The sequence below is a fragment of the Osmerus mordax genome, chromosome 22, assembly GCF_038355195.1.
Source record: "Osmerus mordax isolate fOsmMor3 chromosome 22, fOsmMor3.pri, whole genome shotgun sequence".
Taxonomy (NCBI): domain Eukaryota; kingdom Metazoa; phylum Chordata; class Actinopteri; order Osmeriformes; family Osmeridae; genus Osmerus; species Osmerus mordax.
The window spans coordinates 2,886,482-3,012,637 of NC_090071.1; the positions used below are offsets into that span (position 1 = coordinate 2,886,482).

At 46.8% G+C, this 126,156-nt stretch overlaps 1 protein-coding gene across 1 annotated transcript; it reads left to right on the forward strand.

Annotated features, from left to right (window-relative positions):
• Window positions 1–57,277: 57,277 nt before the first annotated feature.
• Window positions 57,278–113,550, forward strand: pcdh17 (protocadherin 17). The gene is made up of 5 exons (XM_067260724.1): window positions 57,278–57,438; window positions 58,206–61,037; window positions 82,562–82,620; window positions 83,246–83,418; window positions 112,856–113,550. The coding sequence occupies exons 2-5, from the start codon at window positions 58,548–58,550 to the stop codon at window positions 113,548–113,550; spliced, it is 3,417 nt and encodes a 1,138-aa protein (XP_067116825.1). The 5' UTR covers window positions 57,278–57,438; window positions 58,206–58,547.
• Window positions 113,551–126,156: the final 12,606 nt, after the last annotated feature.

The window sequence follows — 126,156 nt, forward strand, 5'->3', positions numbered from 1 at the left end:
TCGTCTCTGATCCATATCATGGTCCTCAAGAGAGGACTGAGAGGACACAGACAAACAGCGCTATTCATCATGACCAGGTTCTCCTGGCTAAACTGTTATCCGATGTTGAACTCTCTAAAGTTCTCCCCACTGGCCCATTGTTTACGGCTTTATCCCCCCAAATTTATACCTGCCGCTGGTTTTATGAAGTACCCATGGAGAGGAAAAGAGGCAGATAAAGGGCTGGTGTCAGCACATTTCCCTCCTGCTTCCATGTCGTGATGTACGGCACAGTTGTGACTGCCGTTATAGTTTTTCAATTTTTTGTTTCAAGGTGCTATTATTTTACATCCTCTTGTCTTGGAAAACTGCATCATCGCAATTGCTTTGCTCTCTAAGGAGGTGTTATTCTAAATAATAGAAAGTCTTTATTGAGGAGGGAGGGAGGGAGGGAGGGAGGGAGGGAGGGAGGGAGGGAGGGAGGGAGGGAGGGAGGGAGGGAGGGAGGGAGGGAGGGAGGGAGGGAGGGAGGGAGGGAGGGAGGGATGCATGAGACATGGATGGAGGGAGGGAAAAGAGATGAAAGGAGGGTGGAGGGATAGAGGGATGGGCGGAGGAGGGTTAGAGGGAGAAGGGAAGGGGGGGAGGAGGGTGGACTAAGATAAGTCACATGATGAATGTGTTTGTGATACAGGTGACACAGCTGCAGCTGTGACACGGCTGTGGAAAGGTTGATGATTTGTTAGTTCTAAAGGTGATCTGCAGTGTTTGGCTACCACTCGGTATATTAACACAGTCTTTTTGTACACATGCAGGAGTTAAGATATCCATCACAGTCGAATCTTTTCCTGTCACAGTCAGTGTCACCTCACCAAATACTGACATTCTTTGCCACTTCCATTGTAATTCGCATTTTAATGGAATTCAAATGGAATATCCTTAACATGTGCCATACTTTGGCTCACAGCTTGGTATTAATTATCAGTAACTTATTTTATTCAAGCCCGAACAAATTATCTTCTCTTCAGTTCGTTTTGAATCACATCTTTTAATCACCTCTGCGTCCCTGAACTGTAGCTGAAATAAGAAGTGGTGTCATCCGACCTTCATGAACACAATAACCCATCAGACAGAGAACCTTTATCAGCTTCTCCATTTAGTCTTTAACTATTCAAATAAGCTCCCGTGCCTCTGCTTCTCAGTCCTTTTTAATCAAAGTCCGAATTGTGATTGTGACAAATTGAATTAATTTCTATTTTGTTCTCCGTGAGTGACAAGATTGCATTACCCCCAGGGACAGGCTATCTGGAAATTGTATTGTGACCTGATGTCCTTATGTGTGTGTGTGTGTGTGTGTGTGTGTGTGTGTGTGTGTGTGTGTGTGTGTGTGTGTGCAGCAGGGCCTTTGAAAAGTTTGGCAGTGATATCATTGTGTTATTCAGGGAGGGGGGTCTCCTCTCTGACAAGCCCAGATGAGGGCGAAGGCAAGGGTATGTCGTCTGTGTTCTGTTTTGAATTTGGCAGAACAATTGAGAGAGATGCCAGGTACTAGTGTATACAATGTTCTTGCTTTACTGATGCTTTTACAGCTCCTTGTTCCCATCCAAGCAGCAGCTTGGTATTGAATAATTGAAATGCAAATTATGACGATAGATTAATGATTATGTCATACCTTCCGCCAAAGGCGACTTTTGTTGAGAAAATAGCAATCACAGTTTTGGAGACCTCTGGCAATTTTTACCACCAGCAACCAATGTCATTGAATCTTTTCCCAGTGTTGTTGTGTTGGAGTTGTTGACACTGAATGATTGTATTTGATGGTTAAACCGTGGCTGAGGCAACAGTCAACAAAACACAGCAAGGAAGTGAAAAATAATGATGCTCCGTTACTTCTCTGCTCTTTTCATAAATTCTTTTCTCTCTTCCTCCCTCCCTCCTTCTCCTCCTCTCCCTCCCTCTCTTCCTCTCTCTTCCCCCCTCCATCCCTCCCTCCCTCTCTCCGTCCCTCCCTCTCTCTCCCCTCCCTCTCTCTGTCTCTGAGTCCCTTGTGATGAATACCCATGTCACCGCAGCAGAATGGATGATTCAACTGGAGAGGGTTGAGGAAATGAAGTTTGGGGTACAAGTCTGGATGAGATGGACTTCACCTGGGAACATCCATCATCACATTAGGTCTGGCTGGAGCCAGGCAGGACTAGTTCGAACCTTTCTGTGTCATCTCGTGAACAAAGGGAGCGGTTCCTTCTTCACCAGTGGCTACATCCACCTCATCAAATAGAAAAGATGTCATGGTAAAATTGAATCAAATGGATGCATTTATGGATGTCAGTGATGTACGAGATTATGATGTAACCATGTTCAACACCACTGAAACTTTTACTGTATAGCTCGTCTGAGATCGGGTTTCAAAAGGTTTTTTATTTGCATTCCTGTTGAACTCCTGGCTTCTCTGTTCAAAACACTCTCTTGTGTATGATTTCAATACAATACACTCTTTAACTGTCATTGTCACTGCCTACCTTGGCTCTACTTCGGTTTCCAAGCACTTGGGAAAATGAGTTTTGATGACTGTATTTACATGTAAAATACAGCACAGTAATCCAAATGTTAACAGCCTTACCTGCCTCACCTAGGGACGGCAGCTCCGTGTCAACATCTGCAGCTTCCGGTGCCTGCTCTGCTCTGCTCTGAGCCAGGCTAGACGCCGGCTGAACGCAGGGCGACTGACAGATGTAGCGGGGTCACTCCATGCCATCAGGGATCAGCTGTTTCCCTCTGGCTCAGTAGTTTGCGTCCAGCAGCCGTTTGCCAGTCAAGGAGGTGTGGGGTGGGGGTGGGTGTATGGGGGAGGGTGGGTGGGGGGGTGGGTGTATGGGGGAGGGAGGGAGGGGGTGGGGGTCGTACCAGGATAGGCTGTCTATATTACTGCAGTCATAACAAACTCTCCACTGCATCACTCACAATCATAATCCATTGTCTGTTATGGCTGAGAAAGACATGACGAAAAAAGTCTTCTTCAGGAGACCAACAGGACATCTAGTTCTGGGACTGAATTAATCTTAATAAACAAGAAATAACAGATAATGTTAAATGTTTTCTACCATTCAGGCAATGGAAATCCGCATGGATGTCCTGTCTACAAGGAATGTACAGTAGTAGATATGTATATACACTATGATCAAAAGGGTCAAAAGGAACTGTAAGCAGTAAACAGAAGTTCTGTTTACTTTTGGTTTTCGTGGAAACAGCCACTGGCTTCTGGACCTTTGAGCTGACCTCTGCATGCTCTATTTACAGTCATAACCATCTCGATTAGGACTTCTCTGGTTTTACAATAACCTTCATGACATGGATCCAGAGTTGGTGGAGTCCAGTGTTTGTGTGTGTGTGTGTGTGCGCATGTGCATGCGTGCGTGTGCGTGTGTTTGAGAGGGAGAGCGAAAGCGAGAAAGTGAAGAGAAAGATGGAGAGTATGTGTCTGGATATATGCTTGTGTACAATTTGAGTGTGGGAGTGTGTGGGTGTGAATATGTCTATGTGAGTGTGTCTGTGTGATTGTGTGTATGTGTGTGTGTGTGCGTGAGTGTGTGTGTGGGCTGCCCCACAGAGTACCCTAGAGAGGGGAGGCAGGTCCTAGCATGGTGACCTTTATCTGACAGGGTAGGGGAAGCTCTGTGCAGTCCACAGCTGTTGTTGGGTCGCCATGGCGCTGTCCAGAAGCCACCTGGGGGGGGGTCTTCAGTGCCTGGGGGGGGCATGAGGGGGCTGGGGGGAGGACGGGCTGTCCAGATGTGTGAAAGCCCTGGAGGGAGGTGTCAAAGCGGGCCTGTGGATGACACGACCTCCCCCAAGGCCAGGACAAGCATTCTGGCCCAGTGCAGCGGCACGAGGACATTGGTTCCCTAGTTGTGTGTGTGTGTGTGTGTGTGTATGGGTGGCTGAGTGTGTGTGGAGAGAGATTGGGTGTATTTGCGTGTGTGGGTGGGTGTCTGGGGGGGTGTGTGCAGGAGGGAGGTGATTGTGTGTGTGTGTGTGTGTGTGTGTGTCTGTAATGCTAATGCCCAGCTGGGTTACGATGGAGTTCCTCACTATAAATGCTGGTGCAAACCACTGCACACAGGATACAAAGTAAGTGTGTGTTGTTGGGCACACACACACACACACGCACACACAGACACACACGCACACACAGACACACATGTATCAAAGGCTGTTTCAAAGGAACCAGAAAGAGTCAGGATTTGTTTTCCTTGTTATCCTTAATCTTTCCCTACTGAGACCGACACAAACCCACCTGGAAATGGCCCACAGTAATATACTGCTTGATGTCTGAATGTAATAAAACCAGCTACATTATGAACAAGGTTCATAGACACTCTTCACTATACTTGATTCCTTTTTCGCTCCCTCTTTTAAAGCCCTCATCGAACTAGATCACACAGAATGTCGTCAAAGTTTGAAATAGCTTTTTAAGTGCTATCAGGACACTGTTTAATCACGGGAGATTTATTGAAGGCAATCATCCAAGAAAAAATTGTAGATGCCATTCATCAACAAGGATGAAAATTACAGTCATCATTTTAAAGGCAGAGTCACAGATGAGACCTTACAGCCACGTAACCCTCTCTCATCTCCTCTCTCCTCTCATCTCCTCTCTCCTCTCCTCTTATCTCCCCTCTCCTCTCTTCACTTCTCTCCTCCCCTCCCCTACCCTACCCTACCCTCCTCTCTCGTGTGTGTGCGTGTGTGTGTGTGTAAGTGTGTATGGGTTCTCCTGACCTGTCCCGTCCTCTCTGATGAATAACCATGCCTCACAAAAATGGATGTTTCAAGTAAAATCCCTCTGAAAATACAGTCTAGAGCACCACAGCGGATGAAATAGCCTGTAAAATGGACTATCCATCATATTGTCTAACCAGAAGTGACACGTCTGAACGAAGTTTAGGGTGCGTTTCATTAGAACCCCAGGGCGCCTTGGGGGGAGCTACCCAGATCACTTAAATAATGACTCCGGCACCAAAACAATTTTCTAGGGGTTTGGCTGAATCAGACAAACTCCTTTTGTTTATCTTCTCTTCTTGGCTAGGGGAGAACAAAATATGATTTATTTTCTCTCATGATTTATTTTCTCTCAGGTTTCTATGTAGGCTGTTTTTATATACAGTATCCTCGCTCCCAGACCGTAGACAGTGTCCTCGCTTCCAGACCCTAGACAGTAAATGAATATATATAGTGTTTGGAAACATTACAGCTGAGAGTTTCTGTAGGGAGAGAGAGAGCATTTTGGTGATAAGTGTCCCTGACACAAAATGTATTGAGCTGGCTTGTCGGAGTGGACTATGGATACCTAGCAAAACACTAAAGATACTATGTTCAAGCCTCCAGAGAGATCAATCATTAGCACTTGTAATCAAATAATATATTGTGAAATCGCCAAACAAATGACAACATCCAAAGACAATCAAAAACAACTGCAAAAGTTATCTTTGCATGATTACGTTTTAAAACTCAAGAACCACCTCTCCACAAAAGTGTTTTTTTGCCCGATTTGTGTGCTTAAGTACCATTGTTTCTGCTTGAGCGATACAGTAACTTAACTCATCATTATTCTCTTTGCTGAGTCACTTTCATTACAAGTTTTCTTGGATTCTTCAAATCTCTGTGGCATAAACAAGGTGCTGAGGAGTCCTACGTAATACAACGTGACTCCACAAAACTCTCTCTCACGGCATATGTCCTTTGTTAAGATGCGCCACATGATGTGAGATGCAGCGGTATTTGAAAGAAAACAATGTGCAACAAAAGATGTCTAGAAAAGATTAAGCCTGAGAAGGAAGGAAAGAAGGTTCTGTCATTGAGGGACTTTGTCCTTGTGAATCTCTGATCTGTCTATGTGATTCACGATGAATGACATTCTCCATTTTTGTCCTCACTTTTACACACAGTGTTCGAGAGCTTACTGGAAATCACAGTAATTGTGTTGGACATTTCACATTGAAATGCCAATTTCCCCAATGGCTTTGACACATCAGTTTTAGTTTTTTTGTGAGCGCTTGTTCACAGGCAGTAGGTCATAACGTTAGTTTACGACACAAAAAAAGGCAATCCACACAATGATTGACAAAGACTGACAGAATATCCGTCTGTTGATTTATGAAATACTGTAGACTAATTACATATGTGCTTAATGAACCATGACAGACTGGAACATTAGCATTTTGCTATGAATTAGGGAAGATCGAGAGGGAGAGGAAGGGACAGTGAGAGAGAGAAAGAGAGAGGATCTTTCCAGTATCCTTTGTCTTTTTCTAATCCATTTCAGATCCATTGTATTGTCAGTTTGATTTATGACTTGCCAGCGTCCCATCTCCCTGCAATGTCAAGACTATGAAAAATACATACAGCCGTCTATATCATGCATGATGATATCAGCTTACTGATGCATGCCTTAAACTTTGATCATTCTGAATAAGACAGCCGAACCATAGCCCTGGCCGATATTAGCAGATGCGCTCTCTGTCACTGGAATGTTAATAGGATTAGCATTAGCATTTTGCTCGGTCCTCATCCTTGACTGTCTGGTGCTAATGCTTTGATCTGCTCAAACGGCGTTGGTAATACAAATGATAGTGAAGCCTGTTCAGCTGTGTAAATAATGTCTTTGCTTTGTCTGATTAGGCATTACACACCTCTTACGTGTCACTAAAGGTGGAGCTGGGTCTTAGATACGGAAGAGCTTCGAGAAGTCCCCTTGAAACAGAGTTAAGTTTGCCACCTCAAGTCTTCTGGTTATCCGCTGCAGTCAAAGATGAAGAATTAAATCTGCATGTAACTTCACAAGAGTAGTAATGGGACCATGGTCAGCCCTGGTATCCCCTCACACACAAACAGAAGCAATGTCTGCCGTTAGCATTAGCTTTAGCATTATCCCTTCCTACAGACACAGAAGCAGATTCTAGCTTACATTTACATTTAGTCATTTAGCAGACGCTCTTATCCAGAGCGACTTACAGTAAGTACAGGGACATTCCCCCCAAGGCAAGTATGGTGAAGTGCCTTGCCCAAGGACACAACGTCATTTGGCTTGGCCAGGAATCGAAACCAGCAACCTTCCGATTAGTAGCCCGACTCCCGAACCGCTCAGCCATCCGACCCTAGCTTCAACATTAGTGTCAGCCCTCGCATCCCAACAGACACAGCATCTAGGTCGACCAGTGCGTCAGAGGTCTACATCTGACAGGGTGTAAACCAGGACCACGTGACCACATGACCAAGTCACCCAAGGTGAGGTTTCAGGTCACCTGTCAGCTGCGATGTCTGAGCATGAGGCAGACATAGCTGTGGGACTCCGGCCTAGTTGACTTTGTGAGTTTGCAGGGGCAGCTTATGTCAAATGACAACCAGTCGCCTCCCTCCCAGTCTGCAGGGCCCGCTTCTGCGGTTCTGTTTGACAACGATCAGGAGAGTGTGCGTGGGAGGAGGAGGCATAGCGCAGCAGAATCAATATTTACTCAAAGGAACGTTTGACGAAACGTATTTATTTATTAACACCTCATAGCACACACACACACACACGCACTCGTCTGACATTGCTTTTGGACGATCACACACACAGACGTGGTGACAAGCAGCGTTTTATGTGTGCCTGCACGCCCACACATGCACGCCCACACATGCACGCCCACACATGCACGCGGCGCTCAACCAAATCATTTAGTCCGGTGATATCGTCCTCCTTCTCTCTCCGCTGTCATGACTACTGATGGGGGTCAGAGAAGGGGTGGTGGGGGTTACAGGGAGGTGGGTGGGTGGGGGGGCTGGTGGTTGAGGGGGGTTATGGGCGGGGGGTTGGGGGGGGAGCGGGCAGGGAGATGGGATGACTTGACCTGCAGGTGTTTCCCTGAGAGCAGTGAGCCCCCGTCCCTGGGTCGATAGCGCTCGCACTAATGGCTAAACGACTGGCTAGGAATGAGCAATGGCCCTCATCAGTTAGGGTAATGGCGTCCCTGGGCCTTCTGAGAGGAATCCTGTCAGATCTCTGGCCTTCTGTGTGTGCGGTGTGTTTGTGTGTGTGTGTCAGTGTGGTGTGTGTGTGTGCCTGCTCACATTAATTAAAGAGTACGGATGCTGTGTTTCATCTCTCCTGCTCCCGTAAGTCGTGGATCAGCCTTATGAAAGGTACAAGGCCTCAGGAGAGCACAGGGGTTCAGCGACAGTAGTCCTCGCCCTGGCGCATCCCTGCTTTATCTGTGATTTGGATCAACTCCCTGGAGTCTGGTTGAGGCCATCATAGCACTGAAAAAATACCCTCTGAAGTTGAAGTGCAAAAATATTAGTAATGAGCTTGCTTGTGCTTAAAACATATATGTGTGCCAGTGCAGTAAGAAAATTAAGAAATGTCTTTAAAATACCTAAATCAAGTCACGGGATGAGCCTATTATACTGGAAACTACTATAATAATAAGAAATAATAAATACTAGAAAGTCCAACTACAAGATAATCACACTTACTAGACACTGCTCTGAGGCTCAGACATCCTGCGACATGTTTCATACGTGTTAACACACCAGAAAGGCGATTGTACTCTCAGATCTGAACCACGTTTGGACACTAAAGAGATGAGAAGGGCACTGGTGAATCATGACTTTTGCAGCGTGGTGAAAGACCTGCTGTTTGTCGTGTATGACATGTTTAGATGCAGGTAGAAAGCGAGGTTATGGTGCCGAGGGCAGTGTTTGTTCCTAGCATCACTGTCTCAAAACAGAGGATGTGTCACAGATCTGATAGGCTACTGTGCAGGTGCTGTGAAACATCTGTGTTCTGACTGGTCTTTCGCATTCGCGCACACTCAAAAGTTTAACTTTCCATCAACTTTTGAGTCAACGAAAAATATATAAAAGATGATAGCCATTTTGAAAATGTATGGAATCATACGCCAAGCAGCACAAAGGGGGTTGCATTGAAACGCACCACTCGGTTTGTAAAAATATGCTGCAGTAACAACGTGTTGCAACTCTGCATGAACAAGCTGTTCGCCTCAACGAGACCTGAATTATTAGAATTCAGAGTATGAGTCTGTGTCGAATCATTCTGGATGGTAGGACTGAACAGATGGTGGAGTCTCACAAAACGTTCAGAACACAATGATAGGATACTGTTGTTACCAGAGCAATACTCAACCAACTCATTCCCCCCTACACAGAAGACACTAATGCACTGTCATCAAATGCAATGTCCAGCTCCACAATGAGATCTGCATATTGGACATTATTTGACCTTAGTGTCAATGACGACCAGGTGGGCAATACTTTAACCATTACTAAACAAGTGTCAGGGTCCAATCGCTCAACATCAATCCCAGTTACTGCCTACATAGACGCATTCTGCATCAGCACCATCCGACACAGTTTGTCTGAGTGTCTGAGTGCTACGAGTTTGCTTGTGTATGTGTGTTTGTGTGTGTAAGTGCATGTGCTTGTGTCTGTATTTGTGTGCGTGTGTTTGTGTGGGTGTACAACAACAAAAAACTGTCAACCTACCATTATCCAAGTGTCTGAATAATCTTTGACCTTTGACCCAGGAAACGTTCCCTCCCTGTTGTCTCACCTCACTTGCATATTACAGTAACACCAAGTCCACACCTCATCGGAGCAGACGGATAATTAAGCACAAACCAACAGCTCTCTGGTCCTGTGGTCAGTTGTTGCTAGCCAGTTGTTGCTAGCGCCAAGACACTAATGATTTCGCTGCGTCTGCTCACCTCCCTAACCCCAGTGGCTGATGGGTAATTTGCGGGCTGAGGTTGTTTGTGTTGACGCTCTGAAAGAAGGGCGGCGTCTGCCTGGGCGAGTGAAAGGCTGAGAAGCTCAGACACCCTGGTTCTTTCTGAGGAGGTGTCGAACAAAACAGATGCCTTGTTTGTGTGAATCCATAGAATATAGAGGGAGGGAGGGAGGGAGGGAGGGAGGGAGGGAGGGAGGGAGGGAGGGAGGGAGGGAGGGAGGGAGGGAGGGAGGGAGGGAGGGAGGGAGGGAGGGAGGGAGGGAGGGAGGGAGGGAGGGAGGGAGGGAGGGAGAGAGAGAGAGAGAGAGAGAAGAGAGGGAGGGAGGGAGGGAGGGAGGGAGGGAGGGAGGGAGGGAGGGAGGGAGGGAGGGAGGGAGGGAGGAGAGAGAGAGAGAGAGAGAGAGAGAGAGAGAGAGAGAGAAGAGAGGGAGGGAGGGAGGGAGGGAGGGAGGGAGGGAGGGAGGGAGGGAGGGAGGGAGGGAGGGAGGGAGAGAGAGAGAGAGAGAGAGAGAGAGAGAGAGAGAGAGAGAGAGAAGCGGGAAAAATATAAAGAAAGCAAGTGACAGAGAGAAATAAATAACATTTTAACATTTAGTCAAATGTTTAACATTTAGCTCTTATCCAGAGCGACTTACAGTAAGTACAGGGACTTTCCCCCGAGGCAAGTAGGGTGAAGTGCCTTGCCCAAGGACACAACGTCATTTGATACGGCCAGGAATCGAACTGGCAACCTTCAGATTACTAGCCCGACTCCCTCACCGCTCAGCCACCTGACGTCCTTAAATAGAGAAAGAGTGACAAAGAAGGGGGTGGTTACTAAAGCTGTGAAGAGAAGCTGATTCACACGGTAACATTTACATCTCCACATGCTTGCAGGCTGTGCAGGGTGTGGTGCAGCCCAGCCCCTGTGGAGAACGTGGGCCTCCATGAGGCCCTGACCTCCCTGGAGGACAGGTGGGTGTGGTGGGTCTGGTGATGGGGTGACTCGTCTTAAAGAGGCAGCCTTAAGGATGAATGCCAGGTAGCAGAAAAGGACGGAAACAATTTTGTGGGACAGAGGATGCAAGGAATGGAAAACAGAATGTTTCAGCATGGAGGATAATCACCAGTTTGTGTACAAAGGCCATCACCTCAGAAAAGGATTTGATGGATTTTCTCTGGAACATATGGAAAACGTGTTGTTCAGAAGGTGACTACGTGCTCCCAGATACCATCAATGTCACATGCTAAAGTCTCACTGTTCAGTCACAACACAAAAATCTGGAACTTTTAACTTTAATTAACAGTAAAATTCAGCTTAATTAAGAAGTTACACGTTAACTAACAGGTATTGAGCGTGAAATATTTCCGAGAGAGAAGACACATCCTACATACAGAGAAGGTTGTGAATAGCATATCTGTGTAATAAGATATCCTCAAAATGGCAGATGTCTAAGAGACACCCAACCATAACTAAGCCACTAAATCAATTCCCAAAAAATAATTAAAAAATGAAGACAGCAAACTGCCTAACTTTTACACCTATTTATTAGGTTTCACATCTTTGCATCATTTGAATAATGCCATTTTCTTTCACCTTCCTGTTCTTTTATCTGTCTGTATTTAAATATGCTGCGCAACGCAACCAACTCATTCATCTTAATTTCGGTTCGATCAACACATAACTGTTGACAAAAACCGCCAGTTGGATCACTCTGAACACACACTCTGAACACACACTCTGAACACACACTCTGAACACACACTCTGAACACACACTCTGAAGATCACTCTGAACACACACTCTGAACACACACTCTGAACACACACTCTGAACACACACTCTGAAGATCGCTCTGAACACACACTCTGAACACACACTCTGAACACACACTCTGAACACACACTCTGAAGATCGCTCTGAACACACACTCTGAACACACACTCTGAACACACACTCTGAACACACACTCTGAACACACACTCTGAACACACACTCTGAAGATCACTCTGTACGACAGACATCCTTCTTGGTTGTGTCATGAAGCTGTTGCCTGCTCTGAAGTGGCAGGGGTTCAGTCGATTACTTGGGAGGTTTCTTCAAACATATTGTTCAGTTCTTCTCATAATCAATGCTGACAGGTCGATCACCACTGCACGCAGTTGATCCAGATGCAAAATCCAATGTGACATCTAACTAGTTATGTCACCTTGGTAACAACCCCCAGATAACCTTTGTCTTTGGAAAAGTTTCAACCTCATGAATAAATTACAGGTAGGTAATTAAAGAACCATTTCCTGTTTTCAATTAGCTGCAAGGTGTTTTTTGTTTAAGTAGGCAGCTATGTACAGTGCTGTATGTGTGCAAGCTCATTTCTCATATTCCAATATGCAAAGCATTATCTGTGGTTTAGAATCGATGCATTAATAGCTTTGGGTTAATAGCAATTCTATAAGTGCCATGACTAATTACTTTTTGTCCCCCTAATTATGCTTAATTCAGAAAAACTCAATACAAATCAAGACCTTGCAGGCCCCTCTGCAGGTTTAGGAGGGACTCTGAAACAATCTCTAATTTATTATGCTATGTTATACAGGCAAACTAAAAAAGTATGTCTAATATCCTGGTAAACATTTAATCGTATGAATAATTGTTGAAAATACAGAACTTTAAGAAACAATTAAGAGGCAACATAAAAAGTAGCATGCATGTATTTTTTTGTAAAACTTATCAGGAAGTCATGGTGACTAGGTGACGTGTAATTCCTTCAGTAGCCTACCCGTTAAGCTTTGATGTGGTGGTTGTATGTAGTCGTCTGTGGGGTGAGAGCAAGATGAAAGCAGAGAATGAAGAACAGGTCCTGGATTCCTAGACTCAGCAGTTTGGATGGAGATAGTAAAACGGTATGCAGCAACCCGAACATACGTGCCGCCTGTAAGAAGTATAAGCGCTGACTCTCAACTGAGGGCATATCACCCTGGGTTTGATGGCCTGATGTTAGAGCAGGGTTAGCGCTCCTGCAACCTTGTTAGATGTTCCTTTCCTGAATGACGACACTTTGATCTGCATGCTCAGTACATTTCCAGGACCGTTTGTTCGATAGTATCTCTGATATCACACTAAGGCGATACGCGAGCGCTGTGGAGTGGAGCGCTTACACAGACAGAAGTTCACAGACTGCTAGCCGAGAAACGGTTCATGTTAATGTCACTTAAAAAAAAAAAAAAAAACAGTATTTTCACAATTAACATATTTTCAACAGTTTGGAGAAGAAGAAAATATATATAACAGTGCAGTAATAATTCTTCTGTGTCTAATCCTTGTTAGAGTTTAGTGGAAACAGTGGTTTTACTCAGCTCAGCGACAGACCAATAACTGAGCGAGCACTCAGACATGTCGAGGCATTTTCAGAGTGATACATCCATAAAATTGGTTCCACCCCTCACACCTTGTCTCTGAAACCATGCGGTTATTAATATTCTATATCATCCTAACACAAAGCTGAACCCTGGTTTAAGTGATTAAGATCCCACAAGCTAGTATAGAGAGCAGATTAAATGTGAATGGAGGAGTTTCTGCTCTAGGGGCATCCAGTCATTAGTCAGAGCTAAATCTTAGTGTAAGCAAGTGTGTCACTTGACTTAACTTGACTATGATAAATAAATCACTTGACTTGTAGTTTTGTACTGTGCGTTTGCATGCATTTGTGTCACATCTGGGTTTACAGAAAATGTTTGAGAAGTAGATCCTAATACATTCTCCCTACTAAAGGCCCCTTGACACCCAGAACGATAACTATAAAGATACTGTTTTAAGAATCGTTCTATATTTAAAACAATAGCAGACTCCACACCGATAACGACAACTATATAGCCGAACGATATCGTTGGGATCACTTTCCCCCCAAAATAATCTATCTGATGAACGATAAAACACTGACAACAAATGAGAGTCCATCCATTTAAAGCGTCCGCACATTTGAAATTGAATATTAGGGGCCGTTTAGGAAATAATTCAGACTGTCCTACACAAACACATTTGAAACACAAACACAATAAGATATGAAACGTGAAAACATATGAAACATGTATGCGAATTTTTTTTTTTTTGAAAGGTTAAAAAAGTATTTTCGAAATAAATGTTTTGAAAAAATTAAAACGATATCTTCGAAAAAAGGTTCGAAAAAAAGGTTTGCATCATTAATGAATACTTGATGAGGACTCAGTGTACTCTGTTGTACTCTGCTCTGCTTTACTCTGTTATAGGCTTCTCTGTTCTTACCCCCACTCCTTCTCTCTCCTCTCTTCTCCTTTCACTGTGTATGTGGAAAAAAAAGATTTGAAAGGTTTAAAAAATGTTATCCCAAAAAGGTTTAGGAAAAAACCTTTTTGTGTGGTGTCATATGTAAAAAAAGTTTCGAAAGGTTGAAAAAATATTTTCGAAAAAACATTTGCCTCATTGATGAGCAGGGGCGTAGCCAGGACATTATTTCTGGGGGGGGGGGGGCCCAGCTCTGGCCAGTCTTTTATTTGGGGTGGCACTTGATTGTCAAAAACTACTATTTTATCACACAGAGCAGCAGTTTTCTAACGGTATCCAGTGGTTAGCTGCTAGTCTCCATTGAAGCGCTGTCAGAATGCAGGTACGTTGGTTTGTGTCTTGCACTGTTGATGGGGTGGGATTCAGAAGTGACAAATGACAATATAAGACGACTTTATAGAAAAATACTAATGCATTTATTTCAGCTTTATACCGTTTCTGTTCAGGAGGGTTTTGGCTTCTTTTTTTTTTGTGCTGTGAGGTTGGGGGGGGGGGGGGGGGGGGCGGCAGGGTGGCCATTCTCTGACCAATGGTGGCCGTGGCCCCCCCTGGCCACCACGTGGCTACGCCCCTGTTGATGAGTACTTGATGAGGACTCTACTATACTCTACTATTACAGAAGCTCTAGGCTTCTTGTTCTCCTCTCCCCTCTCCCCCTCTCTCCTATCCTCTCCTTTCACATATGGGGATGTGTTTTCAGTAGTATGGATGTGTGTGAACGTTTCATATGTGAATGTGCATGTGTTTCATATGTGTTTATGACATTCTGAATTATTTCCTGAACGGCCCCAAATAATAGAATACAACATTGCGAGAAGCTTATTGTCAAGGTAGGTGTTAGTTAATATAGTTATCATTATATTTATAGTTCTTGTTATTGTCCTTGGTGTGATGGGGCCTCACAGCTTGTTGGTCTGGAGAGTAATGACTGGAGTGAACGGTCAGTGGAGATGGGTGAGCCCAGAATAAACACATGTTCATTTTTATTCTTGTACACAACATTTTTCGTGTGTGGAAATAAGAACTGGGAACCGTTAACTAGACTATTAGATGGTTTCTCTACACAACCAGGCATCCTGAAGCGTTTTATGCTAATTGCACTGCATTAATGTAGTCCAAGTACTTCACAGGTCCCAGACTGGGAGATTTCCATTTTAAATAGATGTTAATGTTGCAACACAGGCTATGGCTTTGTTGTTGTTTGTTCGTTTTTTACTTTGAGGTCCTACACACACACGCACACGCACACACACACACACACACACACACACAAACACATATGACTGGTAGTGCTATACACCTATTTCACAACAAACAAATAAATCTCGACTTTGCCATAATGGTGTTACAAAAGATGTTAATTTACAGCTCTAAATGAGACCATGTGGGAATATAATGCTACATCTGTCAATAACAAAAACTGAAGTCAAAGAAATTATTTAAATCATGCTTTGACTAGTATAAACCCATAGCTCACCAGCCATTGCATCATACAATTTCATACAGTTTATATCTTTTCAATAGCAAAATAACACAACAGCTCAATTGCAATAAAAAAACGTGTGCCAGTTCTTAGTTTTACATTAAGTTCGGATGCCATGAGAGGGGAAGGAGAAGTGGTCCTCATAATTAAGTTAAGGTTAACTTGTTAAAAGCACAATACACAGAGACCTGCATGGAACAAAAGCTGTTTGCTCACAGTCACAGAGCGCATCAACAAGTCAACCGAGAACAAAGTTATTAAAATAAGTTATTAAAAGATAGACGTATTACCTTAGCAGGGGCCCCTCCCTCCGCATTCAACCGAACTATTGACAATTCCAAATAAAAAAGAACACAAATTTAAAAAGCAGTGATTGAAGCACACCAGCGCTAAAGGTTTAGGATTACGACAATAATTTACATTAATGTTACACTTACTACAATGGAAGTACAAGGCAACACTTTACATTTAGGTTATAATAACTATCATGCAACTTCATAGCAACACTTTACACTGAGGTAACATTAAGTACTGTGTAACTTTAAAGTAACATTTTAAATAAAATGTTCCATGGGTAGGAGAATGTTGATATGTATTCTTGTTATGGTAACACAACCTTCAACTACCCCTTTACAACATACACTTACTCCATACACCCTTCCTGCATACTGTGCCTTCTAACACTTCTGGACAAACCCTAAATACCATTTGATTACATAGAAATCCCTGTATACCTGCAATGTTTTTACAATAGGGACTTCATTGCTACAAAATTACATGGAAATTAATAGAACTTTAATGTAAAGTGTTACCAAGACAACTGAATGAGGCCTCCAACTGACCGTAGACATCATTTACACTTAGTCATTTTTAGCAGACGCTCTTATCCAGAGCGACTTACAGTAAGTACAGGGACATTCCCCCTGAGGCAAGTAGGGTGAAGTGCCTTGCCCAAGGACACAACGTAATTTGGCAGAGCCGGGGATCGAACCAGCAACCTTCTGATTACTAGCCCGATTCCCTCACCGCTCAGCCACCTGACTCACATCAGACCCAGTCCAGTTGCTCTGTGCAGTCTGGTGAGCCCTCTTCTCTATGCTGTGATCTCTATAAGTACGTTTTGAGCTTCCTCTTTTCACCAGCTCTCTTTCCCCTGAGTACACATCTACTTTCCGGGAATCTTAACTGAAATAAACATGCCCTTGGAAAGATAGTCGAGAATGTGTTTGTTTGTGTGTGTTGGCGGTTGGTGGTGGTGGTGATAGTGGATCGGGTGGGTAGATCAAAACAAAACTCAGCAAAAAACTTTGCTATGATTTGACCAGAGATATCTGATGAACCGCTCACTGCTGATTCCACTCTTCCAGCAAGGGGGGAGGTTGGTGGACTTGCAAGGTCAAGGGGCTCACAAGCAAGAGAAAGCATCTCTGAATGCTTCCTGCATAATTAAGTGAAACAACTATTGATTTAGTCTAAATAGGGCAGCGATGCCACGCTTTGGATGTCTTTCCATATCAAGGACAAAACAATTCCGTTCAAGCGTGCTTATCTGAGTTGATGTTGTACACTTATAACTTGCTGAGAAGTCTCCCAATGATAAAACACGTTCATTTCAATGATTGAATGCTGTAATCTGAAAGTTTTTTGGCAGTCAACAACCTGAGATGACTGACAGGGTGTGTTTGTTTTGAGTTCAGCAACTTCCTGACCCCCGGCCCCCTGTGCCCCCACTCCCCCTAACCCCCAGCCCCCCCAGCCCCCTGTCCCCACTCCCCCTGACCCCCAGCCCCCCTGACCCCCACTCCCCCTCGTCCTTGCTCATCGCTCCCTCCCAGTACCTGTCATTGACACTCTGAGACTGCAGTTTGCCTCCCAACTGTGATTAGAAGAGACAGATGGGTTGGGGGGAGGTGATGAGCAGAAGAAGTAAAAAAAGAAGAGAGATTTGGTGCTGTGTGGGGGAGAGAGAGGAGGAAGGATGGGCATGTATGGTTCCTCCTCTGGGATTGTGTCTGAAGCACAGACCGCCTCCCTCCAGGAGCCAGAAAGGAATCCGGTGGTGTGTGTGTGTGCGGTGGGTATGTGTGGTTGGGGTGGGGGGGTGGGGGGGTGGGGGGGGACTCAACCACAAGTTGGAATAGCTCAACAAACATCGTTGTTTTGATATCTGGAGGGAATGTTTATTTGTGTTTTTTTTAATGGGAAACACACTGTAAAAAGTTTGTACAGATTTAAAAAAGAAACATGTCAAGATACCATGGCGTCTTTACAACCTGCCTTACATCCTCCTCGCTGAGCAAGGTTAAAGCGTCTGACGTTGAAATGTCCCTCCTGCGTTGTGATCCTGTTCTCTTTGTGTTTACACGTATCCCTGCCACAGTGATCCCACCCCCTGCTGCTGCTGTTGACGCAGAGGAGAAATCCTCTGCATCACCTGCTCTCGTACCCGTACAGAGCGCTGAACTCAAGCTTACACATGATCTCATGAGTCCATCTATGTGGGGATGAGCACACAGTAACTCAGCAGAGTTACTGTGTAGAGTAGAGCGGGTGTCAGGTGGCTGAGCGGTTAGGGAATCGGGCTAGTAATCAGAAGGTTGCCAGTTCTATTCCCAGCCGTGCAAAATGACGTTGTGTCCTTGGGCAAGGCACTTCACCCTACTTGCCTCGGGGAGAATGTCCCTGTACTTACTGTAAGTCGCTCTGGATAAGAGCGTCTGCTAAATGACTTAATGTAAATGTAATTGTAGAGCATTTGACTGCAGGTCGCTGCTTCAAATTCCCTGCTGTACGTCGCTTTGGATAAAAGCGCCTGGAAAATAAATACATTGCAACGATCAGACACTGTTCTCTGGTAAACTGTGCACTTCTTACGCTAAACATTTCTGCAGGACTTTCTTTAAGTGCTATTTGTGTGGTGCTTTAGATAAAAGTGTTATTCTTAAGGAATAAAATATGAAATGTTACACACATCGCAATTATCAGACACTGTTCTCTGGTAAAAGTGGTGGTGTTTGTGGTTTTTATTGTACTGCATGTAATACATGACTTTGACGTTCTCTTCCTGTAAGAATTCATCCTCTGTAAATGTGTGTGCATGGTTGATGCATGAATCGTTGCTTATTTTTCTTTAGCGAAGTATTGATTGTAGAAACACTGTTATAGACTTGGCGTTGTAAAGAAAAATCTTTAAACACCTCATTAAGAACATCATTAAAATACATTGTCATAATCATTTTTAAAAATAACTAGTGACTCTGTAAATAACAAGTTCATATCATTATAATTGTGGTTAATATTTTATTTTGAAACACTTTTTTATACATCCACACTCTGAGTAGATAGTTCCATCAAGCATCTTAGGCCCTAAACAGTTTATTCTGTATCATGTTGACATATTCCTGATTTCTGTTTTCTACTCTCAATGTTTTTAAAAGTTCCCATTCTTTGTGTTTCAAGGTGAGATTTTCAAAGGGCAAAGTTGAACATGTTACGTAATTAATTGCAAGGGTTGTTTATTCATAGTATTAATGAACGTGTCGCATACATGTCGGATTACAGCCATGACAGCTCTGTATGGAATCAAGCTTGGGTGGGTGATGTACACCGTTTGGTTCGGTGTGTCTGTGTACATGGGAGTCAGGTGGCTCAGCGGTTAGGAAATCGGGCTAGTAATCTGAAGGTTCCCAGTTCGATTCCCGGCCGTGCCAAATGACGTTGTGTCCTTGGGCAAGGCACTTCACCCTACTTGCCTCAGGGAGAATGTCCCTGTTCTTACTGTAAGTCGCTCTGGATAGGAGCGTCTGCTAAATTAATAAATGTAATATATGCTTGCAAGGGTGTATGTGTGTTTATGCAACAGAGAGGAAAGTAGCTTGCTTTGGACTCCCTCACTTCTTTCTAAGTCCCTCCAAGTATTACCTTCCCCAGCGTCTTAGCTAGCGAGCTTTTATTAATTGGAAGCTATTATGTTCTTTAAAGTCTTAATAATGACTCGGAAGGCTGCTGCTGCAAGCAGATGAGCAGATTTGGACCATCTGGCCATTTGGACCATATGTCCAGACCACAAGCACAGAGACTAGTGTAAAGGTTGACTATGATGGATACTACCTGAAAGATAAGACAAAACTACATACTATTGTGAAGGCAGATATCTGGCCAGAATATTGTGAAGACACACAACCACAGATTGGTTTCCGAGGAGTTGTTTCAGCACACCGAACCCGACTCTTAGGTAGGGTTTTTATCCAGCCACACCTGCACAGCCCCTGGGGAGGGTGTCCTACATGGCAGGTATGGAGCTTTGAGCTTCCTGCTTTAGGACTAGCTTTTCCCCCATAGAGCCCTTCCCCGGTGTGGAGTGTCCCAGACCTGGTTCCAAACCGAGATCTGTTTCCAAAATGAGACCAGGTTCCAAACTGAATCTTTGATGTGGTGTTTGCCTCAGTGCTGTCGAGGCTGGAAGTGACTGACAACTGTGTTGTGTACTTCAAATAATGAGATGGACCCAGATCAAAGGCTGTGCTCCACAACATTTGTTCTCTGTATGTGTGTATATGTGAGTAGAGGGGGCGTATGTGTGTATGTGGATCTGTGTGTGTCTGTTGGTGTGCATGTGTGTATATCTAGACATCTCTGACCTGATGCCACTCCAGAGTTGCGATGCTCTGCACTGCCTGCATTGTGTTTGCTAGGTCCTTTGTCCTCTTGGTTTCCTCTCCTCTCTTCTGCCTCCCACCTGGCCACACGCCAGCCCACAGCAGCCTCCAACACAAGCACACACATGCTCGCTCGCTCTCTCTCTCTCTCCCTCGCTCTCTCTCTCTCTCTCCCTCTCTCTCTCCGTCTCTCTCTCTCCGTCTCTCTCTCTCCGTCGCTTAGTCTCTCGGTTTCTTGTTTTCTCTCTCTCTCCCTCTTTCTCCATCTCACTCTCTCGGCCTCTCTTTCCCTCCCTCCTCCCTCTTTCTCTCCGTCTCTCTCCGTCGCTTAGTCTCTCAGTCTCTCTTTCACGCCCTCCCTCTCCCTTTCTCTCTGTCTCGTTCTCTCTTGTTCCCTCTCTGTCTCTTTGTTTCAGACACACACACACACTGATACACACAAACAAACACACACAATATCTCAAAAGAACCTCAAATGAGACTGCGCTTGTTTTCCAAGTCTAACTTGCCAGGAAACTCTGCTTACTAATGGATAACCCGTTTTCATCTCATACGTGACCAATCAGAGCACCACTGACGTCTATCTCTGTGCTTGGCATGAGTTGCCGTCTGTTTAACAATGCATTGTGGGTTATTTGGGCTCCGTGACTCATGGGTCTGAGGTACAGCTAATAGGCTGTAATTAGGACAAACCGGAGCGCTGCACTGGAGAGGCTGCACTCTGCTCTTCACATGCTGACTGCAAGGCAGAGGAGAGAGCTCCAGCACTTTCCATAGATATGACGATAACAGGCCGTTCTGTAGACTCCAGAACCTAATCGCTCCCTCTGAGAGATGAACACTATGGAAATATGCCTGATTGATGAGAGGGGCTTCTAAGTGTCTTTGTGCGTGTGGATTTGTGTGTTTGTGTGCAGGTCTGTGTGTGCGCGTGTGTATGCGAGTGTGTCGATGTGTATGTGTTATTGTGAACAAAATAACAACGCCAACTCGACATTTCTGCTTCTATATGAAGTGTGTAGACTGATTCATTTAATTTACAGCAAAAATATCACTGACGCATTCATGAATATGCAACCTGATGCTAATGTAAAAAAGATCCCTTGGAAAATACAAACAGACATGTACACTCTATGGAGTCTTCATGTTCATGAATACGTCAAGACATTTTTATCCAAATGAAATGTGCCTCTAAACGAATCTGTAATGAATAATTTCATTAGTTATTGTTCCTTGATTAACAGAACCGAGAGAGCCATAGAACTCATACCAATGTCAGGAGAGATGTATGGAGCAGAAATATTTTATAAATCAGCCAGAGGCAATTATACTGGCCATGAAAAATGGAGAACATAAGATAAAAGCTGCAGAAGGACTTCCATATCATGGCACCTACAGTTTTCTGACTCAATGAATGAAAGAAAACCCTTCAGTCTATACCCTTCAGTCCAAAAAACTATCTCGTCCTCAAAGGTGACTCCACTGATAAATATTTTAGCATTGCGTATAGGCAGGCTGTTATTGTTTCCTTCAGTAGAAGTGTGTTTAGTGTGTCTGCAAGGGGCACTGTTGCCTGTTGTTGTATGTTAAATAGAGAGTTGAGAGAAGGCTGGGAGGGTCTTCATACATGGAAAGGAGACTGAAGAATGAAGACTGAAGACTGAAGACAGGAGACTGAAGAATGAAGACTGAAGACTAAAGACTGAAGACTAAAGACAGGAGACTGAAGACTGAAGACTAAAGACAGGACACTGAAGACTGAAGACTGAAGATTGAAGACTAAAGACAGGAGACTGGAGACTGAAGACTGAAGATTGAAGACTAAAGACAGGAGACTGAAGATTGAAGACTAAAGATAGGAGACTGAAGACTGAAGACTAAAGACAGGAGACTGAAGACTGAAGACTAAAGACAGGAGACTGAAGATTGAAGAATGAAGACTGAAGACTGAAGACTGAAGACTAAAGACAGGAGACTGAAGACTGGAGACTGGAGACTGAAGATTGAAGAATGAAGACTAAAGACTGAAGACTGGAGAAAGGAGACTGAAGATTGAAGACTGAAGATTGGAGACTGAAGACTGAGGACTAAAGACTGAAGACTGAAGACTAAAGACTAAAGACAGGAGACTGAACACTGGAGACAGGAGACTGAAGATTGAAGACTGAAGACTGAAGACAGGAGACTGAAGACTGGAGACTGAACACTGGAGACAGGAGACAGGAGACTGAACACTGGAGACAGGAGACTGAAGATTGAAGACTGAAGACTGAAGACTGAAGACTAAAGACTGAAGATTGAAGACTGAAGACTGAAGACTGAAGACTAAAGACTGAAGACTAAAGACTGAAGACAAAAGACAGGAGACTGAAGATTGGAGACAGGAGACTGAACACTGGAGACAGGAGACTGAAGATTGAAGACTGAAGACTGGAGACTAAAGACTGAAGACTGAAGCCTAAAGACAGGAGACTGAAGACTGGAGACTGAAGATTGGAGACTGGAGACAGGAGACTGAACACTGGAGACTGGAGACTAAAGACAGGAGACTGAAGACTGGAGTCATGTGAAGCTGAGTATCATAGCAAACACTCCCAGTCCCCTGAGGACTTGCGCATCTGGCCGTGCAGATAGTCATCCAGAAAATGAACATCCAACCATCAAATCATTCTTTTGTGTTGTGACATTACAGTACACCTTTTGTTCCCAGCGTGTTTACTCAACAGATATACTATATGTCTAAGCAAAGGAAAATATGTGTTTATCGTTGTACATGTGGATGGATCCTTGAGTAGAACGCTATTGTGTTCTGCCTGGCTTAAGTGTTAACATCTTCAATCATAAACTGCAAATGCATAACTGCACGTAAGCACTTCAAAGCATCCTCAATGGTAAATATTGGCACAACCTCTGCATGATGTTTGCTTCTCTGCTACTTATATAATAATTAAAAACAAAATGGCATTGTTGTCTCTGTATTGTCAATGTATTTAGTGTTTAGTGTTTGCACCTCCCTGCCACAGTAAATTCCGTGTTTGTATAACATACATGGCGAATAAACCGAATTCTGATTCTGATTATAGCTCAATTTTGATTAAACCCTTCGTTTACAACTTGGGTTGATATGTTTGAAAACATGGCAATGTTTCAAGTGTTATGGAGTCAACCCACAAACTGTACACCCCTAACAGCAGTTATATTTCACAGTGTAATCATTTCCTTCCTCCTCACATACACAGTGATATTTATTGGTCCCAATTAGTCCAGAAAATGGAAAAGAATTTCTTACCTCAGTGTCAGCACTGTCCTGGGAAAAAAAGATAAAATTGTTGGCATAAGTCTTTTTTAATGCAAATAAATGCTCACTAATTATATTTGACCACAAAATAAATATGAAATATGTCTCAGGAAGATGAATGATGCCATTACACAGTTAATTAAATTGCACAAACTGTAATAATAATCAGATGAGAAGCAATATATCTCCAGCCCACTACAGCAGATGATAAAATAACAGGAGATTTTTTAAATAAATATGTATTCACCTCACTATCCTGCAAAATACATTTATGTCGAGAAATCGTTTTTTTGCCTGAAGGGTATGTTTAGCTGTAGTTATTTTCAAAATCAAAATTGGATTCTGAATAAAGGTCAAACCTTTGTTTTATTTGAGATAAATTACATGTTTTGCTCAGAGCTGAGATTCTTCACTGTTCCTGTAATCACTGTGGACACATCTGTTCTTTCCATAATTTGATAACTGCCAGTCAAGACAGAATACTTAAAACCTGTCAACCAACCAAGGTAAAGGAGCTGTAACATTGGCTATATGTAACCAAATCCGGTTTTCCAGTATATGACTGAATTCATGAGCCCTGGTATGTCACACAATTGCTACATAGGAGAGAAAATTGAATATGACACAGTGATTGAGGAATTATTGATGGACTGTCAGTGATCTTGCCTACAGTGGATTGTTATTCGTTTTTTTCCGTTTCATTTCCTGAAAATACCTTTGGCAATGGTACTGTACCTTTGACACTGCAAATGATCTATAAATTCAGATCTCTGAATGCTTGTGATTTTCCCGTTCTCTTGCAAATGTTGTTCTTCTTTTTCTCCTCACTGCATAATTGTATCCAGTCAAGGATGTGTTCCAAGATTTGTTCCTCTCTGTATCACCAACCGTCAGTGGACGAGCGGATCCTTCACCTAGATGGTTCTCACCAGGCTTTTTCCATTTTTTCTCACTTGGTTTTCTTCTTGGAGTCTTTCCTTGTCTTGCTTGAGGGTTTGGGTTGGTCATAGGTGACGAGCTGTGGTCATCTGTGAAGCCCTCTGTAAAACACTTATAGAAAGGGAAATACAAAAACATTGTGTTTGATCTGAAGGGTATCTATTCTGGCAAATTAAATTGTGTTGATGCCAGATTATGTCCTGGCTTCAGCAATAGAGATAAATAACTTACGTTAGACTAATTACAGCATAACTAAATATATGTTTGCTACAGCTGGTTGAGCACCTCTGAATAATACAAGAACAGGTTTAAAGAAATCCCCCTGATTTGGGCTTGTTCTTGTATTCATTTGAGTTTCACTTGATCCCTTCTGAGGACTGATGAGAAACTGCACCCCTAAGACCTCTGTTCCTGCTAACTAACATCCGGTGTCATCATTAAGACAGCATGGAGCCGCATTGCTCTCCCAGTGAGTTAAATCAGCATTAACGCCTCCTCCACACACACACACACACACACACACACACAAACACACACACACACACACACACACACCCACACCCACACACACAACCTTCTCACATGCTGATAGATGTTTCCTCAACAAAAGCAGGAGACGATAGAAGTTGAAACAAGAAAAGACACACAATTCTGAAACGATTTATTACTGCCAAACATCCCATTCAGACATCTATTCAAGAAGTCACCTTCAATATCCCCTCCCCTGCGCCCCCAAAAACGAAAAAACAAAAGAAATGTGACAGGGAGAATTACGTTGTGAGGACAATTGACATTTTTATCAGGAAAATCCACAAAATGCAAAATGCAGCAGCTTTCCTAGATAAGAGAACTCTCTAGTGGGGCATACTCCACAAATAATTAGATTTTCAAAACATATCTTTCTATCGACCTGTTAAACACGAAATAAGCAAAATGAATGGACCAGAGGACAGCCTGCATCTGGGTTTGAGATACGCCTAATTTGTATTATTTTTTTTAAAAGTATTTCTATTGTCTCTTTCTTTTACTCCTTCATATTAAACATAGTCTTCCAATTAATTGTGATCTTGATAATTATGCAAGCGTGATAGGACAAAATAACCCAAGGCTTCATATGTCGTAGCCTGATGCTAACAAGCACTGACCGCCTCACATCCACGCTAATGTTTAATAGAGAATGGACTTGGGGCTAACTAAGTTCTTCGGAAGGCCCCTCATGCTTTATTCCTAGAAAGCTGACCTTTACCATAGGCTAAACTGTAATTGTAACCTCAAACAGTAGTTTGCCATTTGGCTTTGGGTGTATGCTAAGTACATAGACCTGGATTCATGGATAATGCTAACGTCTTAGCAGTGGAGAACTGTGTCAATGTAGCAGGCGTTTCAGTGTGGAACACTTTACTTTAAGGTTACATTCTACGTTATAAGTAATTACATTACACTTACCCCTTTACATTCCTCCCCCATTCTGAGTCTCCAGAACACATTAATATTCAACATTATACAAGCACTTAACAACACAGCAATTCCAATGTCACTACAGCGTTTTTACTAAAGGCCTTGTTACATGGTGCTTAATGTGACCTTTAATGTAAAGTGTAACTGTTTACATTTCTTACACATTTGATTCACAGTGACAGATAAGTGAAAAATCCTTGATAAAAAAAGTAAAAGGTCTTTAGCACTGCAAGATGAGTGATGAGGAACATATATTACCCTGAAGGGAAAGAGTCCTGGAAGAGTTGAGGCTATCAAACTAAATACATTAAATCACTACTTTAAAAAAGATAGCCCTGGCTACTCTGGTTCTGATCTAATCTCTCAAAACTCTCCTTTTGGAAAATGGATGCATTATTCAAATTCCCCAATTTTAATCCAAGGTTATCCTTGGCTTTTCACTAGCAAGCTCCGGTCAATTATGCTCCTTTATCAATATCGTCCATCTATATTGCATCAGCTTATTTGAATTTCATAACCAAATACTAATATTCTCCTTTTCATGAAACCATCAGAGTAATAAGGCTGGGGTTCTTGGGGCTATCAATTACAGTGTGTGTGTCTCTCCCCCTCTGGGGTGGGAGAAAGTGGAAGCTAATTCTTTTTCCCTTGAGGTGCGAAGAGGAACAATCCTTTACCTTCATTTTATAGCAGCTGCAATGACAGTTAGAGACAGAGTCTTTGTCTTGGGGGCAAGTCAGTTAACCTCTTGCCACCTCGAACAGGCAGGGTTGAAACACGCTGGGTTGAAGCTGGATGATGACTGGAGGCTTGAATGTCACCTAGAGGTCAAGAAACAGGAAACAGGAAGCAGGAAGTGGTTTGTGTCCCACTGCAGGATAGCATCATTACTGGTGTCTCCGGACTAGCAGTGTTCAACACTCTATTGTTAGGTTCTGGGTTAGATCATTGGATAAGATAATTATCTGGACTTGAAATGGAGATGGAGAGTGTCAGAGATGGAGAGAGAGTAATGGAAGGAGGAAGAGATGGAGAGAATCACACATTAAGAGTAATCAGACAGACAGACATGGAGAGAGATGGAGAGAGAGAGAGAGAGAGAGAGAGAGAGAGAGAGAGAGAGAGAGAAAGAGAGAAAGAGAGACATTAAACCAACTGAACAGAGAGGGCAGAGGAGCAGGAGAAACAGAAAGGCCTACAGACAAATACTAAATTATTAAGCATGTTGGGGTGTTGCCTGTCTGCCCTGGTCCAGAACCCCAGAACTACAACACACTACACTGGCACCTGGCTGTCCTGCAGGTTGTATTCTTTGGAATGTTCCAGACTTTTGCATTTGTTTTTGTCTTTGTCACAGTTCAGCTTCAATCCCCTTCGAAATTCCATCCCTCTAACCTAATCATGTCCTAACTGTAGTTTGTCCATTGGAAAGAGAACGGGAGGTATTCACTGAGGCGAATCCTGACGTAATGCGGACATGCTCACGTATAGATTTTTGTCACGTGCTTTGTGTGATCGTCCAGGATAAAGTTACTCTTATCAAATCAAATCTAAATGTATTTGTATAGCCATTTTTACAAGGATAGTCACAGAGGGCTGTACATACACCCATAGAACTGCCCCTCCACCAACCTCAACCCTCAAGGACGACAAGGAAAAACTCACTAGAGGAGAAAAAATGGAAGAGCAATTCAGTGAGGGATCCCCTTCTCCAGACACAGGTGACTCTTGTACATCCAGTCTTGCATGTTGGCAGTTTATTGCTGCACTGCCCCTTTATCACATGCTGGATGCTGTTCACCACTGTGTGAGGAGACCATGCATGTGCTTGGCCCTTCATCTATCCTGGTGTTTTTTTTTCCAGGGTCAAAATCAAACTATTCTAGTCATCAGGAACCCAGTTTTGGATTATGTGTGTGTGAAGGTGTGTGTGTTTGTGAAGTTGGAGGTGCGTTTGTGAAGGTGTGCATGTGTGAAGGCGGAGTTGTCGTGTGAATGTGAAGCAGGAAGTGTGTTTGCATGTTAAGGTGGAGGTGTGTGGGTGTGTGAAGGTGGAGGTATCCATCCATGAAATAGCTCTGTTCCTTCATCATTCTATGGATGAGTTCTCGTCCTCGCAGCTGGCTTGCGACGTCACGACCCTCTTTCCATGGACACATGACACATAATGCTCACGCTGCGACGCACACAAGGACATTGCTGCATCTTCCTCCCACACATGCACACTCTCACACACACACACATGCACACTCTCACACACACACACGCACACACATACACACACACACATAAACCATAAACAGTATGCAAAATGGACCAACAACATTCGGTTGGAAACGGACCCGCGCACCCTCAAGATGAACATAAATACAGGCCCCTCCACAACGGTGCCTGGTATTAATGTCAGATTTATTAATATGACTTTGTAAGTTGGCATGTTTTTTATTACCTGCTCCATCTCCATGCCAACCACTCTGGTTCTCAGTATTGACACGTGAAGTTATTGGTGTGACAGACAGTCTCTGTCGGCTGTCACAGAGTAGCAATGAATCATACTCGCAATTTGTGTTTTATTGCTTGGTGTGAATGGACAGCATGAGTACATGCGTAGCTTGGGAGGGTGTTTTCCTATGAAGGAAGTCCCACAATTGAGTCACGGGGGTTGTTGGTGTTTTGTTTCTGAAACATTTTTGGCCTTGTCTGCTCTTTGTGGCTCTCTTTATAGGAATGGCTGATTCTTATGCATTCGGTCCACGAGACACATCTGAATCTGTTTTCCTGCCTGTGGAGAACTGACTCCTGAACTTGTTCTTGAACACCTCATGTTCATCTTCTCCAAGCCTTTCATCTCACAGTTCTGACAATGTGTGACATTATAATCAAAAAGTTATTGTAAACCCCAAAAAGCCTTGTCTGAACTGTCCATTAGTATTCAGCCAGCCTGCTGTTGGATAACACAACAACCATAGCAACAATTATCTCTGCACACAGTCACTGTGAAACAACACAGAGATTGAACATATAAATCATGGTTATCATGACTTGGATGGATCTCAGCTCACAGTGTGGATTGAATTAATATGTGTGTGTGTGTGTGTGTGTGTGTGTGTGTTTGTGTGTGTGTGTGTTCTTGTGTGAGTGAGGCAGCTGTAGCTTGCTGTGCATCTGCAAATTTAAACTGTGATTGCATTATCAGCTATCTCCTACTGCAGAGAGAGAGAGAGAGAGAGAGAGAGAGAGAGAGAGAGAGAGAGAGAGAGAGAGAGAGAAGAGAGAAAGAGAGAGACAGACAGAGAGAGAGAGAGTGAGAGGGAGAGGGAGAGAGAGCAGAGAGGTCATAAATAATGTGTGACCGAAACAAGCTGTTGAATTATTTAACATGGTAATGATGCTATGAGAGAAGATGAGCAGAAAGGCTTGGAGCTGGATTAATGCCTGTTCGGACCATGTAGGAGAGTACAGACACATGCACCCCTCTCCCCTCCTTCCCTCAAATAGTCATCTCACTTATTAGTGAAGGATTCCTGAAAACTGGACAGTGACTCCTCCACACTCCGACTATGTTCCCTGAACAGAGAATCCTAGAATCAGGGGCTTGATATAAGTCAGATGGCTGAGTGGTTAGGGAATCGGGCTAGTAATCAGAAGGTTGCTAGTTCGATTCCCGGCTATGCCAACCAAATGACGTTGTGTCCTTGGGCAAGGCACTTCACCCTACTTGCCTCGGGGGAATGTCCCTGTACTTACTGTAAGTCGCTCTGGATAAGAGCGTCTGCTAAATGACTAAATGTAAATGTAAATATAAAACACGATGGTTTAATGGTACGTTCATTACTTTGGTGACCATGGAGACAATGTGCTCTCAAAGGAGCAAATTAAACTTGAATATACTGCATTATGCTCACAATAAAACTGCTTTGGTGGTTGACTTGCCCCTGGCTAGTTAAATTGTGACAGTAGGTGAACGTAAGGTTGTGTGTGTGTGTGTGTGCCCATGAGCGTGTGTGCCTTCACAGACAGTGTGTGAATTGAAATGTGAAAGTCATCGTCGCAAAGCCAGGCTTTCTCTCTCTCAGAACACGTGTGATGATGTGGACCAGCTGAGGAACCCACAGAAAGCGTTCTCATCTCTGACGAAGCCTTGAAGATTCTAATCAGCGCAAATACTTCTTCAGCGCTTGATATGCACAAGTGAGGCTGGAGTTTCCTCCCATATGTTTCTCCTCCAGTCTAATTAGGTTAATTAATCTGGCGGCAGATCCAGAGTGCAGGCAGATTACGAGTCCGTGATCGCGGTGGCTGGACTTTCCATCCCATCACATTTGTGCGCTGGCCCCTGGTGATCTGTTTGTTTTCAATTAGGCCTAAAAGTGGTGAATCCTTCTGGCAGAGCAGAGCAGGAGAAGGAGGAGGGCAGAGCAGGAAAGGAGGGTAGAGGATGAGAGGAGAGCAGAGCAGAGCAGAGGAGAAGGAGAGAAGAGCAGGAGGAAGAGGTGTATATCTGCCTGCCTGCCTCATAAACAGTTGTCTACCTGTGTATGTCCGATTTTATAACTGCTGCTCACATAACAGGTTAAGGACAGCCCTGTCCAGTCCCTGAATCACACCACTTTTCTGTTGAAAAATCTCCAATGTATTTACAATTCAATGTCAGAGTCCACTTAGTATACACTCCTTGTGGCCCTGAAACACAACGCTTCGGTATCCTTCACCATTGTAGGAGGCAAAATAGTTTGTATTTTCCAGAGAAAGAGCAATCTGAGGCCAACCTAGATGCTTACATTCATGCCCACCCCAGCAGACAGAAAAACACAAAATGTTCAGGGTCTATCTCTGGCGACGCACACACAAGCCCACATACACACAATTCCAGTATCTACACACACACACAAAAACACACTTACTGCATGTACACACGGATAAAGCGACACACACACACATACAGCTTAATGTGCACACACATTGGATGTAAGGTGACATCTTTCAGTGTTTCATGCATACCCTGCCTCCCTCGCAACAACCTCTATTGATTGTCTCAGTAGCAGGGTTCACTGTGAAGGACACTCAGCCTGCACATGAGTGGGAGGAGTGGGAGGAAGAGGGGGAGGAAGAGGGGGAGGCAGGGGAGGAGCAGGAGAAGGAGGGGGAAGATAAGGGCGAGGAAGAGGAGGAGTAGAGAGCGAATAAGTATGGGAGAATAAGGGGAAGGGAGAGGAGGAGGAGGAGGGTGTGAAAGAGAAATGGATGACGTGGGTGAAGGAGGACGAGAATGAAGAGGAGGAGGATGAGGGGGAGACGGAGGAGGCGGAGGAGGGGAGGAGGATGGGCGGGAGGAGAAGGAAAGGAGGATGAAGAGGAGGAGGATGAAGAGGAGGAGGGAGAAGAGCAGGAGGATGAAGAGGAGGAGGATGAAGAGGAGGAGGGAGAAGAGGAGGAGGATGAAGAGGAGGAGGGAGAAGAGCAGGAGTATGAAGAGGAGGAGGATGAAGATGAGGAGGGAGAAGAGCAGGAGGATGAAGAAGAGGAGGATGAGGGGGAGGAGGATGAGGGGGAGATGGAAGAGAAGGAAAAGGAAAGTAGAAGAAAAACATGGAAGATGAAAGTAAAGTTAGCAAGAAGGAAAAGCAGATAAAGATGTCAGAGTACATGTGAGAAATGGAGTAGGATGGTAATGAAAACATTGAAGGGAGGGAAAGGAAAGAAGGGAGAGGATTATGAATATGAATAAAAAGCTCAGTACATGGGCTTCTATGTGAATAAACCTTCAATTCTCTCATTCAGCAATTCTACTGCAATCCTGTGGCTTTTATCAACGTTGATGTAACCACAGAAACACCGGATGTTTGAGGAAATTGATAATGGATGTGTGATTTAATTTGGACTTCAATTTCAACTCCTTTGCAAATGAAAGACTACCAAACTTGCAAGCACATTCGCTCTTTCTCTCTCTCTTTTTCTCTGTCACAAACTTGCACACACATAGGCGACGCGTCTAATACAAGAAGACAGCCTGGAACTCAAGCTGCAGACTGCTTCAGTAGCTAACGACCTACAGCCGGACCATTTCTCACAGACAGGAAGTTGGAGAGAAGATGGAGCCACACCTAACCGTGCAACAATAACATCTCAATACAGTGCAACAATAACATCTCAATACAGTGCAACAATAACATCTCAATACAGTGCAACAGTAACATCTCAATACAGTGCAACTATAACATCTGGAGTCAGGTGGCTGAGCAGTTAGGGAAGCGGGCTAGTAATCTGAAGGTTGCCAGTTCGATTCCCAACTGTGCCAAAATGACGTTGTGTCCTTGGGCAAGGCACTTCACCCTACTTGCCTTGGGGAGAATGTCCCTGTACTTACTGTAAGTCGCTCTGGATAAGAGCGTCTGCTAAATGACTAAATGTAAATCTCGATACAGTGCAACAGTAACATCTCAATACAGTGCAACAATAACATCTCAATACAGTGTAACTGTAACATCTCGATACAGTGCAACAGTAACATCTCAATACAGTGCAACAATAACATCTCAATAAAGTGCAACAATAACATCTCAATACAGTGCAACATTTGGATGACAGTCGCTGGCTAATCAAAGTATGATGCACAAAAATAACAAAAGGACTAGTTCCACTGATGACTGAACCAACCTCCTCTGCTCACCACCGTCATCAAAGCCCTACACCTTCATCATGACAAAGGCTGCCTACCGGTGCTCAGGACCCAGCTCATAAAACCCTCAAGGTCAGCCTTGAACAACACAGCTGCTTGTCGCTGACCATCAGCCACAGGCTTCATTATAGGCGGCCCTCAAAGTGCCGGTAAAGAAAAGAAAAAGCGTGGCCGTCGCTTCGCCACGTCTGTGTATGATGCCCTGGGTCTTTTATTGATGGTGGGAGTTGTGTTGGCGGGGACTGGCAGAACGGCCAGGTATCCACGAGGATGCATCACAGTGAGAGGACCCAGACACCTTCAGCACTCCCGGGCAATAAATCTGTCAACTGGAGGCTCTTGTGGGTTGGGAAAAAAGCGGTTCTCTTGACCGGACCAGGGGGTTAGGCAGGCATAAAGACCGCTCCATCACCCGGGTGCTGTCGTGGCCTGCCACTAAGTCAGACTGAGATGGAATCAAACTGTTTCTTATAAGATGGAGGGATAGAGGAGTGGGGAAAGAAGAGGGAGGGAGGGAGGGAGGGAGGGAGGGAGGGAGGGAGGGAGGGAGGGAGGGAGGGAGGGAGGGAGGGAGGGAGGGAGGGAGGGAGGGAGGGAGGGAGGGAGGGAGGGAGGGAGGGAGGGAGGGAGGGAGGGAGGGAGGGAGGGAGGTGAAAATGAATGGAGGCTTTGGAGATATTCTCGATGGATAGATAGATAGATAGATAAAAAAAGATGATTTGTGGAATGGAGATGGAGAAGTTGAAGATGAAGGGGAGAAGATAGGAGGAGGAGAAGTGCAGAGAGAGTGTGGGAGAGGGTGATGGAAAAGGTGAATGAAGTAGACTGATAGAGAGATGGAGGAGAGATGAAGGGATGGAGGAGAAATGGAGGGATGGAGGAGAGAAACTGAAGGGTTTGACAGGGCAGACAGGAAGAGAAAATAATTTCAGTCTCATTTAATAGGACAAATCCCCCTACTCTCTCTCTCTCTCTCTTTTGTCTCTCTCTCTTTCTCTCTATCTCTCTCTCTCTCTCTCTCTCCCTCTGTTTATCTCACTCTATTATTCGTCTTTCTTCAAATAAACATTCAGGCTCCTGCTATGAGAATCCTTGAAATCTCAAGAGGTAAGCTCGCCTTACTTTTATTTGTGATTATGCAGTTATTTTGTCACAAGTGGGCATATACACAAACACACCACGTCCACTGAAACTCCAAACCCACTTATGGACGTCTCTATAGTTAGTCTTTGATAAAACGCGTTCCAGGTTCTGGGTGGAACCCTGCAATGAGCTCAACAACACATTGTGCCTCTCAAACCATTTCTTCATTTATTCCGTTTTCAGGTGATTACCTTGTGGCCTGTGATCGTAGGATTATCACTGACACACACACACATACACGCAACAATAAACACACACACTCACACACCTCCACTACCATAACACACATCCCCCCCCTACATACCACCATTTGTAATTACATGAATTGATTAAAATGACCTTACAGGGCTACAATTTATTTCGAAGAATCCAATTAATTTGACCGGGTGTGCCTTCAGTGGGCATAGCACATCAGCGAGTGTGTTTTTTTGGGTTTCAGGCATCATCACGTAGAACGCCACTCCAAGGCTCTCTGTGTTTGACGGAGGTCAGGTGCTATCAAAACGCAGAGAAACACTCAACCCCTGCACACTTCTCCGGTTCGGGTGCTGAGAGAGAAACATCTGGAACAAAGAGATGCGTACCAGGCTGCCTGCCATACTAAGAACCTCGGGTAGTTTGTTCTCCACGGAAACCTTGTTGCTGCGGCTCTCGACACGTGGAAAACATCTGGAGGGCAGGCCCACGTGAGATGGGAACCGCGAGAGCGGTTTGTTTCGACCGCGAGAGGACGAGACAGGAAGGAGCGACCACCGGCAGCAGACCACATCTGTCCCCAGACTTCTGCAGGCGCGACGCGTCGCTCTCTGATGGATTTAATTAGATCTGTCCACAGAACGATTCACAATTTTGAAGGAGTTTGTCTAACCAGACCGACACACTGCGCGTTACATAAGAGGCCCCATTTGTACAGCTTGATAACTAATACACATGCTTCAAAACCCCCGTATTCCTTGTAAGCCCCTAAATTATTTGAGTCATTTTAACAGTGGCGTATTAAATCTTACCAAGCTGTGTGTTTGCTTTGCAGCCCCATCAATCTAAGTCTGGATCTCTAATGGGATTATAACTGGATTGATGAGCTTCTACCACCCACCAGTCCTGCCACCCACATCCAGTTATACACACACACACGCACACACTCACTCACTCATATACACAAACACTCACTCATTCATACACACACACACACACACAAACACCCACACACACATAGAAAACTCATTTGAGCACCCACATAAATGTGCACACAGGCGTAGTTACACTATGCAGTGCACTTCGTGTATCCACAAACACAGGCAAGCAAACTAACCTAACTCCACTCACAATCAGATATACGTGTCTGTTTCAACCCGACACACACAAACATGCGCAGCAGAAACAATATTTACTGTGAGCACCCACACACAGACGTGCACTCACACACAAAAATACACACACACTGAAGGAGTGAAAGCAAGCTTCCACATTTTGCCTAAGATATCAAAATCATGTGACTGTGTCCACCGTGATTTGGCTGACGACACTCTGTATGCTGTATCTATCGAGATATCTATTCTGTGAGTTGTGAACTATAATTAAAATGATTGGATAATATGGACTAATCTTCTGTATTATCCAAACAAACTTTTTCCAAAAAAATTATAATTCACCAGACCAGCTTGGAGGCTAAAGAATTTAAACTTATCAAGACACTGGCAAAGTATAAAGACCACAACGTAATGGAGATTTACCAAACTAAATCCGATTTAGAAGCCAGAAGATGAAACAGGATTTACAGTAGCAGCTAACAAGAAGAAAAACATTTGATGTTTGTAAAGAAAAATAATGTTTCATCTCCAGGTAGGAACCTGGTTGGTGGACTGGGTCTGGACTGGGTCTGTGCTGGGTCTGGGCTGGGTCTGGGCTGGGTCTGGACTGGGTCTGGACTGGGTCTGGACTGGGTCTGGACTGGGTTTACTGTTCCAGATTGAATATAACTTTAGCTATAGGTCAAACTAAGAAGGTAAAAGGGGTAGGGAGAAAGACAAAGGGAGTGGGAGAGAGAGATAGGGAGAGGGAGGGAGAGAAATGGAGAGAGAGAGAGAGAGAGAGAGAGAGAGAGAGAGAGAGAGAGAGAGAGAGAGAGAGAGAGAGAGCAAAAGAGCAAATGTATTCTATGTGTATGTGGATGTGTGTGGATGTGTGGATGTAGTGTGTGTGTGTGTGTGTGTCTCCTAGGTTCTCCAGGCTGAGATCTAAGGAATAGTGGACGATGAGAACAACACAGGCCACATCTGTGCTCTCCCACATCTTAAGCCCTCCAATTAATCACCGTCATCTTTCCAGCTCTCCTCCTCGCCATTGTGGTTAATTCCTTTAGCAGATCAAAGTATTAATCTGTCCTTACCTCTGTAATCTGTTCATTTCGACAGATTTAAAACAGCAGAGTGTTGTAGAAGAGAAGGAGATGACTCCATAAAGGCATTACTCCCTTAAGCTCTTTCGTTTTGTTTGTGCAGAGAAAAGAGAGACACAACTAAGCCACAATCAGTCTCCAAGTTAAGATGTTGAATAATGCAAATGTCTCTAAGCAGCTTATATGTGTGTAAAAATTGCAGTAAGCGCTTTACCTGTGAGTTATAAACCCTTTCACCTGGTTTAAGGACTGACGCTGTATGTTTGTTGTGGTGTTTCATGTCACCGTCGTGGAAAGATATTGATTCGAAACAACTTCTTGTCAAATACAAGGGGTGAACATGACAAATGTTCACTAAAGCTCTACTTGGACAAGGCAAACATTGTTGCTATTATCTCACGATCATCTACTGAGACACAAAGACAAAATCTTCCACAAATCCTCTCTATGTTGTTGCATTATGGTGAATACTGTAACTGTAGTAGGTTACGTGAATGTATGTTTGCTGATTTTTGCATCAACAGAGATGAAAGCATTCTCTGCAGTAACAGTCTATAAAAGGCTATAACCCCTAAGGTATTTTATCTAACAACTTGAAAATGGTGTGTGTGTGTGTGTGTGTCTGCGTGCCTGCTTGTATCTGAATGTGTGTGTGTGTGTCAGTATGTGGATGACAACACCTTGAAATTGATTGTCCGCAGTCGGAGGTTTGATGCAACCCTGTTAAACCAACTCGGCAATCCAGGAAGAAGGACAATTATTTCTATTGGCTGTATGCACATATGGGGCAGTTAGGCGGCCAATTACAACGCTTCTGTTCTGTCTCCTCCAGGATAATAAAGGCTGTAATTATGATGTGTTCATTGGACTTTATTGACAAGCTACCTCACTAACAGGAAGGCTCTAGTGATGTCCTGTAATTGCCTGTGAAAACAGCCTCTCATCCCGATGCCATCTGACATTCTACTGGAGATGGTAGTGGTGAGGTCAGAGGGTGTAGCATGTAGCTACTGTGTGTAGGAGTATGCGTGTTCAGCAAGTCTTCAACATCTAGTACCCGACGGGCTTGGTGATTTCAAACTTGGAAGACCATTTCAAAAACTTCAAGGTACAATTAAATGTTACAAAGACAGAGTTTAAATGTCCTCTAAATGAGTCCACGCTTAACAGAACCACATAATGTCTTTCTAGTTTAATATAAATGTTCTACTTATTTCTTTTATCATCGTGTGCTCAATCAGACCACTGTGAGTCTATATGTTGAAAACTCCTTTTAGTAGTATGGTGTCCCTAGCTCCAATGTAGTCAACTTCTATCAACTTCTCTCTACTTCTTACTCTCTCTCGCTTCTCGTCTCTCCTCATCTCTCTCTCTCTCTCTCTCTCTCCTCTCTCTCTCTCTTCTCTCTCTCTCTCTCTCTCTCTCTCTTCTCTCTCTCTCGTCTCTCTCTCCTCTCTCTCTCCTCTCTCTCTCTCTCCTCTCTCGCTCCTCTCGCTCTCTTTCTCTCCACTCTCGCTCTCTTCTCTCTCTCTCTACTCTCCTCACTCTCTCTCTCCATCTATCCCTCCCAATCTCTCTCTTTCCTCCCAGTTTCCCCTCTCCCTATCGCTTTCTCAGTTTTTTCTCTCCCACACTCTCCCTCTTATCTCTGCCAACCCCCCCCCCCTCTCTTCTCTGCCTCCCTCTCTCCCAGTGTCTCTCTGCCTCCCTCTCTCCCAGTGTCTCTCTGCCTCCCTCTCTCCCAGTGTCTCTCTGCCTCCCTCTCTCCCAGTGTCCTGGGGGTTTTGAGAGGTCTGTTACGGTCATTAATAACCATGTGCTTTAAATGCCGTTTAACCTTATCTCTGCATGCTTTATGTATGCCTTGTGACTGATTGTCCCTGGACTCCCCTCGCTCTTGCTCTCTCTCTCTCTCTCTCTCTGCATGTCCCTCCCTCCCTCTCTCTCTCTCCCTCTCTCTTTCTGTGTCTCTCTCTCTCCCTCTCTCTCTCTCCCTCTCTCTCTGAGTGTCTCTCTCCCTTTCTCTCTCTGTCTGTCTCCCCCTCTCTCCTTCTCTCTCTGTCTCCCTCCTCTCTCTCTGTCCCCATCTTTGTATAGTGTGTCCCTGTTTCTCAACCCCTCTCCTGTTCTCTCTCTCTTCCCATCCAAGCATTCTCTCTGTCTCCCTCCCTCTATGTCCTCCGCTCATATCACCTGTCTCCCCCCCTCCCCCCTCTATCTCTTACTCCCTCTTTCCTCTTCTCTCTCTTTCTTTCTCTCCCTCGGGTGCCGCAAGCAACCAGCCAACAAATCTTAGTCCATCCATTCCTCGGTCTCACCTGACCCTCAACACACACACGTGCGCATACACACACATAAACACACGGCAGGACAAATGGCGATAGGGATGACCAGGCCCCTATCCTGGAGGAGTCGTGGTGAGGACGTTGACACGTCAATGTCACCTTACGGTTCTGCTTAGCTGTTAGGGGGCTGCGCTCTCCGCGCCACTCCACGCCCCTTTGTCTTCGCTGCCTCCGCAGCCTTGGGTGAGGGAGGGGGGGGGCTAGGACGAGGAAGCAGGCAGACCGGGAAAGGGAGGCAGGGAGGGAGGGAGGGAGGCAGGGAGCATTGGCCGACCGCTAGTTTTTGCCTCTGGTGTTTAACGAGGCTTGTCCAACAGGAGGCCTCTCTATGTGTGCTCCTCTTGTCTGAGGAGGTTGTCGTGTTGCAGATGGTAGCACTGTGTGTCTTAGAACGTGTGTGTGGAAAGGGAGTGTGTGGGCGTGTATGTAGGTATGTGCGTGTGTGTGTGTGTGTGTGTATGTTCATGCATGTGTGTGTGTGTGTGTGTATGCTTGTGTCATCTCATCCGAGGGAGGGTCTTTTAATGTGTTTTCATTTTGCATCTATAAAATCATAGTCCATTACCCTCTTAATAGAAATGTCATCTGTTTGGGCTGTTGGTAAAGGACAATAGACTATCATCGCATCTCTAATGACCTGGAGATAATCCCATTTACACAATCATCTCTTTTTTAGTTCCTTTCAAACCCATTCCCACTTTGTCATAAAGTATCCTTTTTGTTGACCAACCCAAGGATAACCCTGTACCCCAGAGAAAGAGAGAGAGAAAGAGAGAGGGGGAGAGAGCGAGAGAAAAGGACACAATGTCATTGGTGTGTTGGGTCGAAGCCAGATGACCATTTCATTGTTAGCTGCATGTTGTTGCTATGAGTTGGTGTGGAAATGTGGTTTCTCCATTTCACATCCGATAGAGGACATTTTATGTTCGATAGAGGACATTTTACATTATGCTAATACATGACTTACAGTTTTGAGGATTTATTTTCTATTTTAAGGCTAGATGTGGAGTGATGTGTAAGAGAGAGAGAGAGAGAGAGAGAGAGAGAGAGAGAGAGAGAGAGAGAGAGAGAGAGAGAGAGAGAGCCGGGAAGGAGGAGGAGGGGGGAGGAGACTTGTGTGCAAACTGGGGTTTCTGTGCAAATTCTGCCACACGGCAATATGCAGATCATGTTACAAAGCAGAGAGTATAATTGTACCTAATTGTCAAGGGCATGCTCTCACTTATTAACTCCCTGCCTGGTTTCCCTTTCTGTGTATTGACAGTTGGCCTCACTGTACTATAGATGTGTGTGTACGTGTGTGGTCATGGCATCTTTGTGTACGAGAGGTTGGGCATGTGTGTGTGGACGGTGCTTTTCTGTGTGTGAAAGTGGTGTCTTTGGGGATGATACGTGTGTGTGTGTGTGTGTATGTGTGTGTGTGTGTGTGTGTATGTGTCAGTAGAGACAGGCCCTCCAGCCACTGTCAAACTGGTTCAGTCTGTCCCTGTGGACATGGTGTTGGGCCGGGGGGAGGAGGGACCAGGGGTGGAAACTTGAGGCCTGCTGACAGACTGGCTGGCTGGCTGGTCTCCTGGATACTCCAGCCTCAGACAGGCTGCCGTAGGGAAGCCAAAGCCTGCAAACAAACATAATAAGTTGATAAATGGAAAAATTACGATCCTGTTTGGTGAGTTGCTGATGGAAGCCGGATGAACCGCTCACTCTCTTTTACTATGTCTCTCCCCTCTCTCTTTTACTATGTCTCTCTCTCCCCTCTCTCTTTTACTATGTCTCTATCCTCTCTCTCTTTCTATGTTTCTTTCTCTGCCTCACACTCTCTCTTCTCCTCCTTTCCCTTTCTCCCTGTCTTTTTATTTTCCTCCTGATCCTCTCTCCCCCCCCCCACTCTATCTTTCTCTGTCTCTTTCTCTCCTACCCTCACTTCCCCACAACCACCCTCCCTCTATTTCCTTCTCAATCCCCATGCTCTCTGTTAAAACTGACAGTTGCTTGGATACCCCGGGCATTTTTCCATAAAGTCTTCAAGTGTTCTGAGTGGATAACCGCATGTCCAGTAAAGGGACCTCGTGTCACATTAGCACTTCATCGCCATTCTGGTCATGAGAGAATGCAGTCCTGTCAAAACGTGGACGAAGGCTGCTGGGTCTGTCTCTATTGCCCCAAGAACATCATCTCTACCTAGCTCGCTTCGGATAGTTTAAATAACTCAAGACAATGGAATGAAGTTTGGCGGGTGCCTTCTTACAAACTTATTTCTGTGCGGTTAAAACATACCTTGTGTCCAAGGTGTGGACGTTTGACATGGCCTGTCAGAATGTGTGACTGTGACGGGCTCGGCCAATTGTATTGGATGGTCCCGCTTCGGTTAGTAAACATTTCCTGGTTTTCCTGGCCAGTATCGGTCAATCACGATTGGTAAATGTACAGTACTGACACTGCATGCCCGTTCATAAAACTCCACCATTAATGCGACTGTCTTTCTCCAGATGGTCTGCTTCCATGCCTAATCCCAGAAGTACAGATTTTACAAACACAGTTCTAACCGAATCTATTTAGAAGGCAATTATGAGCACACCGATTGTTTGTGGAAACTGAACTGTAGAATTACTGCAGTAGATGAAAACAAGATTGCACTCTGAAAACCACAGAAGATCAACATGAATAGCGTCTTCTTCTGTGGTTTCCAACTCTTTTTTACATTGTAGGAGCTTCGATCTCGCTCTTTTTCGACACAACTTATAATGTACAGATACTGTGCATTCACATGCGGACTCACGTATTGGCAACTTAAGTACTTATTGACGACTGATATGTAAGTCAATTTGTAGTTACACTTTAGTATACGTTAGCTATCATATTATTTTGCTTGGGTTCACAGTTGATTATACAGCTCACAAAAAAATAACTTGTTGTCTTTTGGCTGTGTGAGATGTGGTGGCGTTTTAGCCAAGCTGGATGGATCAGCTGGAGGAACAGATAGACACTGTATTATGCATTGTGCGCTGACGGTCTGTTGAAGCAGTATTTGAATTTCTAAATACATCGAGTGTCCGGCTGTTGGTGGCAGAAATGACATGGCGCCATGTCCAGCTGGTCCAAACGGATGCCTGATTCTGAGGACAGAACTTTTTTCTAATGGCTGTTTCTTGGCGTCGGATCTTCAAACCCTGGCTTTGTTCTGAGGAAGGGTTTGAGATGGGAGGGTCTGGACTGGGGGGACTTTGTCTCAGATCGCTCTCCCACGACAGAGATACCTGGACACACACCTGGACACACACCTGGACACACACCTGGACACACACCTGGACACACCTGGACACACACCTGGACACACACCTGAACACACCTGGACACACACCTGGACACACACCTGGACACACACCTGTCTGGGACAGCACTGTTGTAACAGTATGAGTTCCATGCTTATGGAGGGTTTTTCTTTCATCCTTTTTTGTTTGTTATAACATATTACATATTTATTTATGCATACAGTATGTTCCCTTTTCTTGCTCCGGGTTAGGAACAAAGGAACAGTCCATATAGTTATAAATATTAGCACTCCATATTCACTTGGAGTGGAAGTTGGCAGGCTTGGCTTTGATAACACGTTGAAAACCTTAACGGTTCAAGTAAACCACAATTCTTGGCAAATTGAATCCTCCGATATTTTGTCAAAATGCACATTCAGTTGAGAGGGTAAATAATATGTTATTTGCATGCTTTTCATTCTGTGGGAGAATCGTAGGCACAATCAATTGTTATCCACAGAGACTTGAAAAGAGCATAAAAAAACACACAAACGCAAGCTTGAGTCAAAACCTTGAATTTGCATTAGTCTCAGCCTCACAGAAGCGGGTGAGCCGGATTTACCTGTGTGCCGATTGCTGCTACCATGGTAACTCAAGCCAGCAGGCGCAATCATTGAAAATTGCAGAGAAAGTTGTTATTTATGTTTGTGGGTCAATGCATGTGTGAGGTGTGAGTTAGCTTGCTGTTGTCGGAGTGGGGGGGTGGGGGGGGGGGGTTTGGGGGGGTAGTGTCGGCTGTAGGCCTACCTATTTTAGACAAAGTGAACAGGCCCACCGCCCAGTTCTGGTAAATGCTGTTGGACATTAGACTTATTCCTTACTGCTTTGTTCCCTGCTATCATGTGGGTTTGTGTTGACGCTCAGCATTCATTGGGTCAGTGCAGGAAGATTAAAGATTCGTTCAGTTTGACAGCCACATGACGTTAGCGTGGCAGAAATGCTGTCAGTTGTGCACAAGATGTCAACCAAATTGAACTATGTCAGAAACGTGAAAGACGAATTGAACAGTGAAGTGCAAGTGACAAACAGCATGTTATTTCAATCTCCATGATGAATTATTTAGTGGGCTCTGGTGTATGACTGTAAGGTCTGAAAACAAAAAACACGGTTACATCCTGTCAATTTGTCTCTCCTCATCAGTGTAACGTTTTGAATCGCATCGAGGATTTCGTTTGTTGGGAGCTTTTTAACGTGTAAAACGAGCGCACGTTCATGTCACTTATGTATGACACGTCATGTGAAGGACTAGTATGAGAAAGCTGTCAGGATGTGGAAACACTCGATGTGATTAAGCTGAAGAGGCACGCACCAACAGGTCACTGGAACGACTGCACCTCTGAGGTTTTAATGAGTTCGGCTGTTTGACTCGTGTGGCTCAAGAGACTTACTGGACCACAACAACAGAGTTCGGAGTTCAAATCTGTGGTGCCACCCAGTCGCCCAATGGAAATCCACTTCCTGTTTGTGTTTACTTATCATTCAGTTGGAGCGCCGAGGGATGGTGCGTGCGTGTGCATGGCAATGAGCAGCAGTCATGAAGGCCAGCAGGAGTAACGCTAATGTGAGGACAGGACCAGGGCTTAGCATGCAACTCAGGTTTGAGACGACTTCGCACAACGTGAACTCACTCCTACTGGGGCTGAGGCTTGTCAATCAGCCCACATACCGGCCAATCAACATTTGACAAGTTTACTGACCCTTCCCTGACTGTCAGATGTTTTTTTTAAGTCTTCCAAGGTGACCTGGATACATCATCATCTCACATTGTTGTTATTATTCCATGCATTCCGTACACAGCATGTGTTTACCTTGATAAGGTAATGTATTTATGGACACGTTTTATTAAGTGTGTGAAGTGTCTGTTCCTTGGATAAGATGATGTATGGGCGGGTGCTTTGAGTGATGATAATGTATTCATCTGTTCCTTACCTGTTTGTGTTAACCATCTCACGTCCCAGCTCTATAATAACAAGTTCAGGCATTCACAGTCCTGATTATATGCATAGATCAGGGGGCGTCTCCAACGATGTTCCTGGAAAGCAACCTTCCTGGAGCGTTTGCTCCAGACCCGCATGCATACTATTTTGTATATTAGGAGGTTTATTATTATATATTTTTCATTTTATTTTAGCTTATCATAGATGTAATTTATTCTCTTAGTACTTATATGTTATGCCAGGTTGCTTTGCAGGTATCACTGGTTGGCAGCATGTATCCACTTATTCATCATACTGCATCTATCTCTTCTAATACAGTCTCGACAGCCGTTTGTCTCTATTGATCTGAAACGTTGTCAACGTTTGCAGGAGTCTCTGCGTTATTTGCTTTCTACATCGACTGGATAACAGAGTGTATTAAACCTTCTGTTTCTTTATTCTGCTTGTCTGTGGGTCACTTACAAGGCTGAGAGAGACAGAGATTATATAAGTGTGTGTGTGTGTCTGTGTGTGTGTGTGTGTGTGGTATGCGTACTCTGTGTGTGTGGATAGAAGAAGCTTTCACCAGCTCTTGTTTTTGTATGTTGAACCTGAACCAGCCTCTGTGCATTGATCCATTTAAGAGTTAAGAGCTTCTTCATAAATTCAGAGAGACACAAACAACTGAATATATTCATCGGTTTTCCTTGAAGGAAGGAAGGAAGGAAGGAAGGAAGGAAGGAAGGAAGGAAGGAATGGAGGGAGGCAGGAAGGCAGGAAGGCAGGAAGGGAGGGAGGGCTGGGTGTGGGAAGGTGAGTCTTGGGGTCTCACCAAGGCTTTCCGGAGCCTCAGTTGGTAGAGCACTTGACTGCAGATTCAAATTCAGACCCTTCATGTACAACACTTTGGATGAAAGCGTCTGCCAAATGAATACATGGTATTCATCTATCGCTCTGAGGTGCCTGGAGAACGGCATAGGAGCTGGAGAGATGAGGAGGAGATGGGGGAAGGGGACTTAAGAGTACAAACAGGTGACTGGTAGGTCATCGTACTTATATGATCATCTATTCGCTGGTCTCAAGTGTTGCGTTTGCAGTTGGGTACCTGGTCTGTGTAGTAGGAACCGGTCTGATATTGAAACCCCTTTATACTGAAATATTTGGTATTATGGTAAAACTACAAATGCATGCCACACACATACACACTCTCTTTCTCCGTCTCTCTCTCTCTGCATGACGCACCAGTTCTTCTCAGACACTCTAGAAAGCTCAGTGATCCACACATTTCCAAAATCCTCCTTTTGATGACATTCCTGGAGAATCCTGAGGTGACAGTTTCACTTACCCCTCGCCTTTCCACTCCAGAGATTTGATGCACAGAGAGTCAGACCCTCTAACCCTGGAACAGAGGAGGGAGGGAGGGAGGGAGGGAGGGAGGGAGGGAGGGAGGGAGGGAGGGAGGGAGGGAGGGAGGGAGGGAGGGAGGGAGGGAGGGAGGGAGGGAGGGAGGGAGGGAGGGAGGGAGGGAGGGAGGGAGGGAGGGAGGGAGGGAGGGAGGGAGAGGGGGGGAGGGAGAGGGAGGGAGGGAGGGTTGGATTGTTAGATGGATGGAGATACACAGAGAAGCAGACAACAAGACAAATCCACTCTCTCTCTCTCTCTCTCTCTCTCTCTCAAGCAGATCAACATTAGTAACCATCGGTTTCAGGCCATGTGACACCTTGTAATATCAGTCCTCTCCTCGTCCTAATTAAGTCCTGCTTGTAATCCTTCCCGGAACGAGAGGAGGGGTGAAGGGAGGTGAGGTGTGTGTTTTCATGACCTTTTGAACCCTGGCCGACGCACACAGCGACAGCGTGAGCTGGGATTAGTGACAGCCAGACACCTGGCTCCTCATTGTCTAAGGAGAGGTGCCATAAATCGGCCCTGGTCTCCATTTAGTCCTCTGTTTTCCTCCCCGGCTTCCAGTCTCTGCCACATGTCCACGTGGGTTATATGGCTGTAATGGGATTGCACTTGTGCACAATGCCTCTTGTGTGAGCTTTATGTTAGTGTGTGTGAGTGTGTGCGTGTGTGGGTGTCTCTGGCTCACTCCTTTGCAGGTTCACTAAAAACAAGGTGTGAGGAAGGTGTTCTGGAAATGAAAAGATAAATGAATAAATAATGACACAGAACCCTTTTTTTCCTTGCTCCCCTAAACTACAAGTGGAGTAGTTGATATGTGAGAGAGGTTGCAGTATCAGAATATCTGATGAGACGTGTTGTCTCTAACTGTCTCCTGGACAGCAGCAGGGTGATGAAACGAACCGTCAGAACAGCAACCACACCTGCAAGCCCCAACAACCAGAACCAACTAGTACCAACCAGTACTGACTAGTCCCAACCAATTTCAACCAGTTAAAAACCAACATCAACCATGTTCAACCAGCATCAACTACCCTTTACCAGCACCACCCATCATAGTGGCTGAGCAGGAAGGGATGAGTGCTAGACAGGAAGTGAGTTGGCCCTGCATCGTTGTGGTTGGAGTAGGCACCTTTGTCCAGGGCTAAGGTCGTACAACTGGAAGTCTGGCCTGATGAATATCGAATGACGGCAGGCATCACTGATGAGATGAGGAGAAGAATGTGAGGGTCAAAGGTCAACCATGCCCATCACCTCCCCGAGCTTTGCTCTCCAACACAACCCATACCAGCTAATGCGCAAAAACCAACCAAACCAACACCAGATACACAGACACACATAGCCCGACAATAACACACACACATCCCAAGCTGTTTCATCACACTCCCAGATCAAAGGAACCTGGTTGGTTTTCGGGCTGTTTCTCTCTGAGAAGCAGGGAAAACAGTGAGATGTGTCAGATTTGGGGAGAGCAGCACGCGGAGCGCTAATGCCTGTGTTTGGTTGCTAAGGAACTGTCTGGCGGTGCAGAGCTCTTCCGTCAAACCGATCAGAAAGGAGAGAAGAAGAAGAAGAAAGAGAGAGAGAGAGGGTGGGAGGGAGGGAGGAGGAAAGGGAGAGAGAAAGAGGGGGAGAGAGTGAAAAACCAAAAAGTGTGCATTTCAGATGTTGTCTTCATTACTTGATGCAAAATACAACAAGTGTACAAATGTACAGGATTTCTAAACACATTGAGAACACATGTACAGTGCCAAAAAAAAAGACTAAATATAAAGCGTCTAAAGAGTGAGGTGTGTGCATCCCACGTGTTTAATCCAGATAAAGTCTAATTAAATACAGAAAGCAGCTGTGTCTTTTGAACCTCACAAAAAAAGTATGGAGGTGAGAAAACATCTTATTTGAAAAGATAACATTCCACCCTCTGGCAAAAAGCTTATGTTGTAATTGCTACTGGGTGTGCGTCTGTGCGTGAGGTCTCTGTGTGAGTGTGTGGTTGAATGAATGTGTGTGTACATGTGTCTGTCTGTGTGAGTGTGGGTTTGTATATATGTGCGTGTGATTGTGTGTGTGTGTGTGTGTCTCCAAGTGGAGGCCAGAGAGCTCCCTTCCGTTGTAATTTCACGCCTACGTCCTCCTCAAGGGGCTGGCTGAAAGACTGCAATTACTACCAACCGAGTGTGCATAAATGACTGTGTTTATATATGTTCCTCACATGTCCCTCTCACGAATCACCATCTCCTTAGCACCAGGGAATGAGAGAGAGGGAAGAGAGGAGAGGTGGAGAAGGAGAGAGACTGAGACGTGAGAGGGGGAGAGAAAGAGAGAGAGAAGGAGGGAGACCGAGAGAGATGTGAGAGGGGGAGAGAAAGAGAGAGAGAGAAGGAGGGAGACTGAGAGAGACGTGAGGGGGAGAGAAAGAGAGAGAGAAGGAGGGAGACTGAGAGAGACGTGAGGGGGAGAGAAAGAGAGAGAGAAGGAGGGAGACCGAGAGAGATGTGAGAGGGGGAAAGAAAGAGAGAGGGGAGAGAAAGAGAGAGAATGGGGAAAAACAAACAAAGTACACATGAATCCAGCAATCCCCCCCCCAAAAAAAAAAAAAATATATATATATATATATATAAATAAAACCTTAGTCCAGTTTGTGTTTAAATTCAACAATACACCTTATGCTGAGATACGAGCCCATTATTGTGTGACTCACTGCCAAGGTTATTTCACTACATACACATACACAATTTGACTGAATATTGAAGATACATGAACTGGAGGTTTGTTTAATTATCAAATGGAGAGCTCTGAATAAGCTTTACAAGCTTATTGTGTTTTAGTTATGAGTCAGACCCCTTATGAAGAGGCAGACTATTTCCAGGCAGATTGATTGAATTAACGCATGTAATCAATAATGTTATTCATTATTAATTTATCACTTAGTTTGATCATAAAAATAGACTTTAACATGTTTTTATCACCCCTGTTTACTGTAGGAAAGTTAAACATTCACGTGTAGATTACTGCAAGAAACATTGATTATATTATTCGTCAAATGTAAAGTCATCGACCTTTCTTTGAGGTGACTTTTGTTAATTTCGCTCTGAAACTCCTAGACTACATTGTGAAAACATCAAGTTATGTTGTTTGCGGGGTAGAGATTTAAGAGTGGCCACTAGATGGTGCTAATGTTTCGACTCAGTCCTCCAACCAAACGTCGGTAACACGAACGATTCTGCTTTTGAAGTCCCATGTTTTTTGTCCGGTGTTGGATCTCTGCTTCCACAAGGCTGACGGCAGCGTGCAGAGACTGCTTGTTACGACTGCTATAGTTTTGTCTAGAGTGGCGGTCTGTTGCCATGGACACGTGAGGATATTTTTAAGGGCTCTGTTGTTTGTCCCTTCTTAACGGTTTGGACCATGTGACTGCTAGACCATGTGACCACCAGAGTGGTGGCCTGCTGTTTAGGTTAATTAAAAACTGAACCGCGTGTTTTATGTGGTGAGTTAGGGTTTGTGAAAAGCCTCAAAAGAAAATCATTTCAAATGGCCACACACCACCACTAACTCTAACCAAACACAAACCAGGGTTTACTTTCCCAGAGCACTCCGCTACAACACCTGTTACAGCCCTGTAGCTATGATGGTCTATGTCAAAGCGATGGTTATGCCAACGCCTACAGAATGATTTACTGCTGTGCTTATGAATAATATGACATGGTTTTCAACATATGAACCAATAGCGTCATAACCTTGAGTAGTAGCCTACAGCAAATTGTGAACTTGAAATTGTGAAAAAGTGTCTACTTCATTGGTTGGGATAAGTTATATTTTGATGGGCAACCTACAATAGTTGACATTCAAAACGACTGTATGTGTTCTAATACCCAACACATTTAAATATAGGATAGCCCATTACCAGTAGGCTATATGAAAACAGGCTACAACATGACAACAGCCCATACAATCCACCAAACGTAAGTGAAGCTGCAATGGCAGCAGATCAAAATCAAACGAAATCCCAACATTCCTTCCAAGCCTTCGGGAGAACAGTCCTCATAGCCAATGACCAGTTAGAGAGGGTTTCACCTGCGTAACAGTAGGCAGAAAACCGACTTCCACTGTTCTCTTCATGTCTATATTTATACATGTATACATTTAGCTCGAGGCAGGTATCGGGGTGATGAAAAACCCTTAAATCTATCTCCGCGAGGAACAGACAGCTTGGTTTGATGTAAAGATCAGCACGAGCCGCTTTCTATCCGGTGGGAGTCCGTTGTTTACCTAGCAACAAGTTGACTCACTCCCGGAGAGAGGCGACGCGGGAGCCTTCGGAGAAGAAGAGAAAAACAGGAAGAACGGAAAGAACAAGAATGAAGGTGTGGAAGTGGAAATGAAAATAGGGTGAAAGGAAAAACTGAAAGGAAAAGAGAGATAAAAACAGATGGAGAGCGAGGCAGAGTGGGGGAGAGAGAGAGAGGGGGGGGGAGAGAGAGGGAAAGAACAAGAGAGAAAAATACATTCTGAAAGGGAAAGAGAGACAGACTTATCAGGTTGGTGATATTGAAGCAGCACATGAAACAGGTTACATGACTGACGTCTATCACCAGTGTTCAATAACAGCACAACCAGACAAACATGCTGCAATTACAGGTTCAATACCTGAGACTGCTAGTCTCTTTAGTGAACAGCCTGGTCATGGATAATACAGTCACAATATAATTACCAACAACACACTGTGTGTGACTTTAGGTGTGTGTCTACGTGTGTATGTCTCTACGTGTGTGTGTGTGTATGTGTGTGTGTGTGTGTGTGTGTGTGTGTGTGTAATTATCTCCAGGTGTGTGTCTGTAGATGTGGGTGTGTCTGTGTGTCTAGGTGTGTGTGTGTGTCTGTAGATGTGTGCGTAGTGATGGACAGTGACTATGATCTTATCTTTCTATCATACAACAAACATGGCAATCAGGAAACCAATTAAAAACACACACACGTATTCCGCTGTGTGATGCTGTGGACGTCACAGCCCCTAACACCATGGCTAGCTGGAGGATTTCAATGGAAAGCAGCTGCCTCAGGTATTAACAGCATGTTATCATAAACTGGTTTATTCTATTTGAGGCTATAGAGGCCAGTCAGCCATGTAACTCCTTTCGTGTGGTATCTCTCTTTTTCTCTTACTCAGTCTCTCTGTTTTTCACTCCATCTTGTCTCTCATTCTCTCTCGCTCTCTCTTTCAGTAAATGCTTTCTAACGTTTATCAATGGTGGCATGTCTCAAAAGAAGAGAATGTAATCAAATAATCTCTAAACATTGATCTTTTGACCTTGTAGTAATTGTGAAGCAGAGAGAATTTAGACGTTTGCTTGTCAGATGATCAGAGGCTACAGTGAAAATGTTTTCAGCTCAAGGACACAAATACTTCAGTCTCAACCATCTCTGATCAGACAGTGCCAAGTGATAATCTCCAAACATGTATTTACAAATCCTTGCCAGTAAATCCTTGGTCATTGATTGTTCAGTACTTGAGACCAAGTTTAGAAGCAGTGGCAGGGGGAAGAGAAGTCGAGGAAGGTGAGTCAGGAAGGTTTTGGGGGTTCCGTGAGTAAATTATCACAAATTCAGCTCGATCAAGTCATCACTCTGATATATGTCACCATATCGACAGTTCTGGATATTAAATCAGAAAGGATCCCCCTGCTTAAGGTGTGCAGGGTTCTACGCTTCCTGAAAGGTTGTTAGGTGTTTGAAATCGATTGTCTCTTAATCGGCCTGTCTGTCATATCATATGACAACACTCAAATCTCATTGGTTATTACCCCCTGGTGTGTTTAGGCGTCTGTGTGAGAGAAGGTTTGTGTGTTTATGTGTGTGTGTGTCTATGTGTATGAATGTGCCTGTGTGTCTTTAAATGCATATGTCTATCTCTGTGTCTGTCTGTGTGTATGGTGTCTACTGTTTGTGTGGGGTGTGTGTGTGTGTGTGCTGTATGCACTGTCTGTGTGAGTGTGTATGTGAGTGTATGTGTGGTGTGGTGTGAACTGTACGGTATGGTGTGTGTGTGCTGTATATGTGTGTGCGCTGTTTGCCTGTCTGCCTGTATGTCTTTGTGTGTGTGTGTGTGTACTGTCTGTATGTTTGTGTATATCTATATATGTGTGTGTTCCTATGTGTGTTCCCTCCTGTCCGAACTCCCAGGACAGGGTGTGTGTTTTCCCTCCTTCCGCACCCCCAGGACAGGGCAGCCTACCAAAGGGACCCGGGGCCAGATGGACCAGGCTAGGAACGGCTTGATCAGCAGGAGCGCGCTCGCGGACCACCCACTCCTCCGCCATAAGCTGTGGCGGCTAAACATGTTAGGAGAAGTTGGGGGAGGGGGGGGGGGGGGGGGGGGGTGGTCCGCCGAGACCTGCAGAGACACAGCAGAGTAATAAACCCATCAGGAGAGAGACAGCTACACCTGTTCACCAGTGAGACTGAGGCGTGGTAACACACGGGGGGAAGGAGGGGGGGGAGGGAGAGAAGGAAAGAAGGAAGGAAATGTAAAGGAGAAAGTGAGATTGAGAAGGGGGTAGGAGGGAAATCGGAAAGAGAGAGAGATGAAATTGAGAGTGAGGAGGGGTTGTGAGAAGAGGGGTGAGATGGAGGGAGGGAGGTTAGATTGGAAAGATGAAAGAGAGAAGTAAACGAGAGTGAGCGGGAACAGAGAGAAGGCAAAAAGGGGGAGAGGAGGAGAAGCAGCTAAGCATGTAACTTAATTCTTAGCTGAACCTATAAATCATGTTTCTACACTTACAAATATAGAGTCCTCTATTAGGTCACCTATATAAAACGGTGGGTAATTTTCAACAATCCTTCCCGCTCTCTTACTCTACTTCTGCACATTTTCAGACAGAATGCAGTGACCCAGCTCTGATGCTGATCTCCTTGGTAAAGAATCACTTTGACCCACTTTTACGTAAAGTAGTCCGTGTTCCTATTCTCATTTTATCGTGTCGAAAAGGAAGATTAGGACAATTAGATTACCAGAATACTACACGTTACTATTGGAAGAGCATCGCTCATTCACGCACCTCTATTTCTGTTTCTCTCACGCATTCTCTTCCTTTTCTCGCGCTCTCTCTCTGGCTCTCTTTCTCCCTCACTCACTCTCTCTGTCTCTCTCTCTCGCTCTCTCTCACCTGTCAAATTTCCACGTGGCGGCAGTGGGATTCTGAGACATTGCTTCCCGACTCATCCAAGCCACCCCTCGGTATGAGGCGAGCGTCTGACCCTTACCCCTGACCGTACTCGAGCTGTTAAACTGCTGTGAGTCAACTACGGAAGCGAAGCTTACCTCTTGCCGTGACGCTCCTTCCCTTCCATTTGGCATCGCCTCAGAACCTCAATCAATAATCTCATACGTAGCCTTACTTCCCACTTGGCCCAGTCTCGACTGGTTCCTACGCTGAGCTATATACGGAGCAGACTATTACAACGAAACATCGTACATCACCCTCTACAAGTACCCTTCTAGTTCAATACGGACCGCGAGGCCTGACAGAGCAAACAAACACAGCTTGAAAGGTAATCATGGTCTGCTTCAGAACACTAGCGAGGCAAAATATGAAAATATAGACACATAAGATTAATGAGCTGAGCTCTACTCGGAGGAACGCTGAGATGGGTGTGCGCTGTGCAGCTAATGCAGTGTCTAAAGTAGGGAGTCAGGTGGCTGAGCGGTGAGGGAAAATCTGAAGGTTGCCAGTTCGATTCCCGGCCGTGCAAAATGACGTTGTGTCCTTGGGCAAGGCACTTCACCCTACTTGCCTCGGGGGAATGTCCCTGTACTTACTGTAAGTCGCTCTGGATAAGAGCGTCTGCTAAATGACTAAATGTAAATGTAAATTCCCTCTACACTCTAAAGACAGATTCCAACACAGATCAACATAAAATAATTAAAAAAAAAGTACATTTCTGACTCTGTCTTTTACTCTCTTGATCGTGTATTTGAATGACTTTGAAATAATTTCAATGTGTGCATGAGTGGGCCCATAAGAAGAAAGAGTTTCATAAACCTAAAAATAATTGAGTTCTCTGTAGCAGAAAAGCTAAGGCTGAGTACGAAAAATGAAAGGAAAATTGTACATGAGGATGAAGACTCTTTGACCTGAAAGAAACTGATGTTATTTTGTATTTCCCTAAAACAACAGCTGATTGTGTGTAAGCTATTTCCATTGTCCAATCTATTTTAAACAGTGGAGTTTCATAGAGATAGCCAACAGATACGTTTGTTCTTTGAAGACCTGCCACGAATCAGGCAGGAGCTGTTTGCTGGTGCAAAATTGAAAAACTAAACTAATAAGCCACCATGGAAATATGCTGTGATAAAGAGCTGGCAGGTGTGTCTCTATTGTCCCTCTCGAGGGTTCTGTGTGTCACATTAGGACATTAGGAAGTCCTTTTCAATGCATGGTAAACTCTTACTGTTTGTTTTCTAATTCAATCTCCCCGATGTTAATTAACGGCACAAAGCGCGTTGGAGGAAGGTGTGAGAGCGTGTCAGTCCCATTCACCCCCCCTGGCTTGATCTTTTATTTCCCAAGGTTTCTGAACTGACAAAACAATAATTATATTTTTTTTCAAAAGCGTGCTTATCTTGCACCTCCAAGTGAGAGCGGTCTTGGAGAAGGCTGCTTCCGAGCCGCTGCGGGATGCGGGACACGTAAGGCGCTCTCCGCGTGGAGGTGCGTGTGTGTGAGGGGGTGGGGGGGAGGGGGAGAGAAGGCTCTACATCACACTGGAGAGAGGAATCACTTCATCGTGGATTCGAAAATGAAAGTGTGTTGTGTTTGCTGTGTGTTTTGCGTATGTGTGTGTTGTCTTGTGTGTGTGCACAGATCACAAGTTCCAAACTTAGCGCGGCCTCAGAAGAGTCACGACCACCTGTGCAACCCCCCACCTTCCTGCCACCCCACACACCCTCACACACGCCTCTCTGCCCCCCTCCCTTAGTCCCCTCTGTTGGGATGGAAGCATCTGGCCAGCGGGGGGCTGTTTTTCTGGGCCTTAGTCACCGCTGGGCCCAGTGAATTGAAAGTGCTGTAGGCCTCAACATATGAACTCTTTCTATTACCCCTCGGTACCCTCAAGGTCCAGTCTCGCTTCAAACCAGCAGGGGGCGTCCTCCCATGCAGGGTGGAGGGCTATAGAGAAACCACAGGCGGTCTCCTCCTCCCCATGTCTTCCTATTTCACCAGACCTTGGATAAAAACACCTAACCGGTGACAGCACGCTGGGAAGAGATTTCTGCTTTAGTGCTTGTCTCTGAAGGACTTGTGTTGTGTGGCCATACACAGCATCCTGTCAGAACAGTTTGCTATTAAAAGCCAAGGCTGAAGAAATGTAGGATGTCTTTTAAGGTGTGTTTTATTAACGGGCTTAGGTCATTCATCATCATTCAATGATGAAAACAAACACTCCAAGAGGATCTGAAGACCTCCAGTGTACCTGTTCTTCAAAGGGCCAAACACTTCAAACTTTAACCCATACACACAACCATTCACGCAACCTCATCTTGTAAACTCATCTTGTAACTACTCCTAGAACCAAACACCACCAGTTGTGTCTTTGGGTAGTCATGAAATGAACATAAACATGCTTTGAATGCTGTGTGTCTGTCGAACGTTGGTACAACAAACACCTGTTACCCAGTTGTGAATGATGTTAGGCTGATGACTATAATTACATCAATTTATAGACATCTCTTTCTAAGGTATCTCGATTTTTTGCTCTTGAAGTCAGCCTGATCTTGATTGTGACCTAAACACAGGTCATCTGGTAAGATTATACCAATCATGTCAATTTGAAAGTCATTTCGCAATGAATTTGACATTAAAATGTATCCTGACATTGACTTTGATGGAAACCTGAGCTCAAGTGGAGAGCAGACTGTCCCTAGCAGCCGAGGGAAATGGAGGCTATTATACTGCAGAGATTCTGAGCTCTCATTGATGGACTCTTATTCTTCGTTATCTGACTCATGATGGTCGTGTTGATATGGCCTCTGGGCTGCTTCCATGCTCTGCCCCCGTGTTCTCCCTGGTCCTAGCCCCGGCCCTGGCTCTTTGCCCTGCTCTTTGCTCTCAGATGGGCAGGCAGAGAGAAATCAGATGAAAATGTTAGTGAAAGGGCATCAGACCTCGTGCTGTCCTCCTTTGAAGGTTCTACAGCACCGGGGGGGGGAAAAAGACCCATACTCCTCTGACTGAAGATCCACCCATGGATCGAGAGACAGAGGTAGGTAGCGAGGACAGCGAGAGGTAAAGAGGTAAAGGAGGGAGGGAAAGAGACAGATGGAGGGAGGAAAACAGAGAGGTGAATGTAGAGATTTCTACATGCTTGTTTTGAAACTGGCAGTTTGGGTCTGTGAGGTGGCGTTTTTTTCTCTCTCTCATTACCTGAAGAAAGACCATTGCCCATTAAATTGAAATTTAATTTAGGAAATTGTGTTTTAATGTAGCTATTCTCCACCAGCCCCTCCTGTGGCTGTGTTTCCTGAAGGCCATTTAATTGGCCAAATGGAGAACGCTGTTAATGGCTGCCTCCATCTTGCCAGGCTCAGCCAGTGACATTTCATCAGCGCAGGTGATTTCCCTGTCATTGTTTAAGCCGTATATGAACCGTACTGACGGCTGGAAAACAAGCCAATTCGTTATTTCAGAGGCGAAAACTCATCCGAAATCTGCCCAGTGGAATGATACCGTCTTGGTGGAGGTGTGATTCAATCCTATTTGCGAGCAGGTTGAATTATTTTTCTGATTATTTTCTTCCATGGGCTACTTACCATGCACAGAAAATAACCTGCTGTAAAACGCGTATTAGTAAGCTGGTTCATTTGCCTTGATGTCATGATTTTAATCATTCTTGGGGCACCTCACTTCTGAAAATTCAGCAGGGTTAAAGGGACCTTGTAAATGTATTATACACATACGCCACCCCCCAACACACACACACACACCGTCTGACTGGCTACTGAGTGATCCTGACACCCCTGTCAATATTGTGTGACAGGGAGAAAGGTCAATGTGGCAGGTCACTGTCGCTCCGGCCTCTCAAATGTATGTGTCTCTGTGTGTGTGTGTGTGTGTGTGCGTGCGTGCACAGGAGAATACTGGTTGGCTCAGATAGCGTCCTCAGATAATCAGGCTGTCCGGATGGAGGTTGTCATCTGAAAAAGGTCCTTCAGAAAATAACTCGGAATTCTTAACACACTTGTACAAATACATGTTGAGCAGAGTGTGTCGAGTTGTCTTGTCTACTTGTAATAAAAAAAAATTCAGGTTTGACAGTTTTGATTTATTACAGGTGCAGGAGCTATTTGTGTGTGATGGAGACAGCCTATGCTCATTATAGGCTCTTAAGTAAATAATTTGACAAACGTGTTACCTTTGGGTTCAAAGGCTGTTTAGACCAATTAATAACAATTAGGCGAATTGAACTCATCCCTTCTGCAACCGTCAATAATCTAACGATGATTTACAGGTTGGTTTACGGCATTACGGCATCCAAACTTGGTTGTTAATGTGTCTTTGATTCAGTAACCATTGGAAAAGAAAGACCAACCGGCGCATTCCTTACTTTCTCATAACGGTTTTTAAAAACCCTCCCTCATAACAAATTCAGGGAAGTCTATAGGACGCGAATCCAACGACAAGGACCCTCCTCTTTGAATTCATTGGTTGGCAGCGGATCAGTAACAATGTTTAATGCACCATGCGGTGACCGGAGAGTAGTCAGTGAGTCGCGCTGTAGCGGTGAGGAAGGTACAACGTGCTTACAATAATAATACAACTGTCTTTCAGTATTTCAGGTACCCACCATAAATTTGACAGACTATATCGACTGGAATACGTTGGAAAACGTGGTTGTCATTTACCATAAGGTCTTCTTTCGTGGGGACGTTACTGACAGCCGCAAGGACATGATGCCATTAAGGGAATGTGTTGTCACCCATCATCTGGGCAGTCGGCGAGAGCGCTGATCACGTCGCTAATATCCGTTCTGGATCTATATTTTCCGTCTGGAACCTTCGCATCTCTCATAAACATTCCCCCGAAGAATCCGGTGACTCACTGCGCGCGCCGCAAGCGCAGGCAAGCCGCTGCATCCCAATCAACCAGAGCGGACTTAGCTCATTGGCATTACGGTCATACTTTTCTGGAGCACTTTTTACTTCGATAGGCAGCGCCGTAGCTCGTGTGCGTCGCTGAGACTGGTGGCTTTTTGCTGCACGGGGGGACGGAATAAGGGTGACGCGCGGAAAACGGAATTCCTGGGATTTTTATATATTTTACTCAAACTGATAGGTTACTATTCGGTAAGTCGACGTTTTTGCCACTCATATCTCTATCATAATGTTCTGTTTATCGGATTTTCAGCACATTTGTGGTTTATTATGGGAGTTTTCCTGTGTTAGAGAATGCAACAGCTTCTCACAAGGCTTCGCCTACCTCTGGAAACGAGATGAACACGGGCAGAAATCCTTTTCCTCAGTTTGCTTTTATATCATGAATGCCTGTTTTCTGAATCTCAGTTGGGTTCTAATGAATAGACGGATTATGCTGATTTGTTAACGTGTGTAAAAGGCTAATTTTACGCATTCTTACGGTTGACTTTAGTCGGGTGGCTATATGGCCTCATTTAAGCGCATGTAATGTGTTCCAAAAATAAGAAATTTATCACGCACAATTATCTTTGTCATAAATTATGACCTCTTAGAATATGACATTCAAACACCGCTGTGTCTGTACTCAAAACATCAGCGGAGATGCGTTGCTTAATTGCGTTTAGTTTATTATGATAAAAAGGTAGGCTAACATAAACCTGTGTGTAGCATATGTATCAGCACTGCACCCACGTCCCTCAAGGTTAATTTATTGACTGCCTTTGCTTATTAATGTAAAGAGGAATTACGCATCAACCAGTTCATAAACTCTACACCCGGTAAAAACTGTACATTCTTAAAGAGGATCCTGTTATTATGAAAATGAATTCTACAGTAGCTGAACAACGATACAAAAGTAGCCTACCTACATTTGTATTTGCTAGTCTATATGTTTAATGTTATATCTTTCTGTGTTGCAGGAGAAAGAACGCGCTACGGCTGTTCTATTTGGTGGAGTCCGGATTGCGATTATGGCTGAAATGAGACTGGGCGTTCAGTTGAATTTAAATTAGGTGTTCAGCACCAACGATCGCTGCAAGAAAGAGAGAGAGAGAGAGAGAGAGTAAGATATAAAAAGGAGAGTCTACAGAGAGGAAAGAAGAGGACATTTACGTAAAGCGCCAGAATAAGTTAATTCCACGATGAACAGAACTGTTTGTTTGATCATGAATGGTAGACATCGCCAATTTAGTGGACAAATCAACAGGTCGGACGTGTAAAAAACCCTACGAAATCGTAAACGCTCTCGCGGATTAGAGGGGATGTATCTGTCTATTTTCTTTTTCTTTCTCCTGTGGGCTCGAGCCCTAACATTGAAAAACTTGAATTATTCTGTTCCCGAAGAGCAAGGACCTGGAACGGTAATCGGGAACATTGCCAAAGATGCTAAACTTGGACTCGGACAGGGAGGGCAGGGAAAGAAATCCAACTTCAGGGTGTTGGAGAATTCTGCCCCGCACCTCATTGACGTGGATCCAGAGAGCGGACTTCTCTACACCAAGCAGCGCATCGACAGGGAGACACTGTGTCGGCGGAGCCCCAAGTGCCAGCTCTCAATGGAGGTGTTTGCTAACGACAAAGAGATCTGCATGATTAAAATAGATATTCAAGACATCAACGACAACTCGCCCACTTTTCCCTCGGATCAGATTGATATTGACATTTCTGAAAATGCAGCACCGGGCACGCGCTTTCCTCTGACAAGCGCGCACGACCCGGACGCGGGGGAGAACGGGCTGAAAACGTATCAGATCACACGAGACGACTACAATCTATTTTCTTTGGACGTTAAATCCCGCGGGGACGGGACTAAATTTCCCGAGTTAGTTATTCAACGGCCATTAGACCGGGAAGAACGGAGCCACCATACCCTAATACTGACTGCCACCGACGGTGGCGAATATCCGAGATCAGGGACAATGCAAATCAATGTAAAAGTTATTGATTCCAATGACAACAGCCCCGTCTTCGAACAGCCCTCTTACGTTGTGGAAATTCCTGAAAATTCTCCCCCGGGAAAGGTATTAATTGATTTGAACGCTACGGACCCAGATGAAGGCAACAACGGACAGGTTGTGTACTCTTTCAGTGGCTACGCCCCTGAAAGGATCCGGGAGCTATTCTCCATAGATTCCAGAACAGGAGTCATAAAGATCCAGGGGGAGATCGACTATGAGGAGAACCCAATTATAGAGATTGACGTGCAAGCTAAGGATCTGGGCCCCAACCCCATACCAGGCCATTGTAAAGTCACTGTTAAGGTGCTGGACAGGAATGACAATTGGCCGTCGATAGGCTTTGTGTCGGTGCGACAGGGGGCTATCAGCGAGGCGGCCCCCCCAGGCACCGTCATCGCTCTGGTGAGAGTCACGGACAAGGACTCTGGGAGGAACGGCCAGCTGCAGTGTCGGGTCCTGGGGAGCGTCCCCTTCAAGCTGGAGGAGAACTACGACAACTTCTACACTGTGGTGACCGACAGGCCTCTGGACCGAGAGATGCAGGACGAGTACAACGTCACCATCATGGCCAAAGACAACGGCCTCCCGCCCCTCAACTCCACCAAGTCGTTCAGCGTCAAGATCCTGGACGAGAACGACAACGTTCCCCGCTTCACCAAGGCCGTGTACCTGCTGCAGGTGCCTGAGAACAACATCCCGGGGGAGTACCTGGGCTCGGTCCTGGCCCACGACCCCGACCTGGGCCAGAACGGCACCGTGTTCTACTCCATCCTCAACTCCAACGTGAGCGGCGGCGACGTCAACACGTTCGTGAACGTCAACGCCGCCAACGGCGCCATCTACGCCGTGCGCTCGTTCAACTACGAGCAGATCAAGTATTTCGACTTCAAGGTGCTGGCTCAGGACGCCGGCTCGCCGCACCTGGAGAGCAACACCACGGTGCGGGTCAGCGTGCTGGACGTCAACGATAACATCCCCGTCATCGTGCTGCCCCTCCTGCAGAACGACACGGCCGAGATCCACGTGCCGCGGAACGTGGGCGTGGGCTACGTGGTCACCACGGTGAGGGCGGTGGACAACGACTACGGCGAGAGCGGCCGGTTGACCTACGAGATCTCCGACGGCAACGAGGCGCGGCTGTTCGAGATGGACCCGGTGACGGGCGAGGTGCGGACCGCCAACCCCCTCTGGGAGGAGGTGAGCCCCGTGGTGGAGCTGATCATCAGGGTGATGGATCACGGGAAGCCAACTCTGACGGCGGCTGCGAGGCTGATCGTCCGAGCGTACTCCGGGCCCCTCCCGGGGGGCGAGCCCCGGATCAACGAGGAGCACCACAACTGGGACACGTCCCTGCCGCTCATAGTGACTCTCAGCATCATCTCCATCATGCTGCTGGCCGCCATGGTCACCATCGCCGTCAAGTGCAAGCGGGAAAACAAGGAGATCAGGACGTACAACTGCCGCATCGCCGAGTACTCGCACCCGCAGCTGGGCAAGGGGAAGAAGAAGAAGATCAACAAGAACGACATCATGCTGGTTCAGAGCGAGGTGGAGGAGCGAGACGCCATGAACGTGATGAACGTGGTGAGCAGCCCCTCGCTGGCCACGTCGCCCATGTACTTCGACTACCAGACGCGCCTGCCCCTCAGCTCGCCCAGGTCAGAGGTCATGTACCTCAAGCCCACCGCCAACAACCTCGGCGTGTCGCAGGGTCACGTGGGGTGTCACACCAGCTTCACCAGTCCCGTCACCAGCACCACGGACACGCCTAGCAACCGCATGTCCATCATCCAGGTAAGACTTGACGTTCAACTTTTACACGTCTTACATTTTGACCGTGTGTGTTCGTTCCTCGCCCCGCCCATCCTCCACCTGTCCCTTCACATCCCTTTATACCTTCTTCAGATGGAACACAGGACGCAGGAAAGAAGAGAGTGAGAGGGGGAGAGGAGAGGGAGGGGGAGAGAGACATGGAGAGGGCAAGGTTGAAGGGTGGGTGGTGATTAGGCTGACATAGGGAGAGAGATAAAGCGGGGGGGGGAGGTGGAGTGGAAGGCAGTCTATGCAAGCCTCTCAGAAAGCAGAGGCAGTGACATCATGAGAAATCGATGGTCTTTGATAAGTAGGGAGACGTATGATGTCGTGAAACCTTAGCCAGACATCTTAAATCAGATCGCTTTCCCAACTCTTTTTATGGCAGAATTGAAGTCAATGCATTTATACGGGTAAAAAAACAAAAAAACTTGCATGTGCCCTGTGATTGAGTTATTACGGAGGGGCACAGAGTCTCCACTAGGGTGTAGACAAAGTGTTTATGAACTATCGACTGCTCATTTCTCAGTAAATATACAGGCCTATCATCTTTTCATATCCTGATCCATTAATTAGCTCTTGTGGTTTAAAGGGAAAAATGTGCTTATGAGTAATGGAAAGCTTTGGATCAATATAAAGCTTACATTTTTTTTTTTTTCTTCTTCATCCTTGTTTTCATGGAACATTCGCTTCATTAAAATTCAGCTGGGTTTTCTCACAGACCTTGATAACGCTTCATGGACATAATATGAGTGGGCAGATTAATGCTAGGTTAGCTGTATTTCTAATGGTTTATTAGAGCAGTGCTTTAACCAGATGATTTACCCGGCTCATATTCACATGGTGTTATCAGTCAAATATGTGTTAGGTGTGTGTTATACTACAGAAAAGAGTACAGTCATAAAGCAGGTTCCGAACCTTACTGTACGGGTCGCCTTTGGTCTCATCTGACACGAGTCACACGACAGACTTTAAACAGGCTTAGCGCTTCCGAGACAGAGGACTTGTCACGATGGCGGCTTAACCAAATCGCCCCGCTCCCCTGCAAAGACGCATTAACGAGGAAAACCCAGTGCAATCCTCTCTCTCCTTGGAAGGAAAACCCCACTGAGTGTCTAAAGTCCTACTTAGTACACTGTGCAGCAGTACTCATACGCGACCTGTTAACGAGACCATAGCAGCTCAATCTAACGAAGTGGAAGCACGTTGTCTCTGTGCTAGCATGTGGCCTCTGGCTACTAGCATGTGTGATATCCCAGGACCTGTATGCCTCGTTGTGTGTGCGTGTGTGTTTATAATAAATACATATAATAAATAATGTGTCCATTCAGCTGACAATTTCATCAAATGCGATGGTACAGGGGAGGGAGTCGAACCTGCAACCTCTCGATCAGCATACAAGTGCTCTGCCTCTTTTGGAACACTCTGCCTCGGTGGCTCTGCCGAGGGGTCGTTCTGATCACATGTGACACGTTCCCCTCGGGAGGTCTATCTGTCTGTCCGTACCTGTCAGAATCTCCACTGTGCTCCCATTGTGAGCCGGGCTGAGGTCAAAGGTCATCTCAGAGAGATCGTTAATGATGGGGGAGGTGGGGGGGGGGGGGTGCAGTCATTTGAAGTCTGGGCCTCCTGTCAGTGAAGTGTGTCTGTAGTTGCATGCTTCTTGATGGTGCTGGTCTCTCTCAGAGCTAGCTGATGTAACAACAGCTAGCTGGTTAGCGCCCGCCGCCCGCCCAGGGTCCTCCCTGAACATGAAGCCCCACCGTGCTGTGCTGTATTATTCAACAGATCCGTGTTGAGGGAGATGGCCCGCAGGCATCAGGTTTCTACTGAGGAGCTACGCCTGCGTGTCTCTCTCCTCCGTCTTCTCTGCTCTCTCTCTTTCCTTATGATCTCCCCCTCCCTCCCTTTCTCTGTCTCTCTCTCTCTGTATGATCTCACCCTCCTTACGTCCCCGTCCCCCTCTCTCTCTCTGATCTCCCCCCCTCTCTCTCCGTCTCTATATCTCAACTCTCTCATTCTGTCTATTCTCTCTTTCCTTCTCTCTTTCCCACATTTTTGCTCCCTATTCCCTCGCTCCCTCCTCCCCTCCCGCACCCTTCCTCCCCCCTGCTTTCTCCCTCGGTGGTGTGGACAGTAACCTGAATCTAGAGCAGAGTGGCTATGGGAAAAATGTCAGGAAACAAAGACAGAATCCCCCTGCATCGATCCTGGGCCACTCGGCCTATCTGTCATTAATGCTGGGGGATGATAGGAGCAGAGGAGAGAGGCTAGAGAAGGTAAATAAATAAATAAAAGTCGCTGGAGCTCCCCACCCTGGCCTACAGCAGGACAAGGGCACCTCTAGACTGCTCTCTCTCTAGACCTTGGATGGCTGTAACACCCTACCTCTCCTCTTCCTTCCTCTTCTTTTCTTCTCCACTCCCCTCCTTTCTCGTCTCATAATGATGTTTTATAGACACTGCCCAGGCCTTGACTAATTCACAATGTCTATGATATAATATAACTATATCAGCAGCCCAGAACAGCTCTGTCCCACTGTCTCTCCTGCTCCCTGCACCAGGGTGAGTGTCTCTCCTGCTCCCTGCACCAGGGTGAGTGTCTCTCCTGCTCCCTGCACCAGGCCCAGTGGAGAGCAACAAGAAAAGCCTAATTTCATTTGTGGAGTATTACCCGCGGTGTAAGGAGATGGATGATATGTAATGATGCCTAATTCCGCTTAAGGCGTTGAAGGGTATTACTTACTGGCGAATGAAGGTTAAACCCAAGACGATGCGGTATTCCTCAAAGCCTGCGAGGGGGGATTTTGTAATTTGTTCTAAAGCACGAGCCATAGCAGTCTGCGTCTTGGGGATTTAGTCCCGATGTTGCGTTTTCGCCCCGACGGCCGCAGCCTGGAAGGTTCTAGAGTGTGGGCCGGATTACCTAATGAGCTACGCTGCACTGAAAGAGGTTCCCGCATACAGCGACAAACAGCGAGAGCTGTCACAGCGCCACGCCGGTCCAAACTGGCCATCTAGAATCCACGTTTTTAAGGCCAGGTTGGATCAATGTGTTTGATGTTATCGGCGTCCAAGCATGAAAATCCTTGGTGTTCGGTTTCCAGGGAGTGTCTTAGATGCTGTGGTCCAGTAGGACTGAGGGTTGAGATGGGACAGATGGCTATAAATATGACCTGTAGGTGGCGACAGTCTTCCTTCTGTCGAGTGTGTGAATGGAGTGGGAATTTACATTTACATTTAGTCATTTAGCAGACGCTCTTATCCAGAGCGACTTATAGTAAGTACAGGGACATTCCCCTGAGGCAAGTAGGGTGACGTGCCTTGCCCAAGGACACAACGTCATTTGACACGGCCGGGAATCGAACCAGTGACCTTCTGATTACTAGCCCGATTCTCTAACCGCTCAGCCATCTGACTTTGGGAGGTTAAGGGCCGTGGGGTTCCAAGTATATGTCCAACGTGCCGTCCAGTTGACATGGAAACAACAGCACGTCTCGGATTTTAAATGTTTATATTTGTTTATCTCTTGCGTTCCATTGTGAGATGACAGGTACTGGTTAGAGTTTGGTACGGCTGAACTTCAGGGTGGGTTGGGGAGCTTGGATGGTCGCCGTGGCGAGAGCAGAACCGGAACCAGCCGGAACCAATCACACGCCTCAGTGTTGTGTCCATGACCACAGCGAGTGTGTTTAGGGCGTGTTGTGCATCCGCCTGTTTTGATCTGTGTCGCCTCTCTCTCATCAGCAGTCTGCTTGGGTACAGACTGTTTGGGTACAGACTGTTTGGGTACAGACTGTTTGGGTACAGACTGTTTGGGTACAGACTGCTTGGGTACAGACTGTTTGGGTACAGACTGTTTGGGTACAGACTGTTTGGGTACAGACTGCTTGGGTACAGACTGTTTGGGTACAGACTGTTTGGGTACAGACTGTTTGGGTACAGGCTGTTTGGGTACAGACTGTTTGGGTACAGACTGTTTGGGTACAGGCTGTTTGGGTACAGACTGTTTGGGTCCAGGTAGGTAGGCAGGTCTCTGTGTGACATGCAGAGATCGACTCTCAGAGCCAAAAAGGCTTTTTGCAGATCCGTGCAAGATTCAGTGACTGCACAATAAAAGACAGATGTGAGAGACACTGCCAAGACCATCCTGAACATTATGTTCTATTTGAGAAAAAAGAAGTCTGCATCCGACAGTTTATTGAAGGCACGTTTATCGTCTATATATGAGGTTGGTTGGAGAAGATGTTAATTTTCATTGAATTCAACTCAGAATACTGAGGGAAGATGTTTGTATTGAACACAGTGTGTGTGTGTGTGTATGCATGTGTGTGTAATGCATGTATGCTTGCATGTGTGCATCCATGTGTGTGCAACTGGGTGTGTAAGGGGATGCAATTGTGTGGGTATGTGGGTGTGTATAACTTCAAATGTGCATCCGTGTGTGTGCATCTGTGTGTGCAAGTGTGTGGTTTTTGCATGTGTGTGTGTGTGTGTTTAACTTAAGAGCCCCTCACTGTGTATTCCAGGCATGTGATTTAAGCCTTTAGCTTTCAGTCTCCGTGACAGAGCCCCTCTCTCTTATGTTGAGCGTGACAATCTTGCGTTTGTCCGAGTTCTCCCCTCCCCAACTCTTTTACTTTTGTACTTTTTCTAAGCTACCCTAAGGGGTGTATTGGTGCCTCTCTGTATTTGACTGAAATCGGCTCCCAAACTTCAGTGGGGCGAGAGGGAGAGACGCAGCGCTCTGTTTGGTCTTCCTCCCTCTCCGCTCTCCATGTCTTGTTCTCCAGATCGCCCCTAGCTCGGCCTACGGAGCCAGCCCGAGCCTCTGCTAGCTAACCGCTAACGTGCTCGCGCTAGCCCGAGGTGCTGTGGAGCAGCGCGGCTACTGGAAGCTCTTTGGCGGCCAGGCTGTTTGTAGAGAGGGCAGGGAGACTTGAGGAAGCTTTCTATAATTTGTGGACTTACATTCCCCAGCAGTGCTGCCCGGGCCCCCTCTGGGGTTCTTTTGTTTTATTCCAGGTCAGGTTAGTCAGTCCATTAAAGAGACCGTATTGCCTTGCCCCTCGGACGTGCCGTCATATTTTCAGATAGACTTACAGTACTACACTACAGCACACTTTCACGTTGGAAGTCTGAATTATTAATACCGCGCTATATTATTTTTTCTCCTCTGAGCTCATTTGATCGATGCCTCTCAGCTGAAGGAAAAAGAGGAGCCAGACCTCTGAATCTCTCTCAGGGGAGAGCCCAGAGAAGGATGTACAGTGTATGGAAAATTGAGAATTAGTTTTGTCCTTTTAAATGTTTCATTTATCAAGCTACTGTAGCGTTGTTGGGAATTTTGTAGGTAGTAATGTTCTGTGTTGAGGTGTGGGGAGGATGAGTGGATATGTAGACCACGGCAAAACAGAGTAGAGCAGAGTAAAGCAAAACAGACCAGAGTAGATGATAGCAGAGTAGAGCAGAGTAGAGCAGAGTAGCTGAAGAGGTTTTAATAAAGTTGATATTTGATCTGTTCTTGCTCTATGATATGAAAAATAGAATCCGTTATTTGATATGAAATATGCAATCAATAACCTATTTAGTCAAAAGTTTCATTCATGTAACCTTATATTCACATGCACGTACACGGGACAGGATCGCAACGGGATCATCCACATTTCTGTTCTTCCCCTTCTGTCTCTTCTGTGAATTGGTATTGAAGGCTCTCAAGACCATTATGGAGCTAGGAAGTCAAATGTGGTGCGGTGGTTTGCCGTTTCTTAAATAATGTACATATATGGAATGGAATGTGGTCTCCGCAGTGAAGATGAGACCACTTGTGTACCAGGCCATACTAGATGGTACATTACATGTAAAGTTGCGTCGGTGTTTGATCTGCTAGACTCCTCGTTTACCAACTCGTTCATTTATTGGTTGGTTAAACCATTTGTTAGAAAACAAGGTACTCTATTCTTTGTAAGGCAGTGAAGTATAATTGCAAAGAAGAGGATTTCTGTTTGATATCTTTTGAAAACCTGCCTCACTAATGAAACTATTTGATATTGAGGACTTTTCCCTCTATGCAGCGCAGAGCAGAATAGAGTAGATCAGAGGAGAGGAGAGCAGAATAGAGCAGAGTAGAGTAGACCAGAGCATAACGCTGGGCGCATCATGGCTATATTTACTGCCTTCCCTCCCATTAATTAATCATGGAGTTGAACAAATCAGTGGCAAGCGGAAAGATGTCACGATAAACATCTGAGATCTCCCACTACATGTTTGTGTGTGCTTGAGGGAAGGCGGAGGCAGAGTAGAATAAAAAAAGGCATCTTAAAAGACCTTTACCTCACTTATCAAATGAACATTCATAATTCCATTTCGCATAAACTGCTATTCATATTGATGTTTTCTTTTTTTCTTCCCTGGAATCCATCCTCCCCCAAAAGATGTATGTATTTATGGGACTTGCTGGTCTCAAGGGGTGGGAGGAGGTGGGGGGTTGACTGAAGTGGTGATTATGTTACAGGAGATGGATGAAGATGACCCAGAGTGGAGATGAAAAACCGCCATTCGAATAAGAGACTGTAATTCCGTCTTGTGCGGTGGAGATATTTCTCTGCTCTCTCTTTCTTTGCTTTTTCCCCTCCCTCCTGCCTTCCTTCAACCCTCCATCCTCAAACTCCCACGGTGCAGGGCCCAGAGAGGCTGGACTGAAAAATCACTACACTTTCAGCAAATGATTTAAGACAATTGATAGACCATTTGCAAAAGCTTGGAAAAAAGTAGTATTTTTCAAGTGTACGATATTGTAGACGTTTGTGTGCGCAGATGTTTTATTTATTGCAAAGTTACAAAATCTAAGTAACCCTGCTGAATTATTCAGCTGACTATAAAACATTAGAACTTGGATCTTTACTGTGGACTATCTTTTATGCAGTATTTTAAACCGTTAAATAGATTGGATGAATACATTAATGAAAGATTGATTGAATGACATAGTCGCACAGTTGTTTGCTATGCCAGTTGTTCCTATAGACAAAGAAAATAAACTCCTCTGTGGTTTGGGACATGTAATTACTTGAAGCAAACGTCCAAACCTATTAGTGTCGAAGGGACACAAGTAGCAGTTGTTTCTGACAGGTCGTGAGAGAGAAGGACCAGATATATGACCACCCGTTGACCCCTGAGATGGGAACTGGTTCGGACACTTTAAACTAATTTGCTCAGTCAATAGAAAGCCAGCGATTGGAAGAAACAGTGTCAGAGGAGGAAGAGAACGTGGGCTCTGAGTTTACCGTCAATCCTGCGTCTGACAACAAAGGAAGAGGGGGAGTGAGAACGAAGAAAGAGGGGGAGAGAAGGAGGAGGGGGAGAGGAGGAGGAGAGAAGGGAGGGAGGGGGAGAGGACGAGGGGAGAGGAGGAGGGGAGAGGAGGAGGGGGAGAGGAGGAGAGGGAGGGAGGGGGAGAGGAGGAGGAGGAGAGGGAGAGGAGGAGAGGAGGGGGGGAGAGGAGGAGAGGGAGGGGGAGAGGAGGGGGGGGGGAGGAGGAGAGGGAGGAGGAGGGGGAGAGGGAGGTAAAGGGGAGTGAGGGTATGGGATGGAGAGGAAGAAAGGTGAATGAATGGTAGTAACATCTTATGTGGAAAGATATGTTTTAATGTTGGTATTTGTGAATAGTGGACACATTTTACTCTACATGTATGCTGACCATCAGCAGTATGGGTTGGTCGAGGATTCACGGACTGAATCAAGTCCTCCTCGCTGAATAATTGACTTGGCTTGCTTCTCTGCAGCCACCCTTATTAGAGTAGACGGCTAGGTTTCACCAAGCTGCGACTTCACTATTTATTTGACACTGTCGAAAGGGATTTTTGTTGTTTTTGCACATTTTTCGTTTCTTGTTTTCTTCTTCCATGATTGCATCGATGGGGTTACAGTTTTCGTTTAGCTGGCTTTGAATTCCCAACCGGCTTTTTTGGCCACTGCTTGCTTGTCTCTGTAGTGACTGACAGACTGAATTAACCTCACCTGAAGTATTTCACTATCCGAATAATGTTTTTGACTTAAATCTGGTGCAGTTCCCCTAAACCATGCTGACAGTTTGTGTGTGTGAGTGTTTGTGTAAGTGTGTGTTTGCTGCTGCTAGAGTGGAAAAGAATCTCAGTTTATTTCCACGACCTCCAGCTGTGCTGTGAAGCAGAGATCAGGACTGTATCGGGGTTTCCCTCCAGGGGCCACTAGCAATGGCCCCCCAAGAGCTCTGCTAATACCTCCCTCAGGGTCTGCTGGCTAAATGGTCTAAATAGACGAATGGACTAAGGGGGGCCAGAACTGTCTTTGTGCGTACCCACTCTTGGTCCTGGGTTACAAGGTTTTTACATTGAAAGCTCGTCTGTAAATGTTGGTTGGCATGTCATCATGTGTGTGCTTGTGTGTTTTAAGAAGAAAATAACATTTGGCATGCAAGCAGGCACCTGCTGATTCTCCTTGTTGTAAATCAAAGAGAATTTCTTTCTATTTTCTTCCAAAGTCAAACAAAGTGAGCTTTAGCTGTGCTGCATCTTGGCTGTCATCCAAGAAAAAAAAGATTTTAAGATATCCTCCGTTCCTGCCCGCTAGGTATTTTCCCACTGGAGGAAAATACAGAGAGCTGTTCTGAAAACCGTGGTACGACCCTCATCTCACCCTCTACCCGATTAGCATGCTAACAAATTAGCCTTTCCTTCTTTTTCTTTTTTTTTGCCAGAGTCCATGCTATCGCCTTCTGTTTAGTTGAATAGGGGACTGGCGCTGCAATACTTGGCCAATCGTGTTTTGTGCAGCGGAAAGTGTACAAGTCTCTGACTCCCGGTACAAGTCTCTGACTCCCGGTACAAGTCTCTGACTCCCGGTACAAGTCTCTGACTCCAGGTACAAGTCTCTGACTCCAGGTACAAGTCTCTGACTCCCGATCCATCAGCACCGGATCACCTCAGGGCTGCGTCCTTTCTCCTCTGCTCTTCTCCCTGTACACCAACAGTTGCACCTCCAGTCATCCGTCCGTCAAACTCCTGAAGTTTGCGGACGACACCACCCTTATTGGGCTCATCTCTGGTGGAGACGAGTCTGATTATAGGTGGGAAGCGGCCAACCTGGTGACCTGGTGCAGCCAGAACAACTTCTACTCAGCCATCATTGAGTCCATCCTCACCTCCTCCATCACCGTCTGGTACGCTGCTGCCACTGCCAAGGACAAGAGCAGACTGCAGCGTATCATCCGCACTGCTGAGAAGGTTATTGGCTGCAATCTGCCTACCCTCGAGGACCTGCACACATCGAGGACCCTGAGGCGAGCGAGGAAGATTGTGGCCGACTCCTCCCACCCTGGACACTCCCTGTTTCAGTCACTCCCCTCCGGCAGAAGGCTGCGGTCCATCAGGACCAATACCTCACGCCACAAAAACAGTTTCTTCCCTTCCGCTGTTGGCCTCTTCAACAAGGCCAAGGGACCACACTGACTCTAATGACTTCTTGCTTAAAACACACTGCTTTTTGCACTGCATTACAAAATGGTATCTTGTACATTTGTATTTTTGTAATATTAGTATTTTTTTGTTTTTTATATAGTAATTTACGGCAACTTATATTTAATTTTATTGTATATTTAATTATATTCTAATCCCACTTAGTACTGCTAGTTTATGTACCCTTAGTATAGATAGTCCACATATTTAAATTTTAGGTATATGTTTATTGTATGCACCTTCCTGCCAAAGCAAATTCCTTGTCTGTGCAAACTTTCATGGCGAATAAATCCCATTCTGATTCTGATTCGGGAAAGTCTTAATAGCTCTTAACAAGTAAATCACCCACCGATATCAACTCGACATTGTAGGCTACTGAAGCAGCCAGGTGAAACCACAATAGGTAGCCACATGTTGCTAGCAGAAAAGCTTTGCGATCGGATTCAAGATAGGCAGTCCCCTTCAAGTTACCGTTGTAATTTAGCGAATGCTGTTTGAGAATGCTTGTGTGTGTGTGTCTGTGTTCATATTAACTTTTTGTCCCCATCTCTGGGGTGAAGCAGTTGTCGGGCTAATAGGTAGCGTGGCTCCCACACTGCGTCTCAGTTTTCCATTATCGCCGTGGCACGGTTTGAAATCTGAAGCTGGTGTCGTGGCCTTGTCTGTCTGAGTGGAATTGACGGCCGTGTTGTGTATGCACGGTTATCTGTTTGCGGTAACGAGATTGAGCCCCACAGCTCAGTGGTTGTTTCCTAAATACAAAAGAGCAAAGTGCTGCGAAGAAAATAACATTTCCTGCTTCATCACTATATGATGGCTTAGTTTTTTCCTGTTCGAAACGTGTTTAGTGTGATGCACAGATGAGAGGAGGATGTGTCTGATTAGGGGTCTGTTTCTTTTCTGGCGTTTGTAAGAGTTCCGTTCAATAGCCGTGTTTTGCTTGTTAAACAGTGTACCAGTCGTTGCTGTCTCTTTACATGTCGATCAATCTCTGGTTCCTCTCGGTCTCTCATTGATCCAGGCGGTGTTAAGCGCTGGCAGAGCTTTGGGTCATCTGTTTCTAAGTGTTGTTCGGTAAAAGGTTTTTAACACACTCCCAAGTGCTCCCCCATCACCATCCACCCTCCATTCACCCCCCCCCCCCCTCTCTCTTTTCATTGTCATACCAGATAAGCGGCACAATTTCTCATGTTGCTGACGACCCAAGCCAAATTTGTGATTATGAGATTATCTTGTCACCAGCGCCGAGTGTCGAGCGTCTGGCGTATCGATCCACTCACACTTTTAATAAATGAAGTACTGCCATGAAGCCCTCGCCTCAGTAATAACTCTGCTCGCCATGTACACAGAACCTTGAACACGCACAAGAGACGGATGTCTCAAGAATGTGTGGGTCCTTTCATCTCCTCCTCTTCTCTGTTCTCCTCCCCCACACACAGCCTCTAAGGTCACAGTGACATCCTCAATGGCTGGGTAGATTTACACTCAGGTACAGAAACATAGCTGCAACCAGGACAGGATGAACCAATCACTTGGCTGCGTAGAGAGAGAGAGAGAGAGAGAGAGAGAGAGAGAGAGAGAGAGGGAGAGAGGGAGAGAGAGAGAGAGAGAGAGAGAGAGAGAGAGAGGGAGAGAGAGAGAGAGAGAGAGAGAGAGAGAGAGAGAGAGAGAGAGAGAGAGGGAGAGAGGGAGAGAGAGAGAGAGAGAGAGAGAGAGAGAGGGAAAGAAGGGTTCTGTTTAGTCTACTTGAAGTGGCTGGTTTGCAGGGGAGTTTAACAGTGCGCTTGAAGGGAAGGTCAGCAGAGTTTGCCATCGTAGATTATGCGTGATTGTTTCTTCTGGGGGCTAGCTGATTAATGCTAAAGCCGTCATGACAGATCCCTAATGCACAACGGACACACTTAAAAGAGTTTGCCAGGGAAGTAGCCGTCTCGGTTTTGACAACACAGCATTAAAGCCAAAGCCTGCTTGGGAATCTTCACCCCCCCCCCCCTTCCCCCGCCCGCGTGTTCGGACAGGAATGACAACCCTCACGTCCCTTCCAACACACACACACACACACACACACACACACACATACCCACCCACCTCTCAAATAGGCTACCTCATCACCAGTGACCCGAAATACAGGGAAGGTAACCTTGTGAAAACTCACTTACTCCATCTGTCGTGTGTGTCCGTGTGTGTGTGTGTGTGAGAGTGTTAGTGTGTGTGTGTGACATCTCCTTTCTTGGCTCTAGATAAATTGAACCCTTTTATCTTTGATGCAACTGCACCACCTCTTATCAATTCAAACGGAATAAGTTTATCCTTTCATGTTGTTTTTTTTAGCTCAGTTTTTGTTAGCTCACGTACTAGATGAGACATATTTTCTTTGTTGTTGCAGCGGTTGTTTACTATATCACTTCCATCCACCATAGAAAGAAAATACAGGCTAGGAGTTTAGAATACGTTTCCTACCAGTATACTGTCTGACTGATACTGTAAACAACAAATGCAGTTATAAACACCTATTAGTGCTTACAGTGCACAGTGTGTAGTGTAACCCTATGAGTGCATGTGTTTTTTATACCTGTATGTGAATGTTTGTGGCTTCGGTGTGTTTGGTGTAATCGGCGATGTGACCTTCCGGCCATGTACTTGTGGCCAGCGTACATACTGTATTTGTACAAGTGGTTTGAGTGGGTTGCAGATTAATTAGGGTGAAATATCAGAGCTGACTCTAGGGACTTGCAGCTAACAGTTAACAGCGAACAACTAGCTGCTAACAGATAGTGACTAAAAGCAAACAGCTCACGGCTGAAGCTTGCTTTAGGTCTAGGAAAGATTATAGAGCAAACAAATGACCCCTTTCACCTTCCATGACCTCCCATGTACAAAACATGCACACAAATACTGCAAATTCTGAGCGCACCTGCCTTCACACAGAGATCCAATTCCCCCCAGCCGGTTTGGTTAAGTTTGTTTACACAAAACAGTGGGGTTGGTAAGGCAGGTGGGGAGGGAGGGGCGGTCCCCTTGCAGGGCTGGCGACATGGTGCATTCTGCGTTGTCTGGTGTCTCTATCTCGCCACTACGCTACCTCGGGAGTGTGATACTGTCATGTATAGGCACAGATCCCTCTCTTCCTATAGCGGATCTTCGCTTCCTGTTGCAGAGCCTCTCTTCCTGTTTCACAGCCTTACTTCCTGTTTTAGAGCCTCAATTCCTGTTGTAAAGCCCCTCTTCCTGTTCCCCTCTTCCTGTTTCCTTTTTAGAGCCTTACTTCCTGTTTCAGAGCCTCTCTGCTAAGTTGGTCCTGTCTTGTGTGAATGTGTGGAAAGGCAAATGGCAGACATTGTTTCCTTTGTGAGAGGGAATACTGGAGCGAAGCCTAGCGCTTACAGTCAAGCCTGCCTGAGACATAGAGCCTGCTCACTCCCACTACGACTCTGCAGTTCATAAGAGCCACACACACACAGCCAACACACACACACAGCCAACACACACAGCCAACACACACACACAGCCAACACACACAAACAGCTGACACACAGCCAACACACACAAGCAGCTAACACACAAGCCAGGTCGCATACACACGTGTGAACAACCACCCACACTTTTGCCCAGACACACACTCACACACTATGAACACACACACACACAGAGACAATGTCCCTGGAAGTAGATATGGAGGATCAGTCAGTCTGAACAGCTTTGGCCCCAGAGTTCCAGCAGTAGATGTGCATGTAGGGAGGAGGGGGAGCTGAGGGTTAGTGGCCGTGTCCATGACAACGGTGAGACAGACAGCCAAGGAAGGTCAGCTGACAGACAGGCATGCTGGCATGTAGACAGGCAAACAGACAGGCTGGCAGGTAGACAGGCAAACAGACAGGCTGGCAGGTAGACAGGCAAACAGACAGGCTGGCAGGTAGACAGGCAAACAGACAGGCTGGCAGGTAGACAGGCAAACAGACAGGCTGGCAGGTAGACAGGCAAACAGACAGGCTGGCAGGTAGACAGGCAAACAGATAGGAAGGCAGACATACTGGCAAACAGATAGGAAGGCAGACATACTGGCAAACAGATAGGAAGGCAGACAGACTGATAGGCAGATAGACAGGCAGGCATATTGGTGGGGGGTATCTAATACATCCCTCCTCAAATCCCTGCTTCGGTGAAGGTCCAAGTTATGTCCAACCTAGTTTGTGTTCAGAGATGGTTATGTTGAGGTGGGGGACTGCACATACACATGCACATACACATGCACATACACATGCACATGCACATGCACATACACATGGATGGACAAATGCTCACACATGATCAACATGTGCACACAAACATATTCTCACAGCAAAACCCTTTCTTCTTTCCAACAGACCTAGATTCAAGGCTTACTAAAAGCTGTAGGATCAGTCCACACTCTGGAGCAGGTGATCCAGACACACACACACACCCTCACACACACGCAAACACACACACACACAAACTCAAGCACACCTGCAAACACAAACGTACACACGCAAGCCCACACAACACACTCACCGAAACTAATTTCCGCCTTAAAATATCTAGTAAGTAAAAGTATGACGGTGGAGCCATGTGTGTGCGTGCGTGTGCACGTGGGGTTGTGTCTCCGCAGTCACAGTCTGAAGTGTTCCACTTTAGCTGTGCGCAACTTAATAAAACGCCAGTGAGTCACGCTGTCCTAATTTGTCCGTTAGCGAGCGTCGATGACAAACGCCACGTCTAGCGCCTCTTCCCTTTGAATGTCATCCGTGTGGGGGGCCTCCTGCTGTAGTGTCAGGATACTTTATCTCCCTGGGAGGCGCCACACACACACACACACTCAAGCCACCCCCCATTGGCTAATTCCCCAGACTGCCGGTGGTGGATTATGGGTATTTCTACTGCTTCCTGTCTTGATTGCAGAGCAGTGCTGAAAGCTCTGGAGAGGAGTCTCTGTATTGACAGGTTTCATCTCTACAAACAAGGCCTGTGTGGAGAATAATATGCTGCCGTTATTTGTCTGGTATTCTGTTCCCCTGAGGAACGACTCTGGAGAGGGTTTTAAACTCTCTCAGGTAAATGTATATGTCAGTGTGCTGGTTATATAAGGGCTTGAATCAAAGGGAAAATAATGTGCTTCCTGTACAGTTCTGGACTACAAATGTGCTCTCCAGCTCTGCAGTTTATTTACGTGTTTCCCCTTGAGGGAAAACGTGCCATAATTAGCAAGGGGTTGTGGGTAATGCAGTTTTTCTAGGATGACTCATCTTTTCATTAACGAATCAATTACATGCACAGGAATTACAGAGGAAATATTATGATTGTGCGTTAACACTGAGTGCCTGTTTGGGCCATTGAGCAGTTTTGTTTGAGCAGAATTTTCTTTGGCCAGTGATTCGGTTTGTTATGCATGACCAAATCTGTTTGGTTTGTGGGAAGGTACATTACCTTCCTTGAGTGGTGTGTGTGTGTGTGTCTGTACGTGTGTGTGTGTTTGTGTGTGTGTGTGTGTGTGTGTGTAAATCTGCATCCAGAAGAGGTGGACATTTTCATATTTTCCAAATCAGTTCCTACTGAAGAGCATAATGACAGGCTGAGAGATTTAATGTAAAATGTGGCGCGGTTTGGTTCCGTGCACACACACTGACACTAACAAATGTTTCTTCAGGGTGCTTTTACAAATAAAAATAAAATAGCAGAGTCATAATACCAGACTGGGACTGTAAAATGTGAAGCTTTTCCCCCATTAATAACTTGGGACTGAAGACAGAATCTTCTCTCTTCTTCTGCTTTGAAATTCAAATACGTTTTTGCGGCCAAACAAGGCGTGATGGGACGCTTCGAGCACGCCCCTCTCCTAGGCGAGCAGGAGGGAGGTATGACGGTCCGAACCTAGCGTCCATCTCTACCAGCCGAGCAGGAGGGGGTGTGTGATGGTTCAAACCAAGTGTCCCTCTCTCTCCCTCTCCCTATCTCCTTCTCACCTCAGTGAGCGGGGGGGGGGGGGGGATTGGGGGGTGACGAGCGGCTGTTGTCAGCCCCCCTATCAGAGCGTCCTGGCGGTTTGTAGACTGCTCGCCCTCACTGCCTCAAAAGGAATATTAGAAGAACAAGAAGGGAACAGGTCAGAGATAATGGCCTTTCAAGTTATGTTTCTCCTCTCGTCTTCCTTAATGAAGGATTGCCGCGCCCCCACACCCACTCTTCTCTACTCCCCTCCTTTCTTCTCTCTTTCTTCTTGTACCTGCTTGTCCTCCCAGCCCTCCCTCCCTCCCTCCCTCCCTCTCTCTCTCTGTCTCTTGCTAATGGCAGAACAGGCTCTATGTGTTAAATGACATTCAGATGACCAGTCTGGCTGATTCCTCTTCTCCTTCCTGTTCATTTACTGGACAACGGGAAGTGGACTTGGATGACATTTACTTCACTCACTCAGGCTTTTGTTTGCTTCTGGGACCGTTGATCCGGAGCGTAGCGATGGCAGGAAAGCATAGAACATGGCTCTAATTGAATTTCATCACTTAAGGACACTCTTCAGGAACTGGTGGATCAATTGTGTTTGATCACTTCCTTCTCTATGTCGTTCCCTCTCTCTCCCCCCCCCCCCTCTCTCTCTCTCTTTCTCTATCTTCTCTCTCTCTCTCTCTCTCTCTCTCTCTCTCTCTCTCTCTCTCTCTCTCTCTCTCTCTCGTGTCTTTCATCCATCCTCCCCCAATTTGTCTTCCAAAATCTCTTCCATTCTCTCTTTCACCTCTCCATGTGTCTTCCCTGGTGCTACTACAGCAGCTGAGACTGTTCTCCAGGTGGAGTGAGGGATGTTTAGAAGGGGGATCTTGGTTTCCCAGGTGAATCTGACACCTGGTTTATTTATCAAACAAGGTCTGTTCAGTCCAGCTGGCAGAAAGACAAGGTGAGCCGGGATTTACATCCTTTCACACCCTGTGACACACACATAAACACACACACACACATAGCCGTTTGCTTTCGTCTGAGTCATGCGTCTGTGCATGGGAGACAGCAGAGGACAGACATATATCTTGGGTGGTGGAGGGGGTTGGTTTTGTCCACGTGAAACAGAAAACCCTGGTGATGTGGGAAAGCAATGTTGCTAAATAAGCATTTGTCCATGTCACCTCGCCATGTTGCATGCAAAGACTGTCACACTCAAACACACACACACACACTACCCAAGCCTCCGTACCACCGACCAGCTCCCTATGTACCATTCCCATTTGTCTCAATCTGAGTGCTGTCTGCTTGGCCAGTCTTAGAAACACTAGCTGAGTCTCTGAGGGGCTCCAGAAATAGACCGGAGCGTATCACTGTTACCCTGCTGAGGTGAGACCCACTGCTCTCTGCTCCTCCCACGCTCCCCCTCCTCCCCCATCCTCCCCCGTCTCTCACCCCTCCTCCCTCTTTCTGTCCTCCCCCTTCCTCCCCTTTCCTCCCTCATCTTCTCTCCTCCCTCTTTCTGTCCTCCCCCTTCCTCCCTCATCTTCTCTCCCCCTTCCTCCCCCTTCCTCCCCTTTCCTCCCTCATCTTCTCTCCCCCCTCCTCCCTCTTTCTGTCCTCCCCCTTCCTCCCTCATCTTCTCTCCCCCTTCCTCCCCCTTCCTCCCCCTTCCGCCCCCATCTGCTTATGGAAAGACCTGGATCTATACATGGGTCCTCATTCAGTGTTAGATCCATTAGATAAATGCCCCCCCTCACACACACACACACACACACATGAAATATATAAAAATACGAATACAGATGTATCCTTGTCCCATGTTTTTCCTGATACCGATTGTGTGCATGCTTGTGTGTGTTTGTGCATGGAAAGCTCGATGTGTGTACATATTTATGTGTTGAACAACACTGTGCTGTCCAAAAACATAACTTTCGAACGCCTTTTCAACCTAGGGAGTCAGGTGGCAGGGCGGTTAGGGATGCGGGCTTGTAATCAGAAGGTTGCCAGTTCGATTCCCGGCTGTGCCAGATGACGTTGTGTCCTTGGGCAAGGCACTTCACCCTACTTGCCTTGGGGAAATGTCCCTGTACTTACTGTAAGTCGCTCTGGATAAGAGCGTCTGCTAAATGTAAATGTAAATGTAAATGTAAACCTCCAGTCCTTCTCTCTGCCATGCCCAGACTAGCAGAAGTTCAATAAACGATAGCTGGTGTTTATCAAGGCTATGTATACACTTGGTCCAGTCACTCCAAATATATAAACCCTCCCCCTATTCCTCCCTCTCTCTCTCCCTCTCCCTCCCTTCCTACCTCTATCTCCTGTGTACATAGAGACTTGTGGTTGGCTAAGTGCAAAGCAGCCTCTATCTGCAATGCTTCTCCATTAATTGGATAGAAGGCCGGCCGTATTGACAGGCCCAGGCAGCAAATATGACCCAATATATTAAATAGACAGGAAGAGTCTGAACCAGGAGATAGGACCAACCTTCTAATAGACAGGAAGGCCTGTATCTTAGGTCCTCTCTAATGTGCTTTTTATTGGACAGCCTGTGTACTCGCTCAGTTTGTATTTTTAGCAAATGGGGGGTTGTGGAGACTGTGGCTCTTTGCTAGGGGTTTGATGTTGTTGCATCAGTGTTGTGTGATCCATATTGTTGTTGTTTACTGGGTTTCAAATTGCTCGTTGCTCTGGGTGATATAAGTGCAGATGTTTTGAAAGAAATAATGACAAACCCGAGACCGGATTCAGATAATACAGCAGTTGATTTATCAGACATTTGAATCATTGGAGAGTTGGATTCCAGGCAGTTGCTGTGATTGTGATGGAAACACATAAAGCTCATCAGTGAGATGTTATTTCATCTATCTGTTGATTTTATTATTTTTATGTTGCCAACAAGGATTCAGTTAAACTGCCATCTTTATAGAGTCCCTCAGGGGTCTGTTTTGCATACAGCAGGATATTACAAAAACACTGCCAAGGATTGCTGAGATCCAGTGAATAATGTTTTTTTTATTATTTCTTTCTGTAAGTTTCCTTAATAATGTCAGATGCAGCTTATTCATCATTGACCTCCCTCACTCTCTCCAAGGTTGCTCCCTAACCTCACAGGCTTCTGGCTATTCTGTCTAAAACAACCTGATCTGAGTTTGTGGCGGATGACTAGATATAAAAGCACGTCAAAGCACAAATCCACTTCTCAGAATAGTGTGGGTGGAAACAAGCCCCCCCTGCTTCTTAAAAGAACTCCAAATTATTATTTCAATGCCAAACAGTTTGGAGCGCTCTGTCCACCTCCTCTCGGCTCTTTTTGGACCTTCTAAATATCCCTTGTGGGCTCCGTCTTTTGAGCAGAAGGTTAAGGTGGAGCGATACGTTTTAGCGTCTACAAAGAGCGCCCACAAAAACAGGAAAGGTCAGGCTGCGGGGGGGGGCTCACCCGTCCTTCACGCTCCCCCTCTCCCCGCTGCGCCGCTCTCTATCGACGGAGACCGCTGGGATACGTCAGGGAAATATGCCATCGACTGTATCAGGAAGGGTATAGTGTGTGTGTGTGTGTGTGTGTGAGTGAGGTATGCTTCTGGCCCATGTGACATTTTACTAGTATAGATTCACAGAAAAACGGAGAGACTTTGAGGGGAGTAAACATTGCTTGTGATGTTAGGAAATCCTCCTGTGAGGATAAGAGAGAGCCGTCTGTGGAATAGATTAGACGAATCTCCCCGCTTTCTTCCTTCATCAAACAGGCTCGCTGTGAAAGGATGCGCAGGTGTGATTTTTACACCCCAAGATAAGAATTATATCTGGTAATTATTTCCAGATAAAAACGTTATCTACCTTTTTAAATATTTATCGCCTTCCATGCCTCCTCACTGTGTCACAAACAAATGAATTGATTGGATTTCATGAATTATGTTTTTTTTATTATAATTTTTTCTCAGTGAGGGGAATGCTGAGCCAGTTGGGTGGTACTCTCCCAGTCTGAAATGCTGAGGTTCTGCTGGGAGTACAGCCGGTCTGGACCAGGCTCTGCCGTTCTGTAAATGTCAGCTGACTGCTCTCCTCGCTCCCCTTAACCTTTTCATTTACGTGACCAATTAAGATGATTACGGGCCTTAATATGGCTGATAATGAGGGAAGAATGGGAAAAAAGCAGAGAGAGAGAGAGAAAGGAAGAGAGAAAGTGTCAGAATGAGAAAGGGAGAGTTGGATGACAACCAAATTAGAACGATACAGAGGAAACAAAGGAATAAATAATAAAGTAGAGGGCAAGAGAGATGAGGAGAGAGAGAGAGAGAGAGATGAGGAGAGAGAGAGAGAGAGATGAGGAGAGAGAGAGAGAGAATGAAGAAGAGAGAGAGAACTCTGGCTATTCTGATTCTCCGTCTCGCTTCCTCGTTTTAGACTTGTCAATACTGTCTGGAGTGTATCGCCCCTGGTTCCAGACCCAGCCGCCCTACAGCCGGACTCCCCAGCCAGCCCCCCCACTCCCCTTATATTGACCCTGGGCCTTAGAGCAAATACACTGCAGCAACATTGACGAGTCATTGACGCGACAGAGAGTAATTGAGATCCACCAGAGAGAGAAGAGACGAAGGAAGAGGAGAAGGAGAGAGCAAGAGAGAAACAGAGTAGGAGAGAGATAGAGAGAGGTATGATAGAAAGATAGAGGGGGGTACAGAGAGAGAGAGAGAGAGAGAGAGAGAGAGAGAGAAGGGGGGTGAGACAAAGAGGGGGTGAAAGAGAAATAGAGAGAAGGGAGAGTGTGTTTGTCCAGTCCGTGACTGACAGATTGGTCTAAAGGTTAGCAACGGGGTGATGGGGGAGAGAGGGAGGAGAGAGAGGGGGTGAGTCTGCACTACTGAGGTCCTTTGTGAATCTATCTCCAGCTCCATTAGTCATTACTGTGAGCTTGTGCAGCAGGAATAACCATCGACTGCTGCCTACTGCTTATTTACAGTGGTTTTGAAGAACTGTGGTTTTTGTTTGTGGCCAACAGCCACTGCTCAGCTTGGTTTGTTTGTCTGCGTGTGTGTGTGTGCCTGCGTGTGTGTGCGCCTGTGGGTGTGTGTGTGTGTGCCTGAGGGTGTGTTCGTGTTCAGGATCTCCCCAGTATGATGTCCTCTGTATGGTGGGGCAGCCTGTCAACAGTTCTCTTGCTAGAACCAGCGTGCATCAGTCGCTAGCATGTGCAAACACGCACGTGCCCACACGCACACGCGCGTGCGTGTACACACGTACACAAGCACGCACAAGTTTACACCTCGACCTGTACTCACACACATGACCGGGAATCGAACTGGCAACCTTCGGATTACCAGCCCGATTCCCTCACCGCTCAGCCACCTGACTCCCGTATTTGCACTGCCGACTGTTATTTACAGTACCTGTAACTGTTTACATTTGCATTTTGCACCGTACTTCTAACTGTAATATGCAATCACTTTCCACTGCACTTTTACACTTTTTTAGGATAGCTTCTGTCCATACTTTATTGCACTACACTGTATATCCTGCACTTACTGCTATTGCACTTCTGGTTAGACCTAAACTACATTTCGTTGTCTTGTACCTGTACTTGTGTAATGACAATAAAGTTGAATCTAATCTAATACGGTCATGTTAACACACATGCGCACTCACACATGTATATACCCACGCACACACACATATATAGACGGTATCGCTGATGATTGTGCCCTCCCTGAGAGTGGAGTGTGGGTAGTGGGAGGTAGACGGGTCAGAGGGAGGTCAGCTCAGTGGGAACCTCCTGAATCTGTCATCAGGCTTGTTTTCCTTGGTAATTAAAATGTACAAATGTGGGGGGTTTGAATAGGAAGTCCCATCCAGAGCTCACACACTCACCCCCCTCGTCACCCCCTCTGCCCCCCCCCCCAACCACAGCCTCCTCCACACACCGCCCCCTCACCCACCCACCCACCCCCACACACACACACACTCCTCACTCCTACATTATTAATCATGTTCTGTCACCAGGAGATCGTGTTTCCCCGCAGGACAAGGCGCTGTGTAGCGCAGGGCGTAAATTCTCTTTCCTCTCTCTCCTCCACAGACAGACAGTTTCCCCGCCGAGCCCAATTACATGGGCAGCAGACAGCAGTTTGTTCAGAGGTAAGGCCTGTTAGCCGGCTGCTCCGACAGGATCCAGGTCCGGAGGATTCCGCTGGACCTGGTCTGTAGCATCACCAGACCTGTGCTAATCCCACCGCTAACCTCATACCCTCTAGTCTGGGGTACCACTAGACCTGAACCCTCTACTGATACTAAACCTCCAATAATCCTTCAGATTAGAAGCTCTATGCCTGTACTAATACTATACCTGTACTATTTCTAGACCTGTAGTAGATATATACCTGTACTAATACTGGAGCTATGTAGGTATACTAATACTAGACCTGTTCTGATACTAGACATGTATATACTATATACCTATATTAACACAGAAGCTAAATACCTGTACTAAAACTGTAGCTATATTCCTTTACTAATTCCATAGGTCTATCTATACCTGTTCTAAAATTCACCTTCCCTAATACACCTGCAGCATAGCCTTCAGTAGTTTCTGAACTTGAATAATGCTAAATAGGTGTTGTACCTGACCTGTCCTAGTACCACCATTGTCTTTAAACAAAATAAAATTTTTTCTGATAAAAGAATGAGACAGAAACAATCTGCAGGGAAATAAAAGTACTCTCATCCCTCCTGTGTGGGTTTGTGTTCTTCATCTCTCCTTTAGCAGCTCCACATTCAAGGACCCTGAGAGAGCCAGCCTTAGAGACAGTGGCCATGGCGATAGTGACCAGGCGGATAGCGACCAAGACACCAATAAAGGTTCTTGCTGCGACATGTCGGCCAAAGAAGCCCTAAAGATGAAGGCGACAGGCGTCAAACCCCCACCTCTTGAGCAGGGTGAGTCCACATGATCCAGGCAGTGTGATGTGGGGGGGGGAGAGGTTCCAAAGCCACTGGCAGGGTCACAAGCCCGTCTAAAGCTGAACACATAGAGGGAAGAGAAGCCTCATTAAAATGGCTTCCATCTGCTGTATAATCTAGGGCTCTTCCAACTATTTGTGATCTCTCCACCGACCTGCCCTGACCTCACCCAGTCAAAGCCCTCTCTGGCCTCACATTTGCTACCCTCCCTCCCCCTCTCTCCCCCTCTTCCTCTCTCCCGTTCTCTATTTCCATCATCTTCCATTCCCACTCTCCTCCTCCTCCCCTCATCTCCTTGTCTGCGGTTCTCACTAATGTTTTTCTCGCTGCTGTGTGTGTGTGCGCTTGCGTAGCCGTGCTACGTTCTCAGTTTATCAAAGCCGACAAGCCCATTATGTTTTTATAAGCACAACCACTTTAGCCTTTTCTCAGAGTCCCTGCCTGGTTCCTCCTGCAGCCCTAGTCTGCTGAAACTTTGATAACAGAACACGGAAAAGAACTTAGCAGGCTATGTAGCATCCTGCCTTGCTGATTAAAATGAATAATTATTCTTAGCACTGTTGGCCCCAGACCGATTACTCATGACATGTGTAGAACAATGACTCCATCAGATAGGATGTTTCATTTGTTCCCCTGGTTCCCCCCTCCTGGGTGGTGCAGAGAGAGGTGGAGGGGTGGAGCAGCCCCTGGTGGATGCCTGGGCTGTACTGAGTAATGGAACCATAGGGGAAGTGTCCTGTTTCCAGCGCTGTTCAGGCCTTGTAACCGAGATTGGCCCATTACCCTGAAAAATATCTAGTCCCAGAGAAACACTGGGATTCTCTGAATATCACCACAGAGAAAGAGATATGAATACTGTAGTGGGAAGCGAGGCAGGGAGGGAGAGAGGAGGCAGAGAGGCAGGGAGTGAGAGAGAGGAGGCAGAGGTGAGGCATAAGAGGCAAGGGGAGAGAGGTGAGGACGAGGAGGCAGGAGAGGCTGTGATGCTACAGAGCTTGGTTTTTCATAATGGTCCTATTAATCTAAGCAACAGAAGGATGATTTTAGACATAACAGAACCATCTCCTCAGTGTGTTAACAGTAGGCATGGATGTGCTTGATGCCATTTGCATCCGGTTTTGGAATGAACACAAAGTGCTCACACAAACATACAGTACTCAAACATTCACGCGCACACACACACACAAACACAAAGGCAAGAGAAATCGGCCAATTAAAGAGTCCCATATGTTTCCCATTTACAGAATGTTCCTATCTAATTGTCCGTGAGCGGATGGAAGGATCATCTTCGTGCGAATGTACACAAACGTGTCGAGCGGCACCCATTAAGTCAGCATCACACACACACACACACGAAAAATATGTTTGTGTCATCAGACACATCTTCTCAAACTCCAAACTGAGAAAACGAAACAGACAGCCCCCCTCCCCCCCTCCCCCCTCCCTCACAGGACGATCACTTATAGCGCCACGCCACGTGTCACGTCTTCAGGGACGGCTCGCCTGAGGAGAGGTCGTAAACCTCGCTGTCCCTCTCCGCCTCACCCCCAGGACCCCTCCACACCTCGCTCGAGTGTGCGGGGGTTGGAGTGAGAAGGGGGGGGGGGGGTGTTTAGGTGGGTGGGCAATCGATCTGAGAGTGACAAGAGGTTTGCCTGCCGTTGGCCGCTATCAGCCAATAACACTGGTGTGTGTGTGAGAGAGAGTTTGTGTGTGTGTGTTCAGGGGGCCCTGAGGTTGAGCCCAGTTTGGCAGTGTTCCAGGAAGTCTTCATTGCGTGGCGAGGCGACGGGTGAAGGTGAGGGGGTGGGGGCGTGCTGACAGGATCAGTGGGGCGGGTCATCTTTTAAAAGCAGCCTGGGGAGGAGGAGGGGGGGGGCAGGGCGGTTGGGTGTTAATACAGGCCGGAGTGTGAAGACTGTTGTAAGCTGGTCTGCTTGTGTGGCTAAAGAAGGGAGGAGGGAGGCAGATGGAGAGAGAGAGAGAGAGAGAGAGAGAGAGAGAGAGAGGAGAGAGAGGGGGGAAGGAAAACAGAGAGAGAAACAGAGAGAGAGAGAGAGAGAGAGAGAGAGAGAGAGAGAGAGAGAGAGAGAGAGAGAGAGAGAGAGAGAGAGAGAGAGAGAGAGAGAGAGAGAGAGAGAGAAAGTTCGCTAAGGGGAGGAGGGTTAGGGGAGGAAGGGTTAAAGGAACACAAGTTTTCTTAAACATTTGTTTATGTTAAAATACAAATGGAAATCTACACAGTAATAGGGACGTTGCACAACATGGCATTTTAGGCAAAATAGCAAATAGTGACAGACAGTAGAATGGTATAGAATAGAATATGATAAAATAGCAGACAATAGTATGCTGTTGAACACAAATCCATCACTGTGTGTGTGTATGCTGCATCATTAGGTTTGGTATGTGATTCAGAGCACACATCACACACATACACACCAAACCCACACACACACTCACACACACTCACACACTCATGGCATGAAAATGCATCAGAGGTCACTGTTCCCCCAGGATCCTGTCTCTCTCTATTTTAAATCTATCTTTCTAGCTCTCTGTCTCTCATTCTGTCTCTTTCTATATTTCTGTGTCTCTCTCTCCCTCTCTCTCCCTGTCTCACATGACTACAAGAGCACAGAGCCTCTCACTTCATCTCCCATAATGCCTCTGTAGTATGTTCTGCAAATGTATCCTGTGTTCCAGGTTATAGACACTGATCTAATTGGTTTCTTTATTTCTCTGTCTCTCTCTTACTCACACACACACACACACACACCCGGCAACCCCACCCCATGTCTGCAGGCCACACTGCGATTGATGAATGGATCGTAACTAAACGAATGGCTGTGTGTTCATTAAGCCTGAGTGCATCAGAAGTGTTCACTATTTCCACTAATTGCTGATTAATTGCTGACTAATTGGAGCAAGGAATCGCCTGTAGCAGAAATGAGACCCTGCTCAGGTGTATTTGTTTTGCACCATCTCTATCGGCGGCAGCATCTTTCCATCAACTGGCCAGTCACACCCAGACAGACTGGGGGGTAAGGGGTGTGAGGGGGATGAGACTGGGTGGGGAGGTGGACTGTTACAGTCTTGTGTGAGTGTTCTCTTTGACCTCCGCTAATGAGCTGTGATTGGAGCGCGATAATCAGATTGCCTTACCTTGTTAAGAGGTAGGGAGGAATGTGAAGAGAGGAGGAGGGAGGGATGGAGAGAGGAGGAGGAGGGAGAGATGGAGAGAGGAGGAGGGGGGAGGAGGGTTAAATCACGGTGACAGCAGATGACATCACTGTCTTCTCTACCCCCCCTGCCCCCCCCTTACCTTCACTCTCTCCATCCCTCCCTTCCACCCATCTCTCTCCCTGTCTATCACTCTCCCTCCCCATCTCTCTCCCCCTCTCCATCCCTCCCTTCCACCCATCTCTCTCCCTGTCTATCACTCTCCCTCCCCATCTCTCTCCCCCTCTCCATCCCTCCCTTCCACCCATCTCTCTCCCTGTCTATCACTCTCCCTCCCCATCTCTCTCCCCCTCTCCATCCCTCCCTTCCACCCATCTCTCTCCCTGTCTATCACTCTCCCTCCCCATCTCTCTACCCCTCTCCATCCCTCCCTTCCACCCATCTCTCTCCCTGTCTATCACTCTCCTCCCCATCTCTCTCCCCTCTCCATCCCTCCCTTCCACTCATCTCTCTCCCTGTCTATCACTCTCCCTCCCCATCTCTCTCCCCCTCTCCATCCCTCCCTTCCACCCATCTCTCTCCCTGTCTATCACTCTCCCTCCCCATCTCTCTCCCCCTCTCCATCCCTCCCTTCCACTCATCTCTCTCCCTGTCTATCACTCTCCCTCCCCATCTCTCTCCCCCTCTCCATCCCTCCCTTCCACCCATCTCTCTCCCTGTCTATCACTCTCCCTCCCCATCTCTCTCCCCCTCTCCATCCCTCCCTTCCACCCATCTCTCTCCCTGTCTATCACTCTCCCTCCCCATCTCTCTCCCCCTCTCCATCCCTCCCTTCCACCCATCTCTCTCCCTGTCTATCACTCTCCCTCCCCATCTCTCTACCCCTCTCCATCCCTCCCTTCCACTCATCTCTCTCTCCCTGTCTATCACTCTCCCTCCCCATCTCTCTCCCCCTCTCCATCCCTCCCTTCCACCCATCTCTCTCCCTGTCTATCACTCTCCCTCCCCATCTCTCTCCCCCTCTCCATCCCTCCCTTCCACCCATCTCTCTCCCTGTCTATTACTCTCCCTCCCCATCTCTCTCCCCCTCTCCATCCCTCCCTTCCACCCATCTCTCTCCCTGTCTATCACTCTCCCTCCCCATCTCTCTACCCCTCTCCATCTCTCCCTTCCACCCATCTCTCTCCCCTGTCTATCACTCTCCCTCCCCATCTCTCTACCCCTCTCCATCTCTCCCTTCCACCCATCTCTCTCCCTGTCTATCACTCTCCCTCCCCATCTCTCTACCCCTCTCCATCCCTCCCCTCTCCATGGCTCCCCCTCCCCATCGCTCCACACACTGAACAGCTTATAGTAGGGAAATGTTACACTTCATCAGATGCAATCACATGCAAGGGATGCACGCATGCACGTTCGTGAACACACACACACACATATGCACACACACACACACACACATATGCGCACACACGCACACACGCATACAGATGATTGTGTTGGCACCGCCTGATTGATTTACCGTGACCGTGGCTAACGATCGCATTGGATTGGATTTGCTCCTGCGCCGTGTGTGTATTAATGAGTGTGTGTGAGTGTGTGTGTGTGTGTGTGTGACACAGCCGAGTGTTTACGGTTCCTCGTAAATGAGGTGTGTTCCACGCCCAGGCGGGTACGATGGGACCTGAAGGCTAGTGGACGTGAGAACACAGGATGCGTATGCGTGACTCCCGTCCAATCACAGCAGCTCGACAGCTCCCTGACCCGCGCCAGGATATCACCATGGCAACAATATTATAAACAACAGAGGAAAATCGATATTTTATCACTGGTTTCTCTCATTCTGTTTGTTTCCAACGGTTACGTCAGTCTTCTTTTTAAGTCCTTATGTGAGAGAGACAGAGGGGGAAAGAAACAAAGAGAGAAATCGTAATTCGGAAGATTAATTAATCGCTCAACAGTCATATCTGATGCCCTTTTCGCGTGTCGCCATGGCAACCACTTGGCCTTCCGCTCTGCCTCTGGCCTTGTGGGTGAACTTATATCTGGCTGGTTGAAAGATCATTCCACTTCATTCATATTTCATGGATAGATAATGCTGCCATATTGTGGTCTGAAAATAGAGCTTGTCTCTCTTTCTCTTCCTTGCACTCTATCTCTATGTCTCTCTCTCAGACACGCAAACTCTATCTCTCTTTCTTCCTCTCTCACACTATCTGTCTCCCTTTCTCTCTTGTTCTCTCTCACCCACTCATTCTTTTTTGTTTCTCCCTCTCTCCCAAACACTCTCCTGTCTTCCTTCCTCCATGTCTCTCTCACACATCCCATCTCAGTCTCTCTCTCCCCTCTCTCTCTCTTTCACACATCCCATCTCAGTCTCTCTCTCCCCCCTCTCTCTCTTTCACACTCTCCTCTAAGCTCATTAAATAAGAACCTCTGATGAGTCTTTGTTTTCACTGCAAGATGCCCTCTTGGAACGATAGCAGACACACTGACACAGACACACACTGACACAGACACACACTGACACAGACACACACACACACACACTGACACACACACTGACACACACACACACACATGTAAAAGGTGTGTGAAGCATGGATCTGGCATCAACTCCTCATGCCAGTAATCACATTATTGTGGCTCTGAGATGCTGAACAGATCTGCAGCTAAACTGGGAGTAGGAGAGGGAAGTGTTCCACACACACACACTCACACACACATACACAAACATCAAAGCGTTTTAGACTGCGACAGAGAAGCTTTTGGGAAGCAGTTGAGCACTGATACTAACTTAAAAGGAAAATGTGTGTGTGCTTATGAACTCGAAAAAAGGATAGAAAAGAGAGACAGAGAGCAACTGCTCCTCCACACCCACCGCCACCCCCGTCTCCAGTGTTTCACACACACACCCTCTGCCACGTCCTGTACGTATAGTCACACACACACACACCTTCACCAACCTCCTCCTCCCTCACGCCCTGACTTTAGTCGCTCGAGTCTTTCTAAGCATTGTTGTGGCTGACTCAGACCAGATAGCTGTCAGTCTCTTCATGTGTAATCCACACAGGCTTCCTGTCTCAGCACTGTGTCTTCTTTCAAATCTCCATAGACACACTGAAGAGTCAAATCCAGAATCTTTAGATCTCTTCATTGTTCCCGTATCCCAATTGTCTGGGATACAGGATCTTTACGTGGGGGGGGGGGGGGGAGGGGGGGGGGGGGGGGGCGGGGGTATTCATCACCACCCTCCTCTCCTCCTTCTTGTCGTGTTGTCCCCCCCCCCCCCCTTCCCCCTTCTATTGCAGAGAACATGACAACAACAAATGCCTGGCAATAACACAGCATTGATTTGCAGTCAGGTTTTAAATCATTACAAATGTAACGCAGACAAATGGAGTACTCCCACAAGTCTTAACTGGGGTTTTTTGTCCTTCCCGTTTGCGTTGTCAGAATCAAGTCTAAACATTTGGAAAGCCTTCTAGAAACAAGGTTCCCCTATTTTTTATAACATTTGATATTCGTGTACGAGCCAAAATGGCGTGTGAATTCTGAGGTTTACATTTGAGGCCCCTGTAGTCATCGCTTTTGTAAACAAACATGTAGCGTACGGCCCAAAATACTGGTCTCTCGTGTGAGAATCCATACCGTCTGTCTGTAGTGATCGTGTTCACATCTCTCTCTGGAACAGCTTAAAGTACAGGCATTGTTGAATATTCAGGAAGTTCACGAAACGTGAACACGATTGTTTGGGAGTTAATGAGCAAACATCTGGCATGTGTACTGCTTCAATGAAAACCTTTTAATTAGTGTGTTCACAAAATGAAGGCCAAACAGGTACCATATGGGCGCATTGTGGTTCCGCGTTAGAACGTCGCATATGTCAGTTAAGCGTGATTAATGGGCGGGTCGTTGAAGAACGTCTACGCGCGTTGTTCTGATGAGGGAACGCTCGCGTTCTTGTCAACACGGTCTCGTTGTCTGGCGCCGTTCTGTGTGAATTAGAAAGAGCCGGAGAGCTCTTCATCTGACGTTCCACCTGCTGGAGAACATCTGGAGAACGTCCCAGAACCTTCCGCTTTGGAGAACATCTTTGAGTTACTGTTCAGTTGACGGCGTTGGTACTCCTTGAACACCATTCTTGACCTTAACTCTGACCCTTAAGCCTGACCCTTAACATCCCTGTTTCCACCTTCAGACACCTGATGGTCTACAGAGACTAAATGGTTCCATTTGTGGTTGAAAGGTTGTGGACTTTGGACAAGTTAGGTTCAGATTAATAGTGGAACATGGGCCAAAATACAAGTTGAAATACAAATCACAAATATGCAATGGCACCAGTGTACAAGGATTGTACAATGCAGAGCGCCAGATTCACATTGGGTCCTTCTGGGTGTTCAGGAAGTCTCTACTGTTGACGTGCATTCCAGTGTGAAGGAGGAGGTATTGTCAAGTAGTTAAAATAAGTCAAACAAGATTTCATGTGTGTGCGTGAGTGCCTGTGTGTGTGTGTGTACATGCCTGAGAGTGTACGTGCCAGTGTGCGTGTGTGAGCACGAGCGAGCGAGGCTCGTATTGCTCCCCTCGTTCTCCCAGGATGAGGTATAGAGCCGCAGGAGTGATGCGATTTGTGGCTAAGCTCACGGAATCCAGACGAAAAGCTTCAAATCTTCTAAAGTAAAAAATAAATAAAAAAAAGCTGCGAGTCTTAGGACTCCCCTCTCCCTCATTATAGCGGACTTAGAGGGATTAGGCCATTATCTTTAATGCACAAAGTTTTCATTAAATTCTATTGTTGGAGAGATTCTTTGGGGGTATTGGCCTGTTCTCACTGTCCTTCTCACTCTGGTCTGAGCATGTGGAATGCAGCTGATACCACCACACCTCCATCCCTCTGTTTCTCCACACATACATCCCTCTTACCCCCCAATCCCTCTACCTCTCCATCCTTTTCTCCCCCCGCCTTTATCCCTCTACCTCTCCATCCTTCTCTCCCCCCGCCTTTATCCCTCTACCTCTCCATCCTTCTCTCCCCCCTCCTTTATCCCTCTACCTCTCCATCCTTCTCTCCCCCCGCCTTTATCCCTCTACCTCTCCATCCTTCTCTCCCCCCGCCTTTATCCCTCTACCTTTCCATCCTTCCACCCCTTCATATTTCATCTCTCCATTTCTAATATGAATAACTCTAGTTCCCCCCGTAACTATTAATAAATCTTCTATATTCGCCCAGGACCAGTGAATGATCCCAGTGTGTTTATGGAAGTAATGAGCACATAAAAAAAAAGCTTCTTCCGCCTCGCCAACCGTTACCAGGTCCTTTGTATCATGATTAAACTGGGAAACCACTCTCTCGTGTGATTGGTCAGCGGGCTTTCCACTCCCTTCTGTCACATCAGAGGAAGCTCATTACTGTGGCTAAATGCTAACCGCTAACCACCACTCAGGATTCACCTCCCACCCCTTGGTAATGAGAACAGTTATGGAGTATTAATCCTAACATGAGATAGCTCATATTGAGCTCTGGAAGAAACATCAGCTATTAAGCGATGTGGAAACCTAATTCAAGGGCATCATTTGAAACGGTTTTGGACATGTCGAAATGAAAGAGCTAGCACTTTGAGCTGAGGACACGTCAAATAAATCCCTCTCTGAAAGCCACTGTGAAGGACTCATCCCTAAACGTCCCTGGCCCTCACTGCCCAGAAAAGGTAAACACAGGGAGACGATACCAGTTTACATTTACATTTAGTCACAGCCGGGAATCGAACTGGTAACCTTCAGATTACTTGCCCGACTCCCTCACCGCTCAGCCACCTGACTCCCCACCAGTTCACCTAACACATCGACCAAACGACCTTCATCTTCTCTTAACACAGCTGCCCCTTCACTTGAGGACCCTCGCGTGGGGACGAGTGTTAGTAGTAGGAAGAACAGTAGGAAGTAGAAATAGTATCGATCCAGACCCTTCACACGGGCCTGAGGTCTGTGGGCGCTTGCGGTCATGCAAGCCTTCAAGGTCAACACAACAACATGTTTTTCATCCTCTTTGCGTGTGTGTTTAGAGTTGTTGTCCGTGTTTAGTGTTTCCACAGCCGTGTTTGTTGTGTGTAAACACACAGCGATAACTGGAAATTTCCCATGCTGACGTGTCAGTGGGTGTCACGTGAGGCTGGAGGAACCGTTTTGGGTTCTAAAGTTACCACGGCAATGCAGTCGTTCCCATAAAACACCCTCCGGCTGGCCCTCCAATGCGTTACATTTCAGCTTTCGTTTAATCAGATTACAACTTCGCGACTATGAAGACAGCAGCCTGTAAATGAGATTAATTACTGTTGTGTGTCTTTCCCCATGGAGACTCAGCCCACATTTCTAGAGGTTGTGTAACCTTTGTTAGTTAAAAGGCATCGTAGCCTAATTATGCCATGTTAACAGTTATTAGCCTGCTTCAAAGATACGTTGAGAGGACGGGCGTGCAGATGCTGGTTCTGATGACACAGTGATGTGTTGTGTGTGTGGGTGGAGGGGGTGGTGCTTGTCAGCAGTTGTGGGTGTGTATACACATGGGAGTGTGTGTGTGTGTGTGTGTTTGTGTGTACGAGAGGTTGCCCTTGGCCCGTGACTGGGGAGTGTCGCAGTGTCGGAACATTGCTGCGTGCAAGACTGTCCGTCACTAATAGAGCTATCTGATTGGAGGACACAAGCCAGCAGATAAGGAAGCGTTCGTGTGATTGGCTTAGAGACTTGACTTATTGGCTGCGTTCACATCGTCACATCCCCATCGCCTTGGTTGATATGGTTCCCCACTGGTTCCAGTATAAACCGGTTTAAATAACACACGTAACGATGTTTCTCCCATTGCCACGTTTTCTCAGTCACGTACTAAATGTCACGTCAGGATTCCTCAACAGGAAGTGACTTCACCCCTGTGAGGGTGTCGTCTCTTTGCTAGCTGGTGGCAGCTAGTTCAGCATCTCCCCTGACTGCACTGTGACTGTGACGAGGAGGCAGGAGGCAGTACTGAGATGACGGCAGACATCTTGCCCTTGCAGGAGTCTTCTGCTAGGAGCGGTAGAGTAGTTCCAGTAGCTCATGCTATGGTTGTCCTCACTAGGAGAAACATTGAGTTGTTCCAGTAGCTCATGCTATGGTTGTCCTCACTAGGAGAAACATTGAGTTGTTCCAGTAGCTGTCGCTATGGTGGTCCTCACTAGGAGAAACATCGAGTTGTTCCAGTAGCTGTCGCTATGGTGGTCCTCACTAGGAGAAACATCGAGTTGTTCAAGTAGCTCTCGCTATGGTAGTCCTCACTAGGAGAAACATCGAGTTGTTCCAGTAGCTGTCGCTATGGTGGTCCTCACTAGGAGAAACATCGAGTTGTTCCAGTAGCTCTCACTATGGTGGTCCTCACTAGGAGAAACATCGAGTTGTTCCAGTAGCTGTCGCTATGGTGGTCCTCACTAGGAGAAACATCGAGTTGTTCCAGTAGCTCTCGCTATGGTGGTCCTCACTAGGAGAAACATCGAGTTGTTCCAGTAGCTGTCGCTATGGTGGTCCTCACTAGGAGAAACATCGAGTTATTCCAGTAGCTCTCGCTATGGTAGTCTTCGCTAGGAGAAACATATCGTTTTTCCAGTATGCTACTTCTTGCGGTGCTAGTCCTCACTAGTAGAAACATGTTGTCCCTCACAGCAGTGGACTGGCCTCACTAAAGAAGATTATCATGATACATCGTCACAATCTTCTGCCATCTGTCCTCTGTCTAAGGGCAGCAGGGAGTGTGTGTGTGTGTGTGTTTGGGTACATATGTGCTGTGTGTACGTGCGTATATGTGTTGTGTATGTGTGTGTGACTTCATGTGTTATGTGTGTGTGTGTTTGGGTACATATGTGCTGTGTGTACGTGCGTATATGTGTTGTGTATGTGTGTGTGACTTCATGTGTTATTTGTGTGTGTGTGTGTGTTTGAGTACATGTGTTCTGTTTGGATGTTGGTACATGTGTTGTGTGTGTGTGTTTGAGTACATGTGTTCTGTTTGGATGTTGGTACATGTGTTGTGTGTGTGTGCTCAAGCAAGGAATGTGTGTGTGCATGGAGGCGTGCGTGTCTATTTGGAAGTGAGTGTGTGTGTGTGTGTGTGTCCAGTACCGCGTCAGGCCTCCCTCCAGGCAGGACAGTAACAAGCATCTCTCGTTCTCCCACACATCACACGCCTCATCCTCCCTTCTTCCAAGACACTCTGAAACCGTCAGAAGGAACAGTAAAATAGAAAACAAGGATTTCCTTGTTCTCCCATCTCCACGTCGAGGACATTTCCAGCTCCATGTCTATTTTCGGTTGCAGGATGTTCGCGGCTGACGCTTCTTCTGGAAAGCTGCGGCTTGAAGTTCTTAGTCTGTTTCTCCTTCTTAATTGCATCACCTCTCGTCTCCCGGTATAAACTGACGTCCTCACTGACAGCCTTTTACGGCATCACAGCGCTCTCCTGGCAGAGTGTTTCCTCAACTAGATACATATTTATCTACCGAGGAGAGACGCTCTAAAAAGGCAAAGTGTGGCCCTGACAGAATAGGGTTGCTGTATTTGATGGAAGGGTAGCGTGTTGCGCAGCCAGGCGTTTACCATGTCCGCTGGAGTCAAAGTTGTTTATTTAGGCTCATTCGTTCGGATTAGCGAGCCTTTGTGCCATGTTGTGATTTTCGCTGTGTGTTGAGATATTAGCTAAACCCTGGCTTGTGCCTATCATTCTTAATTAGCCTCACAGCTAATGCATGTGTGGAATTCACTTGTATAAAAAATAAATAATAATAATAATATTAATAATAACCGTCGTAATTTCTCACAGCCAGGACCGGTTCGCCACCCGTGTCAAATGTACCGTAAACCGAATTCCACAACACAAGACGTCTTTGACGTTGATTCACGTTGATATTAACTGATGAAATTATGAATGAATCAGTGAATCTGGATGGGGAGAAGGCACGCCGTCTTGGGATGTGTCCCTGCCTTATTTGAATAATCGTTACGACCCCAGGCATTGTTTTACATGTTGCTCTGCATCAAGAACCAGGGCGGTGATCAGGACTCGCCTGTCCAGAGCAGCTGGCCCCTTCCTTGGGTAGGTCTAACTGGTTGTGTCCTCTCCCCTGGAGCCTGAAAAAGAACTAACACAGACTGGAGGAGGGAAAAGCGGAGGAAAGCAAGAGTGGTAACTTGGGGAATGAAGAGGGGAGATAGATGAAAGGAGGGGTGAAGTGGTGAGGGAGAGAGAGAGAGAGAGAGAGAGAGAGAGAGAGAGAGAGAGAGAGAGAGAGAGAGAGAGAGAGAGGAGACAGATAGGAGGTGGAAAGGGGTGAAGAGAGATATGGATAGTAGTAGTAAGTATAGTATGGATAGTAGTAGAAAAAATTAGAGAGTGTGAGGGAGATATAGAGGGAGGGAGGGAGATGGATGGAAAGAGGGAAACAGGGAGGAAGGGAGGGAGAGATGGGTAGAGGGATGGAGAGAGGGAGGGAGAGAGGGATGGAAGGACGGATGGGACAGCAGGACTGCTCTGCGGGAGAGAGGCTTAAGTAGCACGGTCCCAGAGGCCCCCGCCTGTGACAAGACACCCCCAGTTCAAATAATAATCAAAGGAAAAGCTGTCGACATAAACACTGGTGTGCTCACCACCAGGAGAGACACGCACCCGGACGTGTACACGCACACACACCTCGACCCACACACACACACACACATACACACACATACTCACTCACACAGTCAAACCAAGACACTCAGATACAGACAAACACACACAGACACCTCAGTGCCTGGAATATCAATGTGAGTGCTCTGCATCGGGCCCTGGCCAGCAGGATAAAATGAAGCAGGATGTGGATAGATGAGGTTCTCCATTAGTGTGTGATGCTGTGGTGATAGACCTCCCACACAGACCCACTCTGACTGGTTTAGTCAGGACTGGAGCTGGCTGATGAGCTGCTTGTCTGCGCTGGTGGAAGCAGCCAGACTCACACAGGAGGCCGGACCACAGAGACACCGCCTCACTGGCGGTGTATGTTCTGTCGTGTGTGTGGTGTGTGTTTGTGCGTGCGTGTTCGAGGTGTGTGTGTGGAAGGCGGCCGCACGGTGTGTTTTCCACAGATACACTCTGCTTGCTACTTTGTGATCCTGGTAAATGAAGATAAGGTGCTTGGTTAATTAAACTGTCACAAGGCAATACCTTGAGGAATTGCGAGGCCAACACAACTTTAATTGGGTGACTGCTATTGTCCCTAGCGCCACCCTGCCCCTCCTCTCCTCCACCCCTCCAACCCTCCTCGCCTTCACCTCCTCCTCCCAAGGGGCACACCACCAAGACAGAAAACATTCAGAGAAACAGTAGAAGAAAGAGAAAAAAAAAATTAAGAAGTGAAAAATGGTTGTAGCGATGCGTTTCTTCCTTATCTGACTGTTTCCCTCCATTGTCGTCCTTCGTTCATGGTTCGGAGGTTTGTTCTCACCGTAAACAAACGTAGACGGTACAACTTCAGTGAGCTGAGGCGGCTGAATGAGGCTTGCCACGTGCGGTTTCCTGGGGGAGGCGGGGCTGTCGTCGGGGAGATCACCAGGGTTAAGGGAGGCTGATCTCTGGAAGAGTCCCTTGTGGGTGGGTGTGAGGGGAGCTTTGTGGAGTCTATGGACTTGCAGCCACCAAAACTGCGGACGCTAGCTGTTTGCAATGTGTTTCCGGTGTGTTTGGGGAGGAAGCGATCGGTGGGGGGGGGAATGATCCTGGATGTCATGACAACTTATCTCCCCTCGTCCCTCCAGAAACAGGCGGCCATCTGGGTTTCCTGAGGTGGTCGAAATCCTCCTTGATTAAACATGGGGGAACCTAGTGATAGAAAACCACCCCCACCCAGCTGCCTTCTCTCCCTCTGTCCCTCTCTCCTTCCCTCTGTCCCTCCCTCCCTCCCTTCCTCCACCGGGAGAGGGGATGAAGAGGGGATGAGGTACAGAGCTGGTGGATAAGCTAGTCTCAGATTGGGATAATGCTTATCATGTCCCTTACATTCCCAGCGAGTGACTGTGTCTATCAGAGAGAGGAGGAGAGGGGTCTGTATCTGTATCAGAGAGAGGAGGAGAGGGAGGGAGGGAGGGAGGGAGAGGGGGAGAGGGGGATGGGAGGGAGGGAGGGAGAGGGGGAGAGAGAGGGGGATGGGAGGGAGGGAGGGAGGGTGAAGACAGTAGGGACCGATGGTTAAAAAGATATAAAAAGAAAAGTTAAAAAAGTCTTGCATGACATGAATCTGAAATACAAGTGACTGTTGCCAGATTGTCACTGTGAGTTTTTGCGTTTTATTTCCAACAGCTGTAACTACTAACAAGATCAGCTGTTTTAACAAGTCGGGATATTTCAAAGTTCCTGTTGTTTCTTTATAGACTAGAGAATCCAACCGTTAAATCACCTGCTGGGGTTAGCTTTGCTAGCTGCGTTTAGCTAATTATCTCTCCCCTTGTTATTTGAAAGTATTCTGGAAAACTCAAGGAGCAGCTGGGAAGGCTTCTTATTTGAGCACAAACGTCCTCCCTCCGTCTCCCCTAAACGCACACACACACACACACCACACACACACACACGTCCGGCTGTGTGGACGCCCAGATGTTGTATCAACATGACAAGTGGTTCTGGACTGTTCCTTATTGTTCACTGACCAATCACAGCGCTACCATAACGCTGTCAGACGATGTTTTCCACCCAGTGGTCCGTGCTGCTGGTCCACACCTGGGCCCGGGGTGGGGGGGGGGGGGGGGGGGGGGGGGCTGGTGGGTGTGGGGTGGTGGGTGGTTGCGGTTTAGGCTGCGGTTGGGGGTCTACATTCATTGTGGTCTATATTTGCACATGTGCATACACACACACAGTACACACGCATCATTTACTGTACACAAATATACACACACATACAGTACACACCCACAGTACACACACACAGTACACACACATACAGTACACACACACACAGTACACACACACAGTACACACACATACAGTACACACACACAGTACACACACATACAGTACACACACACACAGTACACACGGCACATTTTCCTCAAAAGGCAGTTAAGGCGACCGACTTTCAGCTGAATTTGCATTTGTTCATTTGCATGAACTCGTTGGAGCTTGGAGGCACTGGCTCATCGTGTGTGTGTGGTGTGTGTGTGTGTGCTTGTGTGTGTGAGAGATATGTGATTACTTCTGGCTGGCTGACTTGGGATTAAGAAGGGAAGCATGCAGAGTGTTTGCTCAGGGTCCTATAGAGTGGACTTGACTGCCACATCAATGAAATCTCTTAACTTATTCAGCTTTTCCATGTTCAAGATAAACAATGATAAACAACAAAAAAAACTCAAACATGTCCTCTTTTATCATACAGCCTTCATTGAATGACTGGACCGGGATAGACAGGAACAAGAAACAGACAGAGAGAGAGAGAGAGTTAAAAACAGTGAGACACAGACATATGGTACAGACATAAGTCAGACCGGGAGAGTGAGCAAGTGAGAAGGACAGAAAGAGGCAGATAGAAAGACAGAGAGACCCAGAGAGAGAGAGAGAGAGAGAGAGAGAGAGAGAGAGAGAGAGAGAGAGACAGGGAGACACAGGGAGAGAGAGAGAGACACAGGGAGAGCGAGAGAGAAAAACAGAGAGACACAGGGAGAGAGAGAAGAAAAGAGATAGATAGAAGGAGAGTGAGAGAGAAGGAGAGAGAGAGAGAAAGAGAGAGAAGGAGAGAGAGAGAGAGAGAAGGAGAGAGAGAGATAGAAGGAGAGAGAAAGAGAGAGAAGGAGAGAGAGAGAGAGAAGGAGAGAGAGAGAGAGAGAGAGAGAGAGAGAGAGAGAGAAGGGGAGAGAGAGATAGGAGAGAGAGAGATAGAAGGGGAGAAAGAGAGAAAGAGAGAGAAGGAGAGAGAGAGAGAAAGAGAGAGAAGGAGAGAGAGAGAGATAGAAGGGGAGAAAGAGAGAGAGAGAGAGAGAGAGAGAGAGAGAGAGAGAGAGAGAGAAGGAGAGAGAGAGAGAGAGAGAGAGAAGGAGAGAGAGAGACTACCAGTGGGGCTGTTGTGTCCCAGTGTGAGCATGTGTTGTGGGTGTTTTCACTAAATAAACTGGGATTGTGTGTCCGGGCCCCTGTGGAGTTCTCCACCAATCATCTGCAGTCTAGCAGACATCACCCTGAGCCTGGAAACAGGAAACAGAGACGCTGTCACTTCCTCTATTGTTTCCTAAAAAGAGTTTGACGTGGCTGTTGTTGTTTTCTGTAAGAGTGTCCCAGAATGATGTTAACACGTGTTTGATGAGATGGTTTACAAGGTGTTAGTGCGCGCATGTGTGTTTGTGTGCATGTGTGTTTTGTTGATAATCTCTGATCAGTGATTTAACATCTTTGATCTTGTATAATCCCATTCTTATCCATCATAAATCTCCTAATCTTTGACCTTAATCTTCAATCGCCACGTTGATTCATCTGAGATTCAGATTGTCACAGTTAGTTTTCCATGCCGCCGTATGAATTCCCTGCCGTTCCAATGAAATGGAATTCTCAACAGCACTCCAATTTTCGCGGCGACAGTCTCCGTGGCGAGGTCTAGGGGTACTTATTTCTTTATTTGTGTTGTTTATTGTGCTGGCCTCAATTTGAACTGGGCCATGAAGGGTTCTCGAACTCATAACTGACCCGAGCGAGGAGAGGCGGATGGCGCTAGATGAAGGCGACGAAGAATAAAATAGAAATCTGATTGTGAGATTGTGAAAACGAAATGATGTGAAACATTTACCCCGCCCCAGACTAATAGGCTCTCTATTGCATTCCCTGTCAAGGAATTGGTTTTAATCGAATCATGTTTATGAAGAGATGCCAAACAGAGATAGCGTACGTGTGTTTCGCGTGTGCGCTTCCGTTTGTGAGTGTGTTTGTTTTCCTGTGGCTTTGCGTACGTTTCCATTATCTGCGCACGTGATTGTTTGCCCTGTGCGTCGCGTGTGTGTGTGTGTTTATCCAGATCTAGCCCAGTCTAGACAGTACACAGTGCTGAGGGAGGGCTGGGGTGCAACGTCGATGCTAAACCAATGACCTGAAACTGGAGGCGGTTTGGACTGCCTAGTGTGTGCCTGGGCTGGATGGGATAGGTAAGAGAGACACTTTGTCAGACTGGGGGTGGAGCAGTGGGGTGGGATGGGGGTGGAGGGGTGGAAGGGTGGAGTTCTAATACATTCTGAGTGTGTCAGTTGACTCCCTAAATGCATTAAGCCCCGTGGCGGTCGAAACCCAACACCCCTCGTCTTTCTCTACCTCTCCTCGTCTCTTCACCTCTCCACTTAGCCTCGTCTCCACAGCGCGCTTAACCCCTCCCCTCCTCCCCCCACCATGATTGGTGGAAGTGGTGGAGCGTTGTGACGTTCTACAGTGGAGCTCTTTCAGGACAGATATTTCCCTCGCGAGCTGAAGTTGTCCTAACTCACTCAGGTGGAGTTTTAAAAGGACATCCTTGATTGATGGTGTCTGTTAGTCCTCCTGAAGCAGGTGATTTAACAGTCAATAGGATCTGCCACACAGGCGGATCTGCAATCAGACTGATATTGATCGTGGTTTGGTGATTTGGGTAATAATCACCCAACCCTCCAACTAATGTAAAGACGTCACCGTGGAAACGTTTTCCAGAAGGAGAAGATAATGTCAAATGACAAATATGATGCAGAATTCTACCCGTCTGAGAATGATCTGAATCATCTGCCTCATCAATACTTTCCTTCCTGATTTTTTTGTTATTACTCTAATCGTGTTTCACAGTTGCCATGACAACTCAGACAGTTCCTTGACCCCAGTTGTAGTTTCCTCTATGACGTCTGTGCCTCATTGAGCCCTAATGGAGCCTCAGTTTCCACAGTCCCTGGTCTCTCCCACTGTGCACATAGGAAACTTGATCTGCGCCAGCTGCAGCGTCTCGGGTGAAAATCTAGCACCCCGCGTTTTCAGTTTTTTCTTGTGTGTGTGTTTGTGTGCTTGCTAGTGTGTGAAAGAGAGATCTTTGAGATCAACTTGGCCGCAACATCCTAACCCTGTCCCCGACACATACTGACATCCCAGCTGTTGCAAAGGTGATCTTTCAGTCACACAGCATGCTGCCAGCAGAGGTGTAGCAAGGCATTATGGGAACTCAGCTGTGTACAGCGTTTGTCTTCCTTCTTATTAGCCCCGGGCTAAAGGTCAACGTCCAGCTGTGTGTGTAAGGTACAAGAGGGAGAGGGATGGAGAGAGATATGAGGGGGGGGGGGGGGAGGGAGAGGGAGAGAGAGATAGGGGGGGGGAAGGGAGAGGGAGAGAGATAGGAGGGTGGGGGAGAAAGGGAGAGGGAGACAGGGGGGGGAGAAAGGGAGAGGGAGAGAGGCATGTTTTCCCTGAACACTGGGTCACCACACAACAGTACAGCAGACGACATGATCCTCTCTCTGACTCCTCTGTATCTAGCCCTCAGCAAGCAAATATCCCACATCACATACGCAGTTCCCTCTCCTACACTTCTCCTCCTCTCTCTTCCCTCCTCTCCTCACTCGTTCCTTTCTCCTCTCCTCCTCCTTTCTCCTCTCTCTTCATCTCTACTCTTCCTAACCCACCTGATAGGCTAGAAGGCAGTGACTCATCCTACTAAGGAGACATGAGGTACTGGAGAACCTCTGGGGATGTAGAAGTGTGTGTGTGTGTGTGTGTTTGCAGTTAACATTTCTAATGCATAAATATCATTTATAGATAAATATGGTTTGTTATTATTCGATTTTAGGAAAGGAGTTTGATTTGCAACAATAATAACACACTAACCTATTGATGTATGGGTTACTTTACCAATAATTAGTAACATTTATGACTAAACTTTAAGCGAGGGTTTTGCAGTACCTTATCTGAAGTTAAAACAACCACCAAAGAAAGCAGATAATTAATCTTAACACTGCAGATGCACATGCGTCCTTAATGCATAGTTATTTTTAGTGGTGGAGTTCATCTCAAAGCGACCCTGAGTGAGTCAGTGACAAAGCCCCTTTCATTCTCCTCAGAGGAACAGTCATCTCTGAGCCTGCTCCTCTCTTCTCTCCTAAACAAAAAAGAACGGTATCTTATCAAGCGGTTGAAAGGAATTGTCTTTTTTTTCTCCAGATTTAATGCTAATTATCAGGTGAGTCACAGTCGTTTGAAGGCTTAGCCGTTAAATCCCCTCTTTCTCAGCGTCGATTGTGTGTGTGTGTGTGCGTGTGTGTGTGCGTGTCTGTGTGTGTGTGTGTCTGCGTGTCTGTGTGTGTGTGTGTATGTGTGCGTGTCTGTGTGTGTGTGTATGCGTGTGTCTGCGTGTGTGTGTGTGTGTGTCTGTGTGTGTGTGTGTCTGTGTGTGTCTGTGTGTGTCTGTGTGTGTCTGTGTGTGTGTGTGTCTGTGTGTGTGTGTGTGTGTGTGTGTGTGTGTGTCTGTGTGTATGTGTGTGTGTCTGTGTGTATGTGTGTGTGTGTTGGGGGTACTCAGCTCTGGTCGGCGTGCGTCTTGGTGTCTGGCCCGCTGTCTCTTCTGAGGCCTGGTGAGCAGACACACAGATTAACGCTGTTGACAAGCGCGGGCATAGAGAGAGAGAGAGGAGCCCTTGTAGTGTTGTTTTGTTTTTCTTCTGGTGTTGCTCCAACCCACAAGGCACTCCTGTGGAGGACTGTGGGAGGGAGGGCCAGGTGCGGGGCTGGCGGCCGGTCTGGGTCCAGCTGTTAACTCCCGTCCTGGGCTGTCACCGCGGGATCGGCCCCCTCCCACACCCGGTCCAGACGCACCTGTGTTGACTAACAACAGGACAGGAGAAAATCTTTGCCGTGCACACACAGGGGGGCGCACGAACACACACACACGCTCGCAAGAGAGGAGGGCGAGACATGAAACGGAAAGTACACACAGGCGTGTGTGTGTGTGTTTGGGGCGGGTGCGCTTGCGCGCGTCACAAACACACACACACACACACGCGGAGACAAACACATATAATCGGGCTGAGGAGAAAGGACACACACACACGTCTAAACACAGCTTGGATGGAGAAAGGACACACACACACACACGTCTAAACACAGCTTGGATGGAGAAAGGACACACACACACACATGTCTAAACACAGCTTGGATGGAGAAAAGAGGCAGAAACAAAAGGCAGACCCAGCCAGTGAGCTTCCCCCGCTGTCATCCCCCTCCCCGCAGTCATCCCTCCCCTGTGTCCTAATTACACAGGCTTAGAGGAAGTGGAGGATTAACCCACCCTTCGTGCTGCCTCTCCCCGCCTCTTCCTTCCAGCCGGCTCTCTGCTCGTCTCCCCGCCACCCTCCACCAGCCCCAGGTGCCACCAGCCAGGTAGAGAGGAGGAGGGGAGAGGAGGAGGGGAGAGGAGGAGGGGAGAGGAGGAGGAGGGGAGAGGAGGAGGGGAGAGGAGGAGGGGAGAGGAGGAGGAGGGGAGAGGAGGAGGGGAGAGGAGGAGGGGAGAGGTGAGAGGCCTAACACCTGTCTTGGGCAGGGGTCCACCTCTGTAGCGTGTCCTGAATATTCATGTTGGCTGGATTAAAGAATGGCACAGCTTTGCTTCAGCCCCTGCAAGTCAGGAGCCTGCAGTGTTTGTCTTCGATTTATTTTTCTGTCTTTCATTATCTGTCTCTCTCTCTCTCGTGTCTTTCATCCATCCTAGATATGCACACACAGGATGTTGTTTTGTGACAAGCTAGAGGAAGGTTCCTGCATCATCTGACCTTCTGTCTGGTCAAGGTGAAAGCGCATCTCTGAAAGAGCTCGGCCGTGCCCGTGCGTAGCTTTCTGCAGAAGCTAGAAGGTTGCGCCGCACGACTTTGTGAAGTCTATTGTCCCTCTCTCAAAGACCATGGCAGGTAAACCTGGTACACGCTCATCTGCTTTGATTCCACACGACCTTTGTCGCCCTTCCATTCTTCCTGTTTGCCTTTGCGTGGCTGATCAAGCGATTTGTGACAACAGCTGCGCGGAGTTGCTGTGACTCCTCGTAGGGCCTGGTTCACAGGCTGGTTCCAAGGTTAGCTAGTTATACAAGCTCAGGCTAGATCACTTATTTAGATTAGGACGTGGGAAAGGCCTCAGGTGGAGGAGTGTGTGGGGAGAGTGGGGGTGTGTGTGTGTGTGAGGAGGACATGGTCTCTTCTGTTCAGCAGACTACCAGGTTTTCCCAGATGACCCTGGCAGACCCAGGAGGGCGGGCTGAGGATGTCAGTCAGTCTGCCTAGCCCTCACCGCCTGCTTGCATACACAACACAGAGAGCATGGTTAATCACACACACACGCTCACACACACACACTTGGGGGATGTGTTTCCATTGTGGCCAACACAGTCATCACTAGGTTGCAAAAAAAAAAAAACACCTCAGTTCAGAATCCAGCCATCGATTTCGATTCCTATATGTTTAACCCTCGTGCTGCCTTCGGGTCACATGACCCAAAGGTTCATAACGAACCATCATTTGTGTTTACCCAATTTTACCCAATACAAAAACAACCATTTAACCATTCCAATGTGGGGGGTCTGAGACAGCCCGACAGTTAAAAGAAAATGCTTCACTTTGTCTTTGTATGCGGTAAATCTGTCGCAATACGACGGTGGGTCACAATGACTGATGGGTCAGAATGACCCGAAGATAACACAAGGGTTAAGTGGGTTCGCCGGGTGCTGCTTTGGTCGTCTCTCCCTGTCCTTGCCCTCCGGGTGATCCCCCCTCTCTGTGTTCCATGTGGCCCAGGCGGGCCCCTGGTTCCCAGCAGCCAAGCGTGCCGTCAGCGGCTGGCCGTCAGCGGCGTGCCGTCAGCGGCCTCCCGGGCTGGTAGCCTGGGGGACGACTGCTGGAACACAGGGTCTGGTCCGGGGGACATCCCTGCTCCATGCCCCGCACTGAGAGAGAGAGAGAGAGAGAGAGAGAGAAGAGAGAGAGAGAGAGAGAGAGAGAGAGAGAGAGAGAGAGAGAGAGAGAGAGAGAAGAGAGAGAGAGAGAGAGAGAGAGAGAGAGAGAGAGAGAGAGAGAGAGAGAGAGAGAGAGAGAGAGAGAGAGAGAGAGAGAGTGGCGAGAGGAAAATAGGAGAGGTAGAGACAGGCAGAGAACGATTGAATGAGGAAGAGAAAGGCAGAGAGATATAAAGAAAAAGGAGAGAGAGACAGGCAGACAGCGATAATAACGGGAGAGAGGGAGAGAGAGACAGGCAGAGAAAGAGAGAGAGAATAGCAACGACCTCGCACACAACATCCCACCACCGTGAGGTACGGGAGGCCTTGTGGTGAGCGATAGTGGGTTGTTGTCAGTGTGGTCCGGAGCCCCCAGCTGGCTGGGTTACAGGCTCAACACTCTCTCTCTGTTCTTTAAAAGCAACAGACTGACTGATGAGCCGGTCAGCCATCAAGAAAAGCTCTCGGTTCCACGCCAGATATTTATCCACTCTGATTCTCCGGGCGAGCCCAAGCACCGGCCGGCCAGCAGGCTGGGTTTGATTAGTCCTGTGTTTGTGTGTGTGTGTGTGTGTGTGGGATGGTCAATACCCCCCCCCCCCATCCCCCCCTTAGGGTAGAGGGATGCTGGGGGGCTTGCGTTGCCATGGCTGCATCTGCTCATCGGGGGAGGAAGGAAATCATATATAACATATTTAGCATGCTAATGTAATTATGTGTTAAGAAGGATTAGCTTTAAATTGTATACAGCTACATAGCATTACTGTACCGCCCTCATATTTCTACTGTAGTTCCGGGCTGCTAGCATTAGCTACTGGGCGTACTGTCTGTTGCTGCAGATCCTTCTCTCTCTCCCTTTCTCTTTTTCCATCCATCTTTCCTAACATCTCTCTCCTTCCATCTTGCCCTTCTTTCCTCCCTCTGTCTCTCTCCCTCCTTCTCCTCCTCTCTCTCCCTCCTCCCATCTCTCTCCCTCCATCTTGTCCTCCCTCTTCCTCCCTTCCATCTATTTCCCTCCTTCTCCTCCTCTCTCCCTCCTTCCATCTCTCTCCCTCCTTCTCCTCCTCTCTCTCCCTCCTTCCATCTCTCTCCCTCCTTCTCCTCCTCTCTCCCTCCTTCCATCTCTCTCCCTCCTTCTCCCTCTCTCCCTCCTTCTCCTCCTCCCTCTCCCTCCTTCCATCTCTCTCCCTCCTTCTCCTCCTCCCTCTCCCTCCTTCCATCTCTCTCCCTCCATCTCGTCCTTCTCTCCTATGACCCTCCGTCTCTCTTTCCCTCTCGCCATAATTCCATCCAACCTCCCTCCCTCTCTCTCTCCCTCCATCCCTCCCTCACACCATCTCTCTCTCTCCCTGTGTGATGGCGGGACATTAATCATGGTGCTGGGTAATAAACTGAGGAAGGGAAGGGTGGGTTGGGCCAGGGGGGCAGATGCCTGGGGCGATGGCGGATGTTTAGGGAAATCACCCTCCTTTTTATTGCACATGCACACATGCACACAGACACACACATGCACACTCATACTGGCATGCACACACAGGCTTAGCTAAACAAACACACACAAACACAGAAATATGCAAACACACACATGCACTACAGCAAGCTCACACACGCACAATGCTACACAAACAAACGCAGACATGTAAACACACACACACTCAGTCTGACGATAAAGAGAGAAGAACCAGGAAGAGGCGATCAGCTCCACCATCTATCATTGTTCTTTGTTAGGGTGATGTCACTAGGCCATTAACATCTTTACTTCAATGCTGATTTGCTAAAATACCTTGATCGTCTGCGGCAGGTAATAGGGAAAGAAACACAGTATTCTTTGGTTGTGAGGAGACGATATGAGTGGTGAATGTCAGTCCAGCATCAACCCAGCGATAGCTGCCTCCAATGGAGAAATACTAGATAGCAGCTGTTGATAACAGGCTAGATGTTTGTGTCTGCTTGGAGATTGCACACCAGGCAGCCGGCAGACAATACAGAAGTTTTAATAGCCTTTGTGATAAACTGTAGTGCAGATAAAGCAGCAAAGCCTGGCTCTCAGAGGTAGCTTGCTGTGTTTTGCTCGCACTCCTGTGGGTTGTTTGGGAGTTTTAATCTCTCCCTCATTCTCCATTGACATTTCACAAATGGCTGCACGCGTTTTCTTGTTTCCTGTGTGTGTGTGCGTGCGTGCGTTTGTGTACACATGTCAGGCCGCATGCCGATATGTCTAGCCTGCATTTTTTTGTGCGTCAACATTAGGCACATGAGAGAATCCAGGTTGACAAATGAGAAACTAATAAAAGATTTTCGCCCAGGCTGGTACCCGCTCCATCCTCTCTGCAGCGCTAACATGGCGAGGTGCCTGCTCGCTAGCCAGCCACTGATAATGCGGCAAGCTAACACGGAGAAGTGCCTGCTCGCTAGCTAAAACGGTGAAGTGCCTGCTCGCTAGCTAAAACGGCGAGGTGCTTGCTCGCTAGCTAACGCGGCAAAGTGCCTGCTCGCTAGCTAAAACAGTGAGGTACCTGCTCGCTAGCTAACACGGCGAGGTACCTGCTCGCTAGCTAACACGGCGAAGTGCCTGCTCGCTAGCTAAAACAGCGAGGTACCTGCTCGCTAGCTAACACGGCGAAGTGCCTGATCTCTAGCTAACGCAGCAAGGTACCTGCTCGCTAGCTAACACGGCGAGGTGCCTGCTCTTTAGCCAGCCACTGCTAACGCAGCGAGGTGCCTGCTCGCTAGCTAACGCGGCAGGTGCCTGCTCGTTAGCTAACGCGGCAGGTGCCTGCTCGCTAGCCAGCCACTGCTAACGCAGCGAGGTGCCTGCTCTCTAGCCAGCCACTGCTAACGCAGCGAGGTGCCTGCTCGCTAGCTAACGCGGCAGGTGCCTGCTCGTTAGCTAACGCGGCAGGTGCCTGCTCGCTAGCCAGCGACTGCTCTTCCTGAATCCCCCTAAACCAGGACAAGCTGCAGAGCACTCACCCTCTGCAGACAGGCCTCCGGAGGTGGAGCGTTTGAACACAGAGAATTTCAAGAAGCCCTTGAGTTCACTCACACTAACCCACCTGGTAAACACAGGCGGGGTGGAGCGGTTATGAAAGCAAGCTGGAGCTGTCTGTTTCTGGAAGTGTTTTGTGCTTTGTTTGAGAAACACAGGGTGGTGGGAAGTCTAGGGAGAGAGACACATAGAGAAAGAGAGAGAGAGAGAGAGAGAGAGAGAGAGAGAGAGAGAGAGAGAGAGAGAGAGAGAGAGAGAGAGAGAGAGGAGATGTGAGGGGCATAGAAACAAAATGATTAATGAAAAAAAATAAATTACGATTAAGTTCTCTGATGTCTGTGAATAATTATGTTGTCCCTTCACTGTGGACTGCTTTGGCAACATTGCCCAACCTGAACATTGATGTTAACGAAGCGTATTGAATTGAAATGGAATTGAAAAGTAGAAATCCACCAAAGGAGGAAAAGGGAGTGAGGTAAAAGGAGAGGAGGAGAAGGAGAGGGTGAGGTGTTCCAGGTAAAGAGAGGTAGAGAAAGAGAGGGAGGGAGAGAGAGGTAGAGAAAGAGAGGGAGGGAGAGAAGGATTGAGGCAGAGGAATGTCACTTCTGGTCTCGTGTGTCATATGTCTGGTTATAGATATGAGGAAAGGGCCTCAAGGTTGACTCCATGGCGCAGACATGAATAATCTATAACAGATCTCCTCTGACTAAATGCAGAAAAATGTTTCTGCATGGATTATTTATGTGTTAATATGCGCCCAGTGAATGGACAATCATGTGTGTGCTTGTGTGTCCTAGGGCAAGGATGGGGTGAATCTGACTGTGCGTGCAGGGGTGTGGGGGAGGTGGGGGGGGTTGCCCAAACGGATTGGTGTAGCAAGAGATCAGACAGGACACAGGTTAGGATCCACTCCTGTCCTCTCAGGTCTCAGTGGCTGGAAAGTGGGGTTTTAATCTGCTGCAATGGAGCATGGTTTAAACCACTTCAGCTGTGTGCTTGGACACATTTATTTGTCTCTATCTCTCTCTCTCACATACACACACACACTCTCACACACCCACACACACAATTTCAATCGACTCCATGTCTTAGTTGGCGGGTTTGACCTGGCCTTCTGTCTTTCCTCTCCAGATGAGGGCACCAGCAGAGGAACATGTCAGTTCTCTGCCTCTCTGTACATCTCTACATCCCTCTGCCTTTCTCTACATCCCTATGCCTTTCTCTACTTCCCTCTGACTTTCTCTACCTCTCTTTGCCTCTCTCTGCCTCCCTCTGCCCTTCTCTGCCTCTCTACCTCCTTCTGCCTCTGTCTACCTCCCTCTGCCTTCCTCTTCTTCTCTCTACCTCATTTCACCTCTCTACCTCCCTCTGCCACTCTTTCCCTCAATCTGTTTCTCTCTACCTCGTTCTGCCTCTCTACCTCCCTCTGCCTCTCTCTACCTCGTTCTTCCTGTCTCCACCTTGTTCTGCCTCTCTCTACCTAGTTCTGACTCTCTCCACCTCGTTCTGCCTCTCTCCACCTTGTTCTGCCTCTCTACCTCCATCTGCCTCTATCCACCTCTTTCTGCCTCTCTCTACCTTGTTCTGCCTCTCTACCTCCCTCTGCCTCTCTCTACCTCGTTCTGCCTCTTTCTACCTCGTTCCTTCTCTCTCTACCTCGTTCTGCCTCTCTCTACCTCGTTCTGCCTCTCTCCACCTCGTTCTGCCTCTCTCCACTTCGTTCTGCCTCTCTCTACCTCGTTCTGCCTCTCTCCACCTCGTTCTGCCTCTCTCCACCTCGTTCTGCCTCTCTCCACCTCGTTCTGCCTCTCTCTGCCCGTTGGCTGTTTGGCCCTGCTGTGTGAAGCCTGTCCCTCAGAGCAGAGCAGTCACTGGCGAATGTGTAGGCTGTTGACCACACACACACTCACACACACACACAGAATACTTGTGAGTGAAGAGTGTGAACTTTTGAAAATGCTGTTTCAAACTGGCTTATTTTGACCAAGGCAAGGCGTGTGTGTTTGTGTGTGTGTGTGTCTCAGCGTGCCACTTCTAAAAGCATGTACTGGCCTCTAATAGGGGAGAGATGACCACTCATGGACGGACATGAGGTCAAGTGTGTCAGGTTTATCTCTCAGAACACAGGAGGCAGGGACCAGCAGAGAAGGTAGAATCTACCGCCTACCCAGTTATTTCTCTCTTCTCCCTCTCTCCCTCCGTCACTCTCTCTTTCTCTTGATTGCTGGACTGTGTGTGCAGCAGGATCAGTGTGTTTCGGTCTCAGTCATGTTGACAGGAGGGTGCAGGATAACAGGGAGGTTCCCAACACTGTTGTAAGACACACAGTTGCAGAGGTGCAACCTGCTACAAAAAATAAGCGCCAGAGCTTTACACTTCTTACTGTTTTGTGTTCTATATACCGCATCGTGTGGGGACACCTTTTAAATGTTTAATTGGTGTTGCTGTATGTGTGTGTGTGTGTGTGTGTGTGTGTGTGTGTGTGTGTGTGTGTGTGTGTGTGTGTGTGTGTGTGTGTGTGTGTGTGTGTGTGTGTGTGAGAGAGAGAGAGAGAGAGAGAGAGAGAGAGAGAGAGAGAGAGAGAGGTGGTGGTGGAAGCAGTCGGTTAAATCATGTTGGTAGCATTTAGAGGTAAGAGGAAGTATAGATACTAGTGCTAATTGAACACCAGCTGAACATCTCACTTCCTCTCACTCTCTCTCACTTTCTCTAATTTCTGTCCTCTCACTCTGAAAATAGATCAATTAAACTAGATAATCTAACAGCCCATATGACTATATATATATACAGTATATACATTTATATAGGTAGCTTAAAGGTAGAGCATTTGACTGCAGATCAAAATGTTACAGGTTCAAATTCTCCCGTATATGTCACTTTGGATCAAAGCGAGTGAAGTTATCGGCTTCAGTTTTGCGAGCTCACACAGTCCTGAACCCAGGGTTTGAATCCCAGTGCCAGTAGGAGCGACCACATTGCTGGGAGAACCACCCAGCAATGTGGTTAGTTCTGTTTTCAAACGGAGAGAATTTAATGTTGTTTTCTCCTCCCCTGGATCCTTTCTGGACATCTCCGCCATCCCATAATAACCCAGTTGTTTCTTCTGAGCAGAGATGAAAGAGGGAACACACCCATACACATACTGTACACACACACACACACACATGCCCACCCCTACACACATGTACACACACACCCCTACACATTTATGCACACACGTACACACATGCACAACTTTACACACACATACACACACCATGACATACCCACTTGTACACGCTCATACACACACACACACACACACACACCCCCACACACACACTGAAGTGGGATGCGTTTGGCTGGCCAGCCCGTCTCCCTATCTAGGGACGCCTTCAAAGCGCAGTGACATAAATTTATGATAACGCCGCCCTTTCTTTGCCAAAACTCAACTGTTGTTGTTGTTCCTGCTGCCTCCAGCCTCTTGGTTGGGTAGTTCGGAGTCTCTCCAGCAAGCTCAGCCATGGCCTTGATCATGGTTCATGGAAAATGCCTATTCGACCAGCTGGTGCCCTCTATTCCCCTTACAAACACGTGTCTCTACTCTTTATAGAATAACTCTGGTCCCACCCTCCCCCCTTCTACCCCTTCCACATTTATATTTGTCTGTGCCACGTGTGTGTGGTGTGTGTGTGTCTGTGTGTGTGTGTGTGTTTGGCTTTCATGTCCACATCCAGTCAGGTCACTTCATCCAGTCTGGCCCAGGCCCACCCTCTGGGGCTTGGGCTGTTAGCTTGTCCTGCTTTTCATGACAATTCCACAGCAGATATCAGGCACCGATCACAGATCCGAACCATATTGCTATGGATTGATATTCTTTCAAAACAAACTAACAGACTGTCCCTATTTTTCTTTTCATCTCTCCGTCTCCCCCTCCCACTCGATCACTCTCTCTTTGTCTCTCTCTCTCTCTTGCTCACTATATTCCTCCCTCCCTCCCTGCCTCTGCCTCTCTGTGCTGCCCTCCTCTCTCTCTCTCCCTCTTTCTCCTCTCTCTCTCTCCCTCCCCCCTCTCTCTGCTTCTCTCTCCCTCCCCTCTCTCTCCCTCCTCTCACTCCCTCCCCTCTTTCTCCCTCCTCTCTCTCTCCATCCCCCCTCTCTCTCCCTCTCTCCCTCCCCCTCTCTCTCTCCCTCTCTCTCTCTCTCTCTCTCTCTCTATCCCTCCCCTCTCCCTCCTATCTCCTATCTCTCTCTCTCTCTCCAGATGAAGACTGTGTCAACTGTACAGAGGAGTGTCGAGTCCTAGGCCACTCCGATCGCTGCTGGATGCCCCAGTTCCCGGCGGGGGGCAGCCAGGCGGAGGGGGTGGACTACCGCAACAACCTGTTCGTCCCCCCGGGCATGGAGCCGGTCCCGGAGACCGAGACTTACGAGACCACCAACCCCAACGGCAAGAAGACCTTCTGCACCTTCGGCAAGGAGCGACGGGACCACACCATCCTGGTGGCCAACGTCAAGCCCTACCTGAAGGCCAAGCGCGCCCTCAGCCCCCTCCTCCAGGAGGTCCCCTCCGCCTCCGGCAGCCCTGCCAAGACCGCCTCCTCCCCCTGCTCGGCCGTCAAGAGCCCCGCGGACGGCGCCGAGGGCAAGCCCCCCCAGGTGTCCTGCTCCGGCCACTACGGCCCCCCCGACGGACAGTACCTCTCCCCCAACAAACAGAGCAGGGAGTACCCACCCACCGACCCCGTGGCCAAGGTCCTGGCCGAGGCCCGGTCGCGGATCAGCCAGGAGGCCGGCATGGTGGTGGGCGGGGCCGCGGAGATGGACTGCGTTCTGGAGCATGCCGGGAACGGGGCAGAGATGGGCCGGGAGGGCATGGATGCGGATCAGGTGGTCAGGGACATCGACAAACTCCTCCAGGATTGTAGAGGAAGTGAGACGGCCACCCTCAGGAAGTGACACGTTGCGGGGAGGGGGAGAGATCGAGGGGGGGTGAGTGTGAGGGGGAGAGGGGGCGCGCTCTGCCTCTCAGACTGCCACCAAAATGGAAAAGAGAGATCAAAAAGAGAACTCTTTGAGGAGCCAATCTTGTTTGTTGATTGTGTCGTTGATGAACCTTGTACATGAAAGGAGTTTGTGTGGACGCTTAGATGCCGCTACTGTTGCGAATCATGACGACTAAAACCAGTAACGACTGCAGATGACAGAACAGAGATGATGAGTAAACAGGGACAGCTGAACAGTCTGTCGACTATTTGTTTTGACTCTCGTTTTGCGTTCTCGCGCCGTGGAAGAAGACGCCTGTCCCGGGTTCTCTAACAGCTTTTCTCCAAGTGCCCAGCAGCTCATCTGTGTGTGTCGTCTCACTGTCCATCCATCCGCCCTTCAGACCCCCCACACGTTCGCCAGAGCGTTCCCGGGGAGGGGGGGGGGTTTGTTTGTTTCGTGTGTGTGTGCGCGCCGCTGCTAGCGTTCAAGCAGCCGCTCGGTTGTGACAATCGGAGGTGCGAAGAGAACGGGCGACCGTTCCTGAGACTGGCGTCCGGGGGACGAGCGCAAAGATGACAAGAGACTTGGAACATCTTCTATCTTTTCTGACTTTGTAATATTGATGTTTGAAGTGCAGATGAGACTGTTAACATCCAGAGAGGATGGTCAGTCTGGGGAAATGAGGGGGGGGGGGGGGCGTGGTCGGGGGGGGGGGGGGGGCTGTGTGGGGAGGGATGGGGGGGGGGGGGTTGATAGGGGGGGGTTTGAGAAGTGTAATCATTGTTTCAACTGTCATTGTCACATGTGTAAGCTGTGTTTTTGAACCCTCTATTTAAACATTCATAGAACATTCCAGACTGGTGAAGCCGTGTACACGCAGGCACACTCATCACCACACACACACACACACAGTACTGGAAAACACACACCACGTTCACACATTTACAACCACACACAAATACAGATTCACACACACACACAAGTAGAAGATTTGACAGGTGACTCCCACAGACACACTCCCACACGGCAATTTGTGTAAGCGTCTCTTTCATGTGTATCATCAGCTTCGAGTCCCTCATGTATAGTAAAGCTCACTTGTCTGACCATGCCCTGTGGCAATCACAATCCTGTATAAAAAGGGACATTTTTCTTCAACTGTGAAAAGATATCTCTATATGATCATATAGATGAATATATGTATGAACTCATGTATAGTGTCCAGATATTAACAAGATATTTATACATTTTTTAAGAAAAGAAAAACAAATAAGAAACGGGAAAATGCTAGAAATTTTTAAAACATGTCCTGAAGTTCAGGGCCAGCCGATGGCAGGATATTTATTCATGGAACTGTAAAGGAAACTGCCACTGATTCAAAGAAAAACATCCAAAAGAGAACAACTAATAAAGAAAATGTCCCTTCACATTACCACACTATACACAATATCATTAAATGTGCAAATGTATACAATTTAATGTGTTTACATAAAAAATATTGACATATTTTTATTGATTTTACTGCAATTTCTGTGCATTTGAGCCAAATTGTTACGTGTACAAGAGCTATATTGTGTATTTTATTAAATTAATATATAGTTGTGTTGCAATATACATGGGCTTATATTGTATTTGGCAACTGTTGCCTTAGTAGCTGTCAAACTCTATGAGTTTCATTTACTTTATTTTTATTTCTGGGTTTTTTCTCTCTCTAATGTGTGTGATTGGAAGCTGGCTTCAACGCTTTTAAAATCATCTTTCTGCCCAGCAGACAGACTCGCGCACGTAAACTGATCAGAGCTTCATGCGCCAGCTTATCAACACAACAAACCGGCAACAATAACAAAAACGACAAACCACACATAACTACAATTTGAATATTTTTTACCAAGCTGATTTTTTACAGGGCAGCTATTCTTTCGTTACCAATAACTGATACTGTCACAATTTTGAGTTTAGACTTTCCAAATGCGAAATCTGCCATTTTGGAGGCAGGTGCAGCTTCCCTTGTGAATTTAAAACTGCCTTACTATTAGCGAGGTGACAGAGGCGGTCCTATCCACCCCATGACTGGTCGGAGCTCTGATACATGAGAATGTGCATTTTTGTATAAAAGGAACACAAATAATGTTCCTGTTTTTGAGCAGTCTATGTATCCTCTCTGTCTGTGCTCATTCACTGTTAAATATGAATTCTTAGGCTGTCGTCTCACTTATCAGTTAAACGTCACACCTGAAATCATAGCCTATTATCGGTGTCATCGTTTAGCGTCAAAGCTGTTCACCTTACGCGTTATGCTAATATTCACACTTTATACCAACCAAATGTGTTTCGCTTCAAGCGTTTATTTCTTTTTTGTTCTTTTCTAAAAACATGACAGCTACGTATAAGTGTGGACTCTTTATTGAGGTGCTTTTTTCTAATATTCAAAGACAATACAACGGGCAGCGATGAAGGTGACTGCAAGTCACTGAAGGTCACTGCAAGTCACTATAACGACCGCAAAGTCCCGAATATGTGCGCCCCCAATATGTGCTTCTCGTGGCTTCTCATTTCCAGAGGTGTGTTGTTCAGCTTCATTACAATAAACGTTGGCCTGTCAGCAACAGGAGAGTCGGGAAAGATGATGAGAGCGGTGTTCCACTCATGCTCCTAGTCTCTGTTGTGTTCTGAAAAAAGCGTAGGGGAGTCGGTTGAAGAACACATACGCTACAGCGAACACGGCAGCGTATAAAGAAGCATGTCTCTATTTCCATCTTCATCCTGCTTCAGTTGCACTTTCTGTCTTTATTTATATATCTGTGCATGTATTTATTTGACGATTCCTTTCCTCGGTTCTCTGTTCGGTTGTCTCAAAGGAGCGCACGAAAAAACAAGTGGTGTTTCTCCCGCCCTCATCTCCTCGGTGTGTGGTTTGTTTACCCCCGTTGTGAAGCAGCGAGAAAAGCTGTGTATAGGGAGGGGGATGAGTGGCTGGGAGGGTGCACGTTGGGGTAAAACAGGAGTGCTTTCTTGTTCATTTCTAAATTAGATTGTTTATTTCTCCTCCCTTCTCGGTCCCGCGAGGACGCGTGACGTGTCTGACATTCACTGCACAAACGGAAATACAATAACGAAAGCATGGCACCAACACTGCGCCCTGTTGTGTTGTCAGCGCGCACACACACACCACACACACTCTCACCCAGTGTACACACACTGCCAAATTTCCTCCCCTTCACCACCACCCGTCAAGGCCTCTGCTCTTCTCTTATCATTAACTGAGTGGGACATCACTGAGCAGACACTGAGGAGGAGAGCTATAAACCTGGACCAGACACACCAGCAAGCCCACTCAGCCCATCCTAGCTATTCTCACCTTGATCCTACTTTTTTTTGCCATATTTCCTCGCTCACCATTGGTGCTCATATTCTCATACTGTGTGTGTGTGTGTGTGTGTGTGTTTCTGCAGTAGGCCTAGCCATTTTCTAAGCTGAACCACCTTCATCACTTGGAAAACAATGCCCTCATGATTAAACTGTTTTGTAACGTTTGGTTTTAATCCACCACTCAGCAAACAGGCTGTGCTACCTGGGGACTGTGTGTGTGTGCGTGTGTGCTGTAGCTCTGCATAGAAATACTGTTTGACAACACACCTATTACTGATTAACAACAGCAGTCTGTAACGACTGAGTAGCTTATTTCTGTTAACTAGTCAAGCTGGCTGACTGGTTGGCTGATTAGCTTGGTTTACCAGGCTGACTGGCTGGCTGATTGATAGCCTAACGGAACCCTCAGCATGAAATGAAGTTGAACTACTCGAGTGGAAGCTTCATAACCACACCTCTCCCTCTCTCTCTCCCTCTGTCACCCCCCTCCCTCTCTTCTTTGCTCTCTTTCTCTCTCCTTTGCTCTCTCTCTCTACATCCCCCTCTCTGTCTGCAAGCTGTCAAATAGGACAGAAGTTGCTGAGGTCAACACATAGTTTTGGCTCGGCTGTAGAATACGGCCTCTCATTGCTTTCTAATGACACTGGCCGCAGTAGAGGCATGGATCTGGACAGCGGTATAACTGGCAGGGCAGACTAGCTGATTTGTCCAAGCGATATATAGAGGATGTGTTCAATCCTCGCCTCTTTGTCTCACACACACACATGCAGTCACACATCAACAACTGAGCAATTGAAGCTGGGCCCTATTGTTTGTCATGGTCCTCCAACCCATACATGCACTCTCCTTTACGAGGGGGGAAATGCTACAACAGGCAACTGGACCACACACAGATATTTGTATGGATTATCTCAACCGCTATTGTCTACAGGCTGTGTTCAATGTGATCTATCTGGAATAAAAAGTTAAACAATTATGAATAATAAAAAAAAAAAGCTGTTACTAATAGCAGTGGCTTTGTGTTCTTTTCTGAGTTCGTATAGGAGTGTTTGCCCAGATAATATCACATAAGCACTGTTTGGGTGGGTTTTCCTATCTCAAGAGGTGAATGTGCAGTCAGTAGAAACATTAAAGATGGCGTTACCTCATTGAGAATTCTGCTTGCCATATTTCCTCAAGCTTTGTTTGCTGCCATAAAAAATAGGATCGTTTCATTTTATGTTATTTTTATAAAGAAAATAGGTCTTCGGCGTGAACGCGCACACACAGAAACGCACACCCTTGAAAGTGTAGCCCTGGGCTAGGGATCCTTGATTCATCTCATTAGTTCACATTCCCACCACACAAAAGATTACAGCTCGTGTTTTTGCGCTGAGAGGCAAATGATACAGCGGGTGAAATCATGTGCGCTAATGTTTCACAGATAAGACCCAGCACTCCACCTCCAGCGAGATTTGCGCGGCCGGGCCAATTTCAGCACTCACAACAGAACCAAAGCCGTCTGCTGACAGAGATAGCTCACATTCATTTGTTTGGTCAAAAACGTAGCTGTGTGTGATTGGGTGTTCATTGCCAATGGGGGGTTAGACAGCATCTCGAGAGCCTGGTGAGACTGAAAGCAACACCAGTGAATGAGACTCCCCTCATGTTTCTCTCAGGAGGGATGTGGCTCTTTGCCTCCTCCAGAGTGCGAATTATACAATGACAATCGGGGGGGTCAACTTCTTCTCCAGGGCGTAAAGTAATATTTACGATTACAGGTAAGAACGATATATAAATGTATCGACCCCCCCCCCCCCCCCCCCCGACATGTTGTTTGACCTCTTTTGGGGGGGTCCAAATCTTAAGTAGGTGGGTCAAGCCCCCCCCGTATTTCGAACTCTGTTTGCCTCGTAACTGCAGACTCAGACACTTTGAACCGTACTCTCCCAACGAGCTACAACACTGTGAGTCTGAGAGAGTAAAGAGTCCAAATGTGGCCCTCAAAGGAAACAGGAAGTCATCTTCATTAGCGGACAGGTGGGCATGGCAGACAGGAAACCAGACTTTGATCTTCACTCAGAAAACCTGTCGAGGGCTTCCAAAACATAAAACTCAATCTCCTCCAGCACTCATCCACAATCCACACGCTCAACTAACTCATTCTAGTAAGCGGATCTTTCCGTGCTTATGCTGTTGTGATGAAGACACGAGGCAAGGCTCGCTCACTGGCACTGCAGAATAGCAGGCAATTAAAAAATAAAACATCTCATAGCGATAAATAATTCATGCCGGCGTGGTTTATTTTGTTGAAAAGATTGGATCAAATTCATTTACATCACGACTGTGAAGACAGTGCCCTATCGCAGTCGTCCTGTTCATTTGCAGGGCATTGACATTCCTGCCCGCCCTTCTTGTTTGGATATACCAGCGGCCCTCAGGCAGATATTAATTAAAGGGGATTGAAAGGAGAAGAACCCATCTTTTAAATCAAGCACCATTTCGCACACTCCAGTGCTCGCACGTCGCGGCGGCGGCTTGCTCAGGCCGAGGTTTCTCTCTTAATTCGAGCCTCAGAGCTAATAAGGGCCAGAGCTGCTCCATCCTGCATGTCTTCATCAGCTCCACGCTTGTTGTCCTCTCTCCCTCTCTTTCTCTCTCTCTTTCTGCCTCTCTCTCTCTTTCTCTCCTCCAGACCACCCGACATCTTTCATAAGACTGTCTTAGACAGCCCGAGGAGAGCAGCCCTGTTGGATAGATGAAGCGAACCCTGTTAGTGGAGGGTGAGGGTTTGAAAATACTGCACCAAAAGGTTGGAGGTAATTTAAAGTGAAATTTGTGTGGATAATGAATATGAATGAGAATAGCATATGAAAGAGCAGGAAGGTTGGCAGCGGAGATGTGGATTTGTACATATTTAGGTCCTTTTCCATCCACAAACCAACTTGCTGTGCTTTCTGACTCAGTGCTCAGCAAACCATTTCACACAACAGATGTTAATTGTTCACGCTATTCTTCATCAACAGACATTTCAAATGTTCACTTACGTAAAACCGGAAAAGAACCTTCATTGAAATGATTTCTGCCTAATTATTAGACAAACAAAACATAAATTGCGCGCCCACTGAACACGCTATAGTTTCTAGGAATCAAAACTATAATCATCATAATCATGACTCTGTGGTGAGCCTCCCTTTGCATTAGCTTAGCAAGCTGGAAAACACTCAAACTCACAACACACACACACCATCTAATGTCTCAATCACGTATTCAATTAGTTTAATCTCAAAGCAATTGAGGCGAAGATTACTGAGTCAGATTAGACACCAGAATCATATCACTGCGTTTTAATCAGGGGACTTGAACGAGTGTATTGATGGGATTTAATCAGGAAGTGATTGGTAGACAGAGCGGGCTGGGTAACAAACTAAACGAACCAGGGCCTCTCGACAGGTCGGGGGAGGACTCACCGTTTCACATTGTCAACAAGACCAAGGACTCTCTTTCAGCTTTCAACCAGGGACGAGCACAATGGAAGAGCTGTGCGGGGGAGAGAGAGGTAGAGAGAGAGTTATGGAGAGAGGAATAGAGAGAAAGAGAGAGTCATGGAGGGACAGAGAATGGGAAAGAGACAAAAAAAGAGAGAGATAATTAGGGAGGCAGGAAGAAAAGGGGAGAGAGTTATGGAGGGAGGAAGAGAGAGGGAGAGAGAGGGAGACTGGTAGAGAGACAAATAGAGAGAGAGAGGGAGAGAAAGAAAGCTTGAAGATAAAAGAAAGATGGAGAGACAGAGAGAGGGAGAGAGACAGAGAGAGGGAGAGAGACAGAGAGCGGGAGAGAGACAGAGAGAGGGAGAGAGACAGAGTAATGGAGGAAAGAAGGGAGAGTGGGAAAGAGATAGAGAACGGGAGAGAGGCAGGGAGACAAAGAATGAAAATGAAGGACAGATGGAGAGAAGGAGAGAGAGATATAAAGAGGAGAGATAGATATAAAGAGAAGGAGAGTGAGCTAGAGGGAGGCTGGTCAAATCAAAATGAAATAGAAGGGTTGGAGTCTGATGATGAGAGACGGGGAATATGAGCTAGCTGGAGGATGGCAAGGTAATCAGTGGTGACTTTGACTTGATACCACAGAGGAAGAGCTGTACAGGAAGTAGAGGATGCTCTGTGGCGGCCTGATCAGGTGCTTGAGAAGCCACTTGTCATCAAACAGAAACAGCAAGAAGCAGGGAAAATGATACCCTGCTGCACACAAAACCAGGAAGCAGGCGACACTCAGCTAAACGGCAGGGTGTAGCTAAGTCCACATGGCTGTGAGTGATAGCTCTCTCTCAAACCATTCTGAAGGCAAATATTTCATCATCCGAGCAAGAAATATCATGCGGCAGAGGTTTCTCAGTGGTTTGAGCCCGTTTATAGCGCCGCTAAATAGAAACCCAGGAACCAGATCTGACATCTTCTGGGACAGCCTTCTGAAGTGCAACAGTATTTCTTCCAATTTTGGTCTGTAGAAAGGTTTCTAATATTGAGAAGGCACTTTCTCTGAAATAAAAGGGAAGCTGCTGTTTGACCTAACTCAAGTCTCTGTGATTGAATCATTTGTATCATCCTGCTTCGCTTTTCGTGATGGCCGAGAACATGACTGTCCAGGATATTTCTCAGAAACGGTCTTCATCAGATGACAGTGACCTTTCCACCTGCCTAACTGCTCACAGTATCATTCAACCACGACCAGGAAACGTTGCTTGCACGGGTCTGTGTGCATGTGTCTGTTTGCGTGTGTTATGTCAGTGTGTGTGTGTGTGTGTGTGTGTGTGCATGTGTAGTGTGTGTTTCTGTATGAGTGTGTGCATGCGGGCATGTCTGACTGTCTGTGTATGTGTGTGTCTGTGTGTATGTGTAATCGCATGTGTGTGCTTATGTGTGTGGTACATTTACATTTAGTCATTTAGCAGACGCTCTTATCCAGAGCGACTTACAGTAAGTACAGGGACATTCCCCCGAGGCAAGTAGGGTGAAGTGCCTTGCCCAAGGACACAACGTCAGTTTGAATGACCGGGAATCGAACTGGCAACCTTCGGATTACTAGCCCGATTCCCTCACCGCTCAGCCACCTGACTCCCCTAGTGGTAGAGTCAATGATCAGCACACCAGGGACCCATCATCCTAGTAATGAACAGAGACATAAGGTTGTCAGCTGTGTTCTGATACGAGGTATCTTGTCTGGGTTAGACAGCCACCACACCAAAGCTTGTCTGGGGGAGACAGGAAATAGACTGAGCTGATAAGGAAATGCCAGAGCTGTCAAAACCAGTGGCATGGTCGTCTGGGCACAAACAAAGATGGCCGACAACATGTGACCTGTGTGTTCTCTCAGGAATCTCTTTGCACACCAGGTGTCAACACCTCAGACAAGCAGCCTCAGCTCAGAAGGCCTAACTTCATTATGCAACAGCTTCATTTGTTCTCTGACGGTGAGATTTATCATGGAGGTGGAGCTGTTACTGTGTGTGGTGTGGTGTAACAAGCGTGTGCATGTGTGTGTGTGTGCACGTGAGTACGTCTGCGTGTGGGTGTGTGTGCACGTGCGTGCGTGTGTGTGTGTGCATGATATCTGTGGTCAAACAGCCACATACAGCACACACATTGCAAGTCTTACAGAGGAAGTTACCCTCCACTTAACATTGACAGCCTGACATTGTGATCTCTTAAGAGTTCTGTTAACGACGGCATGGCTAATTGATATTCCAGAACAATCGATATGTCTTCTCTGCCAGAAGAGGAGGCTCTGGCAGCTGTGGTATTTAGACGTTTGTTTCGAAGGTCATTCTTCGGTTGCTATAATATTGACCTTTCTCTTCTTACTCACGCTGGCACATTGTCTGATTCACTTCCTGTTGATATCTTCGTGTCGTCCAAGGACAGCCTTCCATTTACCCCACCCCTGGTAAGGTCTCTGATATGATCCCGACTGCAAAAACCCAGCCTTTCATCTATAAGGGGTCGTTACTTGATGTTGGTTCAAGACACCTCAAGCTAAATTCATCCTAAAGTATTCTGCCTGGCTTGTGTGCAAACATTTAAAAAGCAACCCCATAACTAAATAAGCATGAGGTGAGGGAATGTCTCCCCCACACCCTCCCTCCCACCCCTCCTCCTCCCTCCTCCTCTCCCCACACCCTCCCTCCCATCCCTCCTCTTCCCTCCTCCCCCCACACCCTTCATCCCACCCCTCCTCCTCCTCTCCCCACACCAAAAAAGACAAAGTAAAAAAAGTGTGATAGAGACAGCATAGAACGGGTTCAAAAGTGCAGGTGGCATTACGTGGTTCGGTTTCCTGTGCCCCAGCGTTCCCCGCTAGCCTGCTACAGGATATTTATGGGTTGATTATGCAATGTCAGTCAGTATTGCTCTTTGCCAAGGGTGATAATCCTATCCCATGGAATTTATACGTCGACTTCCTATTAAGTTTCCTTGTTGCTTAGTGACCTTTTCATCCAGCGTTTTCGTTTCCAGACGTGAGGTGGAGCATGGGGGAGTCTGTCTGGAATACACCCTCCCCACTAAGCTGCCTCACACCACTCAAGACTACAAAATGGGGAGGGTGTGTGTTTTAGTGTATGTGTGTGTCTTAATTTGGCTCTATGAGTGTGTGTATGTGTGTGTCCTTTGTACACGTTTGTGTATGTGTGTCCTTTTGTTTGTCTGTCTGTCTGTCTGTCTGTCTGTGTGTGTCTTTATTTTTCTGTGTATGTGTGTGACCATAGTGTGTGTCTTTGCTTGAATGTGTGTGTGTGTGTGTGTGTGTGAGGATCAGTGAAGATCCATTCTGTCTATTCTGACGATTATGTCTGCACTTCTCTCCTAATCTCTTGTGGAACCACAACATGCACTCCTCCATGAAAACCAGGAAAAGAAAATGTCCGCCTCTGTTGTGTTGCTGATCTGCCTCCAGCAGGGTTTTGTCTGATGGGACTGAGGACAGTGTGATATGTGTGGCAACTGATTGCTTTCAGTCAGATCAAAGTATTCTGTTCTTTATCTGTTCCCTTTCTTTCCTTCTATCCAAAGTGTGTGTGTTTGTGTGTTGTATCTGTGTTTGTGTGTTGTATGTGTGTGTGTGTGTGTGTGTGTGCATGCAGGGATACTACCCGCTCTCTGAACTACTGCAGAAGGCCGACAAAGGCGATTAGAAAGCCTCAAACAATGTGCACTCGTTTGATTGGCTAGTCCGCAGGCGCTCTGTATACCTCCCCACCCCCCCGGCGATGACAATGACATAGAGACAAAAGTGAACAAGAGCAGACCGCATCAAACGCCCGAGAGATGAAAACGGATCTAACGAGACTCGTGTGAGACAAACAAATAAAGATGTGTTTGGCGGGCTGGTGGTGACCAGCCTGTCTCTCTCCACTACCGCTCTTTGTGAAGGTTTTCCCCCGCAGGCAACTGCAGTCGGAGACAAAGAGAGGAAGCTCCGTAGGAAGGACCCTGTCTTACTGTGGGTCTGTTCCACACAGGAAGTGCATCGTGGAGCGGTAGTGCAAGTCTGCTCTGGACAGGAAGTGAATCGTGGAGCGTTGGGATGTGGTCTGCTCTGGACAGGAAGTGAGTGAAAGAGAGGAGAACCCCTCAGGAGCACAGCCAAGTTTAGCATCTGTTCAGACTTGAAAAAATAATTTACAAGAACACCTATGACTTCTCCTGAAGGCCTTGGGAGATGGTTTCTGCTGAACATTGCAAACAGGGTTTGATACAATTAATATTGTCACAGGATGCATCTGATGTAAGGCTGTGAGAGAGGCTTTCAATATTCAGCCACAATGGATGTATCAAAAGTCAGGGCCATGATGGAATGGAATTAGCCTTGGGTTACACACAAACACACACACATGCAACTGAGGCAGACGTACACACTCTCTCACACACACAGGCAGACGCACACACACACTGTCAAGCAGACATGCGCACGCACACTTCAAAGCATTACACACACGTTCCACTTTGATCTCTGTGTGGTCTTATCAGCCTCCACATCCCAGCCATTATCCTCTGGACCTAATGGGATAACATGAGAGGTGCCCTTCTCTAGTTACCCCTCAGCATACACTCTCTTAGCATGCAGTGTGTGTGTGTGTGTGTGTGTGTGTGTGTGTGTGTGTGTGCGTGTATTCAGGAGGAGAGAAGGCTTTCAAAGAAGGACATTTGAGTGCCACAGTGATAGATACGAACGAGCAGTGAGGAGAGTGATCAAAATAGGACAGAAAGAGGGCAAAACTGTGCGCATGTGTGTTGTAATGTGTGTGGTGCGTGAGTGTGTGTATGTAGTTTGGAGTTGTGGGTGCATGTATTTGAGTGTGTGGGTGCATGTATTTGTGTGTGTGCATGTGTGTGTGTCTGCACATGAGGTGTACGTGTGTGTTAGTGCTGTGTGCTGTGTGTGTGTGTGTGTGTGTGTGTGTGCACATGAGGTGTATGTGTGTGTGTATGTATGTGTGTGTGTGTGTCTGCCATGAGGTGTATGTGTGTGGGTGTGTATGTATGTGTGTGTGTGTGTGTGTGTGCACTCATGTACATCATCTCCAGGGTAGAGTTCCTCCTGAGATCCTGTCTGTGAGTGACAGCAACATGGGGACCTTGGCAGAACACAACGAACACGACACATCTCGGCTTTCACGCGACCAAGACAACAGGATCAAAGTGCTGATCCTGGGATCAGAGAGGGGCGTGTCATTCGGCACGGCTCAGGTTAGGACCAGGGAGCGGGCTGAGCTGAGCCCAGCTCAGGTGTTCCTGAGCCTGTGGTGTCACTGGCCCTGGGTGTGGAGGTGCAGAAATGTGACACATGGACTCCCGAGGCGAAGATCACAAACGGATGCTCTTTGTTCTGTTGTGAGTGTGAAAGGTACACCTGGCTGGGGGGGTCGTGACCTCACATGTATTATTATTCCTCTCTCCCACAGGTGGGTTTGAGGACGGGTTGGACAGATTCAAGAGATGTGAGTTTGACTGATAGGAAATGCAGACTGCACCGCAGCGGGTTTAGATTGTTCTACACCATTAACTAAACGTAGGTAGGGCGACATTAGCGAACGCTTTTGTGGAGAATCTAAGCTGAAGTGCATCAACTTTCTCATCTCCCTCTCTCCCCTCTCTCCCTCTCTCCTCTCTCCTCTCTCCCTCTCTCTCCCTCCCTCCCTCTCTCTCTCTCTCTCTCTCTCTCCTTCCCTCC

Coding starts and splice junctions, on each gene's coding strand:
- pcdh17 (XM_067260724.1), top strand. CDS start 58,548: ATGTATCTGTCTATTTTCTTTTTCTTTCTCCTGTGGGCTCGAGCCCTA. Junction 82,621..83,245: donor AGACAGCAGTTTGTTCAGAG/GTAAGGCCTGTT, acceptor TCTCTCCTTTAG/CAGCTCCACATTCAAGGACC. Junction 83,419..112,855: donor ACCCCCACCTCTTGAGCAGG/GTGAGTCCACAT, acceptor CTCTCTCTCCAG/ATGAAGACTGTGTCAACTGT.